This window comes from Plecotus auritus (assembly GCF_963455305.1).
Source record: "Plecotus auritus genome assembly, chromosome: 10".
NCBI lineage: Eukaryota > Metazoa > Chordata > Mammalia > Chiroptera > Vespertilionidae > Plecotus > Plecotus auritus.
In genome coordinates this window covers 4,781,508-4,921,338 of record NC_137785.1, presented here as the reverse complement: position 1 = coordinate 4,921,338, position 139,831 = coordinate 4,781,508, and the positions used below count along the sequence as shown (strand labels likewise).

The window sequence follows — 139,831 nt, the reverse complement described above, 5'->3', positions numbered from 1 at the left end:
TCTCTCTCTCTCTCTCTCTCTCTCTCTCTCTCTCTATATATATATATATATATATATATATATATATATATATCCCTCTCCCTTCCTCTCTGAAATCAATAAAAAATGTATTTTTTAAAAAACTTAGTTTATTCTATGAGAGAGAGTGGAAGAGCAAGAGATCACGAGAGAGAGAGAGAGAGAGAGAGAGAGAGGTTCTTAGAGGGAATGAATTAATTTGGTAAGTTTCCCACAATAAAATACAAGTAAGTAGAAAGCTAAAGACTACAGAAATTAAATGTATTAGAGTCTGGAGACCAGAGAGATTGATTAAATATGAAGATAGATAGATAGATAGATAGATAGATAGATAGATAGATAGATAGATGATATACTAGTAGACACACAGATAACATAGACACACGAATAGTATACAAAGGTATACAAAAGTAGGTGGATAGATTAAAAAACATTCTAACATATACTATCAACCTGTCCTATGCTTTAGATAAGTTTTCCTTGCATCAGGGATGAGGCTAATTTTTTCCAGCTTCACTGAGATAGAATTGACATATAACATCGTGTAAGTGTTATGTGACACGTGTGGATGTGATACATTTAAATATTGCAATATGATACCGCTTCAGTGTTAGCTAACAATTCCATGAAAATGTCACCTAACGGCTCCTTTTTCTGTGGTGGGAACCTATAGGATACAATCTCTTACCTACTTTTGGGGTAATATGATACAGCATTGTTTACTGCAATCACCATGCTGTATACAGTAGACCCCAACTTGTTCATCTTATCACTGAAAGTTGATACTCTTTCACCAACATCTCTCCTTTCCCCACCCTCCCTGTGGTAACCATCATTCTCTCTGTTTCGACTAGTTTGGCTTTTTCAGACCCCACACGTACATGAGATTAATCAGCATCTGTCTTCATCTGTCTGATTTATCTCACGTAGCATAACGCCCTCCAGGTCCCTCAGGGTTATTACAAAAGGCAGTATTTCCTTCTCTCTTGTGGCTGAATAATATTTAATTTTATGTCGATTCAGAGATGGGCATCTCCCACCAGTCAGAGCGTTCTACACATGGGCTTTCAAGGGCAGAACAAGCACCGATGTGCTGATGCCACGTGAGGACAGCTCTGGGGAAATGACACTGGTGGCGTCTGGTGAGGAGAGGAAGGATTGTGGGTCCAGAGAGGGTTTGGGCATCCGGTTGGATTTTTAATTCCCAGGCTCATATCCGAGTTAGCCCATTTATTCAGTTATGGAATAACCCAGGTTAACCTCTGTGTGCGGAAGCAATGATGAATCCATAACGTTCACCTGGGAATGTGGCGATTAGAAATAAAGAACAAGTTATTGCGTAAGAATGGAGAGCATGAGGTGTTCGATGTGGGGACCCACACCAGCCGTGTGGGATGGACCCTCAAGTCCAGGGATAAGAAAGAAAAGGGGTTAAGACAGAGAGACAAAATAAACATTTAAGGGTGGAAGAGCCCTGTACAGGGAACACACAGACATTTCCTGCACACAAACCATGTTTATTCCGCTGGACATTCTCAGCAATATGCCCAACTATGGCCCCGTCTTTCAGCACCTCCTGGGATCATCAGATGGGCTCCAAGGCTCCCCCTTTCTGAATGGTGCACCGTCCCCTCTGTGTTCATCCTCTGTCTTCATTGTGGGTCCTTCTCTGGTTGTGTCGAGCCTCAAATAGCAGCACCCCGAGGACCACCAGGACCAAGCCAGCCCCGCCCATCCGGATGAGATTCCCCACGGTGTAGTCTTGGGGGTGGGAAGCAGGGAGTTGTGGACAAAGAGGTCAGAGAGATCAGGATCCTGGATGTCCACCCAGCACACCCACTTCCCCTTGACTGGACATGACCCTCTACCCCAAGCATGGCAAACTCACAGCCTGTGGGCCACATGCGGCCCACACGAATATTCTTGTGGCCCAGCCAATATAATGGTATGTAAGGAAGATTTTAATAAAAATTTCTTAACTTAATTTTTACAATATCCTGTTACACATAACTAGTGGCCTGGTGCACATAATTTGTGCACTTGGCGCGCGGGGGGTCCCCCAGCCTGGCCTGTGCTCTGTCACAGTGCAGGAGCCCCATGATAGCATCACCCCAAAGAGGTAGGCCGGAGCTGGTGGAGGCCTGTGGACCCCTGGGGCAGGCGTGGAGAGGCCTCCCCCATACCCCACCCCCATCCCCCACCCACCCATGCCTGCTGTGCTGGCAGCTTCCAGCTGATCCCTTGTTATGCATGAGGACATCCTGACCATTTGCATATTACCCTTTTATTCCTATAGATTGTTAATAACGAACTACAATGTTCGATAATGACTGATGACTATAATCCTATTGCATTCATTTCCCTTAGGTGCCTTACACGCAGGAACACCATTTCTCTCCACTAATGCCAGCAGCGAATATTTTAGCAGCCGATGGCCATGTCATTAGTCTTGGACTGACTTGTTGGGTGTGTGCAACAGGAAATATTTTGCTTTTGGAGAACAAGAAAAATAGGTTCATTTGCCTTATGCTGATTAATTTGTGCAGTTATCCAGTGTCTGGTAAGTTCATGTTCAAGAAAAAATATTAGCCCTAACTGGTTTGGCTCAGTGGATAGAGCATCGGCCTGCGGACTGAAGGGTCGCAGGTTAAATTCCAGTCAAGGGCATGTACCTTGGTTGCGGGCACATACCCAGTAGGGGGTGTGCAGGAGGCAGCTGGTCGATGTTTCTCTCTCATCGATGTTTCTAACTCTCTATCCCTCTCCCTTCCTCTCTATAAAAAACCAATAAAATATATTTTAAAAAAGAAAAATATTAATTTTCATTAAAATGTTCCATTAGTTTATGTTAACAGTGACTCATTTATTTCAGCCCTTTGTATTCAACATGTCTCTATCAACATAAACCTACATTTCTATGAAAATGGAAGCCTTTGTTTTTTTGCGGCCACATACACTTAAACCTTGTTAGCCTTTGATTTTGACATGCTTTCTCTACCCAACCCCATATCTGAGGATGTCTCCCACTCACTGATCTTGGGGTCTGACCTATTTGGTGATGGGCTGAGGGTGTCAGCTGCTCCTGAGAATCAGGACACGAGGGTGTGAGTGAGGACCTGGGGAGGCAGGAGCCTTCCTCCTGGGCCCTGTGCTCTCAGATGCCCCACTTCTCAGACGATGACTTTTACACCGTCCCTCCATGAGCCTGTCTTTTCTCTGCCAGGTTCCCTGGGATCCTCGTTGGATTGTTACTAGCCTGCCTGTGAGCTGTGAATTCAGAACCTGCTCTGAGTTTCATAGGACCAGACTTGGTTTGGGCCCCTACGTTAATGAGAAAGGTGGTCTCCATAAAGAAATTGTTGACTGTTCTTTTGTTGTTTTAAATACAAGACTTCATCATCTTACTTTGCTACAGCTGAGAGATCCCACTTATTCAAAACCTGGGGAGCAGGAATCCATGAATGAGGGGCTAGAGTCAATGGCTCTGGAAACTATTGGTTGTTGGAGTCCACAGGGTTCCCTCATTTATTACTGTCTCAGACTTTGCTGGGTACGGGGCCCTAACGTACCTGAGCATAGAAAAGAGTGGGTCAAGGACCCCTCACCTGCAACCAGGAGCTCCAGGGACTCACTGGGGAGTGACAGCAGGAAGGGGGAGGTGCTGTTTGAGCTGTAGCACCTGTAGGTGCCCCCGTGGGCTGAGGTCACAGGACTCATGGAGAACTCTGCCTGGAACTGCCCAGCTCGGTGCTCTGATCTCAGAATCAGGGGGGGATCGGCTGCCCCCTCCTTGGACAGAAGGAATGTGTCCCTCGGCCTCTGTGACTGACAAAGCAGGGTTACATTCTCCCCTGAGGCCACCCTGGGGCCTGGCTGCACCAAGAGGGAGGGTCTGTCTGGCAGGTGTCCTAGAGAGAGGGAGGGAAGGAGATAGGGTGAGGGCTGCCGGCTCAGCTTGTTCTGACCTGAGAGTCACCAGGCCTCTCTCTAAGAACCCTCCTCTCTGTCTCTGTTTCTTGAGTCACCCCACTGCCCTCCCACTCCTCTCTCTCTCTCTCTCTCTCTCTCTCTCTCCCTTTCTCCCACTCTGAGGACCCAAGAGTACTTGTCCAAGCAATCACTACTGGGGCTCTCCATCGGGGTAGTATAGATTTTAATACCGTGACTGAACCCACTGGCTCCTCACCTGCCACCAGGATGTCCAGGGGGTCGCTGGGGGCCGACCACTCAGAGTAGAGGTTGTATCCACCGTAGCATCTGTACCGGCCCCTGTAGGAGCTGCTCACAGTGTCCAGGGGGAAGTGGGCCTGAGAGAGCCCAGCCTGGGGCTGCAGGACAAGGCTCTGGGGGAGGTCCCGACCCCCCTCCTTGTGCAGAGCGAATCTGTCATAGCCGACATCAGAGCGACACTGGAGGGTCAGGCTCTGTCCAGAGGCCACGATGGGGCCCTGCTGGCTCAGGAGGGAGGGCTTCCCAGACTCACCTGGGGAGACCAGACGTGAATTACAGGGGCTGCTCTTCCCATAACCCCCTTCTTCTTGCCTGACCCCCAGGTCTCATTGTGTCTCTCTGTCTGTGTCTCTGGCCCAGTAGCCCTTGTGTTCCCCTCACCCCACCCTCTCACATGGGGCTCCCCACAGAGTAAAGACCCCAATAACCTGGTTGGTGCCTCAGTCCATGGATGGGACAATAATGGGACTCACCCGGGACCAGGAGCTCCAGGGCGTCACTGGGGTGTGAGCACACCTGAGGCCTGTCCCTGTAGCAGCCATAGCATCTGAACCTCCACCTGTGAATGGGGGTCACGGGGCCCACAGGGAACAGGGCCTGGGACTGCCCACTGGGCTGTGGCTGTGAGTCCAGGGTCCACCAGAGGGTGTGATCTCCTTCCTTAGTCAGAATAAACCTGCCAAATCCCTGCCCTGAGTCACACTGGAGGGTCACGTTCCCTCCTGAGGTCACGACAGGGCTGGGCAGGGCTGAGAGGCTGGGTTTGCTGTAGGCTCCTAGGAGAGGAGGAGGCAGCATGTTAAATGGGGCTCACACCTCCCTCATGTCCCCCAGGGCTGGGCTGTGAGAGGGAGACACCCTGAGAGCAGACCCCCTTCCTGAGGGCAGAGCCTGAAGCTGAGACCCCTGAGTGTCCTCTCACCTGTCACCACCAGCTCCAGGTTATCACTGCGCTCTGACACGCCAGTGGGGCTGTGATAATAACAGTGAAATATCCCTGCATCATGCTCTGTCATGTGTGTGATGGACCACTTGGCCTTTTCCCCGGGCTCCAGTGGCTTATGTTTGTACCAGGCTGCTGGACTTCCCTCTTTATACAGGTGGTACACTTTAAACCCTCGGGTCCCCTGACACCAGATGGTCACAGGGCTCCCATAAGGGATCACAGGGCCTGGCTCAGCCCAGATGATGTGTTTGGGGAGGGTCCCTGGAAGGAAACCAGAGGCTGCATTACAAAGCCCTTCCCACCCTCACCCCCAGCTCCGTGGTCGGCAAACTGCGGCTCGTGAGCCACATGCGGCTCTTTGGCCCCTTGAGTGTGGCTCTTCCACAAAATACCACAGCCTGGGCAAGTCTATTTTGAAGAAGGGGCATTAGAAGAAGTTTAAGTTTAAAAAATTTGGCTCTCAAAAGAAATTTCAATCATTGTACTGTTGATATTTGGCTCTGTGGACTAATGAGTTTGCTGACCACTGCCCCAGCTCAACCCCAAATCTTCTCATTTTATCACCTCATCCCAGCATCTCTGTGCTCCCTCCTGGGCCCAGGGGTGAGGGAAGAGGAGGGACATGGAGCCTGGGGAGGACTCACCTGCCTGCACTCCGGTCCTCTGGTCCAGACTCAGCCCTGGAATAGACTCCCCATCAGAGATTTGCACCCGGATGTCTGAGCTGATTCCCTTCCCATCAGGGCTCCGTCCACTGGAGCTGCCTGAGCCTGAGGTTCCCCATGAACAAGGGGGTGCAGCCACCCCTCCTGCTCCCCCTCTCCGTGTCCACAACTGACCGAGGCAGAGAAGAGCAGAGAGGATGGACGTCATGGTGTCTGCTCTGAGGGCTCCCGCTCTGCAGATTGAGGCAGCCTGGGCCTGAAGGACAAAGACGCACAGGATGTGGTGAGTCAGGAGCTGCTGCCCTTCAGGGTTTTCACAGCTGTGGACCCACAGCCTGGGGAGGGAACGACCCTGCTCCTGGCTCTGCATCTCCCCAGGTGAAAGGCTCATGGGGAGTCCAGGTTTCAGGACGCAGCTCAGCAGTGTCTGAGGTCTCACCTGATCCTCAGGGTCTCATGTTCAGATGCATGTTGCAAAGCTCCCCAGGCTCACCCCCTCCCACCTTGTTGGTGTTTTATTTACAAACTAGAGGCCCGGTGCATGAAATTCATGCATGACAGTTGTGTGTGTGCCCCTCAGCCCAGCCTGCACCCTCTCCAATCTGGGATCCCTCTCACAATTCAGGACTGCTGGCTCTCAACTGCTTGCCTGCCTGCCTGCCTGCCTGATTGCCCCTAACTGCTTATGCCTGACAGCCTGATCACCCCCTAACCACTCCTCTGCCAGCCTGATCGATGCCTAACTGCTTCCCTGCTGGCCCAATTGCCCCTAACTGCCCTCCCCTGCTAACCTGGTTGCCCCTAACTGTCCACCCCTGCTGGCGCGGTTCCCCCAACTGCCCTCCCTTGCCAGGCTGGTCACCCCTAACTGCCCTCCCCCTGCCGGCCTGGTTGCCTTCAATTGCCCTCCTCTGCAGGCCTGGTCACTCCTAACTGTTCTCCCCTGCAGGCCTGGTTGCCTCTAACTGCCCTCCCTGCCAGTCCAGTCACCCCTAACTGCCCTCCCTGGCTGGCCTTATCACCCCTAACTGCTTTCCCCTGCTGGCCTGGTCACTCCCAACTAACCTCCCTTGCAGGCCTGGTTCTGCCCAACTGCCCTCCACTGCAGGCTTTGGTCCCCCCCAACTGTCCTCCTCTGCAGGCCAGTTCACCCCTAACTGCCCTCCCCTGCAGGCCTGGTCCCTCCCAACTGCCCTCTCTTTCTGGCCTGATCACCCACAACTGCCCTCCCCTGCTGGCCATCTTGTGGCAGCCATCTTGTGTCTACATGGGGGTGGCCATCTTGTGTGTTGGAGTGATGGTCAATTTGCATATTACCTCTTTATTATAAAGGACATTGTACTCCTCCAGTTCATTTGTAATACATGACACATGATTTTATAAGACGATCTGAACAAATAGTTTGTTTCTCATATGTTCCGTTTGTGATAAACACCTCATCAATGCCCTTGTGTGGCAATCACCACACCCACGAAGAGCAACCACCTCCCTCTCCCTCACTCCCTTTCAGACAGTCTGTCTGTATGTGTCCAGGGGTGTCTAGAATGTTCTTTCCTCTCTACCATGTTCTCATCCACCTCTTAGGTCTCCACCTACTCACACAGCCAATCCTTCAAACACAGTCTTCACATGGTCCCAGCTGTTCTCATACAGTTCTTTTTAAATTTCCTTTTTGTAAGTAATTAATTCACACATTAGCCTTAGAATGTCCTAGTCTACCTGTCTGAGCTCTAAAAATACAGGCATGTCTCCTGGATCATGGATGTATTTCTGGTACCTGGACAAATACCTGGCAGGTAGAAGGAGATAAATATTTGTTTATGGACGAGACCAAGACAGAAAGTAAATTCCACTTGTGGTGGCTCAGAAGGTACGTGATTGCCCTCTTTAGAGCCAGCCGGCCAGGGGTTGCCTCTGACCGAGAACAGGGGCCTGCCCTCTCGGAGCAGAAGTTCAGACCAGACAAAGTCCTGGGAGACAGATGAGACCTCAGAGCTGAGCTTGTCTCCAGAGGCCTGGACTCCCCCTGAGCGCTCATCCTGGGGAAACCCAGAGCCACCCAGGGCAGGGCCACCCACTTGCTGTGGGCCCACATGTGAAGGAAACCAGAAGAGTGGCAGCAGCTCCTGACCCACCACATCCTGTGCGTCTCTGTCCTTCAGGCCCAGGCCTCCTCCATCTGCAGAGCAGGAGCCCTCAGAACAGACACCATGATGTCCATCCTCTCTGCTCTTCTCTGCCTCGGTCAGTTGTGGACACGGGGATGGGGAGCAGGAGGGGCGGCTGCACCCCCTTGTTCATGGGGAACCTCAGGCTCAAGCAGCTCGAGTGGACGGGCCCTGATGGGAGGGGAATCAGCTCAGACATCCGGGTGCAAATCTCTGGTGGGGACTCTCTTCCAGGGCTGAGTCTGGGCCAGAGGACCGGAGTGCAGGCAGGTGAGTCCTCCCTAGGCTCTATGTCCCTCCTCTACCTTCATCCCTGGGGCTCAGGAGGGAGCACAGAGATGCTGGGATGAGGTGGTGAAATGAGAGGGTCTTGGGTTGAGCTGGGGGATGAGGGTGGGGAAGGCCCTTGTAAAACAGCCTCTGGTTTTATTTTAGGGCTCTTCCCCAAACCCACCCTCTGGGCTGAGCCAGGACCTGTGATCCCCTGGGGGAGCCCCGTGACCATCTGGTGTCAGGGTTCCCCTGGGGCTGAGGAGTACCGTCTGGATAAAGAGGGAAGCCCAATATTGTGGTTAAAACAGGAGCCACTGGATCCTGGGGACAAGGCCAACTTTTCCATCACATACATGACAGACCATAATGCAGGGATATATCACTGTTACTATCACAGCCCTGCTGGCTGGTCAGAGCGCAGTGACCCCCTGGATCTGGTGGTGACAGGTGAGAGGATACTCAGGGGTCCCAGTCTCAGGCTCTGCCCTCAGGAAGGGGGTCTTGCTTTCAGGGTGCCTCCCTCTCACAGCACAGCCCTGGGGGACGTGAGGGAGGTGTGACCTGTACTACATTCCTCCTACTTTTCCCCCTAGGATCCTATGGCAAACCCAGCCTCTCAGCCCTGCCCAGCCCTGTCGTGACCTCAGGAGGGAGCGTGACCCTCCAATGTGGCTCAGGGAAGGGACTTGACAGGTTCATTCTGACTAAGGAAGGAGATCACAGGTTCTTCTGGACCCTGCACTCACAGCCACAGTCCCAGGCCCTGTTCCGTGTGGGCCCTGTGACCCCCAGCCTCAGAGGGACATTCAGATGCTATGGCTGTTACAGGAACTGGCCTCATATGTGCACAAGCCCCAGTGATGCCCTGGAGCTCCTGGTCCCAGGTGAGTCCCATTGTTGTGTCATTCAGACGGAGGTATCAACCAGGTTATTGGCCTCTTTGCTGGGACGAGAGCCCAGGAGTAACTGGGCCAGAGACACAGAGAGAAAGAAGGTGAGACCTGGGGGCCAGGTCAGGAGAAGGGGGTTAAGATAGGAGCCACCCCTATAATTCATGTCTGGTCTCCCCAGGTGAGTCTGGGAAGCCCTCCCTCCTGAGCCAGCAGGGCCCCATCGTGGCCTCTGGACAGAGCCTGACCCTCCAGTGTTGCGCTGATGTCGGCTATGACAGATTCGCTCTGCACAAGGAGGGGGGACGGGACCTCCCCCAGAGCCTTGTCCTGCAGCCCCAGGCTGGGCACTCTCAGGCCCACTTCCCCCTGGACACTGTGAGCAGCTCCCACGGGGGCCGGTACAGATGCTACGGTGGATACAACCTCTCCTCTGAGTGGTCGGCCCCCAGCGACCCCCTGGACATCCTGGTGGCAGGTGAGGAGCCAGTGGGTTCAGTCAGGGACCCATTCTCTGCACAGGCCCTGCTGGGGTCTCAGATGGTGAGGCCAGATCACAGTGCAGAGTCCAGGGAGGGGGAGAGACAGAGAGAGGCAGGGGGTGAGAGGAAGGTGGCGGGGGCGGGGGGAGACTCAGAGAGACAAACAGAGAGGAGGGTCCTCAGAGAGAGGCCTGGTGACTCTCAGGGCAGAACATGGTGGGCAGGCAGCCCTCACCCTCACTCCCTCTCTCTAGGACAGCTGTCTGACACACCCTCCCTCTCGGTGCAGCCAGGCCCCAGGGTGGCCTCAGGAGAGAACGTGACCCTGCTGTGTCAGTCACAGAGCCCGAAGGGCACTTTCCTTCTGTCCAAGGAGGGAGCAGCCGATCCCCCGCTGCGTCTGAGATCAAAGCATCGAGCTCAGCGGTACCAGGCAGAGTTCTCCATGAGTCCTGTGACCTCAGCCCACGGGGGCACCTACAGGTGCTACAGCTCTGACAGCACCTCCCCCTTCCTGCTGTCACACCCCAGTGAGTCCCTGGAGCTCCTGATCTCAGGTGAGGAGCCCATGACGCTGTCTGCTGAACTGTCAGCTCAGGGCCTTGTCCCCAGAATTATGGGCTGAAAGGAAGTGGGAGGCTCTAGGGATGATCACTCCAAATTTGTCTATCCCTCAGAGGCCCTCCCACACCTGTCCACTCCCTTCCCCTCATGTGTGTCCAGAAGGTGTCAGCTGGGCAGTGGGAGGGTCTCAGGGGCCACAGCACCTATGTAGGAGGTTCTGAGTGAGGTTCCAACTCCAGGGTCTGCACCAGCCTCTCACCCTCTTCCTGTCCTCATTTCTAGAACCCTCTGGAGGCCCCAGCCCCCCACCCACAGGGCCCACCTCCACAGCTGGTGAGTCCCGGGGAGCTCTGCGCACCCAGGAAGTCCTGAGAGTCTGTCAGGGGATCGAGTGAACCAGATCATCAAGGATAGGCTTGTGTCCCCGGGGGAGCTGCGAGTCCCAGGGTCTGAGGCAGTGATGGGTGGGGTGGTCATGGCAGAGGGAGATGTGGGGGCGCAGGCTGGGGGAGGGGAGCTGGGTTCATGTGGGGAGATGACAGCCCCCACCCCTCCTGCCCCATCCTGAACCCAGGAGGCTCTGAGGATCGGTCTCTCCAACCCACAGGGTCAGGCCCACAGACAAATAAGTGAGGGGCTCTGTGGGGAGGTGGTGGGGGCCTGATGGGTACAGGGGCTGAGCTATAAGGGGTTCAGGCCCCTCTGAAGTCTCTCACTTGGACACACCCTTCCCCTGCCTGGGCCTCAGTGTCTCCAGGTGTAAAAGGAGAGAATCCATGTCCAGAGCTTAGATTTCCTGTCGGTTCTGGCCCTGACCTCCTGGGAGAGGGCCTCACAGAGAAGCCCCCAGGACGTGATGTTATGGGGCCTGTCCCCTCTGTCTCAGGGACGGTGACACTGTACAGGGAGGGACTGGCAGGACAAGGGTCCGGGCATCCAGTCCTCCCCCTCAGCTCAGGCTCAGCTCAGAGGAGGGAACAGTGTGGATCAGCCCTGGTTCAGCTCCAGGCTCTGCTGCTCCTGCTGTGGGGCTGGGCAGTCCCTTCTCCCCTCTGAATGTGGGGTTCCTGTCTGCTCATCCCTGGTCCCATCCTGTTCACAGGCTGCTGGGAGATGAGGTGACATAAGGGCCTCACAGAGCTCAGGAAGGCAGAGCCCCATTTTCTAGGGGGGCTTCAGGGCCTGCAGGGTGGGGACAGATGAGGGAGAGACCCAGAGTCCAGCCCTCACCCTGCCCCTCCCTGTCCCTGCTGTGCTGGGGGCGGGTAATGAGGAAGGACCCTCAGCCCCAGCTGCAGAGGAGGAGCCCAGAGCACGAAGCTGGTGTCCCCCTGGGAGGTGGGGGGGGGGACTTGAGGACAGCACAGGGAACCCACAGTCCTCATCCCAGGAGGCTCATTCCAGTCCCAGCCCTGTCCTGTCCAGGCTGGGTGACCTGGGACATGTGATTAACTTCTGTGAGCCTCAGTGAAGTGGGTGGTGGGGTCAGCAATCCTTGGTGCATGACTGCTGGGAGGTAAGAGGAGATGAATGACAGACCCCAACATGTGCCTTGCACACAGTAGGTGCTCATTCACTGGCATCACTGGCTCATTTATGATGTCACTAATGTCCTAGGTCCGAAATGGTGCATGATGGGGGTGTCAGTGGCCCTTGTCCTGCTGCTCTCCCTCCTCCTCTTCCTCCTCCTCCGACACCGACGTCAGAGCAAAGGCAGGACCTCAGGTGAGTAGGGAATGGGGTGACCTGGGTCACACAATGGGGTGCTCAGAGCACCTGCCACAGGAAACCAAAAAGATGGAGAAGGTCAGCTGGGAAAAGGATTTCTCCAGATTCTCAAGTCAGACAATCTTGAAAGAAAACAATGTCAGCACACATACAAGGTAACCTTTAATCGTTTTGAATCTCATGACATATGAAACGTATGCACACGTGTGTGTTACGTTTTCCTTCTTTCCTGTGGAATCACAGGGGGAGGGGCTCTAACCTCCCAGGGCTGACACTGTCCCTCTTGACCAGCCCAGAGAGGGGCTCATGTCCAACCTCCTGCAGGGACCACGGACCCAGACGCCAAGGACAGAGGCCTGCAGATCAGGTAATTCCTGCCCCAAAGACCCAAGAACTCCACCACCCATGGCCCAGCTCTGCCCCTAACACTCCTGTCTCCTCCCCCAGCTCCAGCCCAGCTGTGGACCCCCAAGAAGAGGCTCTTTGTGAGAGGGAGAGACAGCTGCCCCGGGGGAGGGGGCACAGGGATTTCAGGAGGCGATGGGGAGGGGGGTTAGGCTGGGAGGCTGGGGGTCGGGGTGAGAAGTACTGAGACCCACACTGTGTGACCTGGTGCCTCACCTCATCTTGGGTTAGTGGTCCATCTGTGAGCAGGCGGGGTCTGCAGACCTGAGAACTTGGGGACCTGCCAGGAGACACCCCCCCTTTTCTGCCCCAGCAGATGCTTCTGTGAAGGACACGCAGCCTGGGGAGAGCATGGAGCTGGACCCTCAGGTGAGACCCCTGCTCCTGTCCAGGCCTCCAAGGACCTTCTGTTGCCCAGTTTAATCCAATGGACCCTTCCCTGTCCCACCTCACCTGCTTCTCAGCAGCGTCCACACTGACCTCCCCTCTGGGCCCCCAGGTCGTCCTGCTGTGACTCACGCCTCCTGGTTTACCTGTGACCTCATGGCCTCTCCTACGGGGCCCCCTTTGCTGGCCCCTCGTCCTCTGTCTGACCTTGTGCAGCCCCAGGTCTCAGGTGGAGGCAGAAATAAGTGACTCACCCACAGGTCCCCAGGACCCCTTCATTCATTCACCCAGCAGATGTGACCGGGTGCACTGTTTCCCGGCTCCATTTAGGGGCCATGGTGCAGCCCTGAGCCACACTGTCTCCACACGCCTCAAGCTCACCTGTGGGCGAGGGAGACAATATGCAAACAAGCAGACAGTGTCCCAGAGAGCAAAGTGCTGTGAAGGAACATAAAGCAAGAGGAGGGGATAGAGGGCATGGTGGGGGACAGGGAAAGAGCGGGCGCAAAGGTCCTGAGGCAGGGCCTGCTTCTTCAGGAGGAGGGGCTATGAGGCTGGAACCCAGTGAGCAAGAGAGAGCGTGTTAGGATGAGAGTCTGAACCACAGAAGCATCCAGAGGCCCCAAGGCTCAGGAAGTCCCTGCAGGTTCCACCAGGAGAGGGGCCTGGTGTATTTAAAGTGTAAGTCATCTCTCTGGCAACATGTGGATACATGACAGGAGGCACTGTCTCCAGCAGAACAGGCAGGATGAAGGCCTCCAGGGAGTGATATACGCCCAGATGAACCGCTTAAGACCAGGACCCAGGCAGGGAATGGCCACCTCTCCTTCCTCCCTGTCAGAGGAACTGCTGGACACAAAGGGCAGACAAGCAGAAGAGGACAGACAGATGGACAGTCAGGTGGGTCCCGTCCTCTCCAGACATCCAGGTTTTTCCCAACCCCAACCACATTTCATCTATCTTTCTCCCCCTGCTGCAGGCTGCACCTGACGCCCTCCAGGATGTGACCTACGCCCAGCTGAACCTCTTGGCCCTCAATCAGAAGACAACTGCAACCCGTTTCTCCCCATCCGATGAGCCCCCAGATGAGCACATTGTGTATGTTGCTCTGTCTGTCCCCTAGCCCAGGAAGGACCCAAACCCCACATTTCAGGAAGGGGGCCTGCACATACCCTGAAAAGCCAGAATGCTGCCCCATGTGCATGTGGCTAGTACCCCAGCCTGGAGACCTGACGGGGACCACCCACAGCTCCTTGGGTCTCTGCGAGTCTCCAGGTTTATAGTCAAAGATAACCTACATCTCTACCTTTTGCAAATAAAGCAACAGACTTCTTAGTAATCAATGTGTGAACCAAAAACAGAAGTGAATGTTTTTAATTAAATTATAATGTAAACTAGAGGCCCAGTGCACGAATTCGTGCATGGGTGGGGTCCCTCAGCCTGGCCACCAATCGGGGCCATTGGGTTGGGGCCTGCTGGCAGGGGGGAGGAACTGCGGGAGGTTGGCCCCAGCAGCAAGCTAACCAACGGCCAATTCCATGAGGAATTGGGCTCCCTCCTCCCTCCTGTCTGGGTCCAGGGTGGGGGTGAACCAGGTTCAGGGCTGTCAGGGCCCCAGCAGCAAGGTCTGGGTCAGTGCACATCATAGCTACTGGCTGGTCGTCAGGTCATTTGGGTCATTTGGTCATAGCAGTCACTTAGGCTTTCATATATATATATAGATTTATAGATATAGATATAGATATAGATATAGATATAGATATAGATATAGATATAGATATCAGACCTATGAAATAAGAAAATTGAAAACCATGAATGAATATATTGGACAAAGGAAAAGCCTTAAATATTCAATGTTCTAAGCTGTTATATCAAGAATTAAAGGCCTGTGGTGGGGGCTGGGTTGAAGGAGAAGTGGAGGGACATAAAGAACATCTGTAGCACTGTCAACAATAAAAAATAAACTAGAAAAAAGGATTGCATTGAATCCTAGATGACTGGATATGCAAGATCCTCCATAATGGGACTGGGCCCAGAGGGTCATGTTGTGTCAAGGGGAGGTGGGTGCCCTGGGTGGGCAACCAGGGTCCTCAGGTGATTTTGGTCTGCCCTGCCCTCTGTGACCTTTTTGCCCACAATTCTTAGTTTCCCACCCCCAAGATTACACCATGGGAAACCCATCCGGATGGGCGTGGCTGGCTTGGTCCTGGTGGTGTTCGGGGTGCTGCTATTTCAGGCTCGAAACAGCCAGAGAAGGACCCATAATGCTGCCAGGGTGTGACCGGATAAGGAACAATGCACGGTTCAGAGAGGGGGCATCTTGGATCCCATCTGAGGGTCTCAGGATGTGGTGGGAAAAAGTGGGGACCCTGAGTTTGTAGAACAACCTGCTGATTTTTCTAGCAGAATCAACATGGTTTGGGTGCACAAAAATGTCTGAGATCTCCCTGTACAAGCTTCTTCCTCCATTAAATGTGTATTTTCTCTCCCTGTCTTGGTTGACTTTCTGTGATAACCCCCTTCTTTCCTCACCCCTGTGACTTGAGGGTCCATCCCACATGGCAGGTGTGGGTCCCCACATCTAACACGCCATGCTCTCCTCCACTGTTATTTCTGTTTAGAAAATTACATTTATTGTGGTGAACCTTGTTTAATAAATTGTACCAGTTTTGAATGTGCAATTTTATGGTACAACATCTATATATTTTTATGGGATACCATGTTATTTACTTTTTATCACCACATGACCAGATGGGTGTTGTTGAGTCTTCTCTTCAGTTCACAGGACTTCACCTGAATTCAATAACTAAATAACTCAGGCAGTGTGGCTCAGTGGTTGAGTGTTGGCCTATGAACCAGGAGGTGATGGTTCAATTCTGGTCAGGGCACATGCCTGGGTTGTGGGCTCGATCCCCCGTAGGAGGTGTGCACGAGGCAGCTGATCCATGGTTCTCTCTCATCATTGATGTTTCTATCTCTCTCTCCCTCTTCCTTCTTCTCTGAAATCAATAAAAATATATTTTAAAAAATTAACTAAGTGGGCAGAATAAGAAACAAACCTAGGAAAAAAAATTTAAAATAATGTCTCACACCCACTCTGGACCCCACAACACTTCCTGTCTTCCTCAGATGACACAGGATATTGGGGTTTAATCATTGTTTACATACTTTTTTTGGGTCAAATATTGCATATTTGTCATTCACTTGTAATACATGGTGCGTGCCCTGACTGGTTTGGCTCAGTGGATAGAGCATTGACCTGTGGACTGAAAGGTCCCAGGTTCGATTCTGGTCAAAGGCATGTACCTTGGTTGCAGGCACATCCCCAGTAGGGGGTGTACAGGAGGCAGCTGATCGATGTTTCTCTCTCATCGATGTTTCTAACTCTCCATCCCTCTCCCTTCCTCTCTGTAAAATAAAATAAAATTAAAATTAAATAAAATACATGGTGCGGATGATCTTCATAAACAACCTCACCAGTGCAGTCCATTTCTATATTTCCCTCTTGTCTTGGAGACACTACCCAATGCCCTGGCATGTGGACAGCGCCAGTGTGACCTGTTTCCATCTCGCTTTCTCTTATCTTCCCCCCTCAGAGAGTCCCTATGTCTGTAATGGTGTCTGGGTGTTTTTTTTTCTCTGTAGAATTTCCTCCCACCCCCTTAGGATTTCACCTCCTCAAATAGCCACCATTCCCTCAACCGCAGTCTAGTCCTGGGCCCAGTTGTTCTAATATTTTCTCTCTCCTCTCCTTTGTACATAAGTTAATTGCAACGTGAATCTTTGAATGATCCAAGGCTGCTAATCTGAATTTTCCAAGTGCAGGAAATAAGTCTTTGTCAATTAGGTCTTTCTGGTGACTGGTAAATACTGGTAGAAGGTGATGAGTAAATCTTTGCCTATGGCCTTGCTAAAGGCAGAAATGAAATTCCTTCTAAAAATATTTATTAATTATCTTTATTATTGAAAGCATTACAGATGTCCCCCCCTTACTCCCAATTGCCCCCTCCACCTGGTTCCTGGCCCCACCCCAGGCTTTTTGTGGAGGTCTGACCATTCAACCATGCAGGATGTGGTTGTGCAACAACTTACATTTAATGGTGGGTGTTACTGTCCTTGAAGAAGAACAATCTCTAAGCCTAAGCCTTATCCTAACCCTGTCATAAATCCTATGTAAAGCATAGACTCCTGTTTATATTTCCTTTTTATATAAAACTAGAGGCCCGGTGCACAAAATTTGTGCAAGAATAGGCCTTCCTTCCCCTGGCTTCACTCTCAGCCGCCCAGGAGCCGGCAAGTCCCCACTCCTGGGCCTCCTGGAGCCGGCAAGTCCTTGCTTCTGTCTGAAGCACCACTACAGTAGCTCCCTCCGCCGCCCCTCTTCCCCTCATAGCAGGCTTCACTCAGCTCCGCGCCTGCATATACAAATTAACCTCCATCTTTGTTGGGTTAATTTGCATACTCACTCTGATTGGCTGTGGGTGTAGCGGAGTGATGGTTAATTTGCATGTTTCTCTTTTATTAGGTAAGACTAGAGGCCCAGTGCACAAAATTCATGCACTCGGGCAGGGGTCCCTCAGCCCGGCCTGTGCCCTCTCGCAGTCTGAAAGCCCTCGGGAGATGTCCAACTGATGGCTTAGGCCTGCTCCCAGCTCCCCTTAGTTGGCAGTTGGACATCCTTAGCGGCTCCTGCGGAAGCGGTGAGCCTGGCTTCTGGATGAGCATCTGTCCCCTGGTGGTCAGTGCATGTCATAGCGACTGGCCGTTCCGCCATTCAGTCGATTTGCATATTACCTCTTTATTAGGTAGGATTCAAGGAACACAGGCTAAGCTACATATCTGGATGCCTACCAGGAGCGGGGGGGGGGGGGGGTGGGGGAGGGGGAGGTGGAGCTGTCCACATCTCAGTGCTGAATTTGCTTCCACCCTCTCAAGATTAACATACAAAGTGAGCGGTAATTAGGGGAGAGGGTGGTGGTCCATGGTCTTAAGGAAAACCTGATAGATACGCATGCATGTTGTTGGTCAAGATTAGAGCCGTCATGAATCAGCACAACTTCCTGAAACCAGGAGAACTGTCCTGACTGCAGACTCTCTGACGACAACTTTTTTGAATTTACTTTGTTTGCAGTGTAGGGTTGGTGCTGCTCATCCATCAGGAAAAGTGCTAAACACCCCATGGAAGGTGCTTTAGCAGAGTTCTTTTTTAAATATATATTTTTATTGATTTCAGAGAGGAAGAGAGAGGGATAGAAACATCAAGGATGAGAGAGAATCATTGGTCAGCTGCCTCCTGCATGCCCCCTACTGGAGATCAAGCCTGCAACCTGGGCATGTGCCCTTGACCAGAATCGAACCCGGGACCCTTCAGTCTCTGCAGGCCGATGCTCTATCCACTGAGCCAAACCGGCTAGGGCTATAGCAGAGTTCTTGACGACTTATTCTTCAGCTGCTAAAGTGAAGCTCACGATGCAGTGTTATCTTTAAGGGGGAGGGTATGTTAAAGGCAATAAGAATGCCAATGACAAACCCTCCTCTGGGTATCGATGCGAAAATAGTAAAAGCATTTATTCATAAAGATAGGTGTGCCCATGGTTTATGGATGTCAGCAACCTTCACCCTCCCCACTCCACCTTCGCCGCCTCACACAGCCAGGTGTACACTTCCTGCATCCTGGAGCTTGAGACTTCTTGTCATTGCCAGAGGAGCAGGTGAGGAGCGAACGTTTAGAAACACCGAGTGCAGGTCCAGCTCCCGTGAGATGCCCCTGTTGACCTGCACTTCCTGTGGCTGAGGACTTGGGGAACACGGCGCTCCTGTGGAAACAGGAGGTAGGGCTGAGCAAAGCAGAGATGATCCAGGATGTGGTGGGCAGTGTCTCCACGCCACATGGGTCCTGTTCACAAGGTGCCCGCCTCACAGGAAGAGGACCAGCCCTTTCACCCTAAAAATAGCAGGTGCTGAAGGTCTGATGCGAGCCACATCCTGACCACACCTCCCGTCGAACGTACCACATTTACTTTTCCTAAGCTCTACAGTCACAGAAGGACTTTCACATAATTTTTCTGCCATTGGAAAGTCATATCAATTATTCCACTTATAGCTTTCAACAGCCCCTGGCCAAGCTAATGTAGGAAAATAGGGAATAGTCTGAAGCAATCTTCAGGAGAAATAGGACATCTCTCTAGCGGCTAGTATCTATTAAGGCCTGTGCCAGTCACATATTCTTTACTCTCCAGCCAAACAAAAAGCAGAGTGGACAGTTGGATTCTGCATTTCTAGAAGAGAAGACAACCTACAAGGTTTGCTTTTTGTTATTTTAGTTGAAATCATTTCTTGTGTATGTGTCAAAATCAGTGTCTTATATTGATACTAGAGGCCCTGGTGCACAAAATTCGTGCATGGGGGGGGGGGGTCATCCCACAGCCCGGCCTGCATCCTCTCCAATCCAGGACCCCTCAGGGGATGTCTGACTGCCGGTTTAGGGAAACTGTCAGTCGGACATCCTTCTCACAATCCAGGACTGCTGGCTCCTAACCACTCGCCTGCCTGCCGGCCTGATCACCCCCTAACTGCCCTCCCCTGCTGGCCTGATCAGCCCTTAACTGCCTCTGCCTTGGCCCCTGGCACCGTGGCTTTGTCCCTAAGGATGTCTGGAAGATGTTCGGTCTAATTAGCATATTACCTTTTTATTAGTATAGATGGAGAGAGAGAAAGAGAGAGAGAGAGAGAGAGAGAGAGAGAGAGAGAGAGAGAGAGAGAGGTGAGAGAGACACATCAATTGGTTGCCCCCCAAACACATCCAGACCGGGGCCAGGAATTGAACCCGTGACCCTTTGATGCCTGGGCCGGCGCTCTAACCACTGAGAAACACTGGCTAGGCCTAGAAGTTGGCACTCTGTCCAACATCTTTCCATTCCCCTATCCCGCCTGTGTTGAGGCTCATTCCACTCTATGTTTCTACGAGTTTGGCATTGGTAGATTCCACAGATAAGTGAGAACATACAGTATCTGTCTCCCTCTGTCCCATTTATCTCACTTAACACAATGCCCCACTGTGTCACCCATGTCAGAGCTGGCAGGATTTACGTCTTCTTCATGGCTGAATGGTATTCTTGTATGTATGTATTCAGAAAATGGCAAATGCCACAGATCAGAGCATCCTAAAAAGTAATGATTTTCAGAGGCAGCACCGCTCCAGGCTGTCCCATCAAACACTAAAGTGTCGAATCCAAGTGAAACCATTACTGGGGAAATGGCACAGTTGACATCTGATGAGGACGGGAAGGGATGTGGGGTCCAGAGAGGGGCATAGGCATCATTTTGGATTTCTCTTTTCTAGGTTTGTACCTAATTTTGCCCATTTGTTTAGTTACTGAATCCAGGCAAAGTCCTCTGAACAGAAGAAAAGACTCAATAATGTTCGTCTGGTCACGTGGAGATAAAAAGTAAATAATATGGTATCACGTAAAAATAGATAGTGTACAATAGAATTGTATACTTGAAACTTGTACAATTGATTAAACAATGTCACCCCAATAAATGTAATTTAAAAAAAGTGGAGGAGAGCATGAGGTGTTAGATGTGGGGACCCACACCTGCCACGGGGGATGGTGCTTCAGGTCACAGGGGTGAGGAAAGGGGGGGGGCGGTCATTACAGAAAGCCAACCAAGACATGGAGAGGAAACTCACATTTAATAGAGGGAGAAGCTGGTCCAGGGAACACTCGGACATCTCCTGCACCAAACCATGTTCATTCCGTTAGAAAAATCAGCAGGCAGTTCTCCCAACGCATAGTCCCGACTTTCCTTCAGCGCCTCCTGGGGTCCTCAGATGGGCTCCAAGGCTCCCCTTCTCTGAATGGTGCATTGTTCCCTGTGCATTCACGTCCTGTCTGCATCCTGGGTCCGTCTCTGGCTGTTTCGAGCCTGAAATACCAGCACCCCGAGCACCACCAGGACCAATCCAGCCACGCCCATCCGGATGAGATTCCCCAGGGTGTAGTCTTGGGGGTGGGAGGCTGGGAATTTGGAAAAACAGGTCACAGAGGCCGGGACCCTGGATATTCACCCAGAGCGCCCACCTCCCCTTGACAGGACATGACCCTCTGCGCCCAGCCCCATAACTGAGAGTTTCTCCCACTCACTGATCTTAGGGTCTGAGTTGTTTGGAGTTGGGCTGAGGGTGTCATCTGCTCTTGAGAATCATGACATGAGGGTGTGAGTGAGGACCTGGGGAGGCAGGAGCCTTCCTCCTGGGCCCTGTGCTCTCAGATGCCCCACTTCTCAGATCATAACTTTTACACCGTCCCTCACCACCCAGCCCCACAGCAGGAACAGCAGAGCTGGGAGCTGAACCAGGGCTGATCCACCCTGTTCCCTCCTCTGAGCTGAGCCTGAGCTGAGGGGGAGGACTTGGGGCCCAGACCCTTGTCCTGCCTGTCCCTCCCTGTACAGTGTCACCGTCACTGAGATAGAGGGGACAGGCCCCATAACATCACGTCCTGGGGGTTTCCCTGTGAGGCCCTCTCCCAGGAGGTCAGGGCCAGAACCCACGGGAAATCTAAGCTCTGGACAAGGATTCTCTCCTTTCACACCTGCAGACACTGAGGCCCAGACAGAGGAAGGGGGTGTCTATGTCAGTGAATCCAGAGGGATCTGAACCCCCACATGGCTCAGCCCCTGTCCCACATGGTAGCACCCATCAGCTCCCCACAGAGCCCCTCACACAGAGTGGGTGGGAGAGACCAATCCTCAGTGCCTCCTGGGTTCAGGATGGGGCAGGAAGGGTGGGGTCTGCCTTCTCCCCAATGAGCCCAGCACCTCCAGCCTGTGCCCCCAGATCTCCCTCTGCCATGACCACCACACCCATCACCAGCCTCAGACCCAGGGACGCCCAGCCCCCCCCCCCCCCAGGACACACGCCCGCCCTTGAGGATCTGGGTCCCTCGATCCCCTGCCAGACTCTCAGAACTTGCTGGGTGGACAGTGCTCCCTCTGTGCAGAGCTCCCCGGGACTCACCAGCTGTGGCGGTGAGCCCTGTGGGTGGGGGGCTGGGGCCTCCAGAGGGTCCTGGAAGTGAGGACAGGAAGAAGGTGAGAGGCTTGGGCTCACCCTGGACCCCATTTAACACAGACACCCTCTTACATCTGTGCTGTGGCCCCTGAGACCTCCCACTGCTTCAGTATCCAGGTGAGGAGGAGGAAGTGGACGGGGTGGGAGGGCCTCCAAGGAAAAGATCTCCTTGGGGCGAACATCCCAGAAGCCCCCAACACCCTTTCAGCCCATAATTGTTCTGGGGACGGGACCCTGAGCTGACAGCTCAGCAGACAGGGTCAGGGGCCCTCACCTGAGACCAGGAGCTCCAGGGGCTCACTGGGGAGTGACAGGAGGAAGGGGGAGGTGCTGTCAGAGCTGTAGCACCTGTAGGTGCCCCCATGGGCTGAGGTCACAGGACTCATGGAGAACTGTGCCTGGTACTGCTGAGCTCGGTGCTCTGATCTCAGATGCAGGGGGGGATCGGCTGCCCCCTCCTTGGACAGAAGGAAAGTGCCCCTCAAGCTCTGTGACTGACACAGCAGGGTCACGTTCTCTCCTGAGGCCACCCTGGGGCCTGGCTGCACCGAGAGGGAGGGTGTGTCAGGCAGGTGTCCTAGAGAGAGAGAGGGAGGGTGAGGGCTGTCCACAACTGACCAAGGCAGAGAAGAGCAGAGAGGATGGATGTCATGGTGTTCTGCCCTGAGAGTCATCAGGCCTTTCTCTAAGGACCCTCCTCTCTGTCTGTCTGTCTGAGTCTCGCCCCACCCCCGCTACCTTCCTCTCACCCCCTGCCTCTCTCTGTCTCTCCCACTCCCTGGACTCTGCACTGTGATCTGGCCTCACCATCTGAGACCCCAGCAGGGCCTGTGCAGAGAATGGGTCCCTGACTGAACCCACTGGTTCCTCACCTGCCACCAGGATTTCCAGGGGGTCGCTGGGGGCCGACCACTCAGAGGAGAGGTTGTATCCACCGTAGCATCTGTACCGGCCCCCGTGGGAGCTGCTCACAGTGCCCAGGGGGAAGTGGGCCTGAGAGAGCCCAGCCTGGGTCTGCAGAACAAGGCTCTGGGGGAGGTCCCGTCCGCCCTCCTTGTGCAGAGCGAATCTGTCATAGCCGACATCAGAGCGACACTGGAGAGTCAGGCTCTGTCCAGAGGCCACGATGGGGCCCTGCTGGCTCAGGAGGGAGGGCTTCCCAGACTCACCTGGGGAGACCAGACATGAATTACAGGGGTGGCTCCTATCTTAACCCCCTTCTCCTGACCTGGCCCCCAGGTCTCACCTTCTTTCTCTCTGTGTCTCTGGCCCAGTTACTCCTGGGCTCTCCTCCCAGCAAAGATGCCAATAACCTGGTTGATACCTCAGTCTGAATGACACAACAATGGGACTCACCTGGGACCAGCAGCTCCAGGGCATCACTGGGGCTTGTGCACATATGAGGCCAGTTCCTGTAACAGCCATAGCATCTGAATGTCCCTCTGTGGCTGGGGGTCACAGGGCCCACAGGGAACATGGCCTGGTACTGTGGCTGTGAGTGCAGGGTCCAGAAGAACCTGTGATCTCCTTCCTTAGTCAGAATGAACCTGTCAAGTCTCTTCCCTGAGCCACATTGGAATGTCACGCTCCCTCCTGAGGTCACGACAGGGCTGGGCAGGGCTGAGAGGCTGGGTTTGCCATAGGATCCTAGGGGGAAAAGTAGGAGGAATGTAGTACAGGTCACACCTCCCTCACATCCCCCAGGGCTGTGCTGTGAGAGGGAGGAACCCTGAGAGCAGACCCCCTTCCTGAGGGCAGAGCCTGAGGCTGGGACCCCAGAGTATCCTCTCACCTGTCACCACCAGCTCCAGGGGGTCACTGCGCTCTGACCAGCCAGCAGGGCTGTGATAGTAACAGTGATATATCCCTGCATCATGGTGTGTCATGTGTGTGATGGAGAAGTTGGCCTTGTCCCCAGGATCCAGTGGCTCCTGTTGGAACCACAATATTGGGCTTCCCTCTTTATCCAGACGGTACTCCTCAGCCCCAGGGGAACCCTGACACCAGATGGTCACAGGGCTCCCCCAGGGGATCAAAGGTCCTGGCTCAGCCCAGAGGGTGGGTTTGGGGAAGGGCCCTAAAAGAAAACCAGAGCTTTTTTACAAGAGCCTTCCCCACCCTCATCCCCCAGCTCAGCCCAAGACCCTCTCATTTCACCACCTCATCCCAGCACCTCTGTGCTCCCTCCTGAGCCCCAGAGGTGAAGGTAGAGGAGGGACATGGAGCCTGGGGAGGACTCACCTGCCTGCACAAGGGTCCTCGGGCCCAGACTCAGCCCTGGAAGAGAGTCCCTGTGAGAGATTTGCACCCGGATGTCTGAGCTGATTCCCCTCCCATCAGGGCCCGTCCACTCGAGCTGCCTGAGCCTGAGGTTCCCCATGAACAAGGGGGTGCAGCCGCCCCTCCTGCTCCCCGTCCCTGTGTTCACAACTGACCGAGGCAGAGAAGAGCAGAGAGGATGGACATCATGGCGTCTGTTCTGAGGGTTCCTGCTCTGCTGATGGAGGAGGCCTGGGCCTGAAGGACAGAGACGCACAGGATGTGGTGGGTCAGGAGCTGCTGCCGCCCTTCTCGTTTCCCTCACATGTGGGCCCACAGCAAGTGGGTGGCCCCGTCCTGGGTGGCTCTGGATTTCCCCAGGATGAGCGCTCAGGGGGAGTCCAGGCCTCTGGAGACACAGCTCAGCTCTGAGGTCTCATCTGTCTCCCAGGACTCTGTCTGGTCTGAACTTCTGCTCCGAGAGGGCAGGCCCCTGTTCTCGGTCAGAGGCAACCCCTGGCCGGCTGGCTCTAAAGAGGGCAATCACGTACCTTCTGAGCCACCACAAGTGGAATTTACTTTCTGTCTTGGTCTTGTCCATAAACAAATATTTATCTCCTTCTACCTGCCAGGTATTTATCCAGGTACCAGAAATACAGCCATGATGCAGGAGACACATTGCCTGTATTTTTAGAGCTCAGACAGGTAGACTAGGACATTCTAAGGCTAATGTGTGAATTACTTATTTACAAAAAGGAAATTTAAAAAGAACTGTATGAGAACAGCTGGGACCAGGTGAAGACTGTGTTTGAAGGATTGGCTGTGTGAGTAGGTGGAGACCTAAGAGGTGGATGAGAACATGGTAGAGAGGGAAGAACATTCTAGATGCCTCTGGACACATACAGACAGACTGTCTGAAAGGGAGTAAGGGAGAGGGAGGTGGTGGCTCATCATGGGTGTGGTGATTGCCACACAAGGGCATTGATGAGGTGTTTATCACAAACGGAACATATGAGAAAAAAACTATTTGTTCAGATCGTCTTATAAAATCATGTGTCATGTATTACAAATGAACTGTAGGAGTGCAATATCCTATATAATAAAGAGGTAATATGCAAATTGACCATCACTCCAACACACAAGATGGCCACCCCCATGTGGACACAAGATGGCTGCCACAAGATGGCCAGCAGGGGAGGGCAGTTGTGGGTGATCAGGCCAGAAAGAGAGGGCAGTTGGGAGGGACCAGGCCTGCAGGGGAGGGCAGTTAGGGGTGAACTGGCCTGCAGAGGAGGACAGTTGGGGGGGACCAAAGCCTGCAGCGGAGGGAAGTTGGACAGAACCAGGCCTGCAAGGGAGGTTAGTTGGGAGTGACCAGGCCAGCAGGGGAGAGCAGTTAGGGGTGATAAGGCCGGCCAGGTAGGGCAGTTAGGGGTGACTGGACTGGCAGGGAGGGCAGTTAGGGGCAACCAGGCCTGCAGGGGAGAACAGTTAGGAATGACCAGGCCTGCAGAGGAGGGCAATTGAGGGCAACCAGGCCAGCAGGGGGAGGGCAGTTAGGGGTGACCAGCCTGGCAAGGGAGGGCAGTTGGGGGAACCGTGCCAGCAGGGGTGGACAGTTAGGGGCAACCAGGCTAGCAGGGGAGGGCAGTTAGGGGCAATTGGGCCAGCAGGGAAGCAGTTAGGCATCGATCAGGCTGGCAGAGGAGTGGTTAGGGGGTGATCAGGCTGGCAGGCATAAGCAGTTAGGGGCAATCAGGCAGGCAGGCAGGCAGGCAAGCAGTTGAGAGCCCGCAGTCCTGAATTGTGAGAGGGATCCCAGATTGCAGAGGGTTCAGGCTGGGCTGAGGGGCACACACACAACCGTCATGCATGAATTTCTTGCACCAGGCCTCTAGTTTGTAAATAAAACACCAACAAGGTGGGAGGGGGTGAGCCTGGGGAGCTTTGCAACATGCATCTGCACATGAGACCCTGAGGATCAGGTGAGACCTCAGACACTGCTGAGCTGCCTCCTGAAACCTGGACTCCCCATGAGCCCTCCACCTGGGGAGATGCAGAGCCAGGCACAGGGTCGTTCCCTCCCCGGGCTGTGGGTCCACAGCTGTGAAAACCCTGAAGGGCAGCAGCTCCTGACTCACCACATCCTGTGCATCTCTGTCCTTCAGGCCCAGGCTTCCTCCATCTGCAGAGCGGGAGCCCTCAGGGCAGACACCATGACGTCCATCCTCTCTGCTCTTCTCTGCCTCGGTCAGTTGTAGACACGGAGAGGGGGAGCAGAAGGGGGGGCTGCACCCCCTTGTTCATGGGGAACCTCAGGCTCAGGCAGCTCCAGTGGACGGAGCCCTGATGGGAAGGGAATCAGCTCAGACATCCGGGTGCAAATCTCTGATGGGGAGTCTCTTCCAGGGCTGAGTCTGGACCAGAGGACCGGAGTGCAGGCAGGTGAGTCCTCCCCAGGCTCCATGTCCCTCCTCTTCCCTCACCCCTGGGCCCAGGAGGGAGCACAGAGATGCTGGGATGAGGTGATAAAATGAGAAGATTTGGGGTTGAGCTGGGGCAGTGGTCAGCAAACTCATTAGTCCACAGAGCCAAATATCAACAGTACAATGATTGAAATTTCTTTTGAGAGCCAAATTTTTTAAACTTAAACTTCTTCTAACGCCACTTCTTCAAAATAGACTCGCCTAGGCTGTGGTATTTTGTGGAAGAGCCACACTCAAGGGGCCAAAGAGCCGCATGTGGCTCACGAGCCGCAGTTTGCCGACCACGGAGCTGGGGGATGAGGGTGGGAAGGGCTTTGTAATGCAGCCTCTGGTTTCCTTCCAGGGACCCTCCCCAAACACATCATCTGGGCTGAGCCAGGCCCTGTGATCCCTTATGGGAGCCCTGTGACCATCTGGTGTCAGGGGACCCGAGGGTTTAAAGTGTACCACCTGTATAAAGAGGGAAGTCCAGCAGCCTGGTACAAACATAAGCCACTGGAGCCCGGGGAAAAGGCCAAGTGGTCCATCACACACATGACAGAACATGATGCAGGGATATTTCACTGTTATTATCACAGCCCCACTGGCGTGTCAGAGCGCAGTGACCCCCTGGAGCTGGTGGTGACAGGTGAGTGGATACTCAGGGGTCCCAGCCTCAGGCTATGCCCTCAGGAAGGGATCTGCTCTCAGGGTGTCTCTCTCACAGCCCAGCCCTGGGGGACATGAGGGAGGTGTGAACCCCATTTAACATGCTGCCTCCTCCTCTCCTAGGAGCCTACAGCAAACCCAGCCTCTCAACTCTGCTCAGCCCTGTCGTGACTTCAGGAGGGAACGTGACCCTCCAGTGTGACTCAGGGCAGGGATTTGGCAGGTTCCTTCTGACTGAGGAAGGAGATCACACCCTCTGGTGGACCCTGGACTCAAAGCCACAGCCCAGTGGGCAGTCCCAGGCCCTGTTTCCTGTGGGCCACCCTGCTAGTGGTTCTCAACCTGTGGGTCACAACCCACAGGTTGAGAACCACTGCTGTAGAGCCTAAGACCATAGGAAAACACAGATATTTACATTACCATTCATAACAGTAGTAAAATTACAGTTATGAAGTAACAACGAAAATAATTTTATGGTTGGGGGTCACCACAACATGAGGAACTGTATTAAAGGGTTGCGGCATTAGGACGGTTGAGAACCACTGGTAATGGGAGATCCCTTGCAGGTAACTTTCTGTTTCTCTCGTGCAGCCTTTAAGATCTTCTTTGTATTTTACATTTGCCAATTTAATTATGATGTGTCTTGTTGTAGGTCTTTTTGGGTTCATCTTGCTTCTTGGACTTGTGTGACTTTTTTCTTCCCAAAGTCAGGGAAGTTTTCTGTCATTATTTCTTCAAACACGCTTTTTTTCCCCTTGCTCCGCTTCCTCTCCTTTTGGCACCCCTATTATTTGGATGTGGTCTCATTGCATGTTGTCCCAAAGCCCCCTTAGACTCTCCTTCTGCTTTTTAATTTTGTTTCCAGTTGCTGCTCTGCTTGGGTGTTTTTTTCCTGCCTTGTCTTCTAACTCACTGATTTGGTCCTTAGCTTTTTCTAGTCTACTGTAGAAAGTTTCCATTGTCATAAAAAGGAAATGAAGAATGACATAGCGGCCAAAAGAACACAATGGAAGAAATTAGGAGAAGAAAGGAAAAAGGAGAAGAGAGAAAAAATAATAATAAAAATTGAGAATAGAAAAAAGGAAAAGAGAAAAGGAAATTGAGTTGGAGCAGGGAAGAGGAAATTAGAGATATGAACAAAACAAGAGACTAGAATAATAACAAATGGATAAAGCAGATAGATAAGGAAGATCCATTTTTAAAAAGGGGGGAAAGGAAAGGAAAGAGAAAAACTAAAAAGGAGAAAAGTGTAGAAAAACGGGAGGGGAAAAAAGAGTAGAGAGTAAGAAAAAGGAGCAAAAAATAAAAGAAATAAAATAAAAAATTTTAAAAAATGAAGTCAAGTGTCCTTCGCTTCAGCCAAGTTTTAATGCCCCGTGGAAGCTGGCGTAGGACCCCACTCTTCTGTTCTGTCTGCCAATTCTGGGCTTCCCGTTAGGTACTTAGGTGTTAATTACTGGCAGGCACTGTCGTTTGGTTTTTAGCATCTGCTCGAAGCTCCAAGGAATCCACTGGTAGGTCCACTGCTTGTGTCTGTCTCCACAGGCCTTGGTGTCAAGCAGGAGGGGCCAATCTGCCCTCTTTGCCTGCCCACCAGCTGTCAATCTCAATCACGCAGGAGTCTGTTTCTGACAGGGCTTTCGGTAGGGTTGGTGTTGTTTTGCTTTCAGGGAATAAGATGGATGTGTTTCCTGTCTTCCACGAGTGGCCTAAATATTACTCTGTCCTTGGCTGGACAGAGATCCTTGTATGGAAACCACTGGGGTCAGCTGGCACTCTGGAATTTTTATCAGTCTGGTTCCTTGAAGAGTGAGGCATATGGCCCCTTCTCCACTCTGGTCCCTGAGGGCTCCTTGAGACTGTTCAGACCCATAAGCTTGGCCTCTGCCTTTGTTTCCTCTACAAAGCTAGAATGCAGGGTATAACGGGCTGTATATTCACTAAGGGCAGGTTTTTTTTCCCCTTTACCTGCCCTCTGGGTATTGGGAGGCATTAGCTCCTCTCATGGAAAATGGCCATTTCGGTTTAAAAGCATATGAATGACCCAATGCAGGACTCCTGACTACTGCTTTTTCAGGACTCCCTGCCCTGCTTCCCTCCCCTGCCTGTCCTCAGGCAACTCAAGTCCACATCTCCCTCCCTGAGCCAATGCCTCGTGTGTGTGGTTGCCAACGAAAACTCCCGTGCTTGGTCTCCAGGTGCCTTCTGTTCTTCCTTGTGATAAGTCACCTCCTCAGTTGGAAATTCCAGGCGAATGTTCTCCAATCTGGTTGCATTTCAAGCCTGGCTTTGAGGCCAGGTGCGTAACAGGTCTGCCTATCCAGCCCCCATTTTTTCCCACCCTATGGCTGACTTATATGCCATTGTGTATATATGCTGTATCTTTCTCATCCAGTCATCTATGGAGCTGAAGATTCAATCCAATCTTTTTTCCCCTCTAAATTCTTTTTTTTTTAAGAATATTTTTTTAAATATATTTTATTGATTTTTTACAGAGAGGAAGGGAGAGGGATAGAGAGTTAGAAACATCGATGAGAGAGAGACATAGATCAGCTGCCTCCTGCATGCCCCCTACTGGGGATGTGCCCGCAACCCAGGTACATGCCCTTGACCGGAATCGAACCTGGGACCCTTCAGTCCGCAGGCCGACGCTCTATCCACTGAGCCAAACCGGTTAGGGCTTCCCCTCTAAATTCTTGATATAATAGCACAGGCCAATGATTTTTAAGGCATTTTCTTTTCTACCATTCATGGTTTTTAATTTTCTCATTTAATAGATTTGATGTGTACTATTTACATTATCATTTTTTTATATATATTTTATTGATTTTATACAGAGAGGAAGGGAAAGGGATAGAGAGTTAGAAACATCGATGAGAGAGAAACATCGATCAGCTGCCTCCTGCACACCCCTTACTGGGGTTGTGCCTGCAACCAAGGTACGTGCCCTTGACCGGAATCGAACCTGGGACCTTTCAGTCCGCAAGCCGACGCTCTATCCACTGAGCCAAACCGGTTTTGGCTACATTATCATTTAATTAAAAATGTTCACTTCTGTTTTGGTTCACACATTTATTATTGAGAAATCTGTTGCTTTTTTTAAAAAAAAAAAAGTAAGGATATTTGTTATCTTGTTATTAATATAGTAGAGGTCCAGTGCACAAAATTTGTGCAGGGGTCAGGTCCCCTCAGCCCAGCCTGCACCCTCTCCAATCTGGGACCCCTTGGGGGATGTCCGACTGCCTGTTTAGGCCCGATCCCCGGCAGTCAGACATCCCCCTAAACCAGCAGTCGGACATCCCTCTCACAATCCGGGACTGCTGGCTCCTAACTGCTCAACTGCCTGCCTGCCTGATCACCCCTAACTTCCCCCCCTGCCAGCCTGGTCGCCTCCAACTGACCTCTCTGCCAGCCTGGTCGCCCCTAAGTGCCCCCCTGCTGCTGGCCTGGTCACCCCTTGCTGCCTCCCTCTGCCAGCCTGGTCACCCCTCACTGCCCCCCCCCCCTGCTGACCTGGTTACCTCCAACTGCCCCCCTGCCAGCCTGGTCACACCCAACTGCTCCCCCTCCCCCCCCCCCCGCTGGCCTGGTCACCCCCAACTGTCCCCCCTGCCAGCCTGGCCACCCCATGCAGCCTCTGTTCAGTCATTTGGTTGTCCCTCACTAACCCCCCTGCTGGCCTTGTTGCACCACGCAGCCTGCTGCTCGGTCATTACTGTGAAGGAGTCCCAGACAATTTGCCTATTCCTCTATTATTAGTATAGATTTTTATTCACTTCAGAGAGGAGAGGAGAGGGACAGAGACATAGAAGCATCAGTGATGAGAACCATTGATTGGCTGCCTCCCACAAGCCTCCTATTGGGGAACAAGACAGCAACCTGGGCATGTTGCTTGACCAAGAAAGGAACTGTCACCTCATGGTTCGTAGGTCGACTCTTAACCACTGAGCAACACTAGTCAGGTGATATTGCTTACCTTGACTATAAAATCAGGTGACTCCCAGAGGTTTCCAGGATCTGTGGAGGTCCACATCAGGCTTCCACCCCTCTGGGAAATGCGAACCCCCTCCTGAAGTGTGGGGTCTGGGTCCCTCCTGGACTGGTAGACTGACAGAGCAGCATACACACTGGGCTCATCTGGGGGCTCCTCTGATGGGGAGGATGGGAGTGCACATGTCTTCTGTCTGAGGGTCAAGTGGTTCAGTTGGGCGTAGGTGACAGCCTGGACCAGGGGGAGAGTGAGTAGGATGAAATGTGGTTAGAGTTGGGGTAGCCTTGGGGTCTGGAGAGGATGGGACCCGCCTGACTGTCCATCTGTCTGTCCTCTTCTACTTGTCTGCCCTTCTTATCCAGTAATTCCCCTGACAGGGAGGAAGGAGAGGTGGCCATTCCCTGCCCAGGTCTTAGTCATGAGCAGTTCACCTGGGTGTACATTGCTCCCTGGGGGTCTTCATCCTGCCCATTCTGCTGGAGACAGTGAGACGGAACAGTGTCTCCTTGATTCCACAGTAGAAAGTCTCCTGCCACTTATCCTCATGTTGCCAGAGAGATGACTTACACTTTAAATAGACCAGGCCCCTCTCCTGGTGGAACCTGCAGGGCCTTCCTAAGACCTGGGGCCTCTGGATGCTTCTGTGGTTCTGACTCTCATCCTAACGCGCTCTCTCTTGCTCGCTGGGCTCATGGCCGCTCCTCCTGAAGAAGCAGGCCCTGCCTCAGGACCTTTGCGCCCGCTCTTTCCCTGTCCCCCCACCATGCCCTCTATCCCCTCCTCTTGCTTTATGTTCCTTCACAGCACTTTGCTCTCTGGGACACTGTCTGCTTGTTTGCATATTGTCTCCCTCGGCACAGGTGAGCTCGAGGCGTGTGGAGACAGTGTGACTCAGGGCTGTGCCGTGGCCCCTAAAGGGAGCGGTAAACAGTGAGCCCCTGTCACATCTGCTGGGTTAATGAGTGAAGGGGTCCTGGGGACCTGTGGGTGAGTCACTTATTCCTGCCTCCACCTGACACCTGGGGCTGCACAAGGTCAGACAGAGGACAAGCGGCCAGCAAAGGGGGCCACATAGGAGGGGCCATGAGGTCACAGGTAAACCAGGAGGAGTGAGTCACAGCAGGATGACCTGGGGGTCCAGAAGGAAAGGTCAGTGTAGATGATGCTGAGAAGCAGGTGAGGTGGGACAGGGAATGGTCCATTGGATTAAACTGGGTGATAGGAATGTCCTTGGTGGCCTGGACAGGAGCAGGGGTCTCACCTGAGGGTCCAACTCCACGCTCTCCCCAGGCTGTGGGTCCTTCACGGCAGCATCTGCTGGGGCAGAATGGGGGTGTGTCTCCTGGCAGGTCCCCAAGTTCTCAAGGCTGCAGGCCCTGCCTGCTCCCAGATGGACCACTATCCCAGGGTGAGGTGAGGCATCAGTTCAGGCAGTGTGGATCTCACCCTGAACCCCACCCTTCCAGTCTAACTCCTCCACAAATTTATCCTCAATCCTTGTCTCCCCTCCCCCAGGGCAGCTGTCACTTCCTCTCACAGAGGGGCTCCTCCTGGGTGTCCACAGCTGGGCTTCAACTGGGGGAGGAGACAGGAGTGTTAGGGGCAGAGATGGGCCATAGATGGTGGAGTTTTCGGGTCTTTCGGGCAGGAATTACATGATCTGCTGGTCTCTGTCCTTGGCCTCTGGGTCTGTGGTCCCTGCAGGAGGCTGGACATGAGCCCCTCTCTGGGCTGGTCAAGAGGGACCGTCTCAGCCCTGGGAGGTTAGGAGCCCCTCCCCCTGTGATTCACAGAAAAGAAGGAAACCTTAACACTCACTTGTGTGCATATTTCATGAGACTGAACATCTGTGCTGACATGTTTTCATTCTAGGCTTTCTGACTTCAGATTCTGGAGAAGTCTTTTCTCAGCTGACCTTCTCCATCCATTTGGTTTTCTGTGGTAGGTACTCTGAGCACCCCATTGTGTGACCCAGGTCAACCTGATCCCTACTCACCTGAGGTCCTGCCATTGCTTTGATGTCGGTGTCGGAGGTAGAAAAGGAGGGAGAGCAGCAGGACCAGGGCCACCGAGACCCCGATCAGGATGTTCATGTTCCATTTGGGACCTTGGACATGAGTGACGTCATGAATGAGCCAGTGATGCCATTGAAGGAGCACCTACTGTGTGTGAGGCGTGTGCTGAGGTCTGTCACTCATCTCCTCTTGAGAAGGCTAACCCCTATTTTGTAAAACTACTGTTTGGAATTCTCTGCTGTTTTTTTAGATGGACTCTTATTCTAAAAAAATAACTTTGCTTTCTAGCCTGCTTGAATAATGAGGAAGATAAATTTAGCTGTCTGACCTTGTAGGCCAGAGACTAGATATGCCCATACTCTCAATGCCACGCCAGGTGCATTTTTTTAATTGGATAGAACTGTGTTGTTTTCAAGGCCAGCAGCGAGATAACCACTAAGCACACATAGGGCCGGCTCTTTAATAAAAAGGGAAGTTCTGCTTGTAGCCTTGCTTAGAATTTGAATTCATTTTCTCTAAGCCCACCGGTGAATACAGTGTGACTCCAAACTCTCTGAGCATTATTTGATTAGTCCGGTTCTCTGTAACACGCTCACTTCACAGCAGTCATGCATCAGGGATTGCTCACCCCATCTCCCACTTCACTGAGGCTCAGAGAGGTCAATCAAGTGCCCCAGGTCACCCAGGTTTGGTGGGGCAGGGCTGGGACTGGAACCCAGGATGGTGGGTTCCCTGTGCTGTCCTCACACTGCCCCCCCAGGGGGACACCAGCTTCGTGCTCTGGGCTCCTCCTCTGCAGGGGCCTGTCCACGTCTCATCTGGAGCTGAGGGTCCTTCCTCATTACCCGCCCCCAGCATAGCAGGGACAGGAGGGGCAGGATGAGGGGTGGACTCTGAGTCTCTCCCGGGTCCATCTCCACCCTGCAGGCCCTGACACCCCCTTGGGAAGGTCGGGCTGGGCAGGGAGCTCTGCCTTCCTGAGCTCTGTGAGGTCACCTCATCTCCCAGCAGCCTGTGAGCAGGATGGGACCAGGGATGAGCAGATAGGAACCCCACACTCAGAGGAGAGAAGGGACCGCCCAGCCCCACAGCAGGAGCAGCAGAGCCTGGAGCTGAGCCAGGGCTAATCCACCCTGTTCCCTCCTCTGAGCTGAGCCTGAGCTGAGGGGGAGGACTGGGGACCCGGACCCATGTCCTGCCTGTCCCTCCCTGAACAGTGTCACCGTCCCTGAGACAGAGGGGACAGGCCCCATAACATCACGTCCTGGGGTGTTCCTGTGAGACCCCTCTCCCTGGAGGTCAGGGCCAGAACCAACAGGAAATCTAAGCTCTGGACAAGGATTCTCTCCTTTAAAGTTGGAGGCACTGAGGCCCAGGCAGGGGAAGGGCGGGTCCAAGTCAGGAACTCCACAGGGTCCTGAACCCCCTTGTGGCTGAGCCCCTGTTGCAATGGAGGCATTCCGCCACCTCCTTCACTTACCCCTCTGGGTGCCTGACTCCATGGTGGGGAGCAGCCCATCCTTAGAGTCTCCTGCGGATAAGGATGTGGGGTGAGAGGAGCTGGATTCTCCCCATCTGAGCACAGTTGCCTCTCCCAAGGATGGGCCCCAACATCTCCCTCTGCCCTGACCACCCCACCGGTCACCTGGCAGCCTCACAGCCTCAATAGCCTGGTGGTTCCTGGCATCACCGCCTGATCCCAGCCCCCAACCCTGCACACAAGCCATCCTGAGTATCTGGGGGAGATTCGATGCCCTCACAGACTCTCAGGACATCCTGGGTGGTCCGTGCTCCATCAGAGCCCAGCTCTCAGTGACGCAAGATCTGTGGACATGGGCCCTGTGGGTGGGGGGCTGAGGTCCCAGAGTGTCCTGGGAAGGACAGGAAGAGGGTGAGGAGCTGGTGCTGACCCTGGAGTGGGAACTTCACTCAGATTCCTCCTACATCTGTGCTGTGGCCCCTGAGTCCCTCCCACTGCCCACCTGACCCCTTCTGGATCCAGGTGAGGAGAAGGCTGTAGACAGTGGTAGGGTGCCTCTAAGGGACAGATCTTCTCTAGGTGACCATCCCTAGAGCCCCTCTTCCCTTTCAGCCCATAATTCTCCTGGGGACGGAATCCTGAGCTGACAGCTAGCACACAGACAGGGTCAGGGGCCCTCACCTGAGACCAGGAGCTCCAGGGGCTCACTAGGGTGTGACAGCAGGAAGGGGGAGGAGCTGTGTGAGCTGTAGCACCTGTAGGTGCCCCTGTAGGCTGAGGTCACAGGACTCATGGAGAACTCTGCCTGGTACCGCTGAGCTCGGGGCTTTGATCTCAGACGCAGAGGGGGATCAGCTGCCCCCTCTTTGGACAGAAGGAAAGTGGCCATCGGTGTGGGAACCCCTTTCACGTCCCGCGTGGTTCAGGGTTCCGGTTCAGGGTTCGGGTTCTGGAGGAGGCCGCACACAAATGAAAGAAGACTAGAAAAATATTAATTTGGGAATATTGGGGGCCAGGCGGAAGCCCACCTCTAGTGGGAGGACTACCCTTTGCTTTGGCCTTGCCATCCCTTTAATTCAGGTTTGGGATACACTCATTGCTCTTAGGCAGGCAATTCCAGTTAACAGGCAGATTATCTTATCAGTAAGGATTTACATGATTAATTGGTGGGGAAGTTGCTTCAGCTACCATTGTCTCAATTAGATAGGGAGTGGTTGGCTCTGACCTTTCAGAGCTTCAAGGTTGACCAGCCTTCCAAGTTCCTTGTCCACACCTTTCTATTAGTGAGACAATGATCAGTTTCTGGCACGTCGGTCCGTGACTGACACAGCAGGGTCGCATTCTCTCCTGAGGCCACCCTGGGGCCTGGCTGCACCAAGAGGGAGGGTGTGTCAGGCAGGTGTCCTAGAGAGAGGGAGGGAGGGTGAGGGCTGCCTGCCCACCTTGTTCTGGCCTGAGAGTCAGCAGGCCTCTCTCTGAGGACCCTCCTCTCTGTCTGTGTCTGTTTCTCTGAGTCTCTCCCTCTCTCTTCCCCCTGCCCCTGCCTCTCTCTGAGGACCTTCCTCTCTGTCTCTGTTTCTCTGAGTTTCCCCCTCTCCCTCCCCCCCGCCCCTGCCTCTCTCTGTCTCTCCCTCCCTGGGGCCTGCACTTTCATTCTGGCCTCACCACCTGAGACCCCCAGCAGGGCCTGTGCAGAGTCTGGGTCCCTGACTGAGCCCACTGGCTCCTCACCTGCCACCAGGATGTCCAGGGGGTCGCTGGGGGCCGACCACTCAGAGGAGAGGTTGTATCCACCGTAGCATCGGTACCGGCCCCCGTGGGAGCTGCTCACAGTGCCCAGGGGGAAGTGGGCCTGAGAGAGCCCAGCCTAGGGCTGCAGGACAAGGCTCTGGGGGAGGTCCCATCCCCCCTCCTTGTGCAGAGCGAATCTGTCATAGCCGACATCAGAGTGACACTGGAGGGTCAGGCTCTGTCCAGAGGGCACAATGGGGCCCTGCTGGCTCAAGAGGGAGGGCTTCCCAGACTCACCTGGGGAGACCAGACGTGAATTACAGGGGCTGCTCCTCCCATAAACCCCTTCTCCTGTCCTGGCCCCCAGGTCTCACTGTCTCTGTGTCTCTGGCCCAGGACCCCCTGTGCTCCCCTCACCCTCCCCCCTCTCACATTGGGCTCCCTTCCTAGCAAAGATGCCATGTGTCTGGTGCCTCAATCCATGGATGGGAGCAGGATGGGACTCACCTGGGACCAGGAGCTCCAGGGCATCACTGGGGAGTGACCAAACCTGGGGGCTGTCCCTGTAACAGCCATAGCATCTGAACCTCCACCTGTGAAGGGGGGTCACCTGGCCCACAGGGAACTGGGCCTGGGACCGCCCACTGGGCTGTGGCTCTGAGTCCTGGGTCGGGTAGAGCCTGTGTTCTCCTTCCTTAGTCAGAATGAACCTGTCAAATCCCTCCCCTGAGCCACAGTAGAGCATCACCTTCTCTCCTGAGGTCACGACAGGGATGGGCAGGGCTGACAGGCTGGGTTTGCTGTAGGCTCCTGGGAGAGGAGGAGGCAGCGTGTTAAATGGGGCTCACACCTCCCTCATGTCCCCCAGGGCTGGGCTGTGAGAGGGAGACACCCTGAGAGCAGACCCGTTTTCTGAGGGCAGAGCCTGAGGCTGGGACTCCTGAGTGTCCTTTCACCTGTCACCACCAGCTCCAGGGGGTCACTGGGCTCTGACCAACCAGTGGGGCTGTTATAATAACAGGAGTATCTCCCTGCATCATGCTCTGTCATGGGTGTGATGGAGAACTTGCCCTTGGTTGTGAACTTCCTTTGAGTCTGTGTGTTCTAAAGCACACATTTTCCTTCCTTGTACAGAGCAAACTTGTGAGCCTCCAGGATCCCCTCACACCAGAGGGTCACAGGGCTCCCATAAGGGATCACAGAGCCTGGCTCAGCCCAGAGGGTGGGTTTGGGGAGGGTCCCTGGAAGGAAACCAGAGGCTGCATTACAAAGACCTTCCCCACCCTCATCCCCAGCTCAGCCCAGGACCTCTGTGCTCCCTCCTGGGCCCAGGGGTGAAGTAACAGCTGGGACATGGAGTCTGGGGAGGACTCACCTGCCTGCACGTGGATCCTGTGGTCCAGACTGAGCCCTGGAAGAGAGTCCCTGTGAGAGATCTGCACCCAGACGTCTGAGCTGATTCCCCTCCCATCAGGCCCCGTCCACTACAACTGCCTGAGCCTGAGGTTCCCATGAACAAGGGGGTGCAGCCCCCGCTCCGGCTCCCCCTCCTGCTGCCCCTCCCCATGTCCACAACTGACCGAGGCCGAGAAGAGCGGAGAGGAGGGACATCATGGCGTCTGCTCTGGGGGCTCCCGCTCTGCAGATGGAGGACACTCAGGGCCGGAAAAAACAGAGACGCACGGGATGTGGTGGGTCAGAAGCTGCTGCCGCCCTTCCGCGTCCGTGAGCTGTGCACCCACTGCACGCGGACTCTCCCGCCCTGGGCCTGGCTCTGAGTTTCCCCAAACGAAGGGCTCAGGAGGAGAGAAGGCTCTCCGGGGACAGGTGCCCGATCCCTCCCGGCGCTGCAGGAATCTTTTCCTTTGTTGGTCTGGCCTTTGGGTTCTGTGAGGACAACTTTGAGTGGACTTTGCAGGGTCTGGTTGGTGCTGTTCGTCCATCCGGAAACAGTCTCAACTCCCACTGGACGTTTTCATAGCAGAGGTGTTAGTCGTTTATTCCTCATTGTTCACATGAAGCTCAACAATGGAACTGCCAATGGACCCAGCAGATCCCACTTGTGGGAACATATCCTCAGAACCCAAAACACCAATTGGAAAGAATGTATGCTCCCCTGTGTTCAATGCAGCATTATTTACAATAGCTACAGAGGTCCTCAGACTTTTTAAACAGGGGGCCAGTTCACTGTCCCTCAGACAGTTGGAGGGCCAGACTATAGTTTTAAAAAAAAACAACCTATGAACAAATTCCTATGTGCACTGCGGGCCCGGGACGCGTCGGCTGCTAAGCAGGACCTGCAGCGGCACCTGGCGGGCTGGATAAATGTCCTCTGCGGGCTGCATGTGGCCCGCGGGCCATAGTTTGAGGACCCCTGATTAAGAGGTGGAAACAGCCCAAGTGCCCATCGATGGATGAGTGGGTAAAAAAAACTGTGGTACATTTACACCATGGAATACTACGTAGCTGTGAAAAAAAGAAGGAATTCTTACCCTTTGGACAGCATGGAGGGACCTGGAGACTCTTACGCTAACTGAAATAAGCCAGTCAGAGAAAGACAAATATCCCATGATCTCACTTCTATGTGGAATCTAATGAACAACATAACTTGATCAAAAAATAGGTCCAGAGGCATGATGCATGGAACAAGTAGACAGATCTCATGGAAGGGAGGGGGGCGGGCAGAAAAAGATTAACTAAAGAACTTATTTGTATATATGCATAGCTCAAAGCCATAGATATTAGTGTGCAGAAGGCCTGCAGTGGGGTGTGTGCTGGGTGGAGGGGGGTGCATATAGGCAGAGATGAAGGTCATCTGTAATAATGTCAATAACAATACAAAAGATACAGTATTATCTTGAAGGGGAAGGCTATCTGTAATAATAAAAGGGTAATATGCTAATTAGACCGGATGTCCTGCTAGATGACCTTCCGATGAAGCCGGGGCTGCAAGGGAAGCCTGGGTCCCGGGTGCCAGAGGGAAGCCGGTGCTGGCAGATGGGGGAAGGAAGGCCTACGATTGCACCAATTTCATGCAACGGGCCTCTAGTGTATATATCCTATCTAATAAAGAGTGAATATGCTAATTGACCATCACTCCATCACAAAGATGGCTGCACCCACAGCTGAGGCCAAGTTCCCTTAAGGAGTCTTAATGAGCAATCAGCAGGGACCTGAGGCTACACCCTCTCCCGCCCCTGTGGGGCTTGACAGGGGACCTCAGGCCGGGCCCCCCACCCAGCAGGGCTTGACAGGGGACCTCAGTCCTCGCCCCCTGCCCCAGAGCCAGGCCAGGGGACCCGAGGCCACGCCCCTCGCCTGGCGGAGCTTGACGGGAGACCTCAAGATGTGCTTCCCGTCCTGGTGATGGGCTAGGGGACCTCAGGCTGATCCCCCTGCCCCAGCGCCAGGCAGGGGGACCTCAGGCCGTGCCCCCCACTAGGTGGGGCTTGACAGAGGACTTCAGGCCGTGCCCCCCACCCAGCAGGGCTTGATGGGGGCCCTCAAGGTGCACCCCCAGTGCTGGGTCAGGGGAACTCAGGCCGCGCCCCCCACCCAGCAGGGCTTGACGGGGGCCTGAGGCTGTGCCCCCTGCCCAGTGGGGCTTGACAAGGGTGGGACTGGCTGGGTCTGGATCTAGCCCAATTTGGGGGGGGCGGCCAGGTCTGGGTTTCACATGATTTTGAGGCGCATGTGGGTGGGCGGGGACTTGACTCTGAGTCCCCCTTTTAATGTGCACGAATTTCGTGCACCAGGCCACTAGTCTATATATAAAAGCCTAAGCAACCAAACAACCAAACGACCAGTCGACCGGTACTATGACTCACACTGACCAACAAGGGGCAGATGCTAAATGCAGGAGCTACCCCCTGGTGGTCAGTGAGCTCCCACAGTGGGAGGATCCGTGCAGCTGACATACGTGAGCCAGACACCAGGCTCACTGCTGGCGAGAGCAGCTGAGGAGGTACGAGCCCCTCCCACCTCCACGGCAGCACTACCGAGTGGTGGCGGCAGGTACTGTGGGGGCAGCTGGGATGAGCAGGAGTGGTGCAGTGCCTGGCCTGGGCTTGGGCTGCTCCTTGGCCGCCCGCTGCTCTGCACACTACTACATCCCTTGGGGGATGTCAGACTGCCGGTTTTGGTCCGATCCCTCAACCTGGCCTGCGAGAGGATGCAGGCCAGGCTGAGGGCCCCCACCAGTGCATGAATTCGGGCCTCAAGTATAAAAAAAAAAATTAAGAATGCTAATGGTAACATGATAGGAGACATACCAAGACAGGAGGAGAAATGGATTTACAGAGTGACAGATGTCAGAGGGGAGGAGGGTGGGAGGGGGGGAGTTGTTGAAGAATGGGAAGCGATTCACTAAAGAACTTTTAAGCACAGCACATGGACACAGACAACAGTGCAGGGAGGGCCAAGGGAGGGGAAATGGGGTGGGTGGAGGCGGGCAAACAGAAGAAATGGGGGACATCTGTAACAGCATCAACAATAAAAATTAAATATATTTAATGATTTTGTTGTTTAGATTCCACATTTAAGTGATTCTATATGGAACCTGTCCTACTCCGACTGGCTTATTCCACTTCACATACAAACCTCCAGGTCCACCCATGCTGCGGCAAAAGGTAGGACTTCCATCCTTTTCCACAACCGAGTAGTGCTCCACTGTGTCAACGTATCACCGCGTTTTAATCCACTCATCTACCGACGGGCACGTGGGCTGCTTCCACACCTTGGCTGTTGTAAATGAAGCTACAGTGAACGTAGGGCACGCGTACCAGGTGTATTCTTTCGAATGAGCGCTTCAGGGTTCTTCGATTCTCTCCCCAGAAGTGGAATCACTGGGTCAAATGGCAGTTCCACGTTGTTATTTTTTGAGGAGCCTCCATACGGCTTTCCACAGTGGCTGCACCGGCTGCATTCCCAGCAGCGGTGCAAGAGGGCTCCCTCTTCTCCACATCCAGCACATGCATTTCCCTGATGATTAGTGACTTTGTGAATATACCGCGGAGCGAGGGCAGGCTCTGAAAAAATGGTGCTGGGAAAATTGGACAGGAATATGGAAAAAGGAAGGAAGGAAGGAAGGAAGGAAGGAAGGAAGGAAGGAAGGAAGGAAGGAAGGAAATGTACCACCCACTTACACCATACACAAGAGTACAGTCAAAATGGACAAAAGAGTTCAATGTAGGTCACAAAGGCATCAAATTCCCAGGAGAGTGACCCTTCTTGGGTCGTCACCTTAGAAGCAGGTGAGGAGCAGAAGTTCGGACATATGAACAGATCACATTCAGCTCCTGTCGACCTGCACTTCCTGAGGCTGAGGACTTGGGGACCAGGGTGCTTATGAGGATGGGGAGGCAGGGACTGGGCCCAGCAGAGAAGGTCACAGGATGTGGGGGGCAGGGTCCTCACACCACGCGCGCACTGTTCACAGGCGCTTGCCTCACAGAAAGGCGACAACCTGCTTCTCACCCTAAAAATAGCAGGCGCTGAGGGTCTGACTGGAACCACATCTCCGAACAGCCTACATGTATTTGTTTTTTATTGAATTTTTTTGTTGACTGGGGTGACATTGGTTCATAAAATTATACAGGTTTCGGGTATATGATTCCACACCACGTCATCTGTACATAGTATTGTGTGCTTATCCCCCTAAGTCTAGTCTATTTCCACACCACTTACCGCGTTTTTACCTCCCCCTGTCCCCGCTTCCCTCTGGCAGTCACCATACTATTGTCTGTGTCCATGAGTCTTTCCTTTTATTTCTTTGCTTAATCCATTCCCTTTCTCCCCCAGCTCATAACCCCCTCTCCTCTGACAGCTGTCAGTCTGTTCTCTGTATACACGAGTCTCTCTCCACTATGTTTTATTTTGTTTATTAGATTCCAAATATGAGTGAAATCATAGGGAACTTGTCTTTCTCCGACTGACGTATTTCACTTGACATAATGCTCTCCAGGACCATCCATGCTGTCGCAAAAGGTAAGAGTTCCTTCTTTATTTTACAGCTGCATAATATTCCATTGTGTAAATGTACCACAGCTTTCCTCTGCTGATGGGCCCTTGGGCTGTTTCCAGATCTTGGCTTTTGTAAATAATGCTGCTGTGATTACAGAGGGGCATAGATATTTGTGGATTTATTGATAAGCCATTCTGAAAGGTGTGTGGTTTCAATTTGCATCTCTCTGATGACTAGTGATGTTGAGCATCTATTCATATGTCTACTGGCCATTGGTATGTTCTCCTTGGAGAGGTGTCTATTTAGGTCCTCTGCCCATTTTTTTATTGAATTGTTTGGGGGTTTCTGGTGTTGAGCTTTATAAGTTCCTTATAAATGTTGGACAATAAGCCCTTATCAGATGTATTGGCAAATAGTTCTCCATTCAGTGGGCTCTTTTCATTTTGTGGATGGTTTCCTTTGCTGTGCAAAAAACGTATCCTTTCCTGTGCCGTGGCAGCACAGCCAAGGGTTCGGTGAGCCTGAGGAGGGTCAGTGAAGGATTAAAGAAAAGACAGAGAGAGAGAATATAACTGGGGCTCGGTGGATCTCCTGTGCCTGGATGAGGCCACAGAGAAGGATCCAGCCAGCAAGCTGAGGCTTTATTTTATAGTCAGAGAAAAACAAGGTAGTGGTCAACATAGTTACAATGTTCTTATTTCACTTGTTTTGGCAGCACTTGCAGCACCTCCCACAGCCCATTAGCTACCCAGGAAGGATCTAGGGAGCGGCCATAAGGTCAAGCTTCATTATGCTAAGTGGGCTATGCCCTCTAAGCTGGGACTTGTTTGTGGCTTTGCCACAGGTTACTCTGAGGCTTAACCCTACAGCCACTCCCTACAATTTCCTCCTTACACCTTCATTTAGAAAAAAAAATTCTATTGTTTAATCATTTTTTAATTGACGTTTTTATTAAAGCATGGTTGGCATACAATATCATATTAGTTTCTGGTGTACAGCATGGATAGGATAATTATTATTGACTATCTTTTCTTCCCCTTCTCACCCATCCTTCCTCCCCTCCCGTCTGGCAGCCATCAGTTTGTTATTTATTTCTATGCATCTGCTTTTGTTCCCTTTGCTTTGAGGATGTGAAAAATCCCAGAGATAAGTGACTGTGGGAACCCCTTTCATGTCCCGCGTGGTTCAGGGTTCCGGTTCTGGAGGAGGCCGCACACAAATGAAAGAGACTAGAAAAATATTAATTTGGCGGTATTGGGGGCCAGGCAGGAGCCCAACTCTACACCCTGCTCTGGCCTTGCTACCCCTTTTATTAAGGTTTGGGATCCACCCATAGAGGCAGGCAATTCCAGTAATAGCCAATCAGCAAGGATTTACATAAGATTGACAGGTGGAAGTTGCTTCAGCTACCATTGTTTCAACTAGACAGTGAGTGGTTGGCTCTGACCTTTCAGAGCTTCCAAGGTTAACCAGCCTTCCAGGTTCCTTGTCCACACCTTTCTGCTAGGGGGGAAGATGGTCAGTTTCCGACAAGTGACATCTTTCCTTGTCTGAATCATTTCACTCAGCATAATACCCTCTAGGTCCATCCATGTTGTCCCAAATGGCAGGACTTCATTCTCTTTATGCATGGTTTATATTCCATAGTGCATACACACCACATCTTTATCATCGAGTTGTCTATGGATCTAAAGATTCAATGCAATGGTTGTTTTTACCCCTAAATTCTTGACATGATATATTAGGCCATTGATTTATTAAGGTTCTTAATTTTATCATTTCATACGTTTGATGCGTCACATTTACATTACAATTTCAGTTAAAACATTCACTTGTTTTTGTTCACATGTTGGTTATTGAGAAGTCTGTTGCTTTGATTTCCAAATGTAGAGATATTGGCTTATCTTTGACTATAGAATGAGGTGACTCCCTGAGAGTCCCAGGGGAACCTCAGGTCTCCACGGTGGGTGGGGCACTAGCTGAGTGTCGGGGGGGGGCAGCTTTACTGCCTTCTGGGGTTTCTGCAGGACCCGCCCTGGAGTGTGGGGGTCTGAGTTCCACCTGAACTAGTGAATAGCTAGAGCAGTGTACACACTGGGCCCTTCTGGGGGCTCCTCTGATGGGGAGGATGGGGGTGCACTTGTCTGTAGTCGAAGGGGCAAGAGGTTCAGCTGGATGTAGGTCACATCCTGGGGGGTGTCAGATGCAGCAGCCTGGAGCAGGGGGAGAGAGAGAGATGAAACATGGTTGGGGTTTGAGAAGCCTCGAGGCCTGGGGAGGATGGGACCCACCTGACTGTCCATCTGTCTGTCCTCTTCTGCTTGTCTGTCCTTCGTGTCCAAAAATGCCCCTGACAGGGAAGAAGGAGAGGTGGTCATTACCTGCCTGAGTCATGATATTGAGCAGTTCACCTGGGCATACAGATTCCCTGGGGGTCTTTATCCTGCCTGATTTGCTGGAGAGAGACAGTGAGACAGAACAGCAATCTCCTTGATTCCACTGTTGAAATCCTCCTGTCAATTGTCCTCATGTTGCCAGATCCAGCAATAAATTAAAAAGATCATACACCATGACCAAGAGGACTTTTTCTGGAGATTCAAGGATGGTTCAATATTTGCGAATCAATAAACATGATACACCACATCAACACAATGAAGGATAAAAATCACATGATCTTATCAATAGATTTGGGAAAAGCACTTGTGAGAATGTTTCCTATTCATGAGATTAAAAAGGATGAAAGATGACCTTACCTCTGTGCATCTGTGCTGACAATGAGTGTATTCTTCCTAGGTTTTCTGATTTGAGATTCTGGAGATATCTTTTTCCCAGCTGACCTTCTTCATCTATTTGGTTTTCCTGTGGCAGGTGCTCTGAGCTCCCCATTGTGTGACCCAGGTCACTCCCTTCCCTACTCACCTGAGGTCCTGCCTTTGCTCTGACGTCGGTGTCGGAGGAGGAGGAAGAGGAGGAAGAGGAGGAGGGAGAGCAGCAGGACCAAGGCCACCAAGAGCTCTATCCAGTGCCATTTGGGACCTAGGACATTAGTAACTTCATGAATGAGTCAATGATGCCTTTTAATGATCACCTACTGTGTGCAAGGCATGTGCTGGGACCTGTCATTTATCTCCTCTAACCTCACAGCAGTCATACACCAGGCATTGCTGACCCCCACCACCCACTTCATTGAGGCTCAGAGAGGTTAACCACGTGCCCCAGGTCACCCAGCCTGGACAGGGCAGGACTGGGACTGGAACCCAGGACTGTGGGTTCCCTGTGCTGTCCTCACACTGCCCCTCTTCCCCCACCTCCCAGGTGGACACCAGCTTCATGCTCTGAGCTCCTCCTCTGCAGGGGCCTGTCCAGGTCTCATCTGGAGCTGAGGGTCCTTCCTCATTACCTGCCCCCAGCACAGCAGGGACAGGAGGGGCAGAATGAGGGGTGGACTCTGAGTCTTTCCTCATCCATCCCACCCTGCAGGCCCTGACACCTCCTTGGGAAGGTCAGGCTGGGCTGGGGGCTCTGCCTTCCTGAGCTCTGTGAGGCCCTTATGTCACCTCATCTCCCATCAGCCTGTGAGCAGGATGGGACCAGGGATGAGCAGACAGGAACCCCACACTCAGAGGAGAGAAGGGACCACCCAGCCCCAGAGCAGGAGCAGCAGAGCCAGGAGCTGAGCCAGGACTGATCCACACTGTTCCCTCCTCTTAGCTGAACCTGAGCTGAGGGGGAGGACTGCGGGCCCGGACCCTTGTCCTGCCCATCCCTCCCTGTACAGTGTCACCGTCACTGAGACAGAGGGGACAGGCCCCATTTCATCACATCCTGGGGCTTCCCTGTGAGGTCCCACTGGCTCCTCACCTGCCACCAGGATGTCCAGGGGGTCACTGGGGGCCGACCACTCAGAGGAGAGGTTGTATCCACCGTAGCATCGGTACCGGCCTCCGTGGGAGCCATTGGTAGTGTCCAGGGGGAAGTGGACAGCCTGAGAGAGTCCAGCCTGGGGCTGCAGGACAAGGCTCTGGGGCAGGTCCTGTCCCCCCTCCTTGGACAGAGCAAATCTTTCATAGCCGACATCAGAGCAACACTGGAGGGTTAGGCTCTGTCCAGAGGCCATGATGGGACCCTGCTGGCTCAGGAGGGAGGGCTTCCCAGACTCACCTGTAGAGACCAGACGTGAATTGAAAGGCTGCTCCTCCCATAAACCCCTTCTCCTGGCCTGGGTCCCTGGTATCACTGTCTCTCTCTTTGTGTCTGGCCCAGGAGCCCCTGCTCTCCCCCTCTCACATGGGGTCCCCTTCCAGCAAAGACACCCAAAATATGTCTGGTCCCTCAATCCAGGGATGAAGTAATAATGGGACTCACCCGAGACCAGGAGCCCTAGGGCGTCACTCGGGTGTGAGCACACCTGGGGGTTGTCCCTGTAGCAGCCATAGCATCTGAACATCCACCTGTGGTTGGGGGTCACGGGGCCCACATGGAACAGGGCCTGGAACTGACCACTGGGCTGTGGCTGTGATTCCAGGCTCCAGGAGAGCCTGTGATCTCCTTCCTTAGTCAGAATGAATCTGTCAAATTCCTCCCATGCATCACACTGGAGGGTCACGTTCCTTCCTGAGGTCACGACAGGACTGGGCAGAGCTGTGAGGCTGGGTTTGCTGTAGGATCCTAGGAGAGGAGGAGGCAGCGTGTTAAATGGGCTCACACCTCCCTCATGTTCCCCAGGGCTGGGCTGTGAGAGGGGGACACCCTGAGAGAAGACCCTCTTCCTGAGGGAATGACCTGAGACTGGGACCCATGAGTGTCCTCTCACCTGTCATCACCAGCTCCAGGGGGTCACTGCGCTCTGACCATCCATCAAAGCTGAGAAAGTAGCAGTGATATCTCCCAGCATCACGCTCCGTCATGTGTGTGATGGAGAACATCACCTTGTCACCAGGCTCCAGTGGCTTCTCTCTTTTCCATGGTGCTGGGCTTCCCTCTTTATCCAGACGATACTTTGCGGCCCCTGGGGTCCCCTGACAGGAGAGGGTCACAGGGCTCCCCTGCGGGATCACAGGGCCTGGCTCAGCCCAGAGGGTGGGTTTTGGAAGGGGCCCTAGAGAAAACAAGAGGCTACATTACAAAGGCCTCCCCACCCGCATCCCACAGCTCAGCCCAAGACACTGTGATTGTATTTCTTCCATCCTAGCCTCACCTCTCCTGGCACAGGGCCCTGAATGACTGAGCTCAGAAAGGACAGGGTCAGGGGCCCTCACCAGAGACCAGGACTCCAGGGGCTCATTGGGGTATAACAGCAGGAAGGGGAAGGAGCTGTTTGAGCTGTAGCACCTGTAGGTGCCCCCTTGGCCTGAGGTCACATGGCTCATGGAGAACTCTGTCTGGAACTGTCCAGCTCAGTGCTTTGATCTCAGATGCAGCGGGGGGGATCAGCTGCCCTCTTCTTGGATAGAAGGAAAATGTCCCTTGGGTTGTGTGACGGACGCAGCAGGGTCACGTTCTCCCCTGAAGCCATGCTGGGGCCTGGCTGCACCAAGAAGGAGGGTGTGTCAGGCAACCATCCTAGAGAGAAGGAGGGAGGGTGACAGCTGCCTGCCCACTTTGTACTATATATATATATATATATATATATATATATATATATATATATATATATATATATATATTAGGGAAGATGGCTACCAACAGGAAGGCAGACTACAAGATAGTGTGTGAGTGAGAGAATGAAAGGAGTGTGTGTGATAGCATGGGGAGTGTTTTTTTGTGAGTTGAGGGAAAGCAATACTCCAAGGGACTGTTGGGAATTGCTAGGCAGGGTTCCCCTGACCGGGCAGCCTCCACTGCTGCTGAAATCCCTCCCGGAGCAACCGGCTCTGACATAGAGACTGCGCCATCTTGAAGGGGAGAATGACTGTTATTGGAAGTCTAAAAATCCCGGGAATCTACAACAACAACTCCCAGGGAAGAGCTGTGAATCCAGGAACACTGGACCCCAAGCAACACGAATATGCAGACTCAGAGCAGCTCTGCACCTTCTCACGGAAAGGTTAGATTTTGCTTAGATAAAAGAGAGAGAGAACTACATAACCAAACATCTGGAGAAGAGAGATCATGGGGAGACAAAGAAACACCCCGCATATGAAAGAAAAGGAGGCATCACCAGAAAAGGAAGTGAAGGAAATGGAGGCAAGCAACCTGTCAGAGAAATGATTCAGAGAAATGGTCATAAGGTTGCTGAAAAGAATGCAAGACAAATTCAACAATATTTGTAAGAACCAAGAGAAAATGAAGAAGAACCAAGAAGAAATGAAAAGTGACATCTCTTCTATAAAGAAATCAATAGAAAGCATCAATAGTAGACTATAAGAAGCAGAGTTCTGCATTAGTGAGCTAGAAGACAAGGTAGGAAAAAATACCAAAGCAGAGCAGCATCTAGAAAAAAAAGTTAAAAAACAGAAGGAGAGCCTAAGGGAACTTCAGGACAATATGAAACAAAACAACATCCACATAATAGAGGTGCCAGAAGGAGAGGAAACTGAGCAAGGAATAGAAAACCTGTTTGAAGAAATAATGACAGAAAACTTCCCTGATATAGGGCAGAAAAAACCCCACACAAATCCAAGAAGCTCACAGAGTCCCAAGCAAAATGAAGCCCAAAAGACCGACACCAAGGCACATTATAATTAAATTGGCAAACACCAATGACAAAGTAAGAATCTTAAAAGCGGCCAGAGACAGACAGAAAGTTACCTACAAAGGATCCCCCATCAGACTAGCGACTCATTTCTCAACAGGAACACATCTGGCCAGAAGGGAATGGAATGAAATATACAAAGTCATGCAAAGGAAGGGCCTGAATCCAAGAATACTGTACCCAGAAAGGCTATCAATCAAAATTGAGGGTGAAATCAGGAGCTTCACAGACAAAAAAAGGACTAGGGAGTTTATTACCACCAAACCAGCAATGTAAGAAATGCTAAAGGGTCTGCTGTAAAAAGAAGAAATAGGAAGTGAAAAAGGAACACAGGGGTAAAGAATAAAATGGTGACAAACAAGTACCTATCAAAAATAACTTTAAATGTAAATGGATTAAATGCCCCAATCAAAAGACATATGGTAACGGAGTGGATAAAAAAACATGACCCATATATCTGCTGTCTACACGAAACTCGCCTCAGAAAAAAAGATGCACAGAGACTGAGGGTGAAGGGATGGAGAAAGGTTTTTCAGGTGAATGGAAGTGAAAAAAAAAGCTGGGGTAGCAATACTTATATCTGACAAATTAGATCTCAAACTGAAGGACATAAAAAGAGATAAGGAAGGCCACTTCATAATACTAAAGGGAGCAATCCAACATGAAGAAATAACTATGGTAAACATATACACACCCAATACAGGAGCACCCAAATACATAAAAAAACTTCTGGAGGATATCAAGGGAGAGATTGACAGCAATACAATCATAGTAGGGGACTTTAATACCCCACTATCACCATTGGACAAATCCTCTAACCAAAAAATCAGCAAAGAAACATCAATCCTAAATGACTCACTAGATCAGATGGAATTAATTGACACCTTCAGAACATTTCACCCCAAAGCCACAGAATCTACATTCTTTTCAAGTGCACATGGGTCATTTTCAAAGATAGACCATATATTGGGTCACAGGCAAAGTCTCTTCAAATTCAAGAAGAAATCATATCAAGCATCTTCTCAGATCACAGTGGCATAAAACTGGAAATCAACAACAATAAAAACAATAAAAAAAATCAAACACATGGAGACTAAATAGCATGCTATTACACAATGACTGGGTTACCAGAGAGATCAAAGAAGAAATAAAAAACATCATGGCAACAAACGACAATGAAAACACAACAATCCAAAATCTATGGGACACAGTGAAAGCAGTCTTGAGAGGGAAGTTCATAGCTCCACAAGCCTACTGCTAAAAACAAGAAACAATGGTAATAAATTACCTAACTCTACAACTCAAAGAGTTAGAAAGAGAGCAACAAGAAAATCCCAGTGTAAGCATAAGAAAGGGAATAATAAAGATCATAGTGGAGATAAACGACATAGAGACCAAAAAAAACACAAAAACAAACAAAAAAACAAAACAATACAAAAGATCAACAAAACCAAGAGCTGGTTCTTTGAAAGGATAAACAAGATGGATGAACCTCTAGCCAGGCTCACCAAGAAGCAAAGAGAGAGGACCCAAATAAACAAAATCAGAAATGAAAGAGGAGAAATAACAACAGACCCCATCGAAATACAAAGGACTGTTAAAAAATACTATGAACAACTCTATTCCAACAAACTAGACAACCTGGAGGAAATGGACATATTCCTAGAAAAACACAACCTTCCAAAACTCAATCAGGAAGAATCTAAACATTTCAATAAGCCAATAACTATGGAAGAAATTGAAGCAGTCATCAAAAAGTTTCCAGCAAACAAAAGCCCGGGGCCAGATGGCTTCACAGGGGGGTTTTACCAAACATTCAAGGAAGAAATAAAACCTATCATCCTCAGACTATTCCAAAAAATTCAAGAGGAAGGAACACTTCTAAACTCATTCTATGAAGCCAGCATCACCCTAATACCAAAACCAGATAAAGACAACACAATGAAAGAGAATTACAGGCCACTATCCCTCATGAACATAGATGCCAAAATCCTCAACAAAATTCTAGCAAATCGGATTAAGCAGTGCATCAGAAAGATCATACACCATGACCAAAGAGGATTTATACCAGGGATGCAAGGATGGTATAATATCCGCAAGTCAATCAACGTGATACATCACATAAACAAATTGAGAGGTAAAAATCACATAGTCATATCAATTGATGCAGAAAAAGCATTTGACAAAATACAACACCTTTTCTTGATAAAAACACTCAGCAAGGTGGGGATAGAAGGATCATACCTCATCATAATAAAATCCATATATGATAAACCCACAGCCAACATCATACACAATGGGCAAAAACTAAAATCATCTCCCCTAACAACAGGAACAAGACAGGGATGCTCACTCTCACCACTCCTGTTCGACATAGTACGGGAAGTATTAGCCATTGTGATTAGACAAGAAGAAGAAATAAATGGCATCCAAATTGAAAAAGAAGAAATAAAACTGTCCTTATTCAGATGACATGATATTGTACATAAAAAACCCTAAAGACTCCATCAAAAAAATATTAGACTTAATAAATGAATTCGTCAATGTAGCAGGATACAAAATTAATGCCAAGAAATCTATGGCATTTCTATACACCAATAGTAAACTTACAGAAAGAGAGACAATACTTAACTAAGGAGGTAAAAGACCTATACGCGGAAAACTACAGGACACTGAAAAAAGAGATAGAGGAAGACATAAAGAGATGGAAGAATATACCATGTTCATGGATTGGTAGAATCAACATCATCAAAATGTCCATACTACCCAAAGCAATCTATAGATTCAATACACTCCCCATTAAAATACCAATGGCATATTTCACAGACCTAGAAAGAACTCTCCAAAAATTCATCTGGAATTAAAAAAAAAAAAAAAGACCCCTAATAGCTGCAGCAATCCTGAGAAAGAACAAAATGGGTGGGGTCTCAATACCAGATTTCAAGCTGTATTACAAAGCCACTATTCTCAAAACAGCCTGATACTGGCACAAGAACAGACATATAGACCAATGGAATAGGATAGAAAACCCAGAAATAGACCCAAACCACTATGCTCAATTAATATTTTAAAAAGGAGGCATGAACATGCAATGGAGTGAAGACACTCTCTTCAATAAATGGTGTTGGGAAAATTGGACAGATACATGCAAAAAAAAATGAAACTAGACCACCAACTTACACCATACACAAAAATAAACTCAAAATAGATACAGGACTTAAACATAAGACGGGAAAGCATAAAAATACTAGAGGAATCCACAGGCATCAAAATCTCAGACATATACCAAAGCAATTTCTTCAATGATACTGCTCCTAGAGCAATGGGAGCTAAAGAGAAAATAAACAAATGGGACAACATCAAAACAAAAAGCTTTTGCACAGCAAAAGAAACCATCAACAAAACAACAAGAAAGCCCACTGTATGGGAGAACATATTTGCCAATGTTATCACAGATAAGGGTTTAATCTCCAACATCTACAGGGAACTCATACAACATAACAAAAGGAAGATAAAGGATCCAATAAAAAAATGGGCAACGGACCTAAATAGATACTTTTCAAAAGAAGACAGAAGGAAGGCCAAGAGACATATGAAAACATGCTCAAAGTCACTAATTATCCGAGAGATGCAAATCAAAACGACAATGCGGTACCATCTCACACCTGTCAGAATGACTATCATCAACAAATCAACAAACGACAAGTGCTGGCGAAGATGCAGAGAAAAAGGAACCCTCGTGCACTGCTGGTGGGAATGCAGACTGGTGCAGCCACTGTGGAAAATTGTGTAGAGTTTCCTCAAAAAAACTAAAAACAGAACTCCCATTTGACCCAGTGATCCCACTTCTAGGACTATATCCCAAGAAACCAGAAACACCAATCAGAAAGGATGTATGCACCCCTATGTTCATAGCAGCACAATTTACCATAGCTAAGATTTCGAAACAGCCTAAATGCCCATCAGCAGATGAGTGGATTGAAAACTATGGTACATCTTCACAATGGAATACTACACTGCTAAAAAAAAAAGGAATTCTTACCATTTGCAGCAGCATGAATGGACCTGGAGAGCATTATGCTAAGAGAAATAAGCCAGGCAAAGAAAGAAAAATACCACATGATCTCACTCATTTATGGAAAATAAAGAACATTATGACCTGATGAATAAAAAGATAGATAAAGAGGCAGTGAATCATCTAACAGACTGTCAAATTCCAGGGGGAAGGCTGGAGAGTGTTGGAGAGAGGGGTAGAGAACAACCAAAGGACTTGTATGCATGAATATAAGCACAACTAATGGACACAAGACACTTGAGGGGTGACATGAAGGCATGCGCCAGAGGGTAGGGGAGGCTGGAGGACGGTCAATGGGAAAAAGCACATACATGTACTACTATTTGTAATATGGTAAAAAATAAAATAAAATTTAAAAATAATAAAAAAGATTAAGTTAAATATATATATATATATATATATATATATATATATATATATATATATATATATATATATGTTTCAGAGAGAAAAGGAGAAAGACAGTCCCTTTCGCCCATCGAGAAACCCACCAGAGCCCCACATAGACACTCACTTACCCCTCTGGGGGCCTGACCACATGGTGGGAAGCAGCCTATCCTCAGAGCCTCGTGGGGACTGCCTTCTCCCCATTTGAACTCGGTGACCCTTCCTGAAGCTGGGCCTCAACATCCCCCCTCTGCCATGACCACTCCACCCTTCGCCTGCCTACTTCCGGTGTCAAAGCCAGATTCCCCAGGGTGTGGACCCGAAAACTCGAGCCCTGGAGGCCTGTGGTTTCCTGAGATCTCCCCTGACTCCAACCCCCACACAAGCAAGTCTTGGGTGTCAGGGGCCATTACATCCTGTGAGAGACTAAGAACCACCTGGGTGGGGGGGCGGGCATTGCTCCTTCTGAGCAAGAAGGATCCAGTGGTTGCTGAGCTGCAGACATGGGCCCTGGGGATGGGGGACTGGGGTCCCAGAGAGTCCTGGGAAGGAGGACAGAAAGGTTTGAGAGTGTGGGCTAACCATGGAGAACCCAACTCACTCAGATCCTCCTGCATCTGCCCTGTGGCCCCCGAGACATTCCCACTGTCCAACTGGTGCCTCCTAGGTCCAGGTGAGGGGGAGGGCCGAGCAGGGTTAGCAGGGTGTCTGAGGTGCACATGTTGTCTGGGTGACCATCCTTAGAGACCTCTCCTTCCCTTATAGCCCCGAATTCTCAGGATGGGACCCGGAGTTCACATCTCAGCAGACAGGGACAGGGGCCCTCACCTGAGACCAGGAGCTCCAGGGGCTCACTGGGGAGTGATAGCAGGAAGGGGGAGGTGCTGCGTGAGCTGTAGCACCTGTAGGTGCCCCTGTAGGCTGAGGTCACAGGACTCATGGAGAACTGTGCCTGGTACTGCTGAGCTCGGTGCTCTGATCTCAGACGCAAGGGGGGATCGGCTGCCCCCTCTTTGGATAGAAGCAACGTGTCCATCGGGCTCTGTGACTGACACAGCAGGATCACGTTCTCTCCTGAGGCCACCCTGGGGCCTGGCTGCACCGAGAGGGAGGGTCTGTCAGGCAGCTGTCCTAGAGAGAGGGAGGGAGGGTGAGGGCTGCCTATCCACCTTGTTCTGCTCTGAGAGGCACCAGCCCTCTCTCTGAGGACCCTCCTCTCTGTCTGTGTCTGTTTCTCTGAGTCTCTCCCTCTCCCCTCCCAACCCCCCACCACCCGTCTCTCTCTGTCTCTCTGCCTCCCTGGGGCCTGTACCTATATTCTGGCCTCACCATCTGAGATCCCAGCAGGGCCTGTGCAAAGTCTAGGTCCCTGACTGTGCCCACTGGCTCCTCACCTGACACCAGGATGTCCAGCGAGTCGCTGGGGGCCGACCACTCAGAGGAGAGGTTGTATCCACCGTAGCATCTGTACCGGCCCCCGTGGGAGCTGCTCACAGTGCCCAGGGGGAAGTGGGCCTGAGAGAGCCCAGCCTGGGGCTGCAGGACAAGGCTCTGGGGGAGGTCCTGTCCCCCCTCCCTGTGCAGAGCGAATCTGTCATATCCGACATCAGAGCGACACTGGAGGGTCAGGCTCTGTCCAGAGGACACGATGGGGCCCTCCTGGCTCAGGAGGGAGGGCTTCCCAGACTCACCTGGGGAGAACAGATGTGAATTACAAGGGCTGCTCCTCCCATAAACCCCTTCTTCTTTCTTTACCCACAGGAAAAGAAAAGAGACCCCAGAAGCCCCTGCGTTCCCCTCACCATCTCACATGGGGCTAACTTCCCAGCAAAGATGCCAGGAATGTATCTGGTGCCTAAATCCATGGATGACAAAATAATGAGACTCACCTGAGACCAGGAGCCCTAGGGTGTCACTGGGGTGTGAGCACCCATGGTGCCTATCCGTGTAGCAGCCATAGCATCTGAACCTCCACCTCTGGCTGGGGGTCACTGGGCCCACAAGGAACTGGGCCTGGAACTGCCCACTGGGCTGTGTCTGTGAGTCCAGGGACCTAAAGGGTCTGTGATCTCCTTCCTCAGTCAGAAGGAACCTGTGATAGCCATGCCCTGAGCCACACTGGAGGGTCACATTCCCTCCTGAGGTCACGACAGGGCTGGGCAGGGCTGAGAGGCTGGGTCTGCTGTAGGATCCTAGGAGAGGAGGAGGCAGCATGTTAAATGGGCTCACACCTCCCTCATGTCCCCCAGGAATGGGCTATGAGAGGGAGACTCCCTGAGAGCAGACCCCCTTCCTGAGGTCAGAGGCTGAGACTGGGACACCCGAGTGTCGCCTCACCTGTTGTCACCAGCTCCAGGGGGTCACTGAGCTCTGACCAGCCACCAGGGCTGCGATAATAACAGTGAAATATCCCAACATCGTGCTGTGTCATGTGTGTGATGGAGAACATCACCTTGTCTCCGGGCTTCAGTGGCTTCTCTCTTTTCCATGGTGCACGGCTTCCCACTTTATCCAGACGGTACTCCTCAGCCCCTGGGGGCCCCTGACAGGAGAGGGTCACAGGGCTCCCCTGGGGGATCACAGGGCCTGGCTCAGCCCAGAGGGTGGGTTTTGCAAGGGGCCCTAGAGAAAACAAGAAGCCACATTACAGAGGCCTCCCAACTCGCATCCCACAGCTCAGCCCAAGACACTCTTATTGTCTTTCTTCCATCCTAGCCTCACCTCTCCTGGCACAGGGTCCAAATTGACTGAGCTCAGAAAGGACAGGGTCAGGGGCCCTCACCAGAGACTAGGAGCTCCAGGGGCTCACTGGGGAGTGAAGGAAGGAAGGGGGAGGAGCTGTGTGAGCTGTGGCACCTGTTGGTGCCCCATGGGCTGAGGTCACATGGCTCATGGAGAACTCTGCCTAGAACTGCCCAGCTTGGTACTCTGATCTCAGAAGCAGGAGGGGATCGCCTGATCCCTCGTTGGACAGAAGGAAAGTGTGTCTGGGGCTCTGTTACTGACACAGCAGGGTCACGTTCTCCCCTGAGGCCTTGCTGGGGCCTGGCTGCACCTAGAGGGAGGGTCTGTCAGCCAGGCGTCCTAGAGAGAGGGAGGGAGGGTGACGGCTGCCTGCCCACCTTGAACTTAAATATGTGTAAGAGAGAAAAGGAGAGGGACAGTCCCTTTCCCCCATGGAGGCCTCACATAGACCCTCACTTACCGCTCTGGGGCCTGACCACGTGGTGGGGAGCAGCCTATCCTTAGAGCCCCCTTGGGTCAGGATGTTGGTGAGTCCTGGGAACTGCCTTCTCCCCACTTCAACTCCGAGCCCCCTCCTGAAGCTGGCCCTCAACATCCCCCACTGCCATGACCACTCCACCCTTCACCTGCCCTACTTCCCGTCTCCAAGCCAGATTCCCCAGGGGTGTGGACGCGAAAACTCTAAGCCCTGCAGGCCTGTGGTTTCCCTGAGATCTCCCCTGACTCCAACCCCCACACAAGCAAGTCTTTGGTGTCAGGGGCCATTACATCCTGTGAGAGACTAAGAACCAGCTAGTTGGGTCAGTGCTCCTTCTGAGCAAGAAGGACCCAGTGGTTCCTCAGCTGCAGACATGGGCCCTGTGGGTGGGGGGCTTGGGTCCCTGTTGGTCCTGGGAAGGAGGCCAGAAAGGTTTGAGAGTGTGGGCTAACCATGGAGTCCCCACCTCACTCAGAACCTCCTGCATCTGCCCTGTGACCCCTGAGACACTCCCACTGTCCAACTGGTTCCTCCTAGGTCCAGGTGAGGGGAGCGCTGAACAGGGTTAGGAGGGTGTCTGAGGTGCAGACGTTGTCTGGGTGAACGTCCCTAGAGGCCTCTCCTTCCCTTTCATCCCCGAATTCTCAGGACAGGACCCTGAGCTGACAGCTGAGCAGACAGGGTCAGGGGCCCTCACCTGAGACCAGGAGCTCCACGGGCTCACTGGGGTGTGACAGCAGGAAGGGCGAGGTGCTCCCTGAGCTGTAGCACCTGTAGGTGCCCCAGTGGGCTGAGGTCACAGGACTCATGGAGAACTGTGCCTGGTACTGCTGAGCTCGGTGCTCTGATCTCAGACGCAAGGGGGGATCGGCTGCCCCCTCTTTGGATAGAAGCAACGTGTCCATCGGACTCTGTGACTGACACAACAGGGTCACGTTCTCTCCTGAGGCCACCCTGGGGCCTGGCTGCACCGAGAGGGAGGGTCTGTCAGACAGCTGTCCTAGAGAGAAGGAGGGATGGTGAGGGCTGCCTGCCCACCTTTTTCTGCCCTGAGAGGCACCAGCCCTCTCTCTGAGGACCCTCCTCTCCGTCTGTCTCTGTTTCTCTGAGCCTCTCCCTCTCCCCTCCCAACCCCCAGCCCCCATCTCTCTCTGTCTCTCTCCCTCCCTGGGGCCTGTACCTTCATTCTAGCCTCACCATCTGAGACCCCCAGCAGGGCCTGTGCACAGTCTGGGTCCCTGACTGATTCCATTTGCTCCTCACCTGCCACCAGGATGTCCAGCGGGTCGCTGGGGGCCGACCACTCAGAGGAGAGGTTGTATCCACCATAGCATCTGTACCGGCCCCCGTGGGAGCTGCTCACAGTGCCCAGGGGGAAGTGGGCCTGAGAGAGCCCAGCCTGGGGCTGCAGGACAAGGCTCTGGGGGAGGTCCTGTCCCCCCTCCTTGTGCAGAGCGAATCTGTCATAGCCGACATCAGAGCGACACTGGAGGGTCAGGCTCTGTCCAGAGGCCACGATGAGGCCCTGCAGGCTCAGGAGAGAGGGCTTCCCAGACTCACCTGGGGAGATCAGACATGAATTACAGGGGCTGCTCCTCCCATAAACCCCATCTTCTTTCTTTACCTCCAGGAGAACAGAAGAGACCCCAGAAGCCCCTGTGCTCCCCTCACCATCTCACATGGGGCTACCATCCCAGCAAAGATGCCAGGAATGTATCTAGTGACAAAATCCATGGATGACATAATAATGAGACTCACCTGAGACCAGGAGCCCTAGGGTGTCACTGGGGTGTGAGCACCCATGGTGCCTATCTGTGTAGCAGCCATAGCATCTGAACCTCCACCTCTGGCTGGGGGTCACGGGGCCAAAGGGGAACAGGGCCTGGAACGGCCCACTGGGCTGTGTCTGTGAGTCCAGGGACCTAAAGGGTCTGTGATCTCCTTCCTCAGTCAGAAGGAACCTGTGATATCCATACACTGAGGCACACTGGAGGGTCACGTTCCCTCCTGAGGTCACGACAGGGCTGGGCAGGGCTGAGAGCCTGGGTCTGCTGTAGGATCCTAGGAGAGGAGGAGGAAGCATGTTAAATGGGCTCACACCTCCCTCATGTCCCCCAGGAATGGGCTATGAGAGGGAGACTCCCTGAGAGCAAACCCCCTTCCTGAGGTCAGAGGCTGAGACTGGGACACCCGAGTGTCGCCTCACCTGTTGTTACCAGCTCCAGGGGGTCACTGAGCTCTGACCAGCCATCAGGGCTGCGATAATAACAGTGAAATATCCCAACATCGTGCTGTGTCATGTGTGTGATGGAGAACATCACCTTGTCTCCGGGCTTCAGTGGCTTCTCTCTTTTCCATGGTGCATGGCTTCCCACTTTATCCAGACGGTACTCCTCAGCCCCTGGGGGCCCCTGACAGGAGAGGGTCACAGGGCTCCCCTGGGGGATCACAGGGCCTGGCTCAGCCCAGAGGGTGGGTTTTGCAAGGGGCCCTAGAGAAAACAAGAAGCCACATTACAGAGGCCTCCCAACCCGCATCCCACAGCTCAGCCCAAGACACTCTTATTGTCTTTCTTCCATCCTAGCCTCACCTCTACTGGCACAGGGTCCAAATTGACTGAGCTCAGAAAGGACTGGGTCAGGGGCCCTCTCCAGAGACCAGGAGCTCCAGGGGCTCACTGGGGAGTGACGGAAGGAAGTGGGAGGAGCTGTGGGAGCTGTAGCATCTTTTGGTGCCCCATGGGCTGAGTTCACATGGCTCATGGAGAACTCTGCCTAGAACTGCCCAGCTTGGTACTCTGATCTCAGAAGCAGGAGGGCATCGCCTGTCTCCTCCTGGGACAGAAGGAAAGTGTCCCTTGGGCTCTTTGACTGACACAGCAGGGTCACGTTCTCCCCTGAGGCCTCGCTGGGTCCTCGCTGCACCTACAGGGAGGGTCTGTCAGCCAGGCGTCCTAGAGAGAGGGAGGGAGGGTGACGGCTGCCTGCCCACCTTGAACTTAAATATGTGTAAGAGGGAAAAGGAGAGGGACAGTCCCTTTCCCCCATGGAGGCACTCACCACTGCCTCACAGAGACCCTCACTTACCCCTCTGGGGCCTGACCATGTGGTGGGGAGCAGCTTATCTTCAGAACCTCCTGGGGTCACGATGTGGGTGAGATGTGGGAACTGCCTTCTCCCCACTTGAACTCCGAGCCCCCTCCTGAAGCTGGCCCTCAACATCCCCCTCTGCCATGGCCACTCCACCCTTCACCTGCCCTACTTCCGGTCTCCAAGCCAGATTCCCCAGGAGTGTGGACATGAAAACTCCGAGCCCTGGAGCCATGTAGTTTTCCTGAGATGTCCCCTGACTTCAACCCCCACACAAGCAAGTCTTTGGTGTCAGGGGCCATTACATCCTGTGAGAGACTAACAACCACCTAGTTGGGTCAGTGCTCCTACTGAGCAGGAAGGACACAGTGGTTCCTCAGCTGCAGACATGGCCCTGTGGGTCGGGGGCTTGGGTCCCTATTGGTCCTGGGAAGGAGGCCAGAAAGGTTTGAGAGTGTGGGCTAACCATGGAGTCCCCACCTCGCTCAGATCCTCCTGCATCTGCCCTGTGACCCCTGAGACGCTCCCACTGTCCAACTGGTGCCTCCTAGGTCCAGGTGAGGGGAGCGCTGAGCAGGGTTAGGAGGGTGTCTGAGGTGCAGATGTTGTCTGGGTGACCATCCCTAGAGGCCTCTCCTTCCCTTTCAGCCCCGAATTCTCCGGAAGGGACCCTGAACTGACAGCTCAGCAGACAGGGTCAGGGGCCCTCACCTGAGACCAGGAGCTCCAGGGGCTCACTGGGGTGTGACAGCAGGAAGGGCGAGGTGCTCCCTGAGCTGTAGCACCTGTAGGTGCCCCAGTGGGCTGAGGTCACAGGACTCATGGAGAACTGTGCCTGGTACCGCTGAGCTCGGTGCTCTGATCTCAGACGCAAGGGGGGATCGGCTGCCCCCTCTTTGGATAGAACCAACATGTCCATCGGGCTCTGTGACTGACACAGGAGGATCACGTTCTCTCCTGAGGCCACCCTGGGGCCTGGCTGCACCGTGAGGGAGGGTCTGTCAGGCAGCTGTCCTAGAGAGAGGGAGGGAGGGTGAGGGCTGCCTGCCCACCTTGTTCTGCTCTGAGAGGCAACAGCCCTCTCTCTGAGGACCCTCCTCTCTGTCTGTGTCTGTTTTTCTGAGTCTCTCCCTCTCCCCTCCCAACCCCCCACCCCCCGTCTCGCTCTGTCTCTCTCCCTCCCTGCGGCCTGTACCTTCATTCTGGCCTCACCATCTTAGATCCCAGCAGGGCCTGTGCAGATTCTGGGTCCCTGACTGAACCCAGTGGCTCCTCACCTGACACCAGGATGTCCAGCGGGTCGCTGGGGGCCGACCATTCAGAGGAGAGGTTGTATCCACCGTAGCATCTGTACCGGCCCCCGTGGGAGCTACTCACAGTGCCCAGGGGGAAGTGGGCCTGAGAGAGCCCAGCCTGGGGCTGCAGGACAAGGCTCTGGGGGAGGTCCTGTCCCCTCTCCTTGTGCAGAGCGAATCTGTCATAGCCGACATCAGAGCGACACTGGAGGGTCAGGCTCTGTCCAGAGGTCACAATGGGGCCCTCCTGGCTCAGGAGGGAGGGCTTCCCAGACTCACCTGGGGAGATCAGATGTGAATTACAAGGGCTGCTCCTCCCATAAACCCCTTCTTCTTTCTTTACCCCCAGGAAAAGAAAAGAGACCCCAGAAGCCCCTGCGTTCCCCTCACCATCTCACATGGGGCTAACTTCCCAGCAAAGATGCCAGGAATGTATCTGGTGCCTAAATCCATGGATGACAAAATAATGAGACTCACCTGAGACCAGGAGCCCTAGGGTGTCACTGGGGTGTGAGCACCCATGGTGCCTATCCGTGTAGCAGCCATAGCATCTGAACCTCCACCTCTGGCTGGGGGTCACTGGGCCCACAGGGAACTGGGCCTGGAACTGCCCACTGGGCTGTGTCTGTGAGTCCAGGGACCTAAAGGGTCTGTGATCTCCTTCCTCAGTCAGAAGGAACCTGTGATAGCCATGCCCTGAGCCACACTGGAGGGTCACATTCCCTCCTGAGGTCACGACAGGGCTGGGCAGGGCTGAGAGGCTGGGTTTGTTGTAGGATCCTAGGAGAGGAGGAGAAAGCATGTTAAATGGGCTCACACCTCCCTCATGTCCCCCAGGAATGGGCTATGAGAGGGAGACTCCCTGAGAGCAGACCCCCTTCCTGAGGTCAGAGGCTGAGACTGGGACACCCGAGTGTCGCCTCACCTGTTGTCACCAGCTCCAGGGGGTCACTGAGCTCTGACCAGCCATCAGGGCTGCGATAATAACAGTGAAATATCCCAACATCGTGCTGTGTCATGTGTGTGATGGAGAACATCACCTTGTCTCCGGGCTTCAGTGGCTTCTCTCTTTTCCATGGTGCACGGCTTCCCACTTTATCCAGACGGTACTCCTCAGCCCCTGGGGGCCCCTGACAGGAGAGGGTCACAGGGCTCCCCTGGGGGATCACAGGGCCTGGCTCAGCCCAGAGGGTGGGTTTTGCAAGGGGCCCTAGAGAAAACAAGAAGCCACATTACAGAGGCCTCCCAACTCGCATCCCACAGCTCAGCCCAAGACACTCTTATTGTCTTTCTTCCATCCTAGCCTCACCTCTCCTGGCACAGGGTCCAAATTGACTGAGCTCAGAAAGGACAGGGTCAGGGGCCCTCACCAGAGACTAGGAGCTCCAGGGGCTCACTGGGGAGTGAAGGAAGGAAGGGGGAGGAGCTGTGTGAGCTGTGGCACCTGTTGGTGCCCCATGGGCTGAGGTCACATGGCTCATGGAGAACTCTGCCTAGAACTGCCCAGCTTGGTACTCTGATCTCAGAAGCAGGAGGGGATCGCCTGATCCCTCGTTGGACAGAAGGAAAGTGTGTCTGGGGCTCTGTTACTGACACAGCAGGGTCACGTTCTCCCCTGAGGCCTTGCTGGGGCCTGGCTGCACCTAGAGGGAGGGTCTGTCAGGCAGGCGTCCTAGAGAGAGGGAGTGAGGGTGACGGCTGCCTGCCCACCTTGAACTTAAATATGTGTAAGAGAGAAAAGGAGAGGGACAGTCCCTTTCCCCCATGGAGGCCTCACATAGACCCTCACTTACCGCTCTGGGGCCTGACCACGTGGTGGGGAGCAGCCTATCCTTAGAGCCCCCTGGGGTCACGATGTGGGTGAGTCCTGGGAACTGCCTTCTCCCCACTTCAACTCCGAGCCCCCTCCTGAAGCTGGCCCTCAACATCCCCCACTGCCATGACCACTCCACCCTTCACCTGCCCTACTTCCCGTCTCCAAGCCAGATTCCCCAGGGGTGTGGACGCGAAAACTCTAAGCCCTGCAGGCCTGTGGTTTCCCTGAGATCTCCCCTGACTCCAACCCCCACACAAGCAAGTCTTGGGTGTCAGGGGCCATCACATCCTGTGAGAGACTCAGAACCAGCTAGTTGGGTCAGTGCTCCTTCTGAGCAAGAAGGACCCAGTGGTTCCTCAGCTGCAGACATGGCCCTGTGGGTCGGGGGCTTGGGTCCCTGTTGGTCCTGGGAAGGAGGCCAGAAAGGTTTGAGAGTGTGGGCTAACCATGGAGTCCCCACCTCACTCAGATCCTCCTGCATCTGCCCTGTGACCCCTGAGACACTCCCACTGTCCAACTGGTGCCTCCTAGGTCCAGGTGAGGGGAGCGCTGAGCAGGGTTAGGAGGGTGTCTGAGGGACAGACGTTGTCTGGGTGACCGTCCCTAGAGGCCTCTCCTTCCCTTTCAGCCGCGAATTCTCAGGACGGGACCCTGAGCTGACAGCTCAGCAGACAGGGTCAGGGGCCCTCACCTGAGACCAGGAGCTCCAGGGGCTCACTGGGGTGTGACAGCAGGAAGGGCGAGGTGCTCCCTGAGCTGTAGCACCTGTAGGTGCCCCAGTGGGCTGAGGTCACAGGACTCATGGAGAACTGTGCCTGGAACCGCTGAGCTCGGTGCTCTGATCTCAGACGCAAGGGGGGATCGGCTGCCCCCTCTTTGGACAGAAGGAACGTGTCCATCGGCCTCTGTGACTGACACAACAGGGTCACGTTCTCTCCTGAGGCCACCCTGGGGCCTGGCTGCACCGTGAGGGAGGGTGTGTCAGACAGCTGTCCTAGAGAGAGGGAGGGAGGGTGAGGGCTGCCTGCCCACCTTTTTCTGCCCTGAGAGGCAGCAGCCCTCTCTCTGAGGACCCTCCTCTCCGTCTGTCTCTGTTTCTCTGAGCCTCTCCCTCTCCCCTAACAACCCCCAGACCCCGTCTCTCTCTGTCTCTCTCCCTCCTTGGGGCCTGTACCTTCATTCTAGTCTCACCATCTGAGACCCCCAGCAGGGCCTGTGCGGAGTCTGGGTCCCTGACTGACCCCACTGGCTCCTCACCTGCCACGAGGATGTCCAGCGGGTCGCTGGGGGCCGACCACTCAGAGGAGAGGTTGTATCCACCGTAGCATCTGTACCGGCCCCCGTGGGAGCTGCTCACAGTGCCCAGGGGGAAGTGGGCCTGAGAGAGCCCAGCCTGGGGCTGCAGGACAAGGCTCTGGGGGAGGTCCTGTCCCCCCTCCTTGTGCAGAGCGAATCTGTCATAGCCGACATCAGAGCGACACTGGAGGGTCAGGCTCTGTCCAGAGGCCACGATGAGGCCCTGCAGGCTCAGGAGAGAGGGCTTCCCAGACTCACCTGGGGAGATCAGACGTGAATTACAGGGGCTGCTCCTCCCATAAACCCCATCTTCTTTCTTTACCTCCAGGAGAACAGAAGAGACCCCAGAAGCCCCTGTGCTCCCCTCACCATCTCACATGGGGCTACCATCCCAGCAAAGATGCCATGAATGTATCTAGTGACAAAATCCATGGATGACATAATAATGAGACTCACCTGAGACCAGGAGCCCTAGGGTGTCACTGGGGTGTGAGCACCCATGGTGCCTATCCGTGTAGCAGCCATAGCATCTGAACCTCCACCTCTGGCTGGGGGTCACAGGGCCAAAAGGGAACAGTGCCTGGAACGGCCCACTGGGCTGTGTCTGTGAGTCCAGGGACCTAAAAGGTCTGTGATCTCCTTCCTCAGTCAGAAGGAACCTGTGATATCCATACACTGAGGCACACTGGAGGGTCACGTTCCCTCCTGAGGTCACGACAGGGCTGGGCAGGGCTGAGAGGCTGGGTTTGCTGTAGGATCCTAGGAGAGGAGGAGGAAGCATGTTAAATGGGCTCACACCTCTCTCATGTCCCCCAGGAATGGGCTATGAGAGGGAGACTACCTGAGAGCAGACCCCCTTCCTGAGGTCAGAGGCTGAGACTGGGACACCCGAGTGTCGCCTCACCTGTTGTCACCAGCTCCAGGGGGTCACTGAGCTCTGACCAGCCATCAGGGCTGCGATAATAACAGTGAAATATCCCAACATCATGCTGTGTCATGTGTGTGATGGAGAACATCACCTTGTCCCCGGGCTTCAGTGGCTTCTCTCTTTTCCATGGTGCACGGCTTCCCACTTTATCCACACGGTACTCCTCAGCCCCTGGGTTCCCCTGACAGGAGAGGGTCACAGGGCTCCCCTGGGGGATCACAGGGCCTGGCTCAGCCCAGAGGGTGGGTTTTGCAAGGGGCCCTAGAGAAAACAAGAAGCCACATTACAGAGGCCTCCCAACCCGCATCCCACAGCTCAGCCCAAGACACTCTTATTGTCTTTCTTCCATCCTAGCCTCACCTCTCCTGGCACAGGGCCCTGAATGACTGAGCTCAGAAAGGTCTGGGTCAGGGGCCCTCTCCAGAGACCAGGAGCTCCAGGGGCTCACTGGGGAGTGACGGAAGGAAGTGGGAGGAGCTGTGGGAGCTGTAGCATCTTTTGGTGCCCCATGGGCTGAGTTCACATGGCTCATGGAGAACTCTGCCTAGAACTGCCCAGCTTGGTACTCTGATCTCAGAAGCAGGAGGGCATCGCCTGCCCCCTCCTGGGACAGAAGGAAAGTGTCCCTTGGGCTCTTTGACTGACACAGCAGGGTCATGTTCTCCCCTGAGGCCTCTCTGGGGCCTCGCTGCACCTACAGGGAGGGTCTGTCAGGCAGTCGTCCTAGAGAGAGGGAGGGAGGGTGACGGCTGCCTGCCCACCTTGAACTTAAATATGTGTAAGAGAGAAAAAAAGAGGGACAGTCCCTTTCCCACATGGAGGGACTCACCACTGCCTCACAGAGACCCTCACTTACCCCTCTGGGGCCTGACCACGTGGTGGGGAGCAGCCTATCTTCAGAACCTCTGGGGTCACGATGTGGGTGAGATGTGGGAACTGCCTTCTCCCCACTTGAACTCCGAGCCCCCTCCTGAAGCTGGCCCTCAACATCCCCCTCTGCCATGACCACTCCACCCTTCACCTGCCCTACTTCCGGTCTCCAAGCCAGATTCCCCAGGAGTGTGGACATGAAAACTCCGAGCCCTGGAGCCATGTAGTTTCCCTGAGATGTCCCCTGACTTCAACCCCCACACAAGCAAGTCTTGGGTGTCAGGGGCCATTAGATCCTGTGAGAGACTCAGAACCACCTAGTTGGGTCAGTGCTCCTACTGAGCAGGAAGGACACAGTGGTTCCTCAGCTGCAGACATGGCACTGTGGGTCGGGGGCTTGGGTCCCTGTTGGTCCTGGGAAGGAGGCCAGAAAGGTTTGAGAGAGTGGGCTAACCATGGAGTCCCTACCTCACTCAGATCCTCCTGCATCTGCTCTGTGACCCCCGAGACACTCCCACTGTCCAACTGGTGCCTCCTAGGTCCAGGTGAGGGGGAGTGCTGAGCAGGGTTAGGAGGGTGTCTGAGGTGCAGATGTTGTCTGGGTGACCATCCCTAGAGGCCTCTCCTTCCCTTTCAGCCCCGAATTCTCAGGACGGGACCCTGAGCTGACAGCTCAGCAGACAGGGTCAGGGGCCCTCACCTGAGACCAGGAGCTCCAGGGGCTCACTGGGGTGTGACAGCAGGAAGGGCGAGGTGCTCCCTGAGCTGTAGCACCTGTAGGTGCCCCAGTGGGCTGAGGTCACAGGACTCATGGAGAGCTGTGCCTGGTACCGCTGAGCTCGGTGCTCTGATCTCAGACGCAAGGGGGGATCGGCTGCGCCCTCTTTGGATAGAAGCAACGTGTCCATCGGGCTCTGTGACTGACACAACAGGGTCACGTTCTCTCCTGAGGCCACCCTGGGGCCTGGCTGCACCGTGAGGGAGGGTCTGTCAGACAGCTGTCCTAGAGAGAGGGAGGGAGTGTGAGGGCTGCCTGCCCACCTTTTTCTGCCCTGAGAGGCAGCAGCCCTCTCTCTGAGGACCCTCCTCTTGTCTGTCTCTGTTTCTCTGAGTCTCTCCCTCTCCCCTCCCGACTCCTCACCCCCCGTCTCTCTCTTTCTCTCTCCCTCCCTGGGGCCTGCACTTTCATTCTGGCTTCACCAGCTGAGACCCAAGCAGGGCTTGTGCAGATTCTGGGTCCCTGACTGAACCCAGTGGATCCTCACCTGCCACCAGGATGTCAAGCGGGTCGCTGGGGGCTGACCATTCAGAGGAGAGGTTGTATCCACCGTAGCATCTGTACCGGCCCCCGTGGGAGCTGCTCACAGTGCCCAGGGGGAAGTGGGCCTGAGAGAGCCCAGCCTGGGGCTGCAGGACAAGGCTCTGGGGGAGGTCCTGTCCCCCCTCCTTGTGCAGAGCGAATCTGTCATAGCCGACATCAGAGCGACACTGGAGGGTCAGGCTCTGTCCAGAGGCCACGATGAGGCCCTGCTGGCTCAGGAGGGAGGGCTTCCCAGACTCACCTGGGGAGATCAGACGTGAATTACAGGGGCTGCTCCTCCCATAAACCCCATCTTCTTTCTTTATCTCCAGGAGAAGAGAAGAGAAACCAGAAGCCCCTGTGCTCCCCTCACCATCTCACATGGGGCTACCATCCCAGCAAAGATGCCAGGAATGTATCTGGTGCCTCAATCCATGGATGACATATAATAATGAGACTCACCTGAGACCAGGAGCCCTAGGGTGTCACTGGGGTGTGAGCACCCATGGTGCCTATCCGTGTAGCAGCCATAGCATCTGAACCTCCACCTCTGGCTGGGGGTCACTGGGCCCACAGGGAACTGGGCCTGGAACTGCCCACTGGGCTGTGTCTGTGAGTCCAGGGACCTAAAGGGTCTGTGATCTCCTTCCTCAGTCAGAAGGAACCTGTGATAGCCATGCCCTGAGCCACACTGGAGGGTCACATTCCCTCCTGAGGTCACGACAAGGCTGGGCAGGGCTGAGAGGCTGGGTTTGTTGTAGGATCCTAGGAGAGGAGGAGGAAGCATGTTAAATGGGCTCACACCTCCCTCATGTCCCCCAGGGATTGGCTATGAGAGGGAGACTCCCTGAGAGCAAACCCCCTATCTGAGGTCAGAGCCTGAGACTGGGACACCCGAGTGTCGCCTCACCTGTTGTCACCAGCTCCAGGGGGTCACTGAGCTCTGACCAGCCATCAGGGCTGCGATAATAACAGTGAAATATCCCAACATCGTGCTGTGTCATGTGTGTGATGGAGAACATCACCTTGTCTCCGGGCTTCAGTGGCTTCTCTCTTTTCCATGGTGCACGGCTTCCCACTTTATCCACACGGTACTCCTCAGCCCCTGGGTTCCCCTGACAGGAGAGGGTCACAGGGCTCCCCTGGGGGATCACAGGGCCTGGCTCAGCCCAGAGGGTGGGTTTTGGAAGGGGCCCTAGAGAAAACAAGAAGCCACATTACAGAGGCCTCCCAACTCGCATCCTACAGCTCAGCCCAAGACACTCTTATTGTCTTTCTTCCATCCTAGCCTCACCTCTCCTGGCACAGGGTCCAAATTGACTGAGCTCAGAAAGGACAGGGTCAGGGGCCCTCACCAGAGACTAGGAGCTCCAGGGGCTCACTGGGGAGTGAAGGAAGGAAGGGGGTGGAGCTGTGTGAGCTGTAGCACCTGTTAGTGCCCCATGGGCTGAGGTCACATGGTTCATGGAGAACTCTGCCTAGAACTGCCCAGCTTGGTACTCTGATCTCAGAAGCAGGAGGGGATCGCCTGATCCCTCCTTGGACAGAAGGAAAGTGTGTCTGGGGCTCTGTTACTGACACAGCAGGGTCACGTTCTCCCCTGAGGCCTTGCTGGGGCCTGGCTGCACCTAGAGGGAGGGTCTGTCAGGCAGGCATCCTAGAGAGAGGGAGGGAGGGTGACGGCTGCCTGCCCACCTTGAACTTAAATATGTGTAAGAGAGAAAAGGAGAGGGACAGTCCCTTTCCCCCATGGAGGCACTCACCACTGCCTCACATAGACCCTCACTTACCGCTCTGGGGCCTGACCACGTGGTGGGGAGCAGCCTATCCTTAGAGCACCCTGGGGTCAGGATGTGGGTGAGTCCTGGGAACTGCCTTCTCCCCACTTCAACTCCGAGCCCCCTCCTGAAGCTGGGCCTCAACATCCCCCACTGCCATGACCACTCCACCCTTCACCTGCCCTACTTCCCGTCTCCAAGCCAGATTCCCCAGGGGTGTGGACGCGAAAACTCTAAGCCCTGGAGGCCTGTGGTTTCCCTGAGATCTCCCCTGACTCCAACCCCCACACAAGCAAGTCTTGGGTGTCAGGGGCCATTACATCCTGTGAGAGACTAAGAACCAGCTAGTTGGGTCAGTGCTCCTTCTGAGCAAGAAGGACCCAGTGGTTCCTCAGCTGCAGACATGGGCCCTGTGGGTGGGGGGCTTGGGTCCCTGTTGGTCCTGGGAAGGAGGCCAGAAAGGTTTGAGAGTGTGGGCTAACCATGGAGTCTCCACCTCACTCAGATCCTCCTGCATCTGCCCTGTGACCCCTGAGACACTCCCACTGTCCAACTGGTGCCTCATAGGTCCAGGTGAGGGGGAGTGCTGAGCAGGGTTAGGAGGGTGTCTGAGGGACAGACGTTGTCTGGGTGACCATCCCTAGAGGCCTCTCCTTCCCATTCAGCGCCGAATTCTCAGGACGGGACCCTGAGCTGACAGCTCAGCAGACAGGGTCAGGGGCCCTCACCTGAGACCAGGAGCTCCAGGGGCTCACTGGGGTGTGACAGCAGGAAGGGCGAGGTGCTGCGTGAGCTGTAGCACCTGTAGGTGCCCCAGTGGGCTGAGGTCACAGGACTCATGGAGAACTGTGCCTGGTACCGCTGAGCTCGGTGCTCTGATCTCAGACGCAAGGGGGGATCGGCTGCCCCCTCTTTGGATAGAAGCAACGTGTCCATCGGACTCTGTGACTGACACAACAGGGTCACGTTCTCTCCTGAGGTCACCCTGGGGCCTGGCTGCACCGTGAGGGAGGGTCTGTCAGACAGCTGTCCTAGAGAGAGGGAGGGAGTTGTGAGGGCTGCCTGCCCACCTTTTTCTGCCCTGAGAGGCAGCAGCCCTCTCTCTGAGGACCTTCCTCTCCGTCTGTCTCTGTTTCTCTGAGCCTCTCCCTCTCCCCTCCCAACCCCCCAGCCCCCTAGCCCCCGTCTCTCTCTGTCTCTCTCCCTCCCTGGGGCCTGCACCTTCATTCAGGCCTCACCATCTGAGACCCGAGCAGGGCCTGTGAGGAGTCTGGTTCCCTGACTGAGCCCACTGGCTACTCACCTGCCACGAGGATGTCCAGCGGGTCGCTGGGGGCCGACCACTCAGAGGAGATGTTGTATCCACCGTAGCATCTGTACCGGCCCCCGTGGGAGCTGCTCACAGTGCCCAGGGGGAAGTGGGCCTGAGAGAGCCCAGCCTGGGGCTGCAGGACAAGGCTCTGGGGGAGGTCCCGTCCGCCCTCCTTGTGCAGAGCGAATCTGTCATAGCCGACATCAGAGCGACACTGGAGGGTCAGGCTCTGTCCAGATGCCACGATGGGGCCCTGCTGGCTCAGGAGGGAGGGCTTCCCAGACTCACCTGGGGAGAGCAGACGTGAATTACCGGGGCTTCTCCTCCCATTAACCCCATCTTCTTTCTTTACCTCCAGGAGAAGAGAAGAGACCCCAGAAGCCCCTGTGCTCCCCTCACCATCTCACATGGGGCTACCACCTAGCAAATATGCGAGGAATGTATCTGGTGCCTCAATCCATGGATGACATAATAATGAGACTCACCTGAGACCAGGAGCCCTAGGGCATCACTGGGGTGTGAGCACAACTGGGGTCTGTCCCTGTAGCAGCCATAGCATCTGAACCTCCACCTGTGGCTGGGGGTCACGGGGCCCACAGGAAACTGGGCCTCGGAATGCATACTGGGCTGCTGCTGTGCGTCCAGGGACCTAAAGAGTCTGTGATCTCCTTCCTCAGTCAGAAGGAACCTGTGATATCCATACACTGATCCACACTGGAGGGTCATGTTCCCTCCTGAGGTCACGACAGGGCTGGGCAGGGCTGAGAGGCTGGGTTTGATGTAGGATCCTAGGAGAGGAGGAGGAAGCATATTAAATGGGCTCAATCCTCCCTCATATCCCCCAGGAATGGGCTGTGAGAGGGAGACACCCTGAGAGCAAACCCCCTTCCTGAGGTCAGAGGCTGAGACTGGGACCCCTGAGTGTCGCCTCACCTGTTGTCACCAGCTCCAGGGCGTCACTGAGCTCTGACCAGCCATCAGGGCTGCGATAATAACACTGAAATATCCCAACATCACGCTCTGTCATGTGTGTGATGGAGAACATCACCTTGTCTCCGGGCTTCAGTGGCTTCTCTCTTTTCCATGGTGCACGGCTTCCCACTTTATCCAGACGGTACTCCTCAGCCCCTGGGGGCCCCTGACAGGAGAGGGTCACAGGGCTCCCCTGGGGGATCGCAGGGCCTGGCTCAGCCCAGAGGGTGGGTTTTGGAAGGGGCCCTAGAGAAAACAAGATGCCACATTACAAAGGCCTTCCCACCCACATCCCACAGCTCAGCCCAAGACACTCTTATTGTCTTTCTTCCATCCTAGCCTCACCTCTCCTGGCACCGGGCCCTGAATGACTGAGCTCAGAAAGGACTGGGTCAGGGGCCCTCACCAGAGACCAGGAGCTCCAGGGGCTCACTGGGGAGTGAAGGAAGGAAGGGGGAGGAGCTGTGTGAGCTGTAGCACCTGTTGGTGCCCCGTGGGCTGAGGTCACATGGCTCATGGAGAACTCTGCCTAGAACTGCCCAGCTTGGTACTCTGATCTCAGAAGCAGGAGGGGATCGCCTGCCCCCTCCTTGGACAGAAGGAAAATGTCCCTTAGGCTCTGTAACTGACACAGCAGGGTCACGATCTCCCCTGAGGCCTTGCTGGGGCCTGGCTGCACCTAGAGGGAGGGTCTGTCAGGCAGGCGTCCTAGAGAGAGGGAGGGAGGATGACGGCTGCCTGCCCACCTTGAACTTAAATATGTGTAAGAGAGAAAAGGAGAGGGACAGTCTCTTTCCCCATGGAGGCACTCCCCACTGCCTCACAGAGACCCTCACTTACCGCTCTGGGGCCTGACCACGTGGTGGGGAGCAGCCTATCTTCAGAACCTCCTTGGATCACGATGTGGGTGAAACGCGGGAACTGCCTTCTCCCCACTTGAACTCGGTGCCCCCTCCTGAAGCTGCGCCTGAACATACCCCTCTGCCATGGCCACTCCACCCTTCACCTGCCCTACTTCCGGTCTCCAAGCCAGATTCCCCAGAGATGTGGAGGCGAAAACTCTGAGCCCTGGAGGCCTGTGGTTTCCCTGAGACCTCCCCTGACTCCAACCCCCACACAAGCAAGTCTTGGGTGTCAGGGGCCATTAGATCCTGTGAGAGACTCAAAACCAGCTAGTTGGGTCAGTGCTCCTTCTGAGCAAGAAGGACACAGTGGTTCCTCAGATGCAGACATGGACCCTGTGGGTGGGGGACTTGGGTACCTGTTGGTCCTGGGAAGGAGGCCAGAAAGTTTTGAGAGTGTGGGCAAACCATGGAGTCCCCACCTCACTCAGATCCTCCTGCATCTGGGCTGTGACCCCTGAGACACTCCCACTGTCCAACTGGTGCCTCTTAGGTCCAGGTGAGGGGGAGCGCTGAGCAGGGTTAGGAGGGTGTCTGAGGTGCAGATGTTGTCTGGGTGACCATCCCTAGAGGCCTCTCCTTCCCTTTCAGCCCCGAATTCTCAGGACGGGACCCTGAGCTGACAGCTCAGCAGACAGGGTCAGGGGCCCTCACCTGAGACCAGGAGCTCCAGGGGCTCACTGGGGTGTGACAGCAGGAAGGGCGAGGTGCTGCGTGAGCTGTAGCACCTGTAGGTGCCCCAGTGGGCTGAGGTCACAGGACTCATGGAGAACTGTGCCTGGTACCGCTGAGCTCGGTGCTCTGATCTCAGACGCAAGGGGGGATCGGCTGCCCCCTCTTTGGATAGAAGCAACGTGTCCATCGGACTCTGTGACTGACACAACAGGGTCACGTTCTCTCCTGAGGCCACCCTGGGGCCTGGCTGCACCGTGAGGGAGGGTCTGTCAGACAGCTGTCCTAGAGAGAGGGAGGGAGTTGTGAGGGCTGCCTGCCCACCTTTTTCTGCCCTGAGAGGCAGCAGCCCTCTCTCTGAGGACCTTCCTCTCCGTCTGTCTCTGTTTCTCTGAGCCTCTCCCTCTCCCCTCCCAACCCCCCAGCCCCCTAGCCCCCGTCTCTCTCTGTCTCTCTCCCTCCCTGGGGCCTGCACCTTCATTCAGGCCTCACCATCTGAGACCCGAGCAGGGCCTGTGAGGAGTCTGGTTCCCTGACTGAGCCCACTGGCTACTCACCTGCCACGAGGATGTCCAGCGGGTCGCTGGGGGCCGACCACTCAGAGGAGATGTTGTATCCACCGTAGCATCTGTACCGGCCCCCGTGGGAGCTGCTCACAGTGCCCAGGGGGAAGTGGGCCTGTGAGAGCCCAGCCTGGGGCTGCAGGACAAGGCTCTGGGGGAGGTCCCGTCCGCCCTCCTTGTGCAGAGCGAATCTGTCATAGCCGACATCAGAGCGACACTGGAGGGTCAGGCTCTGTCCAGAGGCCACGATGGGGCCCTGCTGGCTCAGGAGGGAGGGCTTCCCAGACTCACCTGGGGAGAGCAGACGTGAATTACCGGGGCTTCTCCTCCCATTAACCCCATCTTCTTTCTTTACCTCCAGGAGAAGAGAAGAGACCCCAGAAGCCCCTGTGCTCCCCTCACCATCTCACATGGGGCTACCACCTAGCAAATATGCGAGGAATGTATCTGGTGCCTCAATCCATGGATGACATAATAATGAGACTCACCTGAGACCAGGAGCCCTAGGGCATCACTGGGGTGTGAGCACAACTGGGGTCTGTCCCTGTAGCAGCCATAGCATCTGAACCTCCACCTGTGGCTGGGGGTCACGGGGCCCACAGGAAACTGGGCCTCGGAATGCATACTGGGCTGTTGCTTTGCGTTCAGGGACCTAAAGGGTCTGTGATCTCCTTCCTCAGTCAGAAGGAACCTGTGATATCCATACACTGATCCACACTGGAGGGTCATGTTCCCTCCTGAGGTCACGACAGGGCTGGGCAGGGCTGAGAGGATGGGTTTGATGTAGGATCCTAGGAGAGGAGGAGGAAGCATATTAAATGGGCTCAATCCTCCCTCATATCCCCCAGGAATGGGCTGTGAGAGGGAGACACCCTGAGAGCAAACCCCCTTCCTGAGGTCAGAGGCTGAGACTGGGACCCCTGAGTGTCGCCTCACCTGTTGTCACCAGCTCCAGGGCGTCACTGAGCTCTGACCAGCCATCAGGGCTGCGATAATAACACTGAAATATCCCAACATCACGCTCTGTCATGTGTGTGATGGAGAACATCACCTTGTCTCCGGGCTTCAGTGGCTTCTCTCTTTTCCATGGTGCACGGCTTCCCACTTTATCCAGACGGTACTCCTCAGCCCCTGGGTTCCCCTGACATGAGAGGGTCACAGGGCTCCCCTGGGGGATCGCAGGGCCTGGCTCAGCCCAGAGGGTGGGTTTTGGAAGGGGCCCTAGAGAAAACAAGATGCCACATTACAAAGGCCTTCCCACCCACATCCCACAGCTCAGCCCAAGACACTCTTATTGTCTTTCTTCCATCCTAGCCTCACCTCTCCTGGCACCGGGCCCTGAATGACTGAGCTCAGAAAGGACTGGGTCAGGGGCCCTCACCAGAGACCAGGAGCTCCAGGGGCTCACTGGGGAGTGAAGGAAGGAAGGGGGAGGAGCTGTGTGAGCTGTAGCACCTGTTGGTGCCCCGTGGGCTGAGGTCACATGGCTCATGGAGAACTCTGCCTAGAACTGCCCAGCTTGGTACTCTGATCTCAGAAGCAGGGTGGGGGGATCGGCCGATCCCTCCTTGGACAGAAGGAAAGTGTCCCTGGGGCTCTGTGACTGACACAGCAGGGTCACGTTCTCCCCTGAGGCCTTGCTGGGGCCTGGTTGCACCTACAGGGAGGGTCTGTCAGGCAGGCGTCCTAGAGAGAGGGAGGGAGGGTGACGGCTGCCTGCCCACCTTGAACTTAAATATGTGTAAGAGAGAAAAGGAGAGGGACAGTCCCTTTCCCCCATGGAGGCCTCACAGAGACCCTCACTTACCGCTCTGGGGCCTGACCACGTGATGGGGAGCAGCCTATCCTCAGAGCCTCCTGGGGTCACGATGTGGGTGAGAGGTGGGAACTTCCTTCTCCCCACTTGAACTCGGTGCCCCCTCCTGAAGCTGCGCCTGAACATACCCCTCTGCCATGGCCACTCCACCCTTCACCTGCCCTACTTCCGGTCTCCAAGCCAGATTCCCCGGGGATGTGGACGCGAAAACTCTGAGCCCTGGAGGCCTGTGGTTTCCCTGAGATCCCCCCTGACTCCAACCCCCACACAAGCAAGTCTTGGGTGTCAGGGGCCATTAGATCCTGTGAGAGACTCAAAACCACCTAGTTGGGTCAGTGCTCCTTCTGAGCAAGAAGGACACAGTGGTTCCTCAGATGCAGACATGGACCCTGTGGGTGGGGGACTTGGGTACCTGTTGGTCCTGGGAAGGAGGCCTGAAAGTTTTGAGAGTGTGGGCTAACCATGGAGTCCCCACCTCACTCAGATCCTCCTGCATCTGCCCTGTGACCCCTGAGACATCCCACTGTCCAACTGGTGCCTCCTAGGTCCAGGTGAAGGGGAGCGCTGAGCAGGGTTAGGAGGGTGTCTGAGGTGCAGATGTTGTCTGGGTGACCATCCCTAGAGGCCTCTCCTTCCCTTTCAGCCCCGAATTCTCAGGACGGGACCCTGAGCTGACAGCTCAGCAGACAGGGTCAGGGGCCCTCACCTGAGACCAGGAGCTCCAGGGGCTCACTGGGGTGTGACAGCAGGAAGGGCGAGGTGCTGCGTGAGCTGTAGCACCTGTAGGTGCCCCAGTGGGCTGAGGTCACAGGACTCATGGAGAACTGTGCCTGGTACCGCTGAGCTCGGTGCTCTGATCTCAGACGCAAGGGGGGATCGGCTGCCCCCTCTTTGGATAGAAGCAACGTGTCCATCGGACTCTGTGACTGACACAACAGGGTCACGTTCTCTCCTGAGGCCACCCTGGGGCCTGGCTGCACCGTGAGGGAGGGTCTGTCAGACAGCTTTCCTAGAGAGAGGGAGGGAGGGTGAGGGCTGCCTGCCCACCTTATTCTGCCCTGAGAGGCACCAGCCCTCTCTCTGAGGACCTTCCTCTCCATCTGTCTCTGTTTCTCTGAGCCTCTCCCTCTCCCCTCCCAACCCCCCAGCCCCCTGGCCCCCGTCTCTCTCTGTCTCTCTCCCTCCCTGGGGCCTGCACCTTCATTCAGGCCTCACCATCTGAGACCCGAGCAGGGCCTGTGAGGAGTCTGGTTCCCTGACTGAGCCCACTGGCTACTCACCTGCCACGAGGATGTCCAGCGGGTCGCTGGGGGCCGACCACTCAGAGGAGAGGTTGTATCCACCGTAGCATCTGTACCGGCCCCCGTGGGAGCTGCTCACAGTGCCCAGGGGGAAGTGGGCCTGAGAGAGCCCAGCCTGGGGCTGCAGAACAAGGCTCTGGGGGAGGTCCCGTCCGCCCTCCTTGTGCAGAGCGAATCTGTCATAGCCGACATCAGAGCGACACTGGAGGGTCAGGCTCTGTCCAGAGGCCACGATGGGGCCCTGCTGGCTCAGGAGGGAGGGCTTCCCAGACTCACCTGGGGAGAGCAGACGTGAATTACCGGGGCTTCTCCTCCCATTAACCCCATCTTCTTTCTTTACCTCCAGGAGAAGTGAAGAGACCCCAGAAGCCCCTGCGCTCCCCTCACCATCTCACATGGGGCGACCATCCCAGCAAAGATGCCAGGAATGTATCTGGTGCCTCAATCCATGGTTGACATAATAATGAGACTCACCTGAGACCAGGAGCCCTAGGGCATCACTGGGGTGTGAGCACAACTGGGGTCTGTCCCTGTAGCAGCCATAGCATCTGAACCTCCACCTGTGGCTGGGGGTCACGGGGCCCACAGGAAACTGGGCCTCGGAATGCATACTGGGCTGTTGCTGTGCGTCCAGGGACCTAAAGGGTCTGTGATCTCCTTCCTCAGTCAGAAGGAACCTGTGATATCCATACACTGATCCACACTGGAGGGTCATGTTCCCTCCTGAGGTCACGACAGGGCTGGGCAGGGCTGAGAGGATGGGTTTGATGTAGGATCCTAGGAGAGGAGGAGGAAGCATATTAAATGGGCTCAATCCTCCCTCATATCCCCCAGGAATGGGCTGTGAGAGGGAGACACCCTGAGAGCAAACCCCCTTCTTGAGGGCAGAGGCTGAGACTGGGACCCCTGAGTGTCGCCTCACCTGTTGTCACCAGCTCCAGGGGGTCACTGAGCTCTGACCAGCCATCAGGTCTGCGATAATAACAGTGAAATATCCCAACATCACGCTCTGTCATGTGTGTGATGGAGAACATCACCTTGTCCCCGGGCTTCAGTGGCTTCTCTCTTTTCCATGGTGCACGGCTTCCCACTTTATCCAGACGGTACTCCTCAGCCCCTGGGGGCCCCTGACAGGAGAGGGTCACAGGGCTCCCCTGGGGGATCGCAGGGCCTGGCTCAGCCCAGAGGGTGGGTTTTGGAAGGGGCCCTAGAAAAACAAGAAGCCACATTACAAAGGCCTTTCCACCCGCCTCACACAGCTCAGCCCAAGACACTCTTATTTTCTTTCTTCCATCCTAGCCTCACCTCTCCTGGCACAGGGCCCTGAATGACTGAGCTCAGAAAGGACTGGGTCAGGGGCCCTCACCAGAGACCAGGAGCTCCAGGGGCTCACTGGGGAGTGACAGAAGGAAGGGGTAGGAACTGTAGCACCTGCTGGTGCCCAGTGGGCTGAGGTCACATGGCTCATGGAGAACTCTGCCTAGAACTGCTCAGCTTGGTACTCTGATCTCAGAAGCAGGAGGGCATCGCCTGATCCCTCCTTGGACAGAAGGAAAGTGTGTCTGGGGCTCTGTTACTGACACAGCAGGGTCACGTTCTCCCCTGAGGCCTCGCTGGGGCCTGGCTGCACCTAGAGGGAGGGTCTGTCAGGCAGGCGTCCTAGAGAGAGGGAGGGAGGGTGACGGCTGCCTGCCCACCTTGAACTTAAATATGTGTAAGAGAGAAAAGGAGAGGGACAGTCCCTTTCCCCCATGGAACCACTTACCACTGCCTCACATAGACTGTCACTTACCCCTCTGGGGCCTGACCACGGGGTGGGGAGCAGCCTATCCTCAGAGCCTCCTTGAGTCACAATGTGGGTGAGACGTGGGAACTGCCTTCTCCCCACTTGAATTCGGTGCCCCCTCCTGAAGCTGCGCCTCAACATCCTCCTCTGCCATGACCACTCCACCCTTCACCTGACCTACTTCCGGTCTCCAAGCCAGATTCCCCAGGGGTGTGGACGCGAAAACTCTAAGCCCTGGAGGCCTGTGGTTTTTCTGAGATCCCCCCTGACTCCAACCCCCACACAAGCAAGTCTTGGGTGTCAGGGGCCATTACATCCTGTGAGAGACTAAGAACCAGCTAGTTGGGTCAGTGCTCCTTCTGAGCAGGAAGGACCCAGTGGTTCCTCAGCTGCAGACATGGGCCCTGTGGGGGGGGCTTGGGTCCCTGTTGGTCCTGGGAAGAAGGCCAGAAAGGTTTGAGAGTGTGGGCTAACCATGGAGTCCCCACCTCACTCAGATCCTCCTGCATCTGCCCTGTGACCCCTGAGACACTCCCACTGTCCAACTGGTGCCTCCTAGGTCCAGGTGAGGGGGAGCGCTGAGCAGGGTTAGGAGGGTGTCTGAGGTGCAGATGTTGTCTGGGTGACCATCCCTAGAGGCCTCTCCTTCCCTTTCAGCCCCGAATTCTCAGGACGGGACCCTGAGCTGACAGCTCAGCAGACAGGGTCAGGGGCCCTCACCTGAGACCAGGAGCTCCAGGGGCTCACTGGGGTGTGACAGCAGGAAGGGCGAGGTGCTGCGTGAGCTGTAGCACCTGTAGGTGCCCCAGTGGGCTGAGGTCACAGGACTCATGGAGAACTGTGCCTGGTACTGCTGAGCTCGGTGCTCTGATCTCAGACGCAAGGGGGGATCGGCTGCCCCCTCTTTGGACAGAAGCAACGTGTCCATCGGGCTCTGTGACTGACACAACAGGGTCACGTTCTCTCCTGAGGCCACCCTGGGGCCTGGCTGCACCGTGAGGGAGGGTCTGTCAGACAGCTGTCCTAGAGAGAGGGAGGGAGGGTGAGGGCTGCCTGCCCACCTTTTTCTGCCCTGAGAGGCAGCAGCCCTCCTCTTGTCTTTCTCTGTTTCTCTGAGTCTCTCCCTCTCCCCTCCCATCCCCCACCCCCCGTCTCTCTCTTTCTCTCTCCCTCCCTGGGGCCTGCACTTTCATTCTGGCTTCACCAGCTGAAACCCAAGCAGGGCTTGTGCAGATTCTGGGTCCCTGACTGAACCCAGTGGCTCCTCACCTGCCACCAGGATGTCCAGGGGGTCGCTGGGGGCCGACCACTCAGAGGAGAGGTTGTATCCACCGTAGCATCTGTACCGGCCCCCGTGGGAGCTGCTCACAGTGCCCAGGGGGAAGTGGGCCTGAGAGAGCCCAGCCTGGGGCTGCAGGACAAGCCTCTGGGGGAGGTCCTGTCCCCCCTCCTTGTGCAGAGCGAATCTGTCATAGCCGACATCAGAGTGACACTGGAGGGTCAGGCTCTGTCCAGAGGCCACGATGGGGCCCTGCTGGCTCAGGAGGGAGGGCTTCCCAGACTCACCTGGGGAGACCAGACGTGAATTACAGGGGCTGCTCCTTCCATTAACCCTCTTCTTTTGTCCTGGCCCCCAGTTATTGCTGTCTTTCTCTTTGTCTTTGTCCCAGCGGCCCCTGTGCCCCATCACCCTCTCACATGGCGCTCCCGTCCCAGCAAGGTTTGCCAGTAGTGTATCTTTTGCCTCAATCCATGGATGGGGCAATAATGGGTTTTACCTGAGACCAGGAGATTCAGGACATCACTGGGGTGGGACCACACCTGGGGGCTGTTCCTGTAATAGCCATAGCATCTGAAGGTCCACCTTTGAATGGGGGTCATGAGGACCACAGAGAACAGGGCCTGGTACTGCCCACTGGGCTGTAGCTGTGAGTCCAGGGTCCAGGAGAGCCTGTGATCTCCTTCCTCAGTCAGAAGGAACCTCTCAAATGTCTGCGTTGAGCCACACTGGAGGGTTACATTCCCTCCCGTGTTCACGACAGGGCTGGGCAGGGCTGTGATGCTGGGTCCGCTGTAGGCTCCTAGGAGAGGAGGAGGCAGGGTGTTAAATGGGCTCACACCTCCCTTATATCCCCCAGGGCTGGGCTGTGAGAGGGAGACACCCTGAGAGCAGACCCCCTTCCTGAGGGCAGAGCCTGAGGCTGGGACCCCTGAGTGTCCTCTCACCTGTCACCACCAGCTCCAGGGGGTCACTGCGCTCTGACCAGCCCTCAGGGCTGATATAGACACAGCGATAGTTTCCTGCATCATGCTTTGTTATTTGTGTGAAGGAGAACTTTGCCTTGTCTCCAGGCTCCAAGGAATTCCCTCTGCTCCAGGGCACTGTGTCTCCCTCTTTATCCAGTCGGTACTCTTTTGCTTCCAGGGTCCCCTGACACCACATAGTCACGGTGCTCCCCCAGGGGCACACAGGGCATGGCTCAACCCAGAGTGTGGGCTTTGGAAGGGTCCCTGGAAGGAAACCAGAGGCTGGGTTAGAAGGCATTACCCACCCCCACATTTCTAAGACACGCCACCTCCATTAACCCAGAACCACTATTATCCATCCACAGATGCACAGGCTGTATCCCCTTGTGCCCAGTGAGAGGGACCTGGGACACCTGGAGAGACTCACCTGCTGGCACTGGGGTCCTGAGGCCCACACTCAGCCCTGGAAGAGAGTCCCTGTGAGAGATTTGCCCTGAGCCCTGAGCAGCACCCTCCTCCCCAGGAGCCTCCTGAGTCCTGGGGTCCTCACAGACCAGGGATCCCATCCCCCCTCCCATCTCACCAAGGCAGAGCAGGGCCCTGAGGGTGGGATTCATGGCGTCTTCTCCCTGGGGCTTCAGCTGAGCAGATGGAGGAAGCCACAGTCCTAGTGTGATAAACACAGAGATGCATGGGAGGTGGTCACTTGGAGAACAGCCTTGCCTGTCATGGGTTTGTCACATCAGCAGCCTATAGGGGAGGGCACAACCTCTCTAGCAGCCTGGCTCTCATTTTCATGGTGAAGCAGGAAATAGACCCGAAGTCTCCCTCCTGAGATGCCCCTTGCAGGTGCGGTGACCCAGGGCACGTCCTTCCCTGTCAGAGCGCCCCCCCACGGGGTCTCCTTCCTCCTCAGCCCGTCCATCAGCACCTCCCTGGGGTCCTCACCATGGACAGTGCCACCCGGGCCCTGGAAACGCTTCAGGAAGACGTGGGTGCCTGTGGCCTGCAGAGCTCAGATCAGCAGGGACACACTCACCCTCTCCCTGTGCAGCTCAGGGCGATGTCACTGTGACAATGAGCACAAAAGGGAAACACAGAACAAATAAAGGAAGGAAACAGGTCCCTTCTGTGGCCCCTAAGAATGTAGCTTTCTCTCTATCACACCCCCTCCATGGACTTCTCCTTTTTCTTGCAACGGCATCCACCCCAGTTTCCTGGAAATAAGATATGGTTCATTCCTGCCTCCTCAGTGATCCTTGTTCCTTAAGCTGAGCTGTCCCCTCATCTTGTCCTCCTCTCTTCAGCTTTTGGGGTCAATGAGGGGTCTAGTGCTCTGATGTTGGGGACAGAGCTCATATTTAAATATTTCACTATCATTCATGGTCTGTGTGACCTTGAGCAGTACCAGCCGATCTCTGCACTTCTGGTTCCTGGTGTGAAGCACGTAGGCATGAAGCCAAATTCTCAGAGTGTTGTAGGATCAATGGTGTCTTGGATGTGGACGGATGAACCCTTGATAATTCCCAGACCTGTTTAAGATGTGTGGGATGAGACACAAGAGGATCAATGGGTATCATTTCACAGTCAAAATGAGGGATGGGTGTGTCCACTCAAGAGCCCTCATCTGTTCCTAATGCTGAGAAATAGATGCAGCCACCGTCAATGCAGAGGAAGTAAAAGTTCTACAAACAGAGAGGGAACCTCACAAAATGAAAAGGATCAAAGCCAGTGGCCACCGGTGACCACAAGTGGTCATCTGTGGGGAGTTCTCCACATCCATGTGGACAGGAGAGGGACTCCAGGGTCATCACAGGCAGGGAGGGGATCTGGAATAAGGCGATAGTTGGGTGGCCCCATTTCTCATGCTTGAGGATGAGCATTGAGACATCTCTATGCACTGACCCATCCCAGGGTCAGCACTGAGCTGAGTGTGTGTGTGTGTGTGTGTGTGTGTGTGTGTGTGTGTGTGTGTAACCGATTCAATCCAGCCTAGTCCAACAGGAGCGTCTGTCCAGGTGTGAATGTGAGGCTCACATTGGAGGCATCCCTGCTGGGCACATCACAGTCAAAAGCTGAGTTTGGGAGAGTGGATGCTGCAACTCTCCATCCCCTTCAGAGTCCAACATCAGGTGAGCCCTGGGGGTAACTCTGTGGAGAATCAGGTGTGAGCATCTACAAGGAGCAGACATCAACAAGTACTCTAATTGTGAAAAAGAACGCTAAGAAAGGCTGCCTACAGAGTCTTCAATGCAGGTAATCACATGTGAGACAACAGAACACTACAATATAAGAAACTAGTTTTAATCAAAGATTGTTGAACTGTCAGAAACAACAAAGGTGAAAGTTGAATTATTGGAAGAACCCCAAGGCTTATATGATAAAAGTGTAGAGAATTTTGGAAAGGCATTACTTAAATGTCATAGCAGTAAAAGGAATAAAAATAAAAACATGATTTGATTTAACACTCACAAAATATTTTTTTTTCACCCAGGAGAAGATACAATAACAAAATTGGAAGACAACATTGAGGAAATTTTGTAGAATGCAAGAGAGACTGAAATTGAACACTTTAGCTGCATGGGAATAGAGAGTTCTGGTCAAGATGGTTGTGTAAGTAAGCATAGTAATTGGAACCTTCCACAATCACATCAAATTACAGCTAAACTACAGAACATCCGTCATTCAGAACGGCCTGAAATCTAGCCCAACAGAAGTTTTATAAATGAGAGTATACAGAAGTCACATACAGAAGCCTAATGCGGAGGGGGGGGGGGGAATGAGCTGATCCCATACCCATGTGTGGTGGTTAAAAACGGGGGGAGGTGCAAGGCTTGGATGTGAAGGTCCTCCCTCAGTTGTGAGGGGTCCCAGACCAACATCAGAACCCCCAGCCCAGGGTTACAGTGCTGGCAAGAGAAGTGCCCATGACTTTTGTTTGTAAAAGCCTGCGATTATTGTGGTTGAGTGAGACAGAGGGTTTCTGGAGTCCCGGGTGTTCCTCTTAAAGGGCCTGTGAATGCATTTACTTGGACTCCCATGCCCTGAAGCTCTCCAGGACCTACATTGCAGCTTGAAAGGTACCAGGGACATACAGGGAGGACTTAATTGTCATCAGGACTGAAGCTGAGGGGGCAGTTTCCTCCCAGACAGAAGTGCTGGCAGATGTACAGGAATGGAAAGAGAAGGGCCATGTGTGTGGTTTCAGGAAGAATGAGGTGAGGATGACATTGGCTACAGACCTAGGGGCCAGTGGGCGGCTATTTTTCAGAGAAGCAGAGAGAACACGCAGTGTCAGATGCATGAATATGCACATGAAACGTGTGTCTTCATAGTTCGTGTTAAGTGGAGGAAATAGATGAGAACTGACTTTATTGTACACCAGCACTCCTTTACAAATAAAAAAGGCCAACAGATATGGTAAAAGTACACTGAAGGAGTAAATTGTGAGTGAAGACCTTTATACTCACCCAAATTAGTATATTACAGGGCAAAGGTGAAAGGGTCAGAGGGGGGAAATCTACAAGGAAGAGGAGACAGTAGTTGGGAGGGAAAGGACCACAGTTCAATGGCAGAAGGTCCAGACCTTGTCCCTTCACTTGAGCGATGACTCCTCCACCTGCAACGAGCCGCAGACAGGTCCCTCAGCAGATGTCCCACGTTATCTTCCAGAACCTTCTGGGCACATGAGATTCACTACCAAGATTCTACCTCTCTGAATGGTGCATTGTTCCCTCTCTGTTCACATCCTGGCTGTGTCGTGGGTCCTTCTGTGGCTGTTTCAAGCCTCAGAGAGCAGCACCCCGAGGACCATCAGGACTAATCCAGCCACACCCATCTGGATAGAATTCTTCATGGTGTAGTCTTGGGGGTGGGAGGCTGGGAATTGTGGGCAAAGAGGTCACAGAGGTCAGGGCAGGACAATGTCCACCCAGGGCACCCGCTCCCCTTGACAGGACATGACCCTCTGTGCTGAGCCCCATAACTGTGCTTGTCTCCTACTCACCACTCTTGGGGGTCTGAGTTGTTCTGTGAGGGGCTGGTGGTGTTGGCTGCTCCTGAGAACCAGAAAGAAGTGTGGCTGTGTGAGGCATTGATGCCACTCAAGCCCAGAGTCCCCATAACTCTCCCCTTTCTCATGACCTAACTGCTACCAGTCCTTCCACAAATCCTTTCTCTGCTGGAGAGAGGGTCCTGGCTGCTTTCATGGATTCTTTTCTGAATCACTTTGGAGCACAGATTGTCTTTGCCTGGAGAATTCAGGACTGGGTAGACATAGGGTCTCTCATTATAGACAATAGTGTGTTGTTTTAATCCTTCTGCTCATTGTGAGATTCTGAACCATGGAAGCTAACCCATCTGGGGATAAGAGCTTATATTTATGCAACAGCTGGGGACCCAGGATCCATGGGTTGGTCTCAGGTATACAGACATGCATAGATGTAGACCTTGAACAGTTGTTGAGCTAAGAGTAGGAACAATTTTATTAATAAAATTGCTAAATGCTTCTGAATGGAAAAATTACATGAAGCACCTATTCTAAGACATTTCATATTAATAAAATGTTATTTAACATAATAAATGTCTAAGTTTAATGTAACCCCAATTACAATAAGAGTAGAATTACCTTTATAATTCCTGGATGTTTGCAACTTAAATTTATATGTGCAGTTAACTATTACTTAAAGGTTGTCAAATCAAAAGCAATTAATAGATGTGTACAAAAATATGTTGGAAATTATCATGATAAGCAAAATAAGTTAGAGGGAGAAAAAAATTAATTATCTCACTTATATGTGAAATCTAATGAACAAAATAAAGTGATGGATAAAATAGAACCAGAGCATTGGAAACATGGCACAGACTGATGAATCTCAGAGGAAGGGAGGAGGGGGCTGGAAGAGATTAACCAAAGAACTTATATCCATACTAGTGGCCCAGTGCACAAAATTAGTGCACATTAAAAGGGCATTAATTAGAGGAAATATTTTAATATTGCTATTTGCCCTTTCTCTATAATAGAAGTATCAGAGATGAAAGAAAATTAGTAAAATGTATATGAAATTCTCCCTCCTGTCAGAATCTGGAGCTCACCGTGGGACCCATAATCAAGTCCCCTCCCACCCACGTGCACCTCAAAATAGTGTGAAACCCTGACCCGGCTGGTCCCATACCCATGTGTGGTGGTTAAAAGAGAGTCCAAGTAAATGTGTTCACAGGCCCTTTAAGAGGAACACCCGGGACTCCAGAAACCCTCTGCCTCGCTCAACCACAATCATCGCAGGGTTTTACAACCAAAAGTTATGGGAACTTCACTTCCCAGCACTGTAACCCTGGGCTGGGGGTTCTGATGTTGGTCTGGGACCCCTCACAACTGAGGGAGGACCTTCACGACCAGTAGGCCGGTCCCACCCCCATCAAGGGTCCCCCGTCAAGCCCAGCCAGGCGGTGGGGAGGGGGCCGCACAGCCTCAGGTCCCCATCAAGCCCCACTAGGTGGGAGGCATGACCTCAGGGTCCCCAGCCCGGCCTCAGGTCCCCCGGTCCCAGCGCAAGGACAAGAGGGTGTGATAACCATTTGCATATTAGCTCTTTATGATATGGGATATGCCATGCCCATGGTCACAGACAACAGTGTGGTGAAGGCCTGTGTTGAGGCAGGAACTAGGTGGAGGGGGCCAATGAGGAGAAAAAGAGGGACATACATAATACTCTCAACAAGCAAGATTTAAAATGCAGAGAGCAGTCATGAGTTTCACACAGTCTGGGCAGGAACCCCCTAATTCTTCACAAACTTTGCCTGGTCCCCTGAGTCTCAGGTGAGCACAGGGCCTTGCAGAGGGGTGTCCACAGGTGGGGACACTTCTCACTGCAGCAGAGTGTCCAGGGGAGACAGCACTGTCAACCACACCATGTTGTTTCAGGTCTAGGAGGTTTGGAGAGGAAGTGGCTCTGTTCAGATGGGCTCAGGGGCCCCGTGAGGGAGCACAATGTGGTCCTCACCTAGATTGTGTGGTGCGGGGGGGGGGGAGAGGAGAGGAGGTTGGCTGGGATAGTTTGGTTGGAGGAGGTGTTGGCCTCACTGGGGCTGGAGTGTGTAGCTCAGCCTGATTGTCAGCAGCATGGACTGCCGAGTGGAGATCCCTGGATGTGGCTGGAGTCAGGGGAGCCCCATGGACAAGCTTTGTGCAGGGGATGGTCGGTGACAGGTACGTTTGGGGCCATGAGAATGACACACCTGATCCCACAGTGAGTGTCTGAAGGAGAACAGAAGGAGGCTGGTGGGGTCACACCAGCAAGCTGTCCTGGGTCTTCACCTGAGCTTGTCTGTGGGGAGAACTGGGTCACAGAAAGGAGAAACCGGAGCCCGAAAGGTGGGATTGGTCCAGTGTGTGAGGGGGAGGGAGGGGAGCACGGAGGGCTTGTCCTCTCTCCGCCTTGGCCACCTGCAGGAGCCAATGGGGCTGTGCCAAGGTTGCTGACCCCAAGAGGAACAGGGGGCCTGGGGGATGTTACAACACTGTCAGTCACCCACAGAGGCAACCAGCACTGCCCTCCGGGCCTGGGTGTGTGCTGCCGCTTCTTCCTATCACTTCCTCTCTCTGACTTCCTTGTTTTGTGAGCAGAGCCCCTGCTCTCCATCCCTCTCCATCAATCCTTCAGAGTCCTTTCTGCCTCCTCACCGCCTCTTGTCCCCCAGACTGTACCTCTTTGTCTAATGCTGTTTATTCCATCTGCATGCTTTGGGTAGAATAGTATGTGGGAGACAATTCCCAGGTTGTATTCTAAGACCTGGGGACACGGTTATTGAGCATCTATTTTGATCCAGTCTCTTCTCCTCTCCCTCTTTGCCTGTTGGGCAAAATTGTGAAACCTCACTTCTAAGGGTTGTTATGAGGAACAGCAGTGCCTGAGACATGAAGGGCCTCAATCTGGTGTCATTTTCTTTCTTTTTTTAAATATTTTTTTATTGATTTCAGAGAGGAGGGGAGAGGGAGAGAAAGAGATAGAAACATCAATGATGAGAGAGAATCATGGATCAGCTGCCTCCAGCACATCCCACACTATGGATGGAGCCCACAACCCTGGCATGTACCTTGACCGAGAATAGAATCATGACCTCCTGGTTCGCAGGTCGACACTCCACCACTGAGTCACACCGGCCGGAAATCTGGTGTCATTTTCTGACCTGATGAAGGCACGTGTATGAGAGACGTGTGCTGGGAAGGGCTGTGTGGAAGTCGCATGTGTATCCCCCAAGCCTACAAGGTAAATCGGAAGCTGTAGTGCATCCTTGGTTGAATGGCAGATGAGCGCAGACAAAAGGATGCAGGGATGGTGGGTCTCATCCTGGATCCTAGACTCAGCCCAAGTCTGGAGTGAAGGTGGAAATTTCATCAGTGGGTTGGTCCGTAAGCACTAAGGCTCTTAGGGCACCTCTGACCTGGTGGGAGTCCTGTTTTCATAAAACTCCACAGACACCAGTGGGGCAACCTCCAAGGTATGAGGGAGCTGTAGGGAACCATGCGTGTTTCACTTGCATTTCTTTTTATTGAAGCAACAGTCACGTAACATACAATTGAGCCTTTTACAAAATGAAATTCACTAGAATGCAGTAAATACACAATGTCTCAATGACAACGTCTATCTAGTTTCAAGAAGTTTTTATAACTAACCCCTGGAAAAAACACACCAAACAGTCCATCTCCCATCTGCCCTCCTGGTCAACCCCAGACAAACCAATCCGATTTCGGTTTCTATGGGTTTCCTTGTCCTGGACATTTCACATAAATGGAATCACACAACCCCTGATCTTTTGTGTCCGCTTTCTGTCACTGAGCTGCATTATTATGACGTTCGCCCACAATGTACCAGGTACCCATCCTTTGTTCTTTATGGTTTAAAAAAACCCAGGGTTGTGACGATCCCTCATTTTGTTGAGATGGATGTGGCCCAGCATGAAGGGGTGTTTAGATGTGAATCCAAACCAGCCATGTGGGGCAGACCCTCATGTCACAGTGTGAGAACAGAAGTGCAGTGCAGGAGAGTGAGCGAGGACAGGGAGGGAGGGAGAGCACCTCAGGTGGATGGAGGAGGCATTCTTTACAGGGACATAGCCCATGTTGTCCTGCACCCAAACCTCACCTAACACGTCTTCTCCCCTGCACATCCTCAGCAGACAGTTTCCCCAACAGCGGTCCATATTCTCTTTCAGCACCTCCTGGGGTCCTCAGATGGGCTCCAAGGCTCCCCTGCTCTGAACGGTGCATTGTTCCCTCTGTGTTCACATCGTGGCCACATCGAGGGTCCTTCTGGTGTCATTTCGAGCCTGAAATAGTAGCACTGTGAGGAGCACCAGGACCAAGCCAGCCGCACCCATCCGGATAAGATTCTCCACTGTGTAGTCTTGGGGATGGAAAAATAAGAATTGTGGGTAAAGAAGTCTCAGAGGTCAGGGAACACCCAAATCTCCAAGATTTTGATGTTCAACCTGGGCTCCCACCTCCCCTTGACATCAGCGTCCCTGTGATGTCTGAACTCAGCAACCTGCTCTGAGTCACCTTGATCAGAGTTAGCTGTGCCCAAGAACTGAGGATGAGAGAAGAAATGGTCTCAATTCAGAAATAACTAAGAGCTGTGTGTTCTGTGTTCAGTCTGAGGATCAAGACCCCATGAGCTTATTCCACTACAGCTGAGAGATGCCCCGTTCTCAACACCTAGGGACCCAGGGTCCATGGAGGAGGGGTTGGTGTCAGGGCCTCCTGAATCTCAGGAGCATGAAGGGGTGAAAATCTGAGCTGGTCCCCTTCACCCCACCCCACCCAGGCCCCTCCTCTCTGGGGTCTGCTATTTTCATCCTCACCTGAAGTTGTTCCTCTATTGATTGTTTTATTAACTCATTTATCATACAATAATGAATACCTACAGTGGTAGATATATTTACCAGATGAAAAATACGGGTATGTGGATGCTAATCATGTGATTATTTTATTTCAAAAGACAACAAAGTTTATAACCAAGGACGTCTTCCGTTCTGGTTCAAACTTTACATAACAGAGAAAATCCCCCTAATTGCAATATTGAGTGAGCACCAATTGTAGGAAATTATGGCCATCTGTTACCCCATTTTGAGATAAATACCAAGAATATAAACATAAATTATGGACCTCTCCTCATCACAAAGATCCATGCAATGATTCTAAAGTCCCAACTCCCACAATTCAGAAAATGCACGTGGATGATGAACATTATTCTGTCGGGTTCATAGCCAAATGGTGGCTACCAGGAAGCCATTGTAATGTGTCTCCTGTGGTTATAAGTCACCGAGAAAAGGTAATGTTGGCAGATCTGTATCTGTCAGAAAAAGAGCATTTCTAAGAAACCCTATGAAACAAAACGGATTGGAACAAAGAGGCCAATAGTGCCTTGGACATAAAATGTAGAATTCTTCATGGGTTTGCCTTGACCTAACTTTAGGTGTGAATTAATCTGTTTTCCGGAGGGGAAACTCTGGCCCATTTTACCCCATCATTCCATCCTATGGAACGTGGAGTGAGAAAAAGAGATATGCCATCGGGAATAAAAAAAAGTCACATTCCCTTGGCCTGGTGGCTATTATAATTTTCTCAGCATGTTGGAGGGATCAACTGAAAAACAGTCGACAGGGAGAGAGTCTTTGGGAGGCTAACAGGTCATGATATAAGTATGTCCAAACAATAGCTTTCGTGTGTGCACTTACTACCATTTAGGAAATCTACAGGAATCAAACCGCTTACTCACAAATTACAATATTAGTTGTGCAATTCTCTACGTGGGCTGTGCATTTACGCAATTATAAAAATAGCTGTCACATGCTTCTGAAGTTCCTTCATAAAGCTCAATTTAAAACGTGCGTGATAAGAAGACTTTATATAAACAAGAAGTTGTTCTTCATAATAAAGGTCTGAATTTAAGCTACTGCCAATGACAATAGGAATAGAGTGTTGATCTTTTGATCCGGACTCCATGTAATGTAAGCTAAATTGTGAGCTTATAGACTGAAGTATGGCCTGAAGGTTCTCTAAAAGGAGCCATAATAGACCCGTGTGCACAGAAACCCTGAGCAGAGGTGAAGGCACAGAGTCTGGGCAGGAGGCCCCAGGTCCCCAGGAGGCCGGCAGGGTCCCTCCTCATTCTCAGGTGAGCACTAAGGGCCTGGAGGCCTCCAGGTGAGCACAGGGGGCCGTGCAGTGTGGTGCCCACAGGCAAGATGCTTCTCTCTACAGGGCAATGTCCAGTGGGGGCTGGCACCCAGGGACCCAGATTCTGAGATGAAGACATCAGGAGGTGAGTGGGGGGGAGGGGGTCTGTGTTCTCTGCTCAGTCTAATCACATTCCTGCTCATTTCACTCACATCTCACTCTGCCCTCCCTCCCCTTCATCTCTGCTGAGGTTCAGAAATGAGGTTCAGGAGTGGGAGGTCCTGTCTGTCTCTACTCTCTCATGGGCTGGACCCTGTACTGTGGAACCTCCTCCCCCTCCTTGTTTATTACTGTCACCCACACTGCTAGGGACAGGGTCCTGAGCTGACTGAGCACAGAAAGGACAGGGTCAGGGCTCCTCTCCTGAGACCACCAGCTCCAGGGGGTCACTGGGCTGGGACAGCAGGTAGGGGGAGGTGCTGTTAGAGCCATAGCACCTGTAGGTCCCCTGGTGGCCTGAGCTCAGAGGACTGAGGGTGAAGTTGGCCTGAGAGGGTGCAGACGTGTCCTGCAGACTGAGGTGCTGGGGAGGGTCCAGCGACCCCTCCCTGTGCAGGTGGAAGGTGTCCAACCAGATCTCAGACCCACACTGCAGGGTCACGGTCACTCCCCTGGGCACTGAGGGTCCCGGCTGGGCTGAGAGGGAGGGTTTCCTGTACATTCCTGGGGAGAGGAAGGTTGTGATTTGTAGAGAGCCAGCCTCCCCTCGTGCCCTTGATCCTGAGCTGAGGGACCTTGTCCTTCTCCAGAGACCCTTTCTGTGACGTCCTCTCAGCTCCTCTCAGTCCCCCTGGCGGGGGGTAGGGGAAATGGTTTATCTCCTTTTACCACTTTTCTCACTCTCTCCTCCTTCAGCAGATGGAAAGGGCCCGATGTGAGGTTAGAGCTGCAGGAGAGGGACACGTTCCCTCCTGAGGCCACCACGGGGCCTGGCTGGGCTGAGAGGGAGGGTGCACCATACACTCCTGAGGGAGGAGAAAGGGTCTGTGTTAAAGGGACCATCACCCTCCTGCCCCAGGTGTGTTCTGTGAGGGGTGAGGTCCCCTGAGACCACACTTTACTCCCTCTGCCTGTGACCTGGAGCCCACAGTGGGGTGGGGACCCGGTGTCTCCCTTTCCTGTCACCACCAGGAGCAGGGGGTCACTCCGCTCTGAGAGTATGTCCCCAGTGGTGTAATATGCACACTGGTACAGCCCTGGGTGGGATGGGGTCATGGCTCCAATGAGGAAAGGGGCCTTGTTGCTGGAGTTCTGTGGGATCCTTGTTTCCCAGGGCTCAGAGCCCCTATCTTTATACAGACCGTAGGCACTAGCCTGCAGAGACCCCTGACACCAGATGGTCACGGGGTTCCCGTTGGTGACGATGGGGCCTGGGTCAGCCCAGATGGAGGGTTTGGGGACGTCTCCTGGAAAGGAATCAGGCATGAAAGGTCCTGGGGAGTCCTCATCCCCTCAGGAGGTCATGTAGGAGCAAGTGATGCCATTGAATGAGCACCTACTGTGTGTGAGGCACACAGTGGGGTCTGTCACTCATCTCCTCTCACCTCACAGCAGTCTTGCACCAGGGATTGCTGATCCCAATACCCACTTCACTGAGGCTCAGAGAGGTTAACCACGTGCCCCAGGTCACCCAGCCTGGAAGGGGCAGGGCTGGCACTGGAACCAGGACTGTGGGTTCCCTGTGCTGTCCTCACGCTGCCCCCCAGGGGGACACCAGCTTCGTGCTCTGGGCTCCTCCTCTGCAGGGGCCTGTCCACGTCTCATCTGGAGCTGAGGGTCCTTCCTCATTACCCGCCCCCAGCACAGCAGGGACAGGAGGGGCAGGGTGAGGGGTGGACTCTGAGTCTCTCCCGGATCCCTCTCCACCCTGCAGGCCCTCACGCCTCCTTGGGAAGGTCGGGCTGGGCTGGGGGCTCTGCCTTCCTGAGCTCTGTGAGGCCCTCATGTCACCTCATCTCCCAGCAGCCTGTGAGCAGGATGGGACCAGGGATGAGCAGCCAGGAGCCCCACAGTCAGAGGAGAGAAGGGACCGCCCAGCCCCACAGCAGGAGCAGCAGAGCCAGGAGCTGAGCCAGGGCTGATCCACCCTGTTCCCTCCTCTGAGCTGAGCCTGAGCTGAGGGGGAGGACTGGGTGCCCAGACCCTTGTCCTGCCTGTCCCTCCCTGTACAGTGTCACCGTCCCTGAGACAGAGGGGTCAGGCCCCATAACATCACGTCCCGGGGGCTTCCCTGTGAGGCCCTCTCCCAGGAGGTCAAGGCCAGAACTGACAGGAAATCTAAGCTCTGGACAAAGGTTCTTTCCTTTTACACTTGGAGACACTGAAGCCCAGAGAGGGGAAGGGGTGTCCAAGTCAGCAAATCCAGAGGGGCCTGAACCCCTTAAAACCCAAGGTTCAGCCCCTGTCCCATGGAGGAATCCACCACCTCCCCACAGAGCCCCTCACTTATCCCTCTGTGGGCCGGACTCAGAGCCTCCTGGGATGAGGATGGGGTAGGAGGGGTAGGTGCTGCCTTCTCCCCACTAGAGCTCAACCCCCCCTCCTCCAGCCGGCACCCCCCTTCCTTTGCCAAGACCACCCCACCATTACTAGCCTCAGACCCTGGGATGCCCAGCCCCCCTGACACACACCCATCCTTGAGGACCTGGGTCATTCGATCCCCTGACAGACTCTCAGGACTTGCTGGGGGCGGGGGTTCCCTGTGCTGTCCTCACGCTGCCCCTCAGCCCAGAGCTTCCCGGGACTCACCAGCTGTGGAGGTGGGCCTTGTGGGTGGGGGGCTGGGGCCTCCAGAGGGTCCTGGAAATGAGGATGGAAAGGGGTGAGGCTGGGGCTCACTCTGGAGTCTCCAAATCACTCAGTTGCTTCTCCTCCATCTGTTCTGTGACCCCCAAAGACACTCCCGCTGCCCACTTAACATCTTCCCAACCCAGTTAATGGGGAGGATTCAGCAAAGGTGAGAGCGTCTCTGAGGGCAGAGCTCTGCTGGGTGACCAACACTCAGACCCCCCACTCTCACCCAAGCTCAGATGTCTCCTGGGGCGGGACCCGCAGCTGCCTGTGCTCAGAGAGGCTGGAATCAGGGGCCCCTTACCTGAGACCAGCAGATCCAGGGGGTCACTAGGGTCAGACCACTCTTGGGGATTCCTCCCAAAATAGCCATAGCATCTGAACGTCCACCTGTGGCCAGGGATCACGGGGCCCACAGGGAACAGGGCCTGGGACTGCCCACTGGGCTGTCGCTGTGATTCCAGGGCCCAGGAGAGCCTGTGATCTCCTTCCTCAGTCAGAAGGAACCTGTCAAATCCCTGCTCTGAGCCACACTGGAGGGTCACGTTCCCTCCTGAGGTCACAACAGGGCTGGGCAGGGCTGAGAGCCTGGGTTTGTTGTAGAATCCTAGGAGAGGAGGGGGCAGCATGTTAAATGGGCTCACACCTTCCTCACATCCCCATGGCAGGGCTGTGAGAGGGAGACACCCTGAGAGCAGACCCCCTTCCTGAGGGCAGAGCCTGAGGCTGGGACCCTGGGTGTCTTCTCACCTGTCACCATCAGCTCCAGGGGGTCACTGTGCTCTGACCAGTTTGTGGGGCTGAGGTAGTTACAGGTATATCTCTCTGCATACTTTCCTGTAATGAGGAACTGGGCCCTGTCTCCAGGTTCCTGCGATTTCTGTCTGACCAAGTACCAAGGACTGCCATGTGCATACAGACGGTACTCCTCAGCCTTCAGGGTCCCCCGACACCAGATGGTCACGGGGCTCCCAAAAGGGATCACAGGGCCTGGCTCAGCCCAGATGGTGGGTTTGGGGAAGGTCCCTAAAAGGAAACCAGAGGCTGCATTACAAAGACCTTCCCCACCCTCATCCCCCAGCTCAGCCCCAAGTCTTCTCATTTTATCACCTCATCCCAGCACCTCTGTGCTCCCTCCTGAGCCCCAGGGGTGAAGGAAGAGGAGGGACATGGAACCTGGGGAGGACTCACCTGCTTTCACGTGGGTCCTCTGGTCCAGACTCAGCCCTGGAAGAGAGTCTCTGTGAGAGATTTGCACCCAGACGTCTGAGCTGATTCCCTTCCCATCAGGTCCCGTCTACTAGAGCTGCCTTATCCTAGAGAGTAAGACAGGCAGCCGCCTCTCCTATTCCTGCTCCCCGTGTCCACAACTGACCGAGGCAGAGAAGAGCAGAGAGGATGGACGTCATGGCATCTGCTCTGAGGGCTCCTGCTCTGCAGATGGAGGAGGCCTGGGCCTGAAGGGCAGACACACACAGGATGTGGTGGGTCAGGAGCTGCTGACGCCTTCTGGGTTTTCACAGCTGGGGACCCACAGCCCGGGGAGGGCCCCGCCCTGGGCCTGGCACTGCATCTCCCCAGAATGAGGGCTCATGGGGAGTCCAGGTTTCAGGGGGCTGGTCAGCAGTATCTGAGGTCTCACCTAATCTTCAGGGTCTCATGTGTCTGCTGGTCTGACTCCTGCTCAGAGAGGGCAGGACCCAGGATCTGATCCTGACTCGGCCCCTGCGTGTCTGTCTCTGAACAGCCCAATGGGACACCTGACCACAGCTCTTGAGGGAGTTCATTTATGAAAGATTCTGCTGAGCAGTTTCCCAGTGGCCTCAGCATTTCCTCCACTTTCCCTGGTTCAAGGGTCCTGGTAGGTTCCCATCCCTGCCAACCCTTCATGTTTCCTGCCTTTTTAATGTTCATTATTCGGTGTAGGTATTGGTACACCCTGTGGTTTGATGCACATTTATTTCCTCAATGATTTATAAAGCTCCGCACTTTTTTAAAATTTTTCTTTTTCTTTTAATCCTCACCCCAGGATATTTTTTTTCCAGACAGTGAAAGGGAGAGAGACAGAGAGAAGAGAGAGAGAAACATCGATGTCCGAGAGACATCAATTGGGTGCATCCCACACGAGGGTTGAGGAGCAAACCTGCAACCAAGGCACATGCCCTTGACCGGGAAGCAAACCTGTGACCCTTCGGTGGTCAGGCTGATGCTCTAACCACTGAGAACACCAGCCAGGGCCAGCTCATCACCTTTACATACTGTCACTGCGCATTGGCATGTCAGTGTCAGTTGCTTGATAAAGGTGTTTGTTTGCTTTTCTATTGCTCTCTGCTGCACATTACAGATCTGTAACATTTCTTAAGTGATCTGAGTGCCGGTCCGGGGTCTCATTTTGGCATCGAAATTATCCTCTTCCCTGTCTCGCTGGTGTCTATGGGGAAGAGAAGTTCTTCATGTTAGTGATTCCACTGTGTCCACTTCCCCCTACGTTCGTGTTCTTGGGTCCACTTGAAGAAAAAGAAATCTCTCCTACAAGGTAATAAGATAGTTTGGTGAAAGAAATAGTAATGGATTGATTTTTCTTGTTTTGACCTGTCGCCCAACTGGCATTGCTTTATTGCAAATGCTGTGAGGCAGGTAAGATGTTCACCGTGTCCTAGAGACTCGCCCACTGGCCCAGTGCCATGCTATGGAAAGACCACGACCTCCCCACTGCATGGCAAGGGTCTGTTACAATCCAGGTGACTCCACACACGGGGTCTGACCTGGAGTCTTCCTTCTGCTCCTTTGGATGAGGCATCTCTGCTTTTCAATTTCTCAAACCACCACCATCTCCATCTGCATTGAATGGCTGGGTTTGTTTCCTCCGTATCTCAGTCGAGAAGAATTCTCACCATCTTTGTGGGGGAGGCGTTGTTATTGCTGAGACGTCAAGGGAGGAAGTGGCCTGCTCAAGTGTCCTCCAACCACTCAGCTGGTAGCGCCACAACTGGTATTTACTGTGTCTGTGTGTGTCTTACTGCCTTGGAACAGGACTCCCATGAATGTCATTCTTGACTGAACCCTGAAGAGTCTTCATATTTTAAAGAGGGCAGAGACAACCGGCCTCAAAGGTGCCCTGATGGGGCAGAAATGACTCAGATGATTGGCCCCCAGAACATGGAGAGATCCCGCTGCTCACAGAGACAGAAAGTCAGGTGGAACCTGTGTGAGAAGTAGGACCTGCATCCCGGGGCCAGGAGGAGGTGCTGAGCTGCCCTGTGGGAGCAGATGTATCTTGCACAGCCCCAGGCTCCTTCCTCCCCACCCCTGGGCTCACTGTCCTGAAGGCCCCTTGGTGCCCCTGTCACCAAGGCAGGGAGGGAGGTCACCTTCACATCCCCCAAGGCAGCCATCATGTCCACCTCCTTCCTGAGCTCTGAGCTCCACACCCTCACTCCCCTCTCCAGTTCACACTCCACATCGGCCCTTGCCACTCGCTTTCAGAAGCTGTTTATGCCTAAAACCCTTCCATGGTCCTCACTGTCTTCAGGGTGAGTCCAGACTCTTCCTTCTGAACTCAAGGCTGTTCATTGTCATCAGATGTGACCCTCCCACCTCAGCTCTCACCTCTGCTTCCCTCAGACAGATGGATATAGCTGCCCATGAACACACACACATGCACATTCATACACACACTCAACATACACACATATACACTCACACACACTCACAAGCACACATGGTTTTTCATTTTTTCATTTTATAGGTTTGCTGTGTAATAGTTACATTATCATTTAACCTAAAACATTCACTTCTGTTTGGGTTCACATATTGATTATTGCCAAGTCTGTTGCTTTATTTCCACAATGTAAGGGATACATTTTTGAAATAAACATTTGTTTCAGGTCTAGGAGGTTTGGAGAGGAAGCGGCTCTGTTCAGATGGGCTCAGGGGGCCCCCGTGAGGAGGCACGATGTGGTCCTCACCCGGGTTGTGTGGGGGGAGGGGAGGAGGTTCACTGGGATGTGTTTGGTTGGAGGAGGCATTGGCCTCACTGGGACTGGAGAGTGTAGCTCAGCCAGATCGTCAGCAGCATGGACTGCCGGGTGGAGATCCCTGGATGTGGCTGGAGCCAGGGGGGACCTGTGGACAGGCTTTGTGCAGAAGATGGCCAGTGACAGAGACGTTTGGGGTCATGAGAATGACACACCTGAGCCCACAGTCAGGGTCTGGAGACCAGAGGGAGGATGATGCGGTCACACCAACGAGCTGTCCTGGGTCTTCACCTGAGCTTGTCTGTGGGGAGAACTGGGTCACAGAAAGGAGAACCGGGAACCAGAATGGTGGGATTGGTCCAGTGTGTGAGGGGGAGAGAGGGGAGAATGGAGGGCTTGTCCTCTCTCCGCCTTGGCCGCCTGCAGTAGCCAACGGGGCTGTGCCAAGGTTGCTGACCCCAAGAGGAACAGGGGGCCTGGGGGATGTTACAACACTGTCAGCTCACCCACAGAGACAACCAGCACCGCCCTCCAGGCCTGGGTGTGTGCAGCTGCTTCTCCCTATCACTTCCTCTCTGACTTCCTTGTCTCTGTGAGCAGAGCTTCTGCTCTCGATCAAACCTTCGGAGTCCTTTCTGCCTCCTCACCGCCTCTTGTCCCCAGACGGTACCTCTTTGTCTAATGCTGTTTATTCCATCTCCATGCTTTGGGTAGAAGAGTGTGTTGGAGACATTTCTCAGGTTGTAACCTAAGACCTGGGGACAGATTTATTGAGAGTCTACTTTGAGCCAGTCTCTTCTCCTCTCCCTCTTTGCGTGTTGGGCAAAATTTTGAAACCTCACTTCTGAGGGTTGTTATGAGGATCATGTGAGACATGAAGGGCCTCAATCTGGTGTCATTTTCTTTCTTATTTTTATAAATATATATTTTTATTGATTTCAAAAAGGAAGGGAGAGGGAGAGAGAGATAGAAGCATCAATGATGAGAGAGAATCTTTGATCGGGCGTCTCCTGCAATTCCCACACTGGGGATGAAACCCACAACCCAGGCATGCGCCTTGACCAGGAATCAAACCATGACCTCCTGGTTCATAGGTCAATGCTCAACCATTGAACCACACTGGCTGGAAATTGGGTTTCATTTTCTGAAAAACCAATCAGATTTCTGGTTCTATGGGTTTCCTTCTCCTGGACATTTTGCATAAATGGAATCACACAACCCCTGATCCTTTGTGTCCCCTTTCTGTCAGTGAGCTGCATTATTTTAACATTCACCCACAATGTACAGGTACCTGTGCTTTGTTCTTTATGGTTTAAAAATTCCAAGGTTATGAAGATATCTTATTTTGTTGGGATGGATGTGACCCGGCATAAAGGGGTGAATAGATGTGAATCCAAACCAGCCATGTGGGATGGACCCTCATGTCACAGATGAGAACAGAATGGCAGTGGAGTAGAGTCAGCGAGGTCAGGGAGGGAGGGAGAGCACCCCGGGCGGATGGAGGAGGCGTCCTCTACAGGGACATGGCCCATGTTCTCCTGCACCCAAACCTCGCCTACCACGTCTTCTCCCCTGAACGTTCTCATGGGACAGTTTCCCCAACTGTGGTCCATAGTCTCTTTCAGCACCCCCTGGGATCATCAGATGGGCTCCAGGGCTCCCCGACTCTGAATGGTGCATTGTCTCCTCTGTGTTCACATCCTGGCTGCATCGAGGGTCCTTCTGGTGTCATTTCGAGCCTGAAATAGCAGAACCCCAAGGACCACGAGGATCAAGCCAGCCACGCCCATCCGGATGAGATTTTGCACTGTGTAGTCTTCGGGGTGGGAAGTAGGAATTGTGGACAAAGTGTTCACAGATGTCAGAGCAGACCCGAGAAATCCCAGGACCCTGAATGTCCACACAAAACACCCACCTCTCCTTCACAGGACATGACTGTCTACCCGCCCCCCTGCCCCCAGCCCCATAAGTGAGAGCTTCTCCCATCAGTGGTTTTGGGTTTCACCTATTTTGTGGTGGGCTGATGGTGTCAACTGCTCCTGAAAATTATGAAATGAGGGTGTGAGGACTTGGGGAGACGTGAACCTTCCTTCAAGGTTCTGTGCTCTCAGAGGCCCCAATTTTCAGGTCCTAAGTTTTACACAGTCCCTTATTGAGCCCTTTCTCTACACTGCCAGGTTGCCTGGTCTCCTCATTGGATTATTATTAGCCTGCCTTGATCTGTGAATTTGGAACCTGCACTGAGCCTCTTTGCAGTAGAGTTTGGCTGCCCACCATAGCTCAGTATTAATAAGAAAAGTGGTTTCAATAGAGAAATTAAGTGCTATTGTTCAGTGTTTTGTCTGAAATGTAAGACCCCATAATATTATTTCCCTATGGCTAAGAGATCCCACTTATTCAAAACCTGAGGAACGAGAATCCATGGGTGAGGGATTAGAATCAGGGGCTCTGCAAGTTTTATATTTATTTTCTTACTCTTTATTTGTGTTGTTATTGGTGAAGGGTTTTTTAGTTTTGCTTTGTTTTTCTTGTTTTGTCTGTCAGCACCTGCACAAATATTTGCACCATGTGGTTGGAGTTGAGCCTCATGGTGAGCCTCCCTGAGGGTTGATCCCACACACCAATGGGCCAACAGCAAACAAGACCCAATTATAATAGGAGGGACCACATAATACACACATGGCACATTTCTAGAACATACAGCTCAGAGATCAAGGAGACTGCCACTGGGTACCATGGGATACCTACGGCATAAGGCTACCCCAGACAGTCAGGGAGTCACAGCAGATCTCTCTAATACATAGAATCAAACACAAACAGACAGATAAAGTAGGAGAGACTAAGAAACAACCCACAAATTAAAGAAAAGGGGGCAATCTACAGGAAAAAGGGAGCTAAATAAAATGGAGGCAAGCAATTTATCAGATATAGAGTGCAAAGTAATGGTTATAAGGATGCTCAAGGAACTTAATGAAAATTACAAGGAACTTAGTGGGAACTACAATGGCATGAAGGAAGAAATAGAAACCAAGAATAAGAACCAGTATGAAATGAGGAAAAACACATCTGATATCAAGAATACACTGAATGAATGAGGAAGAAGTTCGAACAGTGATTTAGATGTCAAGGTCGGAAAAAAACACCTAATTAGAGCAGCAAAATAGAAAGGGTAGTTTAAGAGAACTTTGGGGAAATGTCAAATGAAACAACATTCACATCACAGGGATACAAGAAGAAGAAAATGAACAGAGAACTTGTTTAAAGAAATAATGACAGAATTCACAGGTGAGTTTTATCAAATACTCAAAGAAGAATTAACACCTATCCTCCTGAAACTATTCCAAAATATTCAAGAGGAAGTGAGACTTCCAAGCTCTTTTTATGAGTTCAGCATTATCCTAATTTCAAAACCAGATAAAAAACACTACAAAGAAAGAAAATTACAGGCCAATATCCCTGATGAGCATAGGTGCTAAAATCTTCAACAAAATATTAGCAAATCAGATCCAGAAATAAATTTAAAAGATCATACACCATGACCAAGTAGCACTGTTTCTGGAGATGCAAGGATGGTTCAATATTCACAAATCAATAAATGTGATACACCACATAAACAACATGAAGGATAAAAATCATATGCTCATATGAATAGATTCAGAAAAATAATTCAACAAAATCTAGCACCCATTGATGATAAAAACTCTTAGTAAAGTGAGAATAGGGGGATCATACCTCTATATAATACAGGCCATATATGACAAATCTTCATCCAACATCATACTCAATGGGCAAAATCTAAAAGCATTTCCCTTAAGATCAAGAAAATGATAGGGATGTCCACTTTCACTACTCTTATTCAACATAAAACTGGAAGTCCTAGCTAGCCACAGCTGTCAGACAAGAAGAAATAAACGGCATCCAAATTGGAAAAGAGGAAGTAAAACTCTCATTATTCACAGATGACATGGTATTGTACATAGAAAGTCCTAAAGATGCCATCAAAAAAAAAAAAAAACACAAACCTGCTAGATTTCATAAATAAATTTGGAAAAGTAGCAGGATCCAAAATTAATATCCAGAAATTGATAACATTTTTATATACTAACTAGAGGCCTGGTGCAGGAATTCATGCATGGGGGGGGGCAGGAGGGGCTGCGGGAGGTTGGCTGGCCTGTGTGGGGGGGAGGGCCATGAGAGGTTGGCCACCAGCCCCAAGGAGGGAACTGGGCCTTGGTGCCCCTGGGAAAGGGGCCACGTCCACTGCCAAACACCCCCAGACCCCCATCCCAGCCCAGGCCCAAAGGCCCCAGCGGGGTCAGGAGAGGAGGTGATGGTAGCCAGGCTGGGTGTGAAAGGAATGGACACCTGACGCCAACGCTGCCCTCGGTGCCCTGCCACCTCACGGTTCCCCGCCTCCCCCCCTCCTCCTTCCCTCACTGCCACACCACCACCATGACAGGCGGGCGGTCCCCGGGGAAGGGAGAGGATGGGAGCAAGACAAACCCTTGAGTAGAGGGCTGACTTTCAATAGATCACAGCAAGGGAGCTGCTCTGCTACGTATGAAACCCTGACCAGAAGCAGGTCTCTAGGAATGGTTTAGCACCAGGTGCCAAAGGGGGCCGGCTGGCTGGGGGGAGGGGCTGAGGGAGGTTGGCTGTGGGAGCACACTGACCACCAGGGGGCAGCTCCTGAGTTGAGCGTCTGTTCCCTGGTGGTCAGCGCATGTCATAGCGACTGGTCAACCGGTTGTTCCAGTCTTTCAGTCATAATGGTTACTTTGGCTTTTATATATAGAGATAATGAACTCTCAAAAAGAGAAATTTAAAAGAAAGCAATCCCATTCACCATTGCTACAAAAAAATAAGATACCTGGGAATAGATTTAACCAAGGAACTAAAAGACCTGTGCTCAGAAAACTATAGGACATTGAAAAAAGAAATAGAGGAAGATACCAAAAAGTGGATGCATATACCACGTTCATGGATTGGTAGAATTAACATCATTAAAATGTCCATACTACCCAAAGCAGTCTACAGATTCAATGCAATTCCTATTAAAATACCAATAGCATATTTTACAAATCTAGAATGAATGTTCAAAAAATTACATGGCACCAAGTAAGACCCTGAATAGCAACAGTAATCTTGATAAATTAACTCCCATCATTTTGGTCAATTAATATTTGACAAAGGAGGTAAGAGCATCAAAGATAGTCTCTTCATAAATGGTGTTGGGAAAATTGGCCAGGTACGTGCAAAACAAAAACAAAAAACGAAACTAAACCAACTTACACCATACACAAGAATAAACTCAAAATCGATGAAAGACTTAAACGTAAGTCATGAAATCATAAAAACTGTAGAAGAAAACATAGACAGTAGAATCTCAGGCATCTCACCTAGCAGGATTTTCACTGATACATCGCCAAGGGCAAGGGGACAATGGAAACAACAAACAAATGGGACTACATCAAATTAAAAAGCTTCTGCACAGCAAACTAAACCATCAACAACATGAAAAGGGAACCTGCTGCCAATGATATATCTAATAAGGAGTTAATTTCCAAACTATACAAAGAATTCATACAACTCAACACCAGGCAGGCAGCCCAAAAAAATCCAATTTTAAAAATGGGCCCAGGACCTGAGTAGACATATAGATGGCCAATAAACATAAAAAAAAATGCTCAACGACAATGAGGTATCAACTCACACCTACCAGAATTGCTACCATCAGTAAGTCCACAAGTGACAAGTGTTGGCAAGGTTGTGGAGAAAGAGGAACTTAGTACATGGCTGGTGGAAACGCAGAGGGGAGCAGCCACTATGGAACACAGTATGGAGTTTCCTCAAAAAATCAAATACGGAACTGCCATTTGACCCAGCTATCTCACTTCCAGGAATATATCCTAAGAATCTTGAAACACCAATCAGAAAGGATGTACGCACCCCTGTGTTCATAGGAGCGGTATTTACAATAGTTGAGATCTGAAAAGAGCCCAAGGGCCCATCACTTGATGAGTGGATAAAAAAGCTGTGGTACATGTACAGCGTGGAATACTAGGCAGCAGTAAAAGAGAAGGATCACTTACCCTTTAAGACAGCGTGGAGGGACCTGGAGAGTATTATGGTAAGCAAAATAGGCAAGTTGGAGAAGACAAATATCACATGATCTCACTTATCTGTGGAATCTAATGAACAAAATAAACTGACAAACACAATAGGTCCAGAGGTATGGATACATGGAACAGACTGATAGATCTCAGTGGGGGCCGGGGGAGGTGAGGGAGGGAGGGACGGGAAGAGATTAACCAAAGAACATATATGCATAACCCACGGACACAGACAATAGCATGGCAAAGGCCTGAGGTAGGGTGGGTGTTGAGTGGAGGGATCCAAAAAGGGAGAAAATAAGGGAATATCTGTAATATAGTCAACAATATAAAGGAGAGAGAAAAATTAAGATGTAAACCAAAAAAAGAAAAAGTTGTCTCAATACAGAAACTGAGTGCTCTTTTCAGTGTTTTGTCTGAAATGCAAGACCGCCAACATCTTATTTCCCCCACGGCTGAGAGATCCCACTTATTCCAAACCTGGGGAGCAGGAATCCATGGATGAGCGTTAGAGTTAGGGGGTCTGGAACCTATGGTTTGGTGGAGCCCCCAGGGTCTCATTACAGGGCCCTGAGCTGACTGAGCATAGAAAGGAGTGGGTCAAGCCCTAGCCGGTTTGGTTCAGTGGATAGAGCACTGGCCTGCGAACTGAAAGGTCCCAGGTTCGATTCCAGTCAAGGGCACATGCACATGCCCGGGTTGTGGTCTCGATCCCCAGTAGGAGACTTGCAGGAGGCAGCCGATCCATGATTCTCTCTCATCGTAGATGTTTCTATCTCTCTCTCCCTCTTCCTTCCTCTCTGAAATCAATAAAAATGTATTTTCTAACAAAGAAAAGAAGTGGGTCAAGGACCCCTCACCTGAGACCAGGAGCTCCAGGGGGCTCACTGGGGAGTGACAGCAGGTAGGGGAGGTGCTGTGTGAGCTGTGGCACCTGTAGGTCCCCTCCCCACCATGGGCTGAGGTCACAGGACTCATGGAGAACTCTGCCTGGTACTGGCGAGCTGAAAACTCTGATCTAAAAGCATGGGATTGGCTGCCCCCTCCTTGGACAGAAGGAAAGTGTCCCTCGATCTCTACGACTGACAGAAGGGCCACGTTCTCTCCTAAGGTGCCTGGTTGCATTGATAAGGAGGGGTCTGTCAGGCAGCTGTCCTAGAGAGAGGCAGGAGGGTGAGGGCTGCCTGCCCACGTCCTTCTGACCTGAGAGTCACCAGGCCTCTCTCTGAGGACCCTCCTCTCTGTCTGTCTCTGTTTTCCCTGAGTCTATTCCTCTTGCTCCCATTCCATGGCTCATGCTGTCTTCTTCCGTGGAGAACCCACACTCCTTGTCCTGGCCATCACCAGCAGAGACCCCCCCGCCCCACAAGCCCAGCCTGTGCAGAGTTTGTGTGTCTTACTGAAGCCACTAGATCCTCAACAACCATACAGATGTCCAGGGGGTCAATAGGGGCCAACCACGTGGAAGAGAGGTTGTATCCACCATAGCATCTGTACCGGCCCTAGTGGGAGCTGCTCACAGTGTCCAGGGGGAAGTGGGCCTGAGAGAGCCCAGCCTGGGGCTGCAGGACAAGGCTCTGGGGGAGGTCCCATCCCCCCTCCTTGTGCAGAGCGAATCTGTCATAGCCGACATCAGAGTGACACTGGAGGGTCAGGCTCAGGGGCCACGATGGGGCCCTGCTGGGTCAGGAGGGAGGGCTTCCCAGATTCGGGGGCTGCTCCTCCCATAAACCCCTTCTCCTGGCCTGGCCCATAGGTGTCACTGTGTCTCTCACACTCAGTGTCTCTGATCAAGAAGCCCTGAATCTTGCCTTACCCCACCCTCACACAGGGAGCTCCCCTCTGAGCAAAGATACCAGTAACCTGTCTGGTCTCTCAAAACATGGATGTGATAGGGATGGGAATTTCTCACCTAAGACCAGGAGCTCCAGGGTGTCACTGGGGTGTGACCACACCTGGGGCACCTTCTTGTAACAGCCATAGCATCTGAACGTCCACCTCTGAATGGAGGTCATGGGGCCCACAGGAAACAGGGCTTGGACCTGCCCACTGGGCTGTGGCTGTGAGTCCAGGGACCAGGCGAGCCTGTGATCTCCTTCCTTAGTCAGAATGAACCCATCAAATCGCTGCCCTGAGCCACACTGGAGGGTCATATTCCCTCCAGTCACGACAGGGCTGGGCAGGGCTGAGAGGTTGGGTTTGCTGTAGGCTCCTAGGAGAGGAGGAGGCAGTGTGTTAAATGGGGCTCACACCTCCCTCATGTCCCCCAGGGCTGGGCTGTGAGAGGGAGGCTCCCTGAGAGCAGACCCCCTTCCTGAGGGCAGGACCTGAGGCTGGGACCACTGAGGGCCTCTCACCTGTCACCACCAGCTCCAGGAAGTCGCTGGGCTCTGACCAGCCAGTGGGGCTGTGATAGTAACAGTAGAATATCCCTGCAGAATCCTGGTTCATCCGTTTGATGGACAACTTGGCCCTGTTCGTGGGCTCCCATGGGGTCTGCATGTCCCAAACCAAACGTTTTCTTTCCTTATACAGATAGAACATTTTGGCATCCAGGGTTCCCTGACACCAGAGGGTCACAGGGCTCCCATACGGGATCACAGAGCCTGGCTCAGCCCAGAGGGTGGGTTTGGAGAGGGTCCCTGGAAGGAAACCAGACGCTGCATTACAAAGACCTTCCCCCCGACACCCCACCTCATCTCCCAGATCAGCCCTAAATACTCTCGTTGTATCATCTCATCCCAGGACCTCTGTGCTCCCTCCTGAGCCCCAGCAGATGACATAAGAGGAGGGACATGGAGCCTGGGGAGGACTCACCTGCCTGCACACGGGTCCCTTGGTCCAGACTCAGCCCTGGAAGAGAGTTCCGGTCAGAGTTTTCCACCTGGATGTCTGAGCTGATTTTCTTCCAATCAGGGCCCCGTCCACTCGAGCTGCCTGAGCCTGAGGTTCCACAAGAACAAGGGGGAATTTCCTGCCCATCCCCTCCTGCTGCCGCTCTCCACAAGTGACCGAGGCAGAGAAGAGCAGAGAGGATGGACATCACGGCTCTGAGGGCTCCTGCTCTGCAGATGGAGGATGCCTGCACCTATAGGACCAAGACACACAGGACGTGGTCAGTCAGGGGCTGCTGCTGCCCTTCTGGGTTTTCACAGCTGTGGACCCACAGCCAGGGGACGGCCCCGCCCTGGGCCTGGCTCTGCATCTTCCCAGAATGAGGACTCCAGGGGGAGTCCAGGCTCTCAGGAGGCAGCTCAGCAGTATCTGAGGTCTCACCTGTTCCTCAGAGTCTCATCTGTCTGCGGGTCTGACTGATCTGGAGTCTTCCTTCTGCTCCTTTGGCGAGGCGTCTCCACTTTTCAATCTCTCAAACCGCCACCATCTCCATCTGCATTGAATGGCTGGTTTCGTTTCCTCTGTATCTCAGTCAAGGAGAATTCTCACCATCTTTGTGGGAAGGGCATTGGTATTGCTGAGAAGTCAAGGGAGGAAGTGGCCTGCTCAAGTGTCTTTCAACCACTCAGATGGTAGCACCACAACTGATATTTAATGTATGTCTGTGTGTGTTACTGACTTTGAGCAAGACTCTCGGGAACATCATTCTTGACTGAACCCTGAAGAGTCTCCACATTTTAAAGAGGGGAGTGACACCCGGCCTCAAAGGTGCCCTGAAGGGGCAGAAATGACTCAGATGATTGTCCCCCAGGACATGGAGAGATCCCGCTGCTCACAGAGACAGAAAGTCAGGTGGAACCTGTGTGAGACGTAGGACCTGTGTCCCAGGGCCAGGAGGAGGTGCTGAGCTTCCTGTGGGAGCAGATGCATCTTGCACAGCCCCAGGGTCCTCTCTCCCCACCCCCTGGGCTCACTGTCCTGAGGGCCCCTTGGTGCCCCCAGTCACCAAGGCAGGGAGGGAGGTCACCTTCACACCCCCCAAAGCAGCCATCACGTCTACCTCCTTCCTGAGCTCTGAGCTCCACACCCTCACTCCCCTCTCCAGTCCACCCTCCACATAGGCATCTAACCTCATTTCAGAATCTGTCCATTTTCTGCTCAAAATCCTTCCATGTTCTCACTGAATTTAGGGTAAATCCAGACTCTTCTTTCTGAACTGAAGGCTGTTCATGATCATCCAGATGGGACCCTCCAGCCTCAGCTCTCACCTCCGTTTCCATCCAATCAGACAAGTGCAGTTACCCAATGAGCACACACACACACTCCCAAACACACACTCACAACACACACACTCACTAAACACATACACACACTCACAAACACACACTCACAATACACACTCACACTCACTAAACACAAACTCACACTCACATGCACACATGCACGGACACACAATAACACACTCACAAACACATACATACACACTCACACAGCCACAAATACACAGACATACACACACTCACACACATATACACACTCAATAATACTCATCCATGCACACTCATACACAATTACACTCATACACACACTTAACAAACACAGACATACACACTCACACATACACACATTCACACACAATCACACTCTCAAATACATTCACACTCACTCTCACACACACTCACATACAATGGGCCATTTAATCCTCCCATTCTTTCCCATGTCTAACTTTTAGGGCCATGTGGACCTCACAAATCCCTTCCCATGCCCCCAGCTTGGCCTAGAAGGAACACTGAGACTTCTGGTTTCCCTTCTCTACATGTGTTTGTGACTGACCAAGGGTAGGCAAGGGGTACATGGCAAATCCATATAAGCCGCTTATGGAACAGTGCTTTACACACAATATTATAATTTAACTAGAGGCCCAGTGCACGAAATTTGTGCATGGGGTGGGGAGGAGGGAGTCCTTCAGCCCGGCCTGCACCCTCTCCAATACAGGACCCCTCAGGGGATGTCCTACTGCCAGTTTACCAGCAGTCAGATATCCCTCTCAAATTCCAGGACCACTGGGCCCTAATCGCTCACCTGCCTGCCTGCGTGATCACCCCTAACTGCTCTTCCCTGCTGGCCTCTGCCTCGACCCCCGACGCTGTGGCTTTGTCCAGAAGGATATCTGGAAGGATGTATGAAAGACATCCAGTCTAATTAGCATATTACCCTTTTATTAGTATAGATTACTGTTGATATTTTATTTACAAATATTGCACTTCTCTAGTTTATTTGTAATACGTAGCACATAGGATTTTATAAGACAATCTGACCAAATAGTTTGCTTCTTATATATTCCTTTTCTGTTAAAGATATCACACCATGCCCTTGTGTGGTGATCACCACACCCATGACCAGCCACCGCCTCCCTCTCTCTTCCTCCCTTTCAGACCATCTGTATGTGTCCAGGGGCTCTAGAACATTCTTTCCTCTCTAAAATGTTATCACTCCACCTCTTAGGTCTCCACCTACTCACACAGCCGATCCTTCAAACACAGTCTAGACATGGTCCCCAGTTGTTATCATATTTTTTTAATTTCTCCTTTGTCAACAATGAATTACAACATTAGCCTTAGAATGCCCAAGTCTACTAATTAGAGTTCTCAAAATACAAGAAATAAATCTCCTGGATCACGGATGTATTTCTGTTCTTGGTACAAGTACTCGGCAGGTGGTAGGTGAGCAGTAAGTACTGGTTTATGGACGAGTCAAAGGCAGAAAGAGAATTTCCTTTGCAGGAGGCTGAGGACACAGGCAGTGAGCTGCAGGTAGAGCCAGCCTGTTGAGGGTGGACTCAGGATGAGAACCTGGGTCCTGGCCTCTCTGAGCAGGACTTTCGACCAGGCAAAGGGTCCTGGGAATCTGAAGTGACCCCAGATCTGGGCTGAGAGTCTCCAGTGGCCTCATCATGGAAAAACCCTGACGCAGGCCCTGGGCGGGGTGGTCTGCTTGCTGTGGGTTCACAGCTCTGAGGGCCCGGAAGGACGGCAGCAGCTCTTGACCCACCACATCCTGTGCGTCTCTGTCCTTCAGGCCCAGGCCTCCTCCATCTGCAGAGCAGGAGCCTCAGAGCAGACGCCATGGCATCCATCCTCTCTGCTCTTCTCTGTCTTGGTCAGTTGTGGACATGGGGAAGGGGAGCAGGAGGGGCAGCTGCATCCTCTTGTTCATGAGAAACCTCAGGCTCAGGCAGCTCGAGTGGACAGGGCCCGATGGGAAGGGAATCAGCTCAGACATCCGGGTGCAAATCTCTCACAGGGACTCTCTTCCAGGGCTGAGTCTGGGCCAGATCATCCACGTGCAAGCAGGTGAGTCTTTCCCAGGCTTCATGTCCCACCTGTCACTTCATCCCTGGGGCTCAGGAAGGAGCACAGAGGTCCTGGGATGAGGTGATAAGCCAAGAGGGTCTTGGGCTGAGCAGGGAGATGGGAAGTTTGAAATGTCTTTGTAATGTAGCCTCTGATTTCCATCCAGGGACCCTCTCCAAAGCCACCATCTGGGCTGAGCCAGGCCCTGTGATCCCTTATGGGAGCCCTGTGACCCTCTGGTGTCAGGGGAGCCTGGAAGCCCAGGAGTTCTGTATGTATAGACAACAAAAACGTGTGCTTTGGAAAACACAGACTAAGTGGAATCCCAGAGACAAGGTCAAGTTCTTCATCACACGCATGACAGAGCATGATGCAGGGAGATACTACTGTTACTATATCAGAATCACAGGCTGGTCAAAGTTCAGTGACCCTCTGCATCTGGTGGTGACAGGTGAGAGGACACCCAGAGGTCCCAGCCTCAGGCCCTGCTTTCAGGAAGGGGGTCTGCTCTCAAGGTGTCTCCCTCTCACAGCCCAGCCCTTGGTGATGTGAAGGAGGTATGAGCCCATCTAAAATGCTGCCTCCTCCTCTTCTAGGATCCTACAGCAAACCCAGCCTCTCATCCCTGCCCAGCCCTGTTGTGATCTCAGGAGGGAACGTGACCCTCCAGTGTGGCTCAGGGGAGGGATTTCACAGGTTCATTCTGACTAAGGAAGGAGATCACAGTCTCTCCTGGACCCTGGACTCACAGCCACACCCCAATGGGCAGTTCCAGGCCCTGTTCCCTGTGGGCCCCGTGACCCCCAGCCACAGGTGGACGTTCAGATGCTATGGCTGTTACAGGGACAGGCCCCATGTGTGGTCACACCCCAGTGACCCCCTGGAGCTCCTGGTCTCAGGTGAGTCCCATTATTGTCTCATCATGAATTGAGGCACCAGACACATTATTGGCATCTTTGCTGTGAGGGGAGCCCTATGGGAGAGGGTGGGGTGAGGAAAGCACAGGGGTCCATGGATCAGAGACACAGAGAGAGACAGTGAGACCTGGGGGCCAAGCCAGGAGAAGGGGATTATGGGAGGAGCAGCTCCTGGAATTCATGCCTGATCTCCCCAGGTGAGTCTGGGAAGCCCTCCCTCCTGAGCCAGCAGGGCCCCATCGTGACCTCTGGACAGAGCCTGACCCTCCAGTGTCGCTCTGATGTCGGCTATGACAGATTCGCTCTTCACAAGGAGGGGGGACAGGACCTCCCCCAGAGCCTTGTCCTGCAGCCCCAGGCTGGGTTCTCTCAGGCCCACTTTCCCCTGGACACTGTGAGCAGCTCCCACGGGGGCCGGTACAGATGCTACGGTGGATACAACCTCTCCTCTGAGTGGTCGGCTCCCAGCGACCCCCTGGACATCCTGGTGGCAGGTGAGGAGCCAGTGGGCTCAGTCAGGGACCCATACTCTGCACAGGCCCTGCTGGGGTCTCAGGTGGTGAGGCCAGAATGAAAGTTCAAGCCCCAGGGAGGGAGAGACAGACAGAGGCCGGGGGTGGGAGGGGAGAGGGGGAGACTCAGAGAAACAGAGACAAAAGAGAGGTGGGTCCTCAGAGGGAGGCCTGGTGACTCTAAGGTCAGAACAAGGTGGGCAGGCAGCCCTCACCCTCCCTCCCTCTCTCTAGGACACCTGCCTGACAGACCATCTCTATCAGTGGTGGTACACATAGGCCCCAGAGTAGCATCTGAAGGAACGGTGACCCTGCGGTGTCAGTCACAGAGCCCGAGGGACACTTTCCTTCTGTCCAAGGAGGGGGCAGCCGATCCCTCCCTTCATCTGATATCAAAGCACCGAGTTCGGCAGTTCCAGGCAGAGTTCTCCATGAGTCCTGTGACCTCAGCCCACGGGGGCACCTACAGGTGCTACAGCTCACAGAGCACCTCCCCCTACCTGCTGTCGCACCCTAGTGAGCCCCTGGAGCTCCTGGTCTCAGGTGAGGGCCCCTGACCCTGTCTGCTGAGCTGTCAGCTCAGGGTCCTGTCGCCAGAAAAACTATGGGCTGAAAGAGAGGGAGGGGCCCTAGGGATGGTCACCCAGAGGAGATCTGCCCCTCAGAGACCCTGCTACCTTTGTACATCCCTGCCCTTTACCTGGGTCTAGATGGATGCCAGGTGGGCAGCAGTTGGGCCCCGACTGGGCCACAGCACAGACGTAGGAGAGAAGCCTGAGTTTTGAGGGGCCCAGAGTCCCCAGATCCTCCCCTCCTTCTGTCCTCATGCTGGACCCTCTAAGGACCCTGCCCCCATCCACAGGGCCCCTGTCCACAGCTCACGAGTTACTGGGATTTTTTGTTCTGAGGGAGCTCAGAGGCCCTACTCTGAGTTCAGACCAGGCAGAGAGTCCCAGGAGTCAGAAGAGACCCCATATCTGGGCAGAGTGTCTCTGGGGGGCCTGGCGTCCTCCTGCGTCCTCATCATGGAACAACCCATGGGCAGTTCTGAGTCTCTCAGGAGATCAAATGTCCCCCGAGATCTCAAGGACAAACAGGCTGAGTCCTAGGAGAGCTGGGACTCGGGGAGATATTTCATGGGACCACAGGGGGGCCAGGGGCTCGAGGATTTACTCCTTCCCAGCCATAGCGTCAGGTCTGCAGAGGGGTGAGTGAGGGTGAGGACAGGAGGGGTGGTCATAGCAAAGGGAGATGTTGGTGCTCACGCTGAGGAGGAGAAGCCGGGCTCAAGTGGGGAGAAGGCAGCACCAAACCCTCACACTTCATCCTGATCCCCAGGAGGCTCTGAGGATCCATCCTTCCCCACCACAGTGTCAGGCCCACAGATGGATAAGTGGTGGTGTCTCCGTGGTGAACAGAGGCTGAGTCATGTGGGGGTTCAGGCACCTGTGCTGGCTTGGACACGCCCTTCCCCTGGCTGGGCCTCAGTGGCTCCAGGTGTAAAAGGAGAAATCGTGGCTCAGAGCTTACATTTACTTTCAGTTCTGGGTCTGAGCTCCTGGGAGAGGGGCCCTCACAGTGAACCCCCAGGACGTGACATTATTGGGCCTGTCCCCTCCGTAGCAGTGACGGTGTCACTGTGATCATAATCCAAAGTCAGAAGACACCAGGAGCCGGCTGAGGTGGAGGAACTAAAAGGTAGACCCAGGCCTTCACTCCTTCATATTCCTGATCTCAAGACACAATGAAGCCCCAGATGTTCCTCTTTGTATCCTAGTTACTTACAAGACAAGACACCGAAGGTGCTCATCTCAAGGGACTGAGATGGGCATTATTAGTTTGGGGACTCCTTGGGGATCAGAGAAGAGATGTCTTAAGCATTCCCCACCTCCTCACCACACACTGTGTGTGTTTGGTTCTCAGGAGCAGCTGATCCCCTGGGACCATCACAGAATAAGTCAGACTCCAAGGCAGGTGAGTGTGGGAAATTCTCAGTGATGGGACAGAGTGCAGAGGATCACATCCAGTCAGTGGAAGTCAGGTGACCTGGATACACATCTAGGGATGCTGGGCTGGTTCGATATTGCCCTGACCTCTGTGACCTCTCTGTCCACAACCTTCAGCCTCAACCCCCCAAGACTACACAGTGGGGAATCTCACCCGGATGGGCGTGGCTGGCTTGGTCCTGGTGGTCGTTGGGGTGTTGCTGTTTCAGAATTGGCAGCCGGGACGGAAACACAAAAGACAACAAACCCACCACCCAGTGAGGCAGAACCTTGGAAATGGATCTGATGCTACCACGAGGTTCTGGAGGATCCCTGGGTCATAAGGCGGTTCCATTTTAATTTTTTTGAGAAAAATCCATACTGATTTCCATAGTGGCTACACCAGCCTTCATTCCCACCAGCAGCGCACTAGGATTTCCTTTTCTCCACATCCTCGCCAGCACTTGCTGTTTGTTCATTTATTGATGGTAGCCATTCTGGCAGATGTGAGGATGTACTTCATTGTCATTTTAATTTGCCAATCTCTAATGTTGAGTGACGACGTTAAGGATTTTTTCATATGTCTCTTGGCCATGTGCATGTCCTCTTTGGACAACAGTCTATTCAGGCCCTCTGCCCATGTTTTATTTGGATTATTTCTCTTCCTTTTTGTTGAGTTATGTAAGAACTTTATATATTTTGGAAATATACCCCTTATCAGATGTATCATTGGCAAATATCTTCTCCCATACAGTGGGATCCTTCTTCATTTTTGATGCTGGTTTCCTTTGCTGTGTAGAAGCCTCTTGGTTTGCTGTTGTCCCATTTGTTAATTTTTTTCCTTTGTTTCTAGGAAGAAACCAGAAACACCAATCAGAAAGAATTTATTCACCCCTATGTTCATAGCAGCGTTATTTACAACTGCCCACGTGCCCCTCAGTAGATGAGTGGGTAAAAAAGCTGTGATGCATTTACACAATGAAATGGTATACAGCTGTTAAAAATATAAATAAATAAAGGAACTCTTAGTCTTTGAGACAGCATGGAGATTCCTGGAGATGATTATGCTAAGGGATATCAGCCAGTCAGAGAAAGGCAAATATCACATGATGTCTCTTATCTGTGGAATCTAATGAACAACATAAATGGCAAACGATATAGGTCCAGAGGCATGGATGCATGGAACAGACTGACAGATCTCAGAGGGAAGGGGGGAGAGGCAGTAAGAGATTAACCTAAGAACTTACATGCATATAGACAGACAATAGGGTGGTGAAGGTATTGGGGGGCGGGGGCAGGAAACAGATGGAGGGGAGCAATGGGGACGTGAGCACAAAGGGAACAATGCACCGTTCAGAGAGGGGGAGCCTTGGAGCCCATCTGATGACCCCAGGAGGTGCTGAAGGAAAGTCAGGACCAGCAGTTGTGGGGAACCATCTGCTGAGTGTGTCCAGGGGAGTAGATGTGGTTTGGGTGCAGGAAATGTCTGTGTGTTCCCTATACAGGACTCTTCGCCCATTAAAAGTGTATTTTCTCGGGAGGCTGGGGGAAGGTCAATGGGGAGGAAAAAAGGAGATATATGTACTACTATTTGTAATACTTTAAACAATAAAATAAATTTTTAAAAAAAGTTTTCTCTCCCTATCATGGTTGACTTTCTGTGACGAACCCGCTTCTTTTCTCACCTCTGTGACTTGGGGGTCCATCCACATTGTTCCCGCCTCTAGCACCTCATGCTCTCCCCCACTGTTATGTAATAAAATATTCTTTCTTAATTTTATTGGGGTGCCATTAGTCAACATGAACATATAGGTTTCATGTGTGGATTACTAATTTACATCATCTGTATATAGGACCATGTGCCCACCACCCAAAGTCAGATCTTCTCCTGCCACCTCATATTAGGACCTCTTTCTCCCCCTCACCCCCCTCCCTCTGGCAACCACCACGCTGCTGTTTGTGTACATACATTTCAGTTTTATATTCCACTCATGAGTTAAATCATATAGTTCTTAGCTTTTTCTGTCTGACTTATTTCACTTCACATAATGCTCTCAAGGTCCATCCATGTTGTTGTAAATGACACTATTTCCTCCTTTCTTATGGCTGTGTAGTACTCCATTGCATATATACTGAGTGGCCAGATTATTATGATCTCTGAACGCACAATAATCTGGTGACTAAGTGTATATCCTATATAATAAAAGGCTAATATTCAAATTGTCCCCCCGACCAGGAGTTCGACCAGCAGACAGGCCAGCCAACCGCCCATGTCCCCTCCCCCTGGCCAGGCTGGCCGGACCCCACCCATGCATGAATTCATGCACTGGGCCTCTAATACACACACACACACACACACACACACACACACACACACACACACACACACTGAGTGGCCAGATTATTATTCGTTCAGAGATCATAATATCTAGCCACTCAGTATTTATAGCACATCTTCTTTATCCATTCCTCTATTGCAGGGCACTTTGGCTGTTTCCAACTCTTGGCCACCGTGAATAATGCTTCAGTGAACATAGGGGTGCATATATCTTTGCGTATAAATGATTTCGAGTTTTGGAGGTACATACCCAGGAGTGGAGTTATTGGGTCATATGGTAGCTCTGTTTTTAATTTTTTTGAGGAATCGCCAGACCGCTTTCCATAGTGGTTATACCAGTCTACATTCCCACCAGCTGTGAATGAGGGTCCCTTTTTTTCCATAACCTCTCCAACACTTGTTGTTGCTTGTCTTGTTGATGATGACCACTCTACCTGGTGTCAGGTGGTACCTCATTGTAGTTTTTCTTTGCATTTCCCTGATTGCCAGTGAGGTGGAACATCTTCTTATATATCTATTGGCTGTTTGTATGTCTTCTTGGGAGAGGTGTATTTTCAGGTCCTCTAACCAGTTTTTGATTGGATTGTTTATTTTTGTTTGGGGTTGAGTTTTATGAGTCCCTTATAAATTTTGGAAATTAAACCTCTGTCGGAGCTTCTGTTTGCAAATATCATCTCCCATCTGGTTGGCTGCCTGTTTGTTTTATTGTTCATTTCTTTTGCTGTGCAGAAGCTCTTCAGTTTGATATCGTCCCATTCATTTATTTTTGCCTTTACCTCCCTTGCCTTTGGGGTCAAGTCCATAAAATGTTCTCTACCACCCAGGCCCATAAGTTTGGTACCTATAGTTTTTCTATGTGACTTATAGTTTCGGGTCTTACGTTTAAGTTTCTGGTCCATTTGGAATTGATTTTTGTACATGGGGACAAACTGCAACTCCTCCGATTTGACATTTTTTAGATTCCACATGTAAGCAAGAACATACATTATTTGTCTCCTTCTGTCCAATTTATCTCACTTAACATAATGCCCTAAAGCTTCATCCATATTGTCACAAATGGCAAGATTTATGGCTTTTTTTTCCTGGCCGAATAATGCTCTATGCTGTATGTGCCCAGAAAATGGTAAACACCAAAATACAGAGCATTCTAAAAATGATTATTTTCAGAGCAACACAGCACCAGTCTGTCCCTTCAGACGTTAATGAGTTGAATCCAAGTGGTGACATTTCAGGGGAAATGGAACAGTTGGTATCTGGTGAAAACAGGGAAGGTTGTGGGAACCAGAGTGGGTATGAGGCATCTTTTTAAATTTATCTTTTCTAGGTTTGTATTCAATTCTGCCCAGTTATTAAATTATTGAATCCAGGTAAAGTCCCATGAACTGAAGAGATGAAGACTCAGTAATGTTCATCTGACAATGTGGTAATAAAAAAATAAAGAACATGGTAATATCCTATCTAATAAAAGGGTAATATGCAAACTAACCATCACTCTGTCACACATATGGCAGTGCCCATAGCCACAAGATGGCGGCGCCCAATCCCCTCAGCCTCGCCAGAGTCCCCCAGTCCTGGGGGGGTGGGCTGCGGCTGAGAGCGGGCAGCGTGAGTGACCTGGCAGGACGCTTGCTTTGTCACTGCAGCAACGCCCCAGCCACGGAGGGCCTCTGGGGACAGGGGGGCTGGCTCGCAGCCTCCCCAGCCCAGAGAGGAGACTGCGGGCCCACCTCCCACGGAAGCAGTATGGCTCCCTCCTGGCGCCCACGCTCACTTCCACCTCCCGTGGAAGCTGCATGGCTCCCGTAGAAGCAGCACGTCTCACGTGGAAGCAGCGCAGCTCCCAGTGGCACGCTGGGGTTCCCACTGGCTCCCGAGGAAGCGGCAGGTGGCCTACTGCGTGCGATATCGCGCGATGGGCTGCTAGTGTAAAAATAAACAGATGTACTATAGAACTGTACACTCAAAACATATATAATTTATTAAATAATGTTACCCCAATATGTGTAAATTTTTTAGAGGAAAAAGGTATAGGAGAGCATGACCTTTTAGATGTGTGGACCCAAGCCAGTCTTGTGGAATAAACCCTCATGTTATTGGGGTGAGAACAAATAAGGGGGTCATCAGAGAAGTTAAATCTCGGTGTGGAGAGAAAATACACATTTAATGGAGGAAGGGTCCTATACAGGGAGCACAGAGACATTTCCAGCCTCCAAACCATGTTTATTCTGCAGGACATTCTCAGCAGACAGTTCCCCCAACCCATGGTCCATATTTTCTTGCACCACCTCCTGGGATCATCAGATGTGCTGCAAGGCTCCTCCTCTCAGGATGGTGCATTGATCCCTTTGTGTTCACCTCCTGGCTTCATCGTGTGTTCTCCTGGGGCTGTTCCAAGCCTGAAATCGCAGCACCCCGAGGACACACAACAAGCTAAAATGTCTGGGACATGGCAAAAGCATTCCTGAGAGGGAAGTTCATAGCATTACAGGCCTATCTCAAGAAACAAGAAAAAGCTCAAAGCTCAAAGCTCAAATAAATCTAACTCTACATCTGAAATGATTAATAGGAAATGCCCAGAGAATGTAGAAGGAAGAAAATAATAAAGATCCAAGCAGAAATAAATGACATCGAGACTACAAAAACAATACAAAAAAATCAGAGAAACCGGTCGGCCACCATCTTGCTCGCCTTTCAGCCGGTGACCGTGGGTCAGAGAAATTTGGGGCCATGAAGCTGCTAAGCAGAGCCGGGTCCTTCACGAGATTTTATTCCCTCAAAGTTGCTCCCAAAGTGAAAGCCACGACTGCCCCTGCAGGAGCGCCTGTACATCCTCAGGACCTCGAGTTTACCAAATTACCAAATGGTTTAGTGATTGCGTCTGGAAAACTATGCTCCTACATCAAGAATTGCTTTGTTTGGTATCACTGATAAAGGTTTAATTTCCAACATCTACAGGCAGCTTATACAACTTAATAAAAGGAAGATAAATGATCCAATAAAAAAAATGGGCAACGGACCTAAATAGAATCTTTTCGAAAGAAGACAGAAGGAAGGCCAAGAGACACATGAAAACATGCTCAAAGTCACTAATTATCCGAGAGATGCAAATCAAAACGACAATGCGATACCATCTCACACCTGTCAGAATGGCTATCATCAACAAATCAACAAACGACAAGTGTTGGCGAGGATGCGGAGAAAAAGGAACCCTCGTGCACTGCAGGTGGGAATGCAGACTGGTGCAGCCACTGTGGAGAACAGTATGGAGTTTCCTCAAAAAACTGAAAATGGAACTCCCATTTGACCCAGTAATCCCACTTTTAGGAATATATCCTAAGAAACCAGAAACACCAATCAGAAAGGATATATGCACCCCTATGTTCATAGCAGCACAATTTACAATAGCTAAGATTTGGAAACAGCCTAGGTGCCCGTCAGCAGATGACTGGATCAGAAAACTATGGTACATCTACACAATGGAATACTATGCTGCCATAAAAAAAGAAGGAATTACTACCATTTGTAGACACCTGGATGGAATTAGAGAACATTATGCTAAGTGAAATAAGCCAGTCAATGAAAGAAAAATACCACATGATCTCACTCATTTGGGGATAATAAAAAACATTATAAACTGATGAACAAAAAGAGAGATACAGAGGCAGTAAAGCATCAAACAGACTGTCTAATTACAGCGGTAAGGTTAGGGAGAGGTGGGGGAAATAAGAGATCAACCGAAGGACTTATATGCATGTATATAAGAGTAACCAACGGATGCAAAACATTGGGGGGTGAGGGCATGTATGGGAGTGGGGTGGGGGGGCAATGGTAAGATATGTACACATATAATACCTTAATAAAAATTTGAAAAAAAAAAAGAATTGCTTTGTTCATTAAAGCTGGCAGTAGGTATGAGGACTCTAACAACGTAGGAACCTCTCATTTGCTTCGTCTTGCATCTAGTCTGACTACTAAAGGAGCGTCATCTTTTAAGATAACCCGTGGAAGTGAAGCAGTTGGTGGTAAATTAAGTGTGACTTCAACAAGAGAAAACATGGCCTACACAGTAGAATGCCTGCGGGATGACATCGAAATTCTAATGGAGTTCCTGCTCAGTGTCCCCACAGCACCTGAATCTCGTCGTTGGGAGGTGGCTGCCCTTCAGTCTCAGCTGAGGATTGACAAAGCTGTGGCTCTTCAGAATCCACAGGCTCATATCATTGAAAATCTGCATGCTGCAGCTTACCGAGATGCCTTGGCTAAATTCCTTGTATTGTCCTGATTATAGGATTGGAAAAGTGACACCGGATGAGTTACATCACTATGTTCAGAACCATTTTACAAGTGCAAGAATGGCTTTGGTTGGACGTGGTGTGAGACATCCTGTTCTGAAGCAAGTTGCTGAACGGTTTCTGAACATGAGGGGTGGGCTTGGTTTATCAGGTGCAAAGGCCAGATACCGTGGAGGTGAAATTCGGGAGCAGGATGGAGACAGTCTTGTTCATGCTGCCTTTGTTGCAGAGAGTGCTGCCACAGGAAGTGCAGAAGCAAATGCATTTAGTGTTCTCCAGCATGTCCTTGGCGCCGGACCACATGTCAAGCGGGGCAGCAACGCCACCAGCTCTCTGTACCAAGCTGTTGCCAAGGGGATGCACCAACCATTTGACGTTTCTGCTTATAATGCCAGTTACTCGGATTGTGGACTCTTTGGGATTTATACTATCTTGCAGGCTGCAGCTGCTGGAGATGTTATCAAGGCTGCCTACAACCAAGTCAAAGCAATTGCTCAAGGAAACCTTTCCAGCACAGATGTCCAGGCTGCCGAGAACAAGCTGAAAGCTGGGTACCTAATGTCAGTGGAGTCTTCTGAAGGTTTCCTGGATGAAGTCGGGTCTCAGGCTCTCGTTGCTGGCTCCTACATGCCACCATCCACAGTCCTTCAGCAGATTGACTCAGTAGCAGACGGTGATGTCATAAATGCTGCAAAGAAGTTTGCTTCTGGCCAGAAGTCAATGGCAGCGAGTGGAAATTTGGGGCATACACCTTTTGTTGATGAGCTGTAAACCGGAAGCACATTGTAGGAAAGAGCTGGACATTTTCTCAACCGAGGGCAGCAAACACATGAACGTTCCACGTCTGTAATGTAACATTTCTCTTGGTTTTCAATGAGGTGAAAAATCTTAAAAAGTATAAATGCAAGAAATTGTTCCCTGCTTACCTAAAGTCAATAAAATATTCTAAGTGTTAAAAAAAAAAATCAGCCGAAACTGGTTTGGCTCAGTGGATAGAGTGTCGGCCTGCGGACTGAAGGGTCCCGGGTTCGATTCCGGTCAAGGGCATGTACCTTGGTTGTGGGCACATCCCCAGTGGGAGGTGTGCAGGAGGCAGCTGATGGATGTTTCTCTCTCATCGATGTTTCTAGCTCTCTATCCTTCTTCCTTCCTCTCTGTAAAATACCAATAAAATATATTTTTTTAAAAAAAATCAGAGAAACCAAAAGAGGGTTCTTTGAAAAGATAAACAACTTGGCAAACCTTTAGCCAGATAAGAAACAAAGATTTTAAAAATCAGAAATGAAAGAGGCTCAGTAACAACTGACAATACAGAAATACAAAAGATTGTAAGAAAATACTTTGAACACCTATATGCCAACAAACTGGACAACCTGGGTGAAATGAGCAAATTCATAGAAACATACAAACTTTCAAAACTCAATCAGGAAGAATCACAGAACCTAAATAGGCCAATAACAGCTAATGAAATTGAATCAAAAAACTCCCAGGGGGGGAAAAAAGCCATGATCCAGATGAATTCACAGGTGAGTTTTATCAAATACTCAAAGAAGAACTAACACCCATCCTCCTGAAACTATTCCAAAATATTCAAGAGGAATTGACACTTCCAAGCTCTTTTTATGAGTTCAACATTATCCTAATTCTAAAAACAGATAAAAAACACTACAAAGAAAGAAAATTACAGGCCAATATCCCTGATGAGCATAGGTACTAAAATCTTCAACAAGATATTAACAAATCAATTCCAGCAATAAATTAAAAAGATCATACACCATGACCAAGTAGCACTGTTTCTGGAGATGCAAGGATGGTTCAATACTCACAAATTAATAAATTAATAAACGTGATGCACCACATAAACAACATGAAGGATAAAAATCACATGATCATATCAATAGAATCAGAAAAAGCATTTAACAAAATCCAGCACCCACTGATGATAAAATTTAAAAAAAAAAAACTTTCAGCAAAGTAAGAATGGAGAATTGCATGTACCTGGCCAATTTTCCCAACACCATTTATTAATGTTCAAGAAATTAAAAATGGAACTGCTATCAACCGTTCCATTCTTTCACAAATCTACTTTTAAGAGCCATTGTAGACCTCACAAATCCCTTCCCTGGCCCCCAGCTTGGACTAGACTCCTCTTCTCATTTCTCTTCTCTACATTTTTTTGTGACTGACCACAGGTAGGTGAGGATTATGTAACAAACCCATATAAGCCATTTATCTAACATTTAACACACAATATTAGAATTTAATTACTGTTGATATTTTATTTCTATTGACAAATATTGCACTTCTCTAGTTTATTGGTAACACGTGGCACATAGGATTTTGTGACAATCTGACCAAACAGTTTGCTACTTATATATTCCCTTTGTGCTAAAGACATCACCCCATGCTCTTGTGTGGGATCACCACACCCATGACCAGCCACCACCTCCTTCTCTCTTCCACCCTTTCTGACCATCTGTATGTGTCCAGGGGTCTCAAGAACGTTCTTTCCTCTCTAGAACATTCTCACTCCACCTCTTAGGTCTCCACCTACTCACACAGCCGATCCTTCAAACACAGTCTAGACATGGTCCCCAGTTGTTATCATATTTTTTTAATTTTCTCCTTTGTCAACAATGATTTACAACATTAGCTTTAGAATGCCTGAGTCTACTAATTAGAGTTCTCAAAATACAGGAAATGGGTCTCCTGCACCACAGATGTATTTCTGGTACCTGGATAAATTCCTGGCAGATGATTAGTAAATACCTGTTTATGGACCAGTCAAGGACAGAAAGAGAATTCCTTTTGTGTGAGTCTGAGGACACAGGCAGTGAGCTGCAGGTAGAGCCAGCCTGTTGAGGGTGGACTCAGGATGAGAACCTGGGTCCTGCCCTCTCTGAGCAGGACTTCCGACTAGGCAGAGGGTCCTGGGAGTCAGAAGTGAACCCAGATCTGGGCTGAGAGCCTCCAGAGGCCTATAGTCCTCCTGAGTTCTCATCATGGAAACACCCACACCCAGGCCCAGGGCGGGGCAGTCTGCTTGCTGTGGGTTCACAGCTCTGAGGGCCCAGAAGGACAGCAGCAGCTCCTGGCCCACCACATCCTGTGTTGTCTCTGTCCTTCAGGCCCAGGCCAACTCCATCTGCACAGCAAGAGGCCTCAGAGCAGACGCCATGACGTCCATCCTCTCTGCTCTTCTCTGCCTCGGTCAGTTGTGGACACAGAGAGGGGGAACAGGAGGGGACAGGGTGGCTATAACCTTTGTTCATGGGGAACCTCAGGCTCAGGCAGCTTGAGTAGATGGGGCCCTGAGAAGAGAGAATGAGCTACAATGTCCAGGTGCAAACGACTCACAGACACTCTCTTGCAGGGCTGAGTCTGGACCAGAGAGCCTGTGTGCAGGCAGGTGAGTCCTCCCCAGGTTCCATGTCCCAGCTGTTACTTCACTCCTGGGGCCCAGGAGGGAGCACAGAGGTCCTGGGCTGAGCTGGGGGATGAGGGTGGGGAAGGGCTTTGTAATACATCTTCTGGTTTCCTTCCAGGGACCCTCCGCAAACCCACCCTCTCAGCTGAGCCAGGCTCTGTGATCTCTTATGGGAGCTCTGTGACCCTCTGGTGTCAGGGGACCCTGGAGGCCCAGATGTTTCATCTGTACAAGGAAGGAAAACCTGTGGTTTCGAACACACCGAGCCGATGGAAGCCCGCGAACAAGGGAAAGTTCTCCATCACACGCATGGCAGAGCATGATGCAGGGAGATATCACTGCAACTACCTCAGCCCCACTGGCTGGACAGGGCACAGTGACCCCCTGGAGCTGGTGGTGACAGGTGAGAGGACACTTAGGCGTCCCAGCCTCAGGCTCTGCCCTCAGGAAGGGGGTCTGCTCTTAGGGTGTCTCCCTCTCACAGCCCAGCCTTGGGGAATATGAGGTCCATTTAACATGCAGTCTCTGTCTTTCCTAGGATACTACCATGAACCCAGGCTCTCAGCCCTGCCCAGCCCTGTCGTGACCTTGGGAGGAAATGTGACCCTTGAGTGTAGCTCATGGCAGGGATTTCACAGGTTCATTCTGACTAAGGAAGGAGATCACAGGCTCTCATGGACTCAAGACACACAGCCACAGCCCAGAGAACCATCACGGGCAAAGTTCTCTATGGGTCCTGTGACCCACAGCCACAGGTGGACATTCAGATGCTATGGCTGTTACAGAGAGAGCCTGCAGGTGTGGTCACCACCCAGCGATGCCCTGGAGCTCCTGGTCCCAGGTGAGTCCCATTATTATCTCACCCAAGGATTGAAGCACCAATCACATTATTGGGATCTTTGCTCTGAGGGGAGCCCCATGTGAGAGGGTGAGGTGAGTGGAGCAAAGGGCTCATGAGTCAAAAACATAGAGACAGTGAGACCTGGACGCCAGGATGGGAGAAGGAGGCTTATGGGAGGAACAGCCCCTATAATTCATGTCTGCTCTCCCCAGGTGAATCTGGGAAGCCCTCCCTCCTGAGCCAGCAGGGCCCCATCATGGCCTCTGGACAGAACCTGACCCTCCAGTGTCGCTCTGATGTCGGCTATGACAGATTCGCTCTGCACAAAGAGGGGGGACGGGACCTCTCCCAGAGCCTTGTACAGCAGCCCCAGGCTGGGCCCTCTCAGGCCAACTTCCTTCTGGACACTGTGAGCAGCTCCCACGGGGGCCGGTACAGATGCTACGGTGGATACAAACTCTCCTCTGAGTGGTCAAGCCCCAGCGACCCGCTGAACATCCTGGTGGCAGGTGAGGAGCCAGTGGGCTCAATCAGGGACCCAGACTCTGCACAGGCCCTGCTGGGGGTCTCTGGTGGTGAGGCCAGAATGAAAGTGCAGGGCCCAGGGAGGGAGAGAGACAGAGAAACAGGGAGTTGGAGGGGAGAGAGGGAGAGTCGGAGAAACAGAGACAGACAGAGAGGAGGGTCCTCAGAGAGAACAAGGTGGACAGGCAGCCCTTACCCTCCCTCCCTCTCTCCAGGACACCTGCCTGACAGACCCTCCCTCTCGGTGCAGCCAGGCCACAGGGTGGCCTCAGGAGAGAACGTGACCCTGCTGTGTCAGTCACAGACCTCGAGGGACACTTTCCTTCTGTCCAAGAAGGGGGCAGCCAGTCCCCCCCTGTGTCTGAGATCAAAGCACCCAGCTCGGCAGTATCAGGCAGAGTTTTCCATGAGTCCTGTGACCTCAGCCCACAAGGGGACCTACAGGTGCTACAGCTCACACAGCACCTCCCCCTACCTGCTGTCACTCCCCAGTGACCCCCTGGAGCTCCTGGTCTCAGGTGAGGGGCCCCTCACCCTGTCTTGCTGAGATGTCACCTGGGGGCCCTGTCCCTGGAGATTCTGAGACAGTAAGAAGTGCTGGGGCCCAGGAGTTTGCCACTGACAGGATATTCTGAAGCCCCTGCCACCAATCCTTCCTCCGTGGACCCTGGGTCCTCAGCTGTGAACTTAGTGGGATCTCTCAGCTGTAGATGTTTAGCCTTATGAGTCCTGTGTCTCCAACAAGACACAAAACACACAGCTCCAAATTACTTCTGCATTGAGATCATTGTTCTCCATCATCCTCAACTTGAGAAGTACAGCTCTTTTCAAAGTCACTCAGAACAGGTTCTGAACTCAGGGATCACAGGAGGATGAGATCATCCAACGAGGATCCCAGGAAACCTGGCAGAGAAAAGACAGGCTCATGGAGGGACGGTGTAAAAGTCATCATCTGAGAAGTGGGGCATCTGAGAGCACAGGGCCCAGGAGGAAGGCTCCTGTCTCCCCAGGTCCTCACTCACACCCTCATGTCCTGATTCTCAGGAGCAGCTGACACCCTCAGCCCATCACCAAATAGGTCAGACCTCAAGATGGGTGAGTGGGAGACATCCTCAGTTATGGGGCTTGGGGTAAAGGTTCATGTCCTGTGAAAGGGAGGTGGGTGTCCTGGGTGGACATCCAGGGTTCTGGATGTCATCCTGGGGTGACTTTGGTCCGCTCTGACCTCTATGACCTCTTTGTCCCACCCCAAGACTACACGGTGGGGAATTCCATCCGGATGGGCATGGCAGGCTTGGTCCTGGTGGTGCTTGGGATACTGCTATTTGAGGCTCAGAACAGCCTGAGAAGGACCCACGATGCAGCCAGGACATGAACACAGAGGAAACAGTGCACCAGATCATGAGATGGGAGCCTTGGAGCCCATCTCATGATCCCTGGAGGTGCTGAAGGAAAGTCAAGACCACAGTTGGGGAAACTGTTCTGCTGGGAATGTCCAGGGGAATACACATGATTTGGGTGAAGGAAATATCTGCGTGTTCCCTGGACTCTTCCTCCATTTAATGTCTATTTTCTCTCCCTGTCTTGGTTGACTTTCTGTGATGACCGCCCCCCCCTTCTTTTCTCAATCCTTAACTTGAGGGTCCATCACACATGGTTGTGTGGGTCCCCACCTCTAACACCTCCCCCACATTCATGTAATAAAATGTTCTTTATTTCTAATCCCCACATTACCAGATGGGCATTATCGATTCTTCATCTCTTCAGATCACAGGGGTTAACCTGGGTTCTATAACTGAATAAATGGGCTAAATCAGATACAGGCCTGGGAATTAAAATCCAACATGATGCCCAAACCCTCTCTGGACCCACAGTCCTTCCTCTCCTCACCAGACGCCACCTGTGTCATTTCCCCAGAGCTGTTCCCACATGGCATCAGCATGTCGGTTTTGTGGGGATGGTCTGGGGGAGTACTGCCCCTGAAAGCACATGTGTAGAACACTCTGACTGGTGGGAATTGCCCATTTCTGAATCAAAATAAAATTAAATATTATTCAGCCACAAGAGAGGAGGAAATACTGCATTTGTAATGACCCTGAGGGACCTGGAGGACGTTATGCTACGTGAGATAAATCAGAGAGATGAAGACAGATGCTAATTAATCTCATCTATGTGTGGGACCTGAAAAAGCCAAACTAGTAGAAACAGAGAGAAGAATGATGGTTACCACAGGGAGTGTGGGGAAAGGAGAGATGTTGGTGAAAGAGTATCAACTTTCAGTGATAAGATGAACAATTTGGGGGGGCTAATGTACAGTATGGTGATCACAATAAACAATACTATGTCATATTACCCCAAAAGTAGCTAAGAGGTTGTATACTAAAGACTCTCACCACCAAAAAAAAAAAAAAAGGAGCAATTATTTGACTTTTTAATGGAATTGTTAGCTAAGGCTAACCTTGTATCATATTGCCATATTTACATGTATCACATCCACACGTTGTCACCTAACACTTACACAATGTTATATGTCGATTATATCTCGGTAAAGTTGGGAAAAGTTACCCTTGGGCCTGACTTAAAAAAACCTCACCTAGATCCCTCACCAGTTTGGCTCAGTGGATAGAGCATCGGTCTGCGGACTCAAGGGTCCCAGGTTTGATTCCAGCCAAGGGCACATGCCCAGGTTGCGGGCTCAATCCTCCCCAGTGCGGGGCGTGCAGGAGGCAGCCAATCAATGATTCTCTCTCATCATTGATGTTTCTATATCTCTATCTCTCTTTCTTTCAGAAATCAATAAAAAAATAAATTTAAAAAAATAAAAATAGAAAACCTCACCTTGAGAGCAGGACAGGTAATTGAGATGGATGATTGCATATGTTCAGAAATTGCAAATCTATATACCTATTTATGTATCCCTTTGTATAATATTTGTGTCTGTGTATCTGTGTTTCAGTCTATCTATCCATCATCTATCATCTATCATCTATCTATCTCTATCTCATCTGTCAATAAATCTCTCTCGTCTCCAGACTCTAATAAAATTAATTTCTGTTGTCTTAAGCCACCTCGTTAATTGTATTTTGTTGTGGCAAACGTACCAAGCTAATTCACTGTCTCTCATTCTCTCTTCCCCTCTCTCCTCTCTCTGGTCTCTGATAGAAGAAACTGTGGTTTGACTCATACACTGACCAGCAGACCCTGAGGGACAGATGAATGGATTACTCTGACACACATTTCTGTGAAAGAGAGGGCTAAGGGACTGCTTGGCTATAGCAACCTGCCTCCGTAAGCTTTTATTGTAACAACAGCTTGAACAAAAAGAAACTATTAGATACTATCAGCAGGGTGAGCATGCTTGAGAGAGCATATGCGTCCTTTAAGCAAGTACGTTTTGAAGTCTAAACATAAAGATTCCAGAAAAACACCCAGGGACTCAGACTTTTTTGAAAAGTCAAGGCAGGGTCTGCTGCCTTTGGCAAGGTTCCCTTAGAGGCCTCCAGCCTTTCCGAGAACCCTCCTTACAGGCTTTCCAACCAAGTCCTGTGCTTCCCCACAATGCACACACAAAAAAATGCTTTCCGTGAAACAACAAACACTTGATCTTGTAGGTTTCCTTCTCTTCTAGAGATACAGAATCCAACTGTCCACTCTGCTTTTTGTTGTCAGGAGAGTTATGTGTGCATCTGGTAGAAGGCCTACTAGATATTCAGTGGGAGATAATTCCAGATATTCAGTGGGAAATAATTTCATATTTCAGCTGAAAATTGTTTCATATCCTTCACCATTTTATTCATTAGCTTAGCACTGGGATATTAAATACTATATATGGAATAATTGTTTTGACTTTCACATGGCAGCGAGCTGTGTTAAAACCAATGTGTGATTGTAGAGTTTAGGAAAACTAAACAGGACAGTTCAGAGATGCGGCTCAAGTCAGACCCTCAGCACCTGCTACTTTTAGGGTGAGGAGAGCTGGTGCCCTTCCTGTGTGACTGGCACCTTGTGCCCTGCACACACTGTGGTGTGGGGACCCTGCCCACCACATCCTGTGAACTTGCCTCTCAAGCTTCGCCTTAAGAACTGAAAAATAAGTCATCAAAACCTCTGCTTTAAAAAACTTCCACAGGCAGTTCACCCCTTTTCCTGATGCATGAAGAGAGCGAAGCTGATTCCACAAAGTGAATTCCAAGTGGTCATCACAGAATCCACAGGTCAGGAGAGCTCATCTCTTTCAAGAGGTTGTGCTGACCCAGACCTGGCCCAGCCTTGACCAGGAATGTGGTGTGTATCTAGGAGGTGTTTCTTAAGACCGTGGGCCACCACCACCTCCCATATTCTGCCCTATTTTGGATGTTAATCCTGAGAGGTGCTGTGGATTCAGCACTGGGTCGTGGACAGCTCCACCCCCATCTATAGGGCACCTAGCTATGTCTCTTTTCTAAAGTCTCTTCAATCTATAATAATAATAGCGTAAATATGCTAATTAGACCAGACAGCTGAATGACCTTCCAGACATCCTTCCAGACAAAGCCGCGGCGGCGGGGGCCAACGCAGAGGCGGTTAGGGGCAATCAGGCAGGCAGGTGAGTGGTTAGGGCTGATGAGGCAGGCAGGCAAGTGGTTATGGGTGGTCAGGGAGGTAGGTGAGCAATTAGGGGCAATCAGGAAGGCAGGTGGAGTAGTTAGGAGCAATCAGGCAATCAGGCAAGTGGTAAGGGGTGATCAGGCAGGCAAAGTGGTTAGGGACAATGAGTCAGGCAGGCAGGCGAGCGGTTAGGAGCCAACAGTCCTGGATTGCAAGAGGGATGTCTGACTGTCGGTTTAGGCCTGATCCCACAGGAATCCCTATGGGATCAGGCCTAAACCATCAGTTGGACATCCCCCGAGGGGTCCCGGATTGTGAGAGGGTGCAGGCCAGGCTGAGGGACACACCACCCATGCACTAATTTTGTGCACCAGGCCTCTAGTTTCATATAAAAGGGGCAAGAACTATGAGTATATGACTTTCATATGTTTTATGTAAAATGTTTTCTAGGTCTTTATTTTTTAAAGGGTTTACCTTCACTACAAGTATATTTTAATCTTATATAGATATTTTATACTCTTGCTGTGTTTAGCACCAAGAACATGTTCAGCCCTGGCCAGTTTTTCTCAGTGGTTAGAACATCAGACCACACTCAGAAGGGTCATGGGTTTGAGTCCCAGTTAAAGACACGTACCTGGATTATAGGTTCAATACAGCCCCCATCCAGGCATGTGTGGGAGGCAATCCATTGATATGTCTCTCTCACACTCATCTTTTTTCTCTCTCCTACTCCCTTCCTCCTTCCCACTCTTTCTGAAAATAAAAAAAAAGAATCAATGGAAAAAAATATCCTTGGGTGAGGGTTAACAAAAAAATAAATAAATAACTCTAGTGGATAGAGTGTCAGTCTGTGGAATAAAGGGTCCCAGGTTCGATTCTGGTCACCGGCAAATGCCCGGGTTGCAGGCTCTATCTCCAGTGTGGGGTGTGCAGGAAGCAGTCTGTCTCATCACTGATGTTTCTCTCTCGTCATTGATGTTTCTATTTCTCTCTCTACTCCTCCCTTCCTCTCTGAAATCAATTTAGAAATATGTTTTTCTTAAATAATTGAAATAAATTAGTAAAGGGCCAACACACAAAACTTATGTTTTCAGCCACTCACCCACAGGCAGAGGGAGGATGTGAAGACTGGACTCACCCAAGGAGAGTCTGGGGTGTCCGGCTTTGGGGAGAGGTGTGGAGGCACAGCCACCAGGACCTGGTGCTAGAGCATCCAATACCACAGCTGCCATTCTTCTTGGGAGGAACAATTGATCCACTCCAGCTTCAAGCTCCCACAGACCCAGCCTCTGGGCTTCCAAGGCTCCACCCACATGACCACGAGGGGCTCCGCCTGCTGAGTCAGGGAACCATCCAGGGCAGACTCAGAGGTGGGGCTCGGGGGGTCGGGAACACACACCCACCCTCTTCCCTGAAGTGCAAAGGGCACCTCTCCTCATGGGAAACACAGTCACCCCAAGCTCCTGATGCCACCACAGGCTGTTTCAGTGCCTAAGCCTGGCAGCCAGGCCAGCAGGTGGAGGAAAGCGGAGGCCGATCCCAGGGAGCCTGGGCACGTTGGCTGACCCACCCCGGCCCCTGTGATGGTGAAAACGGACTGTGGAGCACAGCTTGGTTTCTCGGCATGTAGACAAGCCCAGCAGAGGCAGCTGCATGCTGGGGGTCAGCTGTAGATTCAGGCAGGTGCCTGGGGGTCAGGAACCTGCAGCCCACGTGGGTGACTTCAGACATCCTCAGAGCAGATCCAACAAGCTTCACCGTCTTCTCCTTTTCCCCCCATTTCATTTCATTTCGTTTCATTTTCTACTAGAGGCCCGGTGCACAAAAATTCATGCACTCGGGGTACGGGGATTCCCTCAGTCCAACCTGTGCCCTCTCACAGTCCAGGAGCCCTCAGGGGATGTCCGACTGATGGCTTAGGTCCACTCCTTGGGGAAGCAGGCCTAAGGCACAGTCTGACCTCCCTCTGCAGGAGGCGACCGATGGGTCAATAGGGGGACAGTGCTGGCTGGTGAGCGGCTGGCCCTACCTCCTGATCACCCCTCCACCACTGCTGGTCACTGCCCCCTGATTGAAGTCCCTCCCTCTGCCCACTGGCACCTGCCTTGGCTGGCCTGGCACCACCCTCTCGCCGGCCCTGCCCCTGCCACCCAGTCATTCCGCTGTTCAGTCGATTTGCATATTAGGCTTTTATTATATAGGACTGTTCGTTTTCATTTTTCTTCTCCTTTTTCTTTAAAACTTCATACTTCTCTGTTCCTTTTCCAATTCTGTTTCCTTTCCTCTCTCTCTCTTCTTACACTTTTTTTCTGGTTTTGTTTTCCTAATCTGTCTTTCTCCACAGGACTTGGCTGCACGTGGTAGGGGCCACCCTGCGATCGAAGGTCCATTTGTTCACAGCACGGGACCCAGGGATGGGTCAGCAACCTCCCTCAGGTTTCCTGGGCTCCGCCTCCACCTGCCTTCACCTGCCAGCCAGCTGTCCATCTTAATCACTCAAGTCCAGGGGTGGGCAAACTTTTTGACTCGAGGGCCACAATGGGTTCTTAAACTGGACCGGAGGGCCGGAACAAAAGCATGGATGGAGTGTTTGTGTGAACTAATATAAATTCAAAGTAAAGGAGTGGAGGGGAGAGCAAGAGAACCCTCCGCTCTTTTGGCTCCCCGGGCCGGATAGAACAGCCGAACGGGCCGGATCCGGCCCGCGGGCCATAGTTTGCCCACGGCTGCTCAAGTCTGTTTCTGAAAGGGCTTCAGTGGAGTGGGGAGTCTAAACCTCTGGGTCTCCCTTAAGGGGGAGGTACCATTCAGATTTCAGGGAAAGGGATGGTGTGTTTCCTGTCCCAGAGCTACTCCACTCAGAGTGTTCCGGAATAGCTTCCTGCCCTCAGCTGAGCGGAGACCCACTTATGCAGCCCATTGGAAACCTGGAGTTTCTCTCAGCTCTCCCTTGACAGGGGAAGCACCAGTCAGGGTCCTGGGTGCTAAACACAGGCACTCAGCCGTACCCCCATGCCAGTGACTGACGCTTCCTGAGACTGTTCAAACGCATTGGCTTGGCCTCTGCAGCTGTCTCCTCTGTGGAGATCAAGATGTAGGGTGTGCATATCACATGAGCTCACTCATTTGTGGATTATAATGAACAACATAAACTGATGAACAAAAACAGATCCAGAGACAGAGAAGCATCGATCGGATACTCAAACCTCAGAGGGAAGGCGGGGAAGGGTGGGGATAAGTGTGAAAGATCAACCAAAGGACTTGTATGCATGCATATAAGCCTAACCAATGGACACAGACACAAGGGGGGGGGGCGGTGAGGGCATGAACCTGCAGCCCACATGGGTGGCTTCAGACATCCTCAGAGCAGATCCAACAAGCTTCATTGTTTTCTCCTCCCATAATAATAAAAGCATAAATATGCTAATTAGACCAGACAGCCGAATGACCTTCCAGATGAAGCCACGGCGGAGTGGGTGGGAAATGAGGGGATAAGGACACATATGAAATACCTTAATCAACAAAGAAAAAAAAATATTCAGGGTGTGGTATGCAGGGTGCTTGGGGGGCAGGAGCAGCTGTGTCGCCACCCAGGGCTAGGTTTTTCCCTTTCCCTGAGCTATGGCATCTGGAGTGGGCCTGAGCCTCTCTGGAAAAAGGCTGTTTCATGGGTGGTGGGGGGAGTGGGGAGCCAACTGCAGGTCTCCCAGCCGCCTCTTTTCCATGTCTCCCCCCAATGCTTCCTACCCCGGCCTCTCCTCAGGCACCTTCAGTCCACGCCACCCTCCCTCCACTGAAGCCTCGGGTGAGGAGCTGCAGATGAAAATTCTGTGCTCTGGTGTGTGGGGGTGTTTTTTTGTTTGCTTGCTTGCTTTTTTAATAAAGGAAATTTTTTTAAAAATGTAAATAAACCAAGTATTAATCAACAAATGAACTGGCTAAACAAACCAGCATATCCATACAATGGAATACTATTCAGCGATACAAATAAATGAACTGTAATTACACACAGCAAAAAAAAAAAAAAAAAAATCCTGCAGCATTATGTCTGACCCGGTTGGCCAGCACCCCTGCCAGATGTTACACAGCTGGATGTTACACGGTCTCAGGGGTGGGCAAACTTTTTGACTCGAGGGCCACAATGGGTTCTTAAACTGGACCGGAGGGCCGGGACAAAAGCATGGATGGAGTGTTTGTGTGAACTAATATAAATTCAAAGTAAAGGAGTGGAGGGGAGAGCAAGAGAACCCTCCGCTCTTTCGGCTCCGCGGGCCGGATAGAACAGCCGAACAGGCCAGATCCGGCCCGCGGGCCATAGTTTGCCCACAGCTGGTCTAGGTTCTGGTGCTCCGGGCTGTGGAGCCCAGCCTGGGTTCCAGGTCCCGATCTTCTCAGTAAAATCACCCACCCACTGCCTCGAGACCCCCCCCCCTCACCCTCGGCCTGTCTCCTATGAGAGCTGGGGCAACCCCTCTCGTGGCCTCACCTTTCCTGCTCGTCTCCGGGTGTTTTCTGTCCTTCCTTAACGTGTCTGTCTCCTCCTCAGCTTGACCTCAGTTGCGGGTGAATGTTCCCCAATTTAGCCCTATTTCCAGTCTCCCCGGGAGTTGGTGCATAAAGATCTGCCTATTCGTCTGCCATCTTCTCCGGCCAACCAGAAATAAGTTTTTAAAAAGGAAAATAAAACGTCTCCCTCTTGGCCTGGTCTCTCTCTCCCTAACACTTCCCTTTAGCGACTTCCTTGTTCTATTAATAGCACCCCCTTTCTCTTGTTCCGCTTCTTGTTCAAAACGCCTGAGTCACTTCTGCTTTCTCCGAGCCCCTTCTCCTGGGGCAGGACTCAACTTCTCAAGCTGGATTTTTTTCTGCAAACACTGGTAAGAGGCAATTCAGACTAAATGCAGTGAGAGCTGTGAGGTCTGCGGACTGTCCGCCCGGAGCAGGTCTTTCCCCTCCTGGTGCTCTTTCCCTCCCTGTGTCAGCCCTGCTGTGGAGGAGCAGGGTCCCCGAGACACACAGGGGTGCAATTGGGCAGGTGTCCCGAGACAAGGCGCCTACATGCAGGTAGGAGACCCTGCGGGGACCCTGGCCTCAGACCTCACAGGAAAGGGCTGACTGAAGGCACCCTCCACATGTCACTTCTCCTCCAAACATGTAGAAATGCTGGGCTATTGGTCCTCAAACATGTGGTCCCAGTCCAAACAAACAAGAGAATCAACAGTGACAGGAAAGCGGGGTAACTCACAGAAATGAGCAGAAGCCAATGGGAGTGGGGGTGAGGTCTCCACACAGGGCTGGCTTCACCAAATCTGTGTGGAGACAGGGGAGGTTCCCCGGGGTGACACTGGGGTCCTGGTGTGAAGTCCCCACATTGCCACACCCCAAGTTAGGGATCATGTTGGCATTGAATTGCAGGTGACGACCTCTGGTTGACATTCTCCTGGCCTGATGGAAAGTGTTCAGATGTGTTTCTTCTTATTCTTTCCCTAGGAAAAGTATATGTAATCTTGAGGGGGGAGGTGCCTGCATTTCATAAGTGTTTGGAAGAAATCGCCAAGGAAGCTTCCTGCACGGGACTTTGGATGTGGACAATTTTTGAGGGAGAGAGAGAGAAGAGGGAGAGAAGAAGAAGAAGAATAGGAGGAGGAGGAGGAGGAGGAGGAGGAGGAGGAGGAGGAGGAGGAGGAGGAGGAGGAGGAGGACGATGACAACAAGAACAAGAACAACAAGAAGAACAACAACAAGAAGAACAAGAACAAAAAGAAGAACAACAACAAGAAGAACAAGAAGAAGAAGAAGGAGAAGAAGAAGAAGAAGAAGAAGAAGAAGAAGAAGAAGAAGAAGAAGAAGAAGAAGAAGAAGAACAAGAAGAAGAAGAAGAACAAGAACAAGAAGAAGGGAAACATCCATCGGTTGCCTTTTATACAAGCCCAGACATGGGATCAAACCGGCAACCTTTCGGTGCACAGGATGTCGCTCAACCAACTGAGCCACTCCTGCAGGGCCTGGGACTTTGGATGACACAGTCATTGTATTTAATCCATATAGAGCAAACATGTCAAACTCAAAGGCTAACACAGGCCAAATAAACAAGGTTGAAGTGGATGTGGCCGCAAAAAATAAAAAGCTTCCATTTTCATAGAAATGTAGGTTTATCTCGATAGAGGCATGCTGAATACAAAGGGCTGAAATAAATGAGTCATCGTTAACATAAAATAATAGAATATTTTAATAAAAATTAGTATTTTTTTCTTGAACGTGAACTTACCAGACACTGAATAACTGCACAGATTAAAAAGCGTAACGCAAATAAACTTATTTTTCTTGTTCCCCGAAAGCGAAATATTTTCTGTTGTACACACCAAACAAGTCAGCCCAAGACTAATGATGTGGCCATCAGCTGCTAAAATATTCGCAGCTAGTATTAATAAAGAGAAATGGTGTGCCTGTGCATAAGGCGCATAAGGGAAATGAATGCAATACAATTATAGTCATCAGTCATTAGTGAACATGGCAGTTCGTTATTAATAATCCTATATAATAAAGAGCTAATATGCTAATTAGACTGGACTGCAGAACGACCTTCCAGAATGACCAGTGGGCGGGGCCGCAGGGCTCGAGGCAGCTGGGGCCACAAGGGCTAAGCCCCTTGCATGAAGTTCGTGCATCGGGCCTCCAGTTATGTATAACAGGATATTGTAAAAATTAAGTTACAAAATTTTTATTAAAACGTCTCACACATACCATTATATTGGCTGGGCCACAAAAATATTTGTTGTGGGCTGCATGCGGCCCACGAGCCACGAGTTTGACCTGCTTGGTGTAGAGGGTGATGGAGATTTCCTTCTCATCTGTGCCCATTCAGTAAATTTTGCATCCAGAGGTGTCCATTTTAAATGCCATGTGTAACACAAGGCCATCCCATTGTTCAGAATGCCCTGCTTCTGTCTTTTTGAAGCCCATGCAACGGGTTGTGCTGTCTGCCCTTGCATCGTTAGTATTAGAAACGTGTGCATTCTCCCATGTTCTCTCGGGCATTCAGGCTGAGATTTATACGTGTGATTTCATGTTCTCAAAACTGAATTTGGGCTGAAACCGGTTTGGCTCAGTGGATAGAGCGTCGGCCTGCGGACTGAAGGGTCCCGGGTTCGATTCCGGTCAAGGGCATGTACCTTGGTTGCGGGCACATCCCCAGTGGGAGGTGTGCAGGAGGCAGCTGATCGATGTTTCTCTCTCATTGATGTTTCTAGCTCTCTATCCCTCTCCCTTCCTCTCTGTAAAAAATCAATAAAATATATTTTTTTAAAAAAAACTGAATTTGCGGGGTGGGGGGTTGCTTTGTGGATTTTCCTGGGTTTTTGTTCTCAGCAGTCGCTCCTCGTCCTCCTGTCCTTATCGTGTTTCTCCTTACACCTTCATGTATAAGATTTGCTCTTCTTTTATTAATGATTTTTAATGTATTTTTATTGATTCCAGAGAGGAAGGAAGAGGGAGAGAGAGATAGAAACATCAAAGGTGAGAGAGAATCACTGATCGGCTGCCTCCGTCACGACCCACATTGGGGATCAAGCCCACAACCCAGGCATGTGCCCTGACCAGGAATTGAACCGTGACTTCCTGGTTCCAATGCTCAACCACGTAGCCACTCTGGCAGGGCTTACTAATGATTTTTAATTGAATGTTTTTATGAAAGTATTGTGGGTATACAATATCATATTCGTTTCATAAAGTTATCTCACATTATTGACTGTCTTCTCTTCCCCTTTTCACCCATCCCTCCTCCCCTCCCCTCTGGCAGCCATCAGTTCTTCATTTCTATGTGTCTGTTTTTATTCCCTTTGGTTTGCTGATGTTAAAAATCCCTGGTACAAAAATAAATAAATAAATTCCAGGTACTAGTGAAATCTTTTCCTGTCTGAATGATTTCATTCAGCATAATACACTCCAGGTCCATCCCTGTGGTCTCAATACCAGCATTTCATTCTTTTTTTTTTTTTTTTTTTTACTGATTTCTATTCCATTGTGCACGCATGCCACCTCTTTCTTACTCAATTGTCTACGGAGCTAAGACTCATTGCAAGCTTGTTTCTAAATTCTTTGTTTCAGTGTATGTGTTACTGATGGCAGTATGACAGATAACCCCTATCTGTCCTTCACATCCCCACTCCACCCAGCCCCACCCGAGGCCTACAATTCTTGATATAATAGCTTAGGACATTGATTTTTAAAGGGTCTTTTTTTAATTTTCTAATATATTCATTCATGGTTTTTAATTTCATCGTTTCATAGGCCTGATGTGTACTATTTACATGATCATTTAATATAAAACATGCACTTATGTTTGATTATCGAAAACTCTGTTGCTTTATTTCCAGAATGGAGAGATATTGGCTATCTTTTTTTAATTTTTATTTTTATTGAATTCAGAGAGGAAGGGAGAGGGAGAGAGCTATAGTAACATAAATGATGAAAGAGAATCATTGATCGGCTGCCTCCTGCAAGCCCCCACTGGGGATTGAGCCCACAACCCAGGCATGTGTCCTTGACCAGAATCGAACCTGGGACCCTTAAGTTCACAGGCTGATGCTCTATCCACTGAGCCAAACTGGCTAGGGCTTGGTTGTCTTTGACTATAGAACCAGGAGACTCCCAGAGGGACCCAGGAGCTGCCGGGGGAGCACGTCTGGTCTCCAGGCTGGCTGGGGTCACTAGCTAAGTGTCCAGGGGGTCAGCTTTCCTGCCTTCCGGGGTGCCTGCAGGCCCCCTCCCTGGAGTGTGGGATCTGGGTCCTTCCTGGGCTAGTGGATGGCTAGAGCTGCGTACAAGCTGGGCTCTTCTGGGGGCTCCTCTGATGGGGAGGATGGGGGTGCACTTGTCTGTTGTCTAAGGGCCAAGAGGTTCAGCTGGGCGTAGGTCACATCCTGGGGGGCGTCAGATGCAGCAGCCTGGAGCAGGGGGAGAGAAAGAGAGATGACACGTGGTTAGGGTTGGGGAAACCTGGACGTCTGCAGAGAATGGGACTCATCAGACTGTCCATCTGTCTGTCCTCTTCTGCTTGTCTGCCCTTTGTGTCCAGCAATTCCCCTGACAGGGAGGAAGGAGAGGTGGCCATTCCCTGCCTGGGTCCTGGTCTTAAGCGGTTCATCTGGGCGTATGTCACTCCCTGGGGGCCTTCATCCTGCCCGTTCTGCTGGAGACAGTGCCTCCTGTCATGTATCCACATGTTGCCAGAGAGATGACTTACACTTTAAATAGACCAGGCCCCTCTCCTGGTGGAACCTGCAGGGACTTCCTAAGACCTGGGGCCTCTGGATGCTTCTGTGGTTCTGACTCTCATCCTAACGCGCTCTCTCTTGCTCACTGGGCTCCAGCCTCATGGCCCCTCCTCCTGAAGAAGCAGGCCCTGCCTCAGGACCTTTGCACCCGCTCTTTCCCTGTCCCCCCACCATGCCCTCTATCCCCTCCTCTTGCTTTATGTTCCTTCACAGCACTTTGCTCTCTGGGACACTGTCTGCTTGTTTGCATATTGTCTCCCTCGCCCACAGGTGAGCTCGAGGCGTGTGGAGACAGTGTGGCTCAGGGCTGCGCCGTGGCCCCTAAAGGGAGTGGTAAACAGTAAGCCCATCACATCTGCTGGGTGAATGAATGAAGGGGTCCTGGGGACCTGTGGGTGAGTCACTTATTCCTGCCTCCACCTGACACCTGGGGCTGCACAAGGTCAGACAGAGGGCGAGGGGCCAGAAAAGGGGGCCCCGTAGGAGGGGCCATGAGGTCACAAGGAAACCAGGAGGAGTGAGTCACAGCAGGACGACCTGGGGGCCCAGAGGGGAGGTCAGTGTGGACGCTGCTGAGAAGCAGGTGAGGTGGGACAGGGAAGGGTCCATTGGATTAAACTGGGCAACAGAAGGTCCTTGGTGGCCTGGACAGGAGCAGGGGTCTCACCGGAGGGTCCAGCTCCACGCTCTCCCCAGGCTGTGGGTCCTTCACAGAAGCATCTGCTGGGGCAGAATAGGGGGGTGTCTCTTGGCAGGTCCCCGAGATCTCAGGGCTACAGGACCCGCCTGCTCCCCAATGGGCTACTAACCCAGGGTGAGGTGCAGAGTCACGTCACACAGTGTGGGTCTCAGTCCTTCTCACCCTGACCCCCATCCTCCCAGCCTAACCCTCCCTATCGCCTTCTGAAATCCCTGCGCCTCCTCCCCCGGGGCAGCTGTCTCTTCCTCTCACAGAGGGGATCCTCCTGGGTGTCCACAGCTGGGCTGCAGCTGGGGGAGGAGACAGGAGTGTTAGGGGCAGAGCTGGGCCATGGATGA

General features: G+C 52.2%; 14 protein-coding genes and 1 pseudogene across 15 annotated transcripts in view; 4 read left to right on the top strand and 11 right to left on the bottom strand.

The window, feature by feature from the left end:
• Positions 1-1,657: 1,657 nt before the first annotated feature.
• Positions 1,658-6,067, bottom strand: LOC308235305 (leukocyte immunoglobulin-like receptor subfamily A member 6; the record flags this gene model as incomplete). Its single annotated transcript, XM_080644066.1, has 6 exons — positions 1,658-1,803; positions 3,624-3,926; positions 4,190-4,501; positions 4,722-5,024; positions 5,171-5,455; positions 6,034-6,067. The coding sequence occupies 6 exons, from the start codon at positions 6,065-6,067 to the stop codon at positions 1,658-1,660; spliced, it is 1,383 nt and encodes a 460-aa protein (XP_080500192.1).
• A 2,091-nt stretch (positions 6,068-8,158) lies between these two features.
• On the top strand, positions 8,159-15,037 carry LOC308235304 (leukocyte immunoglobulin-like receptor subfamily A member 6; the record flags this gene model as incomplete). The annotated part of the gene is made up of 12 exons (XM_080644065.1): positions 8,159-8,297; positions 8,463-8,747; positions 8,894-9,184; positions 9,372-9,668; positions 9,927-10,229; positions 10,519-10,569; positions 11,854-11,961; positions 12,256-12,331; positions 12,412-12,542; positions 12,686-12,738; positions 13,736-13,854; positions 14,902-15,037. The coding sequence occupies 12 exons, from the start codon at positions 8,159-8,161 to the stop codon at positions 15,035-15,037; spliced, it is 1,989 nt and encodes a 662-aa protein (XP_080500191.1).
• A 5,603-nt stretch (positions 15,038-20,640) lies between these two features.
• Positions 20,641-109,293, bottom strand: LOC308235303 (leukocyte immunoglobulin-like receptor subfamily A member 6; the record flags this gene model as incomplete). Its single annotated transcript, XM_080644064.1, has 14 exons — positions 20,641-20,777; positions 76,099-76,401; positions 76,673-76,969; positions 77,168-77,470; positions 77,616-77,900; positions 81,154-81,189; positions 81,310-81,367; positions 91,807-91,931; positions 92,268-92,372; positions 93,715-93,765; positions 94,061-94,363; positions 106,204-106,488; positions 106,664-106,789; positions 109,263-109,293. The coding sequence occupies 14 exons, from the start codon at positions 109,291-109,293 to the stop codon at positions 20,641-20,643; spliced, it is 2,445 nt and encodes an 814-aa protein (XP_080500190.1).
• LOC308235228 (leukocyte immunoglobulin-like receptor subfamily B member 4) lies at positions 22,093-24,301 on the bottom strand (the record flags this gene model as incomplete). The annotated part of the gene is made up of 4 exons (XM_080644013.1): positions 22,093-22,362; positions 23,436-23,479; positions 23,625-23,909; positions 24,268-24,301. The coding sequence occupies 4 exons, from the start codon at positions 24,299-24,301 to the stop codon at positions 22,093-22,095; spliced, it is 633 nt and encodes a 210-aa protein (XP_080500139.1).
• Positions 32,331-41,958, bottom strand: LOC308235226 (leukocyte immunoglobulin-like receptor subfamily A member 6; annotated as a pseudogene). The gene is made up of 12 exons: positions 41,918-41,958; positions 37,818-37,867; positions 37,399-37,683; positions 36,950-37,252; positions 36,443-36,739; positions 36,021-36,115; positions 35,393-35,600; positions 34,712-34,762; positions 33,213-33,323; positions 32,663-32,791; positions 32,478-32,530; positions 32,331-32,345 (listed from the first exon to the last, which is right to left on the bottom strand). The product of its transcript is annotated as a leukocyte immunoglobulin-like receptor subfamily A member 6 (transcript).
• Positions 44,471-47,773, bottom strand: LOC308235225 (leukocyte immunoglobulin-like receptor subfamily A member 6; the record flags this gene model as incomplete). The annotated part of the gene is made up of 6 exons (XM_080644009.1): positions 44,471-44,593; positions 44,696-44,754; positions 46,266-46,565; positions 46,770-47,072; positions 47,218-47,502; positions 47,602-47,773. The coding sequence occupies 6 exons, from the start codon at positions 47,771-47,773 to the stop codon at positions 44,471-44,473; spliced, it is 1,242 nt and encodes a 413-aa protein (XP_080500135.1).
• LOC308235224 (immunoglobulin superfamily member 1-like) lies at positions 53,987-65,865 on the bottom strand (the record flags this gene model as incomplete). The annotated part of the gene is made up of 18 exons (XM_080644008.1): positions 53,987-54,102; positions 54,389-54,691; positions 54,955-55,251; positions 55,450-55,752; positions 55,898-56,182; positions 57,481-57,783; positions 58,047-58,343; positions 58,542-58,844; positions 58,990-59,274; positions 60,584-60,886; positions 61,150-61,446; positions 61,645-61,947; positions 62,093-62,377; positions 63,675-63,977; positions 64,241-64,537; positions 64,736-65,038; positions 65,184-65,468; positions 65,853-65,865. The coding sequence occupies 18 exons, from the start codon at positions 65,863-65,865 to the stop codon at positions 53,987-53,989; spliced, it is 4,881 nt and encodes a 1,626-aa protein (XP_080500134.1).
• On the bottom strand, positions 66,764-69,720 carry LOC308235223 (leukocyte immunoglobulin-like receptor subfamily A member 6; the record flags this gene model as incomplete). The annotated part of the gene is made up of 5 exons (XM_080644007.1): positions 66,764-67,080; positions 67,343-67,639; positions 67,840-68,142; positions 68,288-68,572; positions 69,657-69,720. The coding sequence occupies 5 exons, from the start codon at positions 69,718-69,720 to the stop codon at positions 66,764-66,766; spliced, it is 1,266 nt and encodes a 421-aa protein (XP_080500133.1).
• LOC308235222 (leukocyte immunoglobulin-like receptor subfamily A member 6) lies at positions 69,870-72,427 on the bottom strand (the record flags this gene model as incomplete). Its single annotated transcript, XM_080644006.1, has 6 exons — positions 69,870-70,186; positions 70,459-70,755; positions 70,953-71,255; positions 71,401-71,685; positions 71,846-71,871; positions 72,417-72,427. The coding sequence occupies 6 exons, from the start codon at positions 72,425-72,427 to the stop codon at positions 69,870-69,872; spliced, it is 1,239 nt and encodes a 412-aa protein (XP_080500132.1).
• Positions 72,982-75,531, bottom strand: LOC308235221 (leukocyte immunoglobulin-like receptor subfamily A member 6; the record flags this gene model as incomplete). Its single annotated transcript, XM_080644005.1, has 6 exons — positions 72,982-73,298; positions 73,571-73,867; positions 74,065-74,367; positions 74,513-74,797; positions 74,958-74,983; positions 75,521-75,531. The coding sequence occupies 6 exons, from the start codon at positions 75,529-75,531 to the stop codon at positions 72,982-72,984; spliced, it is 1,239 nt and encodes a 412-aa protein (XP_080500131.1).
• LOC308235220 (leukocyte immunoglobulin-like receptor subfamily A member 6) lies at positions 79,186-81,024 on the bottom strand (the record flags this gene model as incomplete). The annotated part of the gene is made up of 4 exons (XM_080644004.1): positions 79,186-79,502; positions 79,749-80,045; positions 80,258-80,560; positions 80,706-81,024. The coding sequence occupies 4 exons, from the start codon at positions 81,022-81,024 to the stop codon at positions 79,186-79,188; spliced, it is 1,236 nt and encodes a 411-aa protein (XP_080500130.1).
• Positions 109,294-109,913: 620 nt separating the features above from the next.
• On the top strand, positions 109,914-112,080 carry LOC308235302 (leukocyte immunoglobulin-like receptor subfamily A member 6; the record flags this gene model as incomplete). The annotated part of the gene is made up of 5 exons (XM_080644063.1): positions 109,914-110,094; positions 110,261-110,545; positions 110,691-110,993; positions 111,209-111,505; positions 111,758-112,080. 5 exons carry the CDS (start codon positions 109,914-109,916, stop codon positions 112,078-112,080), a joined length of 1,389 nt encoding a protein of 462 aa, XP_080500189.1.
• Positions 112,081-118,519: 6,439 nt separating this feature from the next.
• On the top strand, positions 118,520-121,014 carry LOC308234920 (cytochrome b-c1 complex subunit 2, mitochondrial-like). The gene is given in 4 exon segments (XM_080643370.1): positions 118,520-118,725; positions 118,727-118,759; positions 119,726-120,107; positions 120,109-121,014. Coding segments are annotated over 4 exon segments (1,368 nt in total). The 5' UTR covers positions 118,520-118,573; the 3' UTR covers positions 120,910-121,014.
• A 629-nt stretch (positions 121,015-121,643) lies between these two features.
• Positions 121,644-126,306, top strand: LOC308235301 (leukocyte immunoglobulin-like receptor subfamily A member 6; the record flags this gene model as incomplete). Its single annotated transcript, XM_080644062.1, has 8 exons — positions 121,644-121,664; positions 123,267-123,348; positions 123,684-123,968; positions 124,104-124,406; positions 124,619-124,915; positions 125,147-125,449; positions 125,976-126,026; positions 126,185-126,306. 8 exons carry the CDS (start codon positions 121,644-121,646, stop codon positions 126,304-126,306), a joined length of 1,464 nt encoding a protein of 487 aa, XP_080500188.1.
• A 12,010-nt stretch (positions 126,307-138,316) lies between these two features.
• The window catches only part of LOC308235300 (leukocyte immunoglobulin-like receptor subfamily A member 5), a gene marked incomplete at both ends in the record, with an annotated part of 4,767 nt that continues 3,252 nt past the window's right edge, over positions 138,317-139,831 (bottom strand). Inside the window, 2 exons of the mRNA XM_080644061.1 lie at positions 138,317-138,463; positions 139,461-139,516. Of these exons, the coding sequence (XP_080500187.1) occupies positions 138,317-138,463; positions 139,461-139,516 (203 nt within the window). The remainder of the gene's footprint in view (positions 138,464-139,460; positions 139,517-139,831) is intronic.